Source organism: Syzygium oleosum, unplaced genomic scaffold (genome assembly GCF_021117445.2).
Source record: "Syzygium oleosum isolate NSW1041296 unplaced genomic scaffold, Sole_v2.1 Sole_v2.01, whole genome shotgun sequence".
Lineage (NCBI taxonomy): Eukaryota > Viridiplantae > Streptophyta > Magnoliopsida > Myrtales > Myrtaceae > Syzygium > Syzygium oleosum.
Window position 1 is genome coordinate 27,753,921 of NW_026607485.1, and position 139,080 is coordinate 27,893,000.

The 139,080-nt window shown below is 40.5% G+C and overlaps 8 protein-coding genes and 1 long non-coding RNA gene across 10 annotated transcripts; 5 read left to right on the forward strand and 4 right to left on the reverse strand.

Moving 5' to 3' along the window:
* Window positions 1-16,120: 16,120 nt before the first annotated feature.
* Window positions 16,121-18,733, reverse strand: LOC130140507 (uncharacterized). Its single transcript, XR_008818492.1, has 2 exons — window positions 18,609-18,733; window positions 16,121-16,421 (listed from the first exon to the last, which is right to left on the reverse strand). It is a non-coding gene; the product is annotated as an uncharacterized LOC130140507 (long non-coding RNA).
* A 21,626-nt stretch (window positions 18,734-40,359) lies between these two features.
* Window positions 40,360-42,711, reverse strand: LOC115689928 (high affinity nitrate transporter 2.5). Its single transcript, XM_030616116.2, has 2 exons — window positions 41,414-42,711; window positions 40,360-41,006 (listed from the first exon to the last, which is right to left on the reverse strand). The coding sequence occupies exons 1-2, from the start codon at window positions 42,553-42,555 to the stop codon at window positions 40,622-40,624; spliced, it is 1,527 nt and encodes a 508-aa protein (XP_030471976.1). The 5' UTR covers window positions 42,556-42,711; the 3' UTR covers window positions 40,360-40,621.
* Window positions 42,712-46,566: 3,855 nt separating this feature from the next.
* Window positions 46,567-47,593, forward strand: LOC115689976 (probable pectinesterase/pectinesterase inhibitor 13). Its single transcript, XM_030616191.2, has 2 exons — window positions 46,567-46,797; window positions 47,003-47,593. Exons 1-2 carry the CDS (start codon window positions 46,655-46,657, stop codon window positions 47,361-47,363), a joined length of 504 nt encoding a protein of 167 aa, XP_030472051.1. The 5' UTR covers window positions 46,567-46,654; the 3' UTR covers window positions 47,364-47,593.
* A 4,568-nt stretch (window positions 47,594-52,161) lies between these two features.
* Window positions 52,162-69,747, forward strand: LOC115689938 (alpha-glucan water dikinase, chloroplastic). The gene is made up of 34 exons (XM_056314703.1): window positions 52,162-52,383; window positions 52,815-53,098; window positions 54,434-54,475; window positions 54,613-54,722; window positions 54,829-54,907; window positions 55,014-55,105; window positions 55,232-55,382; window positions 55,557-55,781; window positions 55,918-56,262; window positions 56,350-56,460; window positions 56,604-56,702; window positions 56,807-56,956; window positions 57,067-57,155; window positions 57,962-58,096; window positions 58,329-58,491; window positions 58,665-58,754; window positions 58,836-59,021; window positions 59,610-59,672; window positions 59,752-59,814; window positions 59,903-59,962; window positions 60,049-60,201; window positions 60,319-60,402; window positions 62,856-63,032; window positions 63,116-63,222; window positions 63,408-63,621; window positions 63,705-63,808; window positions 63,971-64,109; window positions 64,196-64,321; window positions 65,933-66,043; window positions 66,630-66,728; window positions 68,029-68,202; window positions 68,284-68,376; window positions 68,477-68,592; window positions 69,233-69,747. The coding sequence occupies exons 2-34, from the start codon at window positions 52,838-52,840 to the stop codon at window positions 69,435-69,437; spliced, it is 4,416 nt and encodes a 1,471-aa protein (XP_056170678.1). The 5' UTR covers window positions 52,162-52,383; window positions 52,815-52,837; the 3' UTR covers window positions 69,438-69,747.
* A 315-nt stretch (window positions 69,748-70,062) lies between these two features.
* LOC115689939 (uncharacterized) lies at window positions 70,063-70,863 on the reverse strand. Its single transcript, XM_030616139.2, has 2 exons — window positions 70,637-70,863; window positions 70,063-70,507 (listed from the first exon to the last, which is right to left on the reverse strand). Exons 1-2 carry the CDS (start codon window positions 70,837-70,839, stop codon window positions 70,090-70,092), a joined length of 621 nt encoding a protein of 206 aa, XP_030471999.1. The 5' UTR covers window positions 70,840-70,863; the 3' UTR covers window positions 70,063-70,089.
* A 13,426-nt stretch (window positions 70,864-84,289) lies between these two features.
* Window positions 84,290-90,538, forward strand: LOC115689977 (uncharacterized). The gene is made up of 7 exons (XM_030616192.2): window positions 84,290-85,378; window positions 85,657-85,743; window positions 85,840-86,052; window positions 86,869-87,033; window positions 87,911-87,964; window positions 88,065-88,211; window positions 90,027-90,538. Exons 1-7 carry the CDS (start codon window positions 85,109-85,111, stop codon window positions 90,402-90,404), a joined length of 1,314 nt encoding a protein of 437 aa, XP_030472052.2. The 5' UTR covers window positions 84,290-85,108; the 3' UTR covers window positions 90,405-90,538.
* A 4,365-nt stretch (window positions 90,539-94,903) lies between these two features.
* Window positions 94,904-97,880, reverse strand: LOC115689963 (pentatricopeptide repeat-containing protein At1g60770). 2 transcript variants are annotated; one of them, XM_056314683.1, is made up of 2 exons: window positions 97,614-97,880; window positions 94,904-96,538 (listed from the first exon to the last, which is right to left on the reverse strand). In XM_056314683.1, the coding sequence occupies exons 1-2, from the start codon at window positions 97,779-97,781 to the stop codon at window positions 95,294-95,296; spliced, it is 1,413 nt and encodes a 470-aa protein (XP_056170658.1). In that variant the 5' UTR covers window positions 97,782-97,880; the 3' UTR covers window positions 94,904-95,293. The 2 variants fall into 2 exon arrangements, with proteins under 2 accessions (XP_056170658.1, XP_030472037.1); XM_030616177.2 differs by having other exon boundaries at window positions 97,557-97,880.
* A 6,048-nt stretch (window positions 97,881-103,928) lies between these two features.
* On the forward strand, window positions 103,929-107,894 carry LOC115689974 (uncharacterized). The gene is made up of 8 exons (XM_030616188.2): window positions 103,929-104,876; window positions 104,980-105,074; window positions 105,173-105,276; window positions 105,385-105,485; window positions 105,592-105,695; window positions 106,023-106,460; window positions 107,046-107,177; window positions 107,626-107,894. The coding sequence occupies exons 1-8, from the start codon at window positions 104,610-104,612 to the stop codon at window positions 107,783-107,785; spliced, it is 1,401 nt and encodes a 466-aa protein (XP_030472048.2). The 5' UTR covers window positions 103,929-104,609; the 3' UTR covers window positions 107,786-107,894.
* Window positions 107,895-128,751: 20,857 nt separating this feature from the next.
* Window positions 128,752-133,645, forward strand: LOC115689958 (L-tryptophan--pyruvate aminotransferase 1). Its single transcript, XM_030616169.2, has 5 exons — window positions 128,752-129,036; window positions 129,279-129,591; window positions 131,981-132,261; window positions 132,536-132,840; window positions 133,240-133,645. The coding sequence occupies exons 1-5, from the start codon at window positions 128,906-128,908 to the stop codon at window positions 133,458-133,460; spliced, it is 1,251 nt and encodes a 416-aa protein (XP_030472029.2). The 5' UTR covers window positions 128,752-128,905; the 3' UTR covers window positions 133,461-133,645.
* The last annotated feature ends 5,435 nt before the right edge of the window (window positions 133,646-139,080 follow it).

Sequence of the window (139,080 nt, forward strand, 5' to 3'; positions counted from 1 at the left end):
AACGATGCGGCGGCGGTGGTGGTAGATTCAGGACTCAGGGCGGGGTTCTGAAATAATTTGGTTAAACAACCATGAGACAACTCTCGATAAGTTGACAGCCTAAACCCCACTTAAGCTACCACGTATCTCCAGACAGGTCCAGACACGCAATCATTCAATACATACATATCACGTACACACAAATGTACTTACCTGGGCTCAACCTGCACATTAGTCTCAAATACACGAATTTCGAGCCACATGCACATTCCAAGCCATTCTCATGCCCAAAAGCACATGTCGTACACACAACAATTCCGAATCCCACATTTCACACTCATTCATGCACTAACACACCATTTTCATTTTCCATCTCTTTCCTCGGCCCGCGTAAACACGCCTCAGGCCCCACATTCTTATCGCGACCCGCGTAAACACGCCTCAGGCCCGATCTCACTTTCCACTTGCCACATCACACAATCCTATCGCGACCCGCGTAAACACGCCTCAAGCCCGATCACATTCTCACTTGCCACATCATACATTCCTATCGCGACCTGCGTAAACACGCCTCAGGCCCGGTCACATTCTCACTTGCCACATTACACTTTTCACTTTCAATTTCTTTCCACGGCCCGCGTAAACACGCCTCAGGCCCCACATTCGTATCACGACCCGCGTAAACACGCTTCAGGCCGGTTCAATTCCCCGCGTAAACACGCCTCAGGAATTAAGTGATCACGCGAACATGCCAACACGCCATATTTTATCTGTACCCCCGCGTAAACACGCCTCAGGGCTTTTTAGTGATCACACGCACATCATACGCCTCAAATCTCACATGTTCACATACTCGAACATTAATTAAATGCACCCAAATGCACCCAATTCAACCATATCAATTCAGCCCCTAGAACATACAAACACACATTCAAGCATCAATTCCAGTCACGAGGGCAGCAACTATTCAACCTCGACACCCCCACCATTCCGCTCATAAAAATGAACATCCATAGAATCAGGGTAAATCTTGGTAGTTTACACAGTGACCGAAATCCCTCCAAAATAAATAGTAAGCGAACTCCAACAATTCTAAATTTTGGATATATCATAAAAAATATCTTGATAAACATTTCTTATGAAGAACACGAAATCCGGTTTAATCTGCAACCATGCTTTTTTGTCCCTCGAAACCAGACCAGAATCAGTTTGCTCTAACAGACTGTTTTATCCACAAAATACATTTCTTTCAACACACAAATCACCTTGAAAAGCTTCAAAATTTTTATATGTCATAGAAAAGAAAGTCTCCAACAAATTTTGTGAAGGAATTTTATTTAAAATAGATCTGAAAAATTTTATAAAAATTCGGCAAGACAAGAAGGTCGGGATGAACAGTGTTCCAGGCAGTTTTAAGACGGTCTGAAAATGGGTTTTCGTGCGACCCAAATGGCCTCCAAAAATTCCAAATTTAAAATATGCTATACTTCAAGATGTTGGGAGCAACTTTCATGAAGAAAACTTCCTCAAATTCGGCCCACACAATTCTCCACAAAAATAGCAATCCGGACGGGTATAGTAGTCACGAATCCGAGTTTTGAACTAAACAACCAAGATTCAAGTTCTAGCTCACACCCATGGATCTCCAACCCACAAAACTCATTCCCAGATGTCCAATCCAACATGCAACAGCCACTAACAGCCACGATCAGCCACCAACAACCACGATCAGCACCCTAATCAACCCCTAAACTACCCTAAACCACGTCTAAACGAGTCCGTTAATACCCGATATCCTAAATAGGGTTTAGATTGTAACTTACTTGAAATTTCCAAGCAAGCACAACCTATCCAAGGTCGACAAGGCGGCTGGAACATGGCGGCTACAGCGGTCCGGCTGAACGGCGACGATCGGCGATGGCGGTGGTGACTTGCTCGGCCGGCTAATCACGGCCAAGGGAGAGGGGGGGCGATCGGCAGTGGAAGAGGGGAGAGAGAGAGTGAGCCGAGAGAGGTGAGAGAGTGAGGAGAGAGAGAGAGAGAGAGGAAAAATGGGGATTAAATAGTCCAATGCCAATAATTGGTGTCCCTTTTGGTAAAATGACCATCTTGCCCCTCTCTCTATAATCCAATCAACGGCCAAGATTTGTTCTTATCTTGAGATCAACGGCCGAGATCGAATCTTTTCCAAAATATCCAAGGGTAATTTGGGGATTTCACAAAAAGTCCAAGGGCAAAATTGTCCAAAAATTGTCATTTCTAAAGTGAAGGTAAAATTACCAAAATGCCCTTCCCCATTTACACTTGGCCTTAACAAAGTCTCAAGGGTAAAATGGTTATTTTCCATTTCTCGTCGGAATTCGATTTTTCTGAAGGATTCGGACGATTCTAAGGCTGATCATGCTAATAACAATGTCGTCCAACTGATCTGTCGTGACTTTCCAAATTTCCAATGCTCAACTTGGTCTCTAATTAATGACTAATTTTTAAATAACGTAACTTAAGCGTATCTCAAACTAACGGGTGGCTTTTGGGGAAATTCGCACTTTTGACCCGTGGCCGATACTGAATCAAGCCACGTTCAAGTTCACTCGGGTCGTGACGACCTTGGTTGTCACTTAATTGCAAGGATCGATCGCTAGTTCCGACGGGCACGATCGTTCGGTATAGTTTTAGGGTCATTCGTCAGTTCATCTCGTGGTCAACCGAAATCGCCCGCGATCCACTATTATGACAGTGGCGAACTGATCCCTAACTATCCTTGGATCGGCCTACATTGGCTCAAAATGTCACCTCGACAATTCTATGGTCGAAAGTCAGTTCACGATCGAGTTTCTTTGGTCTCGCGAATTTAAATCCCCAATTAGCCTTTCCCTAACGGTTAGTATCCCAGGAATGATCAGTTCTAGGCGAGATCTAACTACAAGTACGTTCATAAAATCATCAATTTCATAAATTCCAAGTGAGCAAAATTTCAGAATGTCACAGATGCCCACAAATGTTTAACAAACTAGAGTTTGAGCTTAAATTCAATTCCAAAAATTTTCTGCTCACAATCCAGAAGATTGAGCGTTCAGGTGAGTGTTATACTACTAAGCATCGTGCCTTCGACTATTAGATGAAATAAAACTCGAACGAATGGTAAACTATGGCTAAATCTTGCCCACTTCTATGGGATGTTTTGCCGCAATTAGAATGTTAGATTCATTTGACTAGTAACCAAACAAAGTTCCTTAAACCTCAAAACCAGACTCTAATAGACATGTCCTTTTCATTACTAGATACTGGATCATATAAGATAAGAATATGCGGAAGAAAATTGCATAATTTCCTTGTGTCTTGTAACGAAGAGTACATGAGGTATTTATATGCTTTACATGATAACTAAGATATTACAACATCCTTACCAAAAAAAAAAATGATATTACAACATCAATTATAGTTAACCAGGGATATGCACAATCTTGGGAAATATATACACAATCCCGAGAGATATAGGAAATGAGACGACATATAGAAAATCTCCCGCTTACATCTCTAATAGTATACAAGTCCATTTATCTGGGTAAAACAGAGTTACGGCACATAGGGCAAGAGAGATTAGTTCTCAACCAGGGATCAACGCAAGAAGTGTGAAATATATGCTTACACAAAGGAAGGACCCAACAGTGTTCACCTTCCACGAAATCATTCAAGCAAATGGCACAGTCCCGAAATTTCGACCTGATCCCTTGACTCGTGTAAGTCACAGTAGGAAACAACTTTAGCAAGAGTTGTTGGAGGAGTTGTCTCCTTTGTTCGTTCAGTTCTCTTCGTGCTCTTATGAGCCTCCTCTGCATGACCAATATTTCTATCCACGATCGGAGCGTCTGGTCGTACTCGGCGAGGACAAAAGCAAGGAGGATGCCGAGGAAGGTGAGCGAGATGATGATGGCAATCATGCAGATGCAGAGGATGGTCGCACTCATTCCTGTGGCCGCAAGCGTGAGAGTTTGGGAGGTGAGGCCAAACAAGAGGACGCAGAGGGAGAAGAGCTCATTGGAGGCGGCCATCCGGCAGATGAAGATGATGGTCGGACGCCTTCCTTCGGACATGACCACAAACAAAACAGATCCGATGATGCCTACGACGAGCTGGATGATGAAGGAGAAGAGCAACATGCCGGTGGAAATCAAGGTGATGAGGGTGAAGGTCGGACTCATTCTTTCGGCCATGGCCGCAAGCGAAACAGATAGTCATTCTATTCTTTTCTGAGCACATCTCTTTTATAGTACCTCAAGAGTTCAAATGGTTCTGTCTTGCATCGTTGTGGACCTTCACGTCAATTTGCCGGCTTTGAGCGAAAACCTAGCCAGATTTGTCGTTATTTTGTGTAACTGTCGAAGGCTTAACAACACTTTGATTGTTTGTCTTACTAGGAATTTTCTGAATCCTGTCTATACTTTCTCTAGTTCCTATCATTTACATAGTACATATCGAAGACCTTGTTTCTCATTGAATTTTATTTCGAGTATTCTACTCCGATCCATCCATAATATGGCACGTTTAAAAAGTAACTTATTCGGTCATGAATCTTCAAATAAATATAAGTACTTTCCTGTGTGGTCATGTTTATTGACTTTCCATGTTCCGCTTTTAGAAATGGGAGTAAATTTACATTTCAAGTGCAGAAATCTACATTCAGTATTATTTGTTCACAACATACTTTAGATGAATTTTGATTGCAACGAGACAATCATCTGTTGTGGCAAAATAAGTGTCACGCGACTAGACATGTTTTCATTGTGGCAAAAACATATCTTCTTTACGGTTAGACAAGTTTCGTTGCAGCGAGATTATCCTCATTGCCGTAAGACCATTTGTTTCGATATGATGAGTTTGGTTGAGGTGACAAAACCTCGTTTCCGTTGCGGCGAGACAAGTTTCATTGCGGCAACTCTATCATCAGCTGATCATGGAGGAACTCTCAACAATAAGCACTTGAAATTCCTTACTTGCCACCCTGCATTCAAGTCTATGAGAATTGCCCACTGCACTCCCGCCTTCTCTGTATCATCCTGCTTTTGGTGTTACTTTCATGTGTCACTAACCTTTCCATAAGGCTAAGGGATCTTCGGATTAGACCTCCTCAGCTAATCGAAAACAACTCTTCAAGTGTCGTACTAGTTGATGATTGTATTTCAAGGCAAAATTAATATATCGGATGCGTTTTGTTTGCTTTCCAATTGGCTAGCTTGTTCTCAGGACTAATGGAGTTCGCACAAGGCCCCAGCATCGTTAAGGCAATTTGCCGTCCTTGATAATGAAAAGAAACACATCGTTGTTAAACCAATATGAAGGCAGACAAAAACAACCAGAACCGAACTAACTTTGCTTCTTAATTCTACGCATAATACATCAATTTGAAGCAAGACAAAGTAGTTGTTCTTTACTTGTTTCATATATTGGAATTTTCGTTGCGATCTCAGAGTCCTTGTTGAGCATGCAAGCCAAAAATATACTGCTGTGCCACCTAGGACTGGGCCTAATTGGGATCTGGTCTAGCATCTACATTGTGATTGGTCTATGCTCTGGAAACAATGCTTTTGTCAACATATCGTTCGACTTGCTCTTTATATAGCCGTTTTGAAATGAGGACATTTTGCATACCTGCCTAAATTGATAGTGAGGCTACTTACCGAAAAAGAAATTCGTAAAAATAAGGATAATAGTTTTATTATAAAAAAAAATATTTTCTACCTGACAATTCAGAGTTATCTTGTGGTTGCTTCTTAGCTACTTCGGTTCGGGAATCAATTGCTCCTCCGGTGGAACTTTTCTACCATTTCTATTGCTGCTAGCACATTTCTCCATTGGTGTTCATGCCGTTATGAGTCTTTGGTGTTATGCAGCTATAAATCTATTGGTATTCCCGCAGCCTCTTTCCCGACTGAAGTTCTAACCACTAGTATTTGAACATCGTTCTCACCGCGTTAATTTTGATCGCAGTTCTGGTTGCTTTCTATCTTACCACCGCGACGCTTTGGCTGCTGTTGTCACTTGGTTCTGACAGGAAGTTTATCGCCTTTAATAGTCATTGCTCGTGCCGCAGTTAGTGTTCCTGCCACTGCTACTTATGACTTTCTGGCAGCTGTTTAATAACTTTGTTGTGTTTTCACGGGAGTTAGCTCCCCATTTTGGAGTTGATCATTACCCTACTTCTGCAAAAGATGAGCAGTAGAAAAGAAAAGACGCATCCTCAAGCACAAAATTGAACTCTCTTGTAGTCAGAAGGATTGTCTATTCATTAACTCTTTTCTAGAAGGGGTCTATCGGAACTGTTCCAATCAAGTATCTTCGTTGGAAAGCAGGAGTTCAATACTCCTTCTATGAGATTTTTTTCATTTCTTAATAGAATACATGTCACGCCCCAAACTCAAAAAAAAACGAGAGCCATGACATGACCGTCCTATCACTAAAGAATACAGCCTCAACATAATGAAAACTCAAGCCGATATCAAATACATACATATATATATGATAAAAATGTCATCTGGTTATAATATCAGAGTTCACTATAATCCATCAAAAAGATATATACATATCCTCAACAACTAACTCATAAGCTCAAAAGCTATATACATCTCATACCAAAAATCCCAACTACCAAAAGACCTCCCGATAACAATACACTCACACCCTACTTGTGGCTTACTAGATAACCCGAAAAGCAAGTAAGATGAAAGGAGTGATCTACGATGGCTCAGTGAGTAATATATTTCTTCTAAACTGATCGAACAATCACTATGCATCGCTATAAAATGACATCATAACTCATCATCACAAATTCAATATACGGTATACATAAAATATCGAAAATAGATGATAACTTTCCAAGAAAACTTTGTGACGTACAAGATTGCTTAAAAAAACCTACTCAACAACAACAACTATCAATGATCTAATCCATTGACTAATCTCTTCAAATCACACATCGATGGTCCACTCCATCAACTAACCCAATGATCATTATCAAACTATGGTAACGTTTAACACCATGACTAAGGCAGCCAAGTTTACCCCTCTTGGCTAGGTCTACCACCTATATCAGCTGGCGATTCGGCCCAGAAGGATGCCCTGACAATATGCATACTCCCCCCTCAATGGGTTCTCATCATACCGATATGAGCCATAACAACCAATATCTTCCTCCAACAACCCACAATCAACATCAGAAAGTCATTTCATAAACCGGTTTTACAAACCGAATCCCATGACCATTTTCTATCATCAAATAGAATCTATTTCATAAAACATTTCGCAACCAATACATATTTTTTTTGGCAATTCTCTTCACAAAACATTTAACCAAAGCATTCACAAATACTCATTTCAAGCTACTTCATAAGACTTTCCAATACATATAGTAAAAGTTTGATCCCATTTATGCAGGAAACATGCTTTCAATAACTCCTACTGTATTAAAACATTACCATTTTCACAACATGAGTTTGTAAATTCATAGAATAAATAGTACCACTCACTTGGGAAGAGCCGAAAACTAACCTATGGTGGTTACTCGAGTCGACTTACTCGAATTCCTAATAATTAATCGAAAAACACTATAAAAAATCGAGTAAACTCTACTTTAATTAACGACTCGACTGAACTATGCTTATTTTTCGATAAAACAACTCCTAATGCTAACGAATAAACTTGGTTATAGCAAACATTCACTTTTGCTCCGTTAGCGTATTATCCAACACACGTAACTTGAACGTGACACTTCAAAAATTCGTTCCGAACAAACCATACTTCGAAATAGATATTCATCAAACCCCACCTCTCTACAGCACCATAAACCATCATTTCCATAAAAATCGCAGCTTAAAAACTCTTCAATCGAACCTCATAGTTCAAAATCGATATTATTTCAAATTTGTGCCCTAATTTCCGAAATCACTCCGATTAGACGAAAAGAGGCTTCGATTACTTACCCAGTGTTGCAAAACGGCATTGATTTGGCTTGTCGAGACGTCCGGATTGTAAATGCACGAAGATGTTCCCTCTTTCCTCTTTTCTTCTTCACGGTTGCCCTTCTATTCCCTTCTTGTTTTTTTTTTAGCCGAGGGTCTTGCTTCTTCGACCCTTGCGTTGAAGATAATGATTGAGTTAATGGGCTGGGCTCGATTTTAAGCCCATTATTACAGTACAAGTTCGATACATGTTTGTATCATTTGAAATTTGAGATGTGAGATTTGTTTTCTTTGAAGAAGTTGTGACCGTCAACTAAGGTTTTATAAGCATCTTAAAAGAGACATGAATTTTCACAAATGTGTGAAGATAGACAAAAAGCATCAAGGCCAATTCCTCCACGGTCGGTGTAAAAGCTCTCTATATAACATAACCATTGAGAAAGGCACTTTTAACGACCATCTGGTACAATTTAAAATCATGATAGCAAGCATAAGCAAGAAGTAGCCTTATAGCTTCTAACTTAGCCACTGGTGCATATGTTTCATTGTAGCTGATTCCATCCTCTTGTGAGATGCCTTTGGCCACCAATCTGGCTTTGTTTCTGATTACTTTGCCCTTGATGTCTAGCATATAACTGAAGACCCATATGGTTCCTATCGCTTGATGATCTTTAGGTCTAGGCACAAGTTCACATACTTCATTTACTTTGAATTGGTGCAACTTTTCTTGCATAGTTTCTATCCAACTTTCATCCGAAAGGGCTTCCTCAGCTTCTTTAGGCTCGATTTCATATATAAACGCCTCATTAGATCATTGAAAGAGGATCAAGTTTTCACTCCTTCATTCAAATTTCCAAGTACTTGCTCGTTTGGATGGTTTTGTGCTTCCAATTCTTGTCCAATTGCTCGTGATTTACTTCGTTTTCCTTCAGTCATATATCCTGTTTGATATCAGCACTTGTACAAGCTTTGTGAGTATATTCAGGTTCCTTGCTTTTATTCACCGAAGGATGATTTTCTTTTAATTTCATATTCATTGATTCTTCTACTTCCAGAGAGCTTTTGTTGTAGACTATATAGGCTTTGCTTGTTGTGGAATAACCAAGGAATATCCCTTCATCTGATTTCTTATCAAATTTGCTAGAATGATCATTAGCATTTTTAAGGATAAAATATTTGCATCCAAACACATGAAAATATATATGAAATGTTTGGTTTTTTGTTTTTGTAAAACTCATAGGTGGTTTTTTCTCAAGTAATGGTCTAGGAAAAACTTAATTATAACATAAGAGGCAGTTGGCACTGCTTTTGCCCAAAAATAAGAAGCAAATTTTCTTTCAACCAAAAGAGTTATCGCCATTTCTTGTAAAGAATGATTTTTCCTTTCAACAACTCTATTTTATTTTGGAGTATAAGGAGAGGAAAAATTATGTTGAAATATATTTTGATCGCAAAATTCAGAAAAAACCTTGATTATCAAATTCTCCCGCATGATCTGTTTCGATGCAAGAAATAATATAACTTTTTTTATTTTGAACTTTCTAGGCGAATTTTGAAAAAGTATTCAAATGCTTTGTGTGCAAGAAATAAAACCAAAGTAAACGTGGTATAGTTGTCTACTATAACCAAACAGTATTTCTTAACACCAAGACTTAGACTTCGTGTTGGTCCGAATAGATCCATGTGTAACAGCTGCAAAGCTCAGTCAATAGAAACTTATTTTATAGATTTAAATGAGCTCTTTACCTGTTTATCTAGTGGGCAAGTAGTGATCAGATTTCTCATACTTCAATTTAGGCAAACCTTGCACTAAATTCTTTGAAGGTAATCTTGAAATATGCTTGACACTGATGTGTCCCGATTTTTTGTGCCATAGATCACACTCATCCTTGATAGAAACGAGGCAGTTGATATGATGGCATTCCACATCTAATGGGTAGATGTTGCCGTGTTTGCACCCGGTGAAGGTTTGAGATTTGTCTCTGCTTATACCTGAGCACTTGTCTTCTTGAAAGTTCATCTTAAATCAATTGTTGCACAGTTGACTTATACTCATCAAGTTGTAGTTCAAACCTTTGACCATGAAGACGTCATTGATTGCAAGCGTTGACACCTAACTTTTCTCGACTGTCAAAGTTAGGAAATTCAAGATTTGAGATCACCGATCACAGTGAGTCTTGTTCCTCAACAATAAAAAATGAGCAAAGTGTGCTTAGTATCTCAATTGCATGTAGAAATTAAGAGCATCGCAATTTATTAGTAATCGGGCATCATTTTTAATAGAACCAAGAGTTGACTTATTAGGTTGAATTTTTGGTCAAACCAAAAAAAAAATCAACTCTAGGTAAAAAATTACAAAAACGTAAAAGAATTGCATATAGGCATCAATTTAGCAAAGGCTGTAGAATCAGTCCTTTAGATTTCAAAGGCCAAAGGTTGATTGGTTGGTCAAATCAAAGAATTCGGCATTAAAAAATTATAATTTCATTAGTTTCTAATCCTTTTTAGACATTTGATTCAGGGACAATGAAATTTAGAGACGTCGGATCTAATTAAAACAAAAGTTGAACCGATGGAGCCGGTCAACCATTTAGAGCGCCATATTTGGCACTTCAGGATTAGACTTAATTAGGTTCACCACACCTCGAGACCACACAAAAATCCTAAAGAAAAAACGGGAAAAGGACACTAGAAGTGTTATAAGTTGTGTACGGAGATCATTTTGGTGCCACAACTTTCTTTCGGATCACTTTGGTGCCAAGTCGGAGGAAAAGAGATCACTTTAGTGACTCTGGCCAAAATTCCGGCAAAAAAAAAAGCCACGTCAGATTTCCGGCGAGCCACGTCATATTTCCGGTGAGCCATGTCAGCATCAGAAATTAATAAAAAAAAAAAGCCACGTCAGATTTCTGGCGGCCATGTCAGCATTGGCACTAAAGTGGTCGTTTTTCAAAAAAGTTGACACCAAAGTGATCTGAAAAAAAGTTACGGTACCAAAGTGATCTCCATACACAACTCATGGCACTTATAGTGTCATTTTGCCAAGAAAAAACCCTCACCTTTTTTCCGCCGTGGACAGGAGGCTGGCAAAGATCCCTTCTTTAGGATTTCAAGGAGGTTCATGGAGAAGGACAGCACGGACGTTCGTTGAGGGAGATTCTCACGAGAAAAAAATGGCCCTAGAAGATGGTCTTCTCCCTCGTACACGCCGTCTCCATAGACATGCACACAAGAAACATTCTCATCTCGAAAGCTATCCCCTCTCCAAGAACGAGACCTCTCTCTCTCTCTCTTGGGTCCTCCATGTGCATCCGAGCTTGAGCTCAGCCCTTCACGGACGCCATTTCCGTCGTTCGCCTTGTTGTCGCCTCCAAGGCGGCACCATCGCGCGGTCATCCGATCTCACCGTCATGGTGCGATCCCCTGTGTATCCCGCCTGAACCGAAGGAGTTTCTCTTTCTCTCTCTCTCTCTCTCTCGCTGAGTTCTTCTCATTCGGCGGACGCCACTTCTGTACCTCCGGCGACCAACTTCACAACGGTACTTCGTACTCGCGCCCCCTACTCTGGCAACACTCATACACGCAGCGATGCTTCTCGGAACCGTCAAATCTGTCCCAAATGGCCTCGACCGCTCCCTGCTCTTTTCTGTCCTGTTTTCCGATGCCAGACCGAGATCTGGGACAAGAGCCACCGAGCGCCGTAGCAGCGCGACCGTGAGCTGGGTCAAATAAAATCGTGAGCTGACCTGGTGTGATCCACGTAGAACACGTCCGGCTCGAGTTCAAGTTAAGACGACGCTCGTCTTTGTGGCTTAAAGTCTCACTAGAGTTCGCCGCTTCCAAGACCCGGTCGACTTTCCACCTGCCACCGTCGCACTTGGTGGCCTCGGTGTCAGCCAAGTTCAACATCTTTTTTTCCTTCGGTTTTCGAGAGAAAACTGGAGTATTGTATATGTGCATCTCTAGCTTCGTTTAAGGCTGTCGTTCCCCTTTTGTGGATTCGCAGAGGCATGTTGTTGAAAACACTCGGTCTGTATAAAACAGAGGAGAGGAAAAGTAGATGCACACAGGGGGCGCGCTTGGCTCGGGTTAAGCCAAAACAACGCTCGACTCCATGGCCAAGATCCTTACCAGAATCGGTCATTTTGCAGGATTCTGGTCAGGGATGGGTTGCGCACTTTACTTTCTTCGCGTTTATTGTGAATGTCTACTTTTCCTTGATTGCGCACTCATGCATGGACATCATATAGTGGCATAAGATAATAAAATGGGTAAAGATTGCCCGAATCATTTAGGTAACAGCTTCACAGCGGTACTTAAAACCAGACTCTAATTGATATTGTCCTTTTCATTACTAGATACTGGATAATATAAGATAAGAATATGCGGAAGAAAATTTTATAATTTCCGGGTGCTTCACAAGGAAGAGTACATGAGATAGTTACAGGCTTTACGTGATAATTAAGATATTACAACATCAATTATACTTAATCAGAGATATGCACTGTCTCGGGAAATATATGCACAGTCCTGCGAGATATGGGGAATCTGCCTATTACATCTCTAATAATATACAAGTCCATTCATACCGGTAAAACAGAGTTACGGCACACAGGGCAAGAGAGATGAGTTCTCAACCAGGGATCGACACAAGAAGAGTGAAATATATGCTTACACGAAGGAAGGACCCAACAGTGTTCACCTTCCACGAAATCATTCAAGCAAATGGCACAGTCCCGAAACTTCGACCCGATCCCTTGACTCATGTAACTCACAGAAGGAAACAATTCTAACAGCTGTTGTAGGATTCGTTTCCTTTTTTCTTCCAGTTCTCTTCGTTCTCTCATGATCCTCCTCTGCATGACCAATATTTCTTTTATCAACCAGAGCAGCTGGTCGTTCTCGGTGAGGAGAAAAGCATGGAGGATGCCGAGGAAGGGGAGCGCGATGATGACAGCAATCATGCAGATGCAGAGGACAGTCGCACTCATTCCTGTGGCCGCAAGCAAAACAGTTAAGTGGGCAAGGCCTGACAAGAGGTCGCGGAGGATGGAGGGCTTGGAGGCGGCAATCCAGCAGATGAAGATGGCGGCCGGACACATTCCTTTGGTCATGACCACAAATAAAACAGATGCGCCGTGGCCTACGATGAGGTTGAAGGTGATGAAGAACATGGCAAAGCCATTGAGGATCAAGCTGATGAGGGTGACGGTCAGACTCATTCCTTCAACCATGGCCGCAAGCGAAACAAATACTCATTCTACTCTTTTCCTCGATTTTGAGCACATCTCTTTATAGTACCTCAAGAGTTCCCATGGTTCTGTCTTGCATCGACGAGGACCTTCCCGTCAATTTGCCGGCTTTGATTGAAAACCTAGCCAGATTTGTCGTTGTTTTGTGTTACTGTCAAAGGCGATTGTTTGTCTAACTAGGAATTTTCTGAATCCTGTCTACACTTTCTCTAGTTCCTATCAATTCCATAGTACAAATCGAAGACCTTGTTTCTCATTGAATTTTGTTTCGAGTATCCTTCTCCGATCCATCCATAATATGGCATGTTTTACAAGTAACTTACTAGGTCATACACCTTAAAATGAATATAAGTACTTTCCTGTGTGGTCATTCTTATTGACTTTCCATGTTCCGCTTTTAAAAATGGGAGTAATTTCACAGAATCAAGTGCAGAAATCTACATTTAGTACTAATTGTTCACAGCATACTTTAGATGGATTTCATTGCGACAAGACAATCATTTGCTGTGGCAAAATAACTGTCGTGACACGACATGTTTTCGTTGCGGCGAAACCATATCAGTCAGACAAGTTTCCTTGCAGCGAGATTATTTGTTGAAATACACATATGAGTTGTATTAGAGAAGTCCTACATCGAATAATTGATATGGTGTTGAATAGTTAATATATCCTAGTTGGCCCATAACTCATTAGCTTAAGCTTTTAAGTGAAGGTGAGCCCAACTGGATATGTTGACGAGGTCGGACCTCAGCTTCCTCTTAGCAATCTCCTTAGATGAAGGTATCGGGCTTCTATTACGTACTTCCAACATTATCCTCATTGCTGTGAGACCATTTGTCTCGATATGACAGAGTTTCCACTGCAGCAAGGTTATGTTCTTTGCGGTGAGACTGAGACGAGTTTGGTTGAGGCGACAAAACCTCGTCTCCGTTGCGGTGAGACATGACACATCAATTTGAAGCAAGACAAAGTAGTTCTTTATTTGTTTCATATTTGGAATTTTCGTTGCGATCTTAGAGCCCTTGTTGAGCATGTAAGCCACAAATATACTGCGGTGCCACCTAGAACTAGGCCTACTTGGGATCTGGTCTAGCATCTGCACGGTGGTTAGTCTATGCTCTGAAAACAATGTTTTTGTCAACGTATGATTGGACTTGCTCTTTACATAGCCGTCTTCAAAACAGGCCATTTTGCATACCTGCTAAATTGATAGCAAGACCTCTTACCAAAAAAGAAATTTGTAAAAGTAATTGTCTGTATCACTTAGAAAAATTAGTTAGCGGAAACTATTTTCATTATAAATAAAAATATTTTCCACCTAAAAGTTTTCGGTGATGATGTAGAGGTGTGGTAACATGCAGCTGTAAAGTTCACGTTGACGACGATACTGGAAATCAAGTGGAGCGACCCCATGAAATGCCAATCAATTGCAACTGCACCCCTACTCACGAAATGCGTCTCCCCTGCGCAATTAGCTCAAACCCTCCAAGCTTCCCAAGCAGAGATGCTGTAATGCTACTAATTAAACATGAAGATGATAAGTGAGGTCTTAACCCGCATGTCTCAATTCCTTCCTATAATAGCTATTCCCAAGCGTTAAACAATCCGGTGCCGCCTTCCCAAGTGACTTCTCCAAACTAAATAATCCAGGAATTCCTCAAGAACCAGCCACCAGTAGCCTTCTTGCTGGCAGCGACGCGGATGGTAATATTTCTGAGGGAACCAAGCAGAAGTCATGACGGGAGTCCAACCTATCATCTGCACACCCCTATCGCCTTCCCAATTAAGTGATTTAGGCGCTTCCCATTGCACACCCCTATCATCTGCTGTGGCAAAATAAGTGTCGCGCAACAAGACATGTTTCATTGTGGCGAAACCATATCTTCGTTACGGTGCAAGTTTCGTTGCAGCGAGATTATCCTCGTTGCTGTGCAGCCATTTGTTTCAATACGACGAGTTTCACTGCAGCAAGGTTATGTTCTTGTGGTGATACACGTTTCATAGCGGCAAGTCTGTCATCGTTGTGGCAAGACCAAACTTTTGTTGATTCTGATCTTTCCTTCTCATTTCCAAATTTGACTCATCTGAGAACATTTGCTATTTTCGAACTCTTTTCCTATTTGAACTTGATAAAGAAATTGAATTGAAGAGAGAGAGAGAGAGAGAGAGAGAGAGATTACCTGGAGGCACCCACAACAAATGCAGTAGAACCACATCGGGTCGGATTGCTTGCAGTGACGAGCCACAATTATTCCTATAATCATCAAAATGCTCCATCCTAGAATGTTCAATATCCCATGTCTCTTCCTCAGCCTTGAGTAGGGCCTCCGAGCTGAGTTGTGGTTTGGCCTGTTTCATAATTTGCATGGCATATAACTTCACGGATTGCAATATGGCACTTTCCCATCGATTAACCATTGTAGCCCTCTCACTATAAATACCTCATCAGTTCATTCATTTGGGGACTTTTGGCTGTTAGCTATCGAAACATTTGGACTACTAAACGTTTGGATTTTAGCTCCTCTGTCGACTTAGGAATCTTCAAAATTTGGGATTTCGGCAGCCGATCGTTTAGATACTCTCCACAATAAGCCGTCGAAATTCCTCACTTGTCACCTGGCTTTCAAGCGCCTTCTCTATATCATCCTGCTTTTGGTGTTGCTTTCATGTGGCACTAACCCTTCCGTAAGGCTAAGGGATCTTTAGATTAGACCCCCTCAACTAATCGAAAGACAACTCTTCAAGTGTCGTGCTACTTGATGATTATATTTCAAGGTGAAATTTAAACTGAATGCGTTTAGTTTGTTTTTCAATTGGCTCGTTCTCGGGACAAATGGAGTTCGCACAAGGTCCCAGCATTGTTAAGGTAATTTGCCATCCTTGAGGATGAAAAGAAACGCATCGTTGTTAAACCAAAATGAAGGCAGACAGAAACAACAAGAACCGAACTAACTTTGCTTCTGAATTCTATACATAATACATCAATTTGAAGCAAGACAAAGTAGTTGTTCTTTATTTGCTTCATATATTGGAATTTACGTTGCGATCTTAGAGCCCTGGTTGAGCATGTAAACCACAAAATACACGGCGGTGCCATCTAGGACTGGGCCTAATTGGGATCTGGTCTAGCATCTGCAAACTGAATTAGTCTATGCTCTGGAAAGAATGTTTTTGTCAACATATGATTGGACTTGCTCTTTACGTAGCCGTCTTCAAAACAGGACATTTTGCGTACCTGCTAAATTGATAGCAAGACTTCTTACCGAAAAAGAAATTTGTAAAAGTAATCATCTGTATCACTTTTGTCAGAAAAAAATAATAATTAATGGACAATATTTTCATTATAAATAAAAATATTTTCCACCTAAAAGTTTTCGTTGATGATGTAGAGGTGCGGCAACATGCAGCTGTAAAGTTCACGTTGACAATGATACTGGAAATCAAATCGAGCGACCGAGTGAAATGCCAATCAAATTGCAACTGCCCTCCAACTCACGAAATCCGTCTCCTCTGTCGCGAGTACCTCAAACCCAACCTTAGCCGTTCTCTTATGGTAGTGACGCAAACCACCGGCCACGCGAGAAACAATATCTCGCGCATTTGTCTTGCTGCTCAAAAGTTGTGCCATCTCCTGCTTTGAAACAGGGTTTTTCGTGCGTGTTCAGATCAAATCAAGTATCACTTGGTCTCAGGCAGCTCTCTTTGGAAGAACTGCCGAGTGGCTAGTCTTACTGGTGGATTTCGTCATCACTGTTGTCCTCCCCAAGGCTATCAAGTCACAAGCCCTAGTAGATCTCTTCACACAATTCCCCACTCAACAAGATGGGGTCCTACCCTTGTCTAGTCCTAAGTTAGTTTCATGAGGATTCGGTCTTCTCTGAAGCCCAAGAAGGGGAATGGTGTGTATACTTATGCAGCTGCTTGGGGGTGTCGGTAATCATCTTAATACGCCGTGCCTTGGCATTGAAGCAGTCAATCTGAAGCCGTCGAGTAGTGAAGTAATTCCCTTGGCGTGTCCGTGCAAGTACTTATGCCTTACCAAGTAGTGATTTCATTCCCTTGTTGGGTTATGTAGGTATTGCATCAAATACAAGCCGTCTGCTCGGGCGCATCAAATAGAAGCTGTCCTCTAGGGCGCATCAAGGATCAAATACAAGCCATCCTCCAGGACGTATCAATAAAAGCCGTCCTCTTGGGCGCATGAAAAACAAGCCGTCCTTTGGGAAGCATCAACTAAGTCGTTCTACAGAGCTCATCAAATAGAAGTCTCCTCCGGAGCACATCGAACATTGAATACAAGTCATCCTTTGGATCACCTCTAATATAAGCCATCCTCCGGGGTGCGGCAAACAGAAGCCCTCCAAGCAGCCTTGCACAGATGTGTGAGACACCTTCTAAGGTGCACTATATAAGTTGCCCTTCCAGGTGCATCTCTCGAAGATGCTCTTCGATGTCCATTTTTAAGCTGCCTTACGTCCAACGAAATGCGTTCCTCCCATTTTCAATGAAAAGAATTGACATTTCTAAGAAAGGTACATGCGGCGGCCCCTCGAAGTGAATGATCACATGCGCTCCTCCCAAGAAGTTGCTACAGGCACATGATGTTGTCCTAGTGTCTTTGCGATTACATACTGCTTGTCAATAATGATGTTCCAATTGTCGCTTAAAACAACTATCAAGACAATTCAAAGTCATCTTGTGGTTGCTCCTTAGCTACTTCGGTTAGGGAATCAATTGCTCCTCCAGTGGAACTTTTCTGTCATTTCTATTGCTGCTTGCACATCTCCATTGGCGGTCATGCCACTATGAATCTTTGGTGTTATGCTGCTATAAGTCCATTGGTATTCCCGCAGCCTCTTTCCCGACTGAAGTTCCAACTACTACTATTTGAACATTGTTCTCACCGCGTTAATTTCGTTGGCATTTCCCGTTGTTTTCTATCTTACCACTACGATGCTGTGGCTGCTGCTGTCACTTGGTTCTGACGGGAATTTTATTGCCTTGAATAGTCAATGCTCGTGCCGCAGTTAGTGTTCCTGCCACTGCTACTTTAAGACTTCCTGGCAGCTGTTATAGCCCTTTGTTGTGTTTTCGTGGGAGTCAGTTCTATATTTCGGAGAAATTGTATAATTTATGTGTGCTTCATAATGAAGAGTATAATAAGTATTTGCAGGCTTTACAATATGACAAAGCTATTACAATACCAATTATAATCAACCACAGCTTTGCACAATCACAGAGAAAAACGAAGGGAGATATGGGAATTCTCCCGATATTATATCTCTAAAAATAAACAAGTCGATTCATACATGTAAAAGAGAGTTACGGCAAACAGGGCAACAGAAACGAACCATCAACCAGCGATCAATGCAAGAAAAGTGAAACATATGCTTACAAGAAGGAAGGACCCAACAGAGGTCACGTTCCATGAAATCCCCCAGGCAAATGGCACAATCCCCAGATTCTGACCCAACCCCTTGGCTCGTGTAACTCACATAAGTAAACAAGTCGAACAGGTCCTGTACCTTTTTTTCCCTTTCTTCTTCCAATTCTCTTATGGTCCTGGTTGTCCGGAACGTCAGTGAAGGAGTCCACGATGTAGTAGGTAAGTACGAGCATGAGGTACATACATAAGAGGAACACGCCGGTGGAGGCAGTCGCTTTGATCATTGCTGCCGTACCATTCCTTCGACCCTGTCATCAAGCCAACACAACAGCCTGAGGAAGCCTACCGCAACGAGGAAAGGGACCCCGGGTGACGCGATAGCACAGCAGATTTCCAGGACGACCCGATTCATTCCTTTTGGACACGACCGCCAGGGAAACAGTCAGTTTACTCTATTCTTTTTCCAGATTTTGAGTACATCTCTTTGGAAAATGAGAAGCTAAGGGAGCTGTTGTTGGGAGGCATCCGACGATGCATTCACCACCGCCCATTTTGCAAGAGAAACCGGACGACTTGCTTTCCCCGTTCATACTTGGTTATTCATTTGTTAACAAATAAACAATTCAAGAATGAATTCTTTTTCTCATATTCCATTTTTTTCAACTTTACGCGCGCGCGCATATATATATATATATATATATATATATATATATATGTATCGACATGAGCCACCCTAGAATCTCCTACAAATCAGAAGACACATATATAAAGAGACTTTAAATAGAAAAAAAATATACAAAGATCTTAAATAGAAAAAAACTCTCCTATTTAGACCCTAATTGACAGCTCATGTTAACACTCCCTCTCAAGCTGGTGAAAAGATATCTTTGATACCCAACTTGACAAGTGACCTGTGGAATGCTCGACTTGATACGGCCTTTGTAAGTATATCCGCCAACTGGTCTTCATATTTGATAAATGAAAAACTCACCCCCCTATCATTCAGATTTTGCTTGATAAAATGCCTATCAACTTCAACATATTTAGTGCAGTCGTGTTGAACCGAGTTGTGGGAAATTTGAATTGCGGCCTTATTATCGCAAAACAACCACATCCCTGACTTAGGTGGAAGATCAAGTTTTGTCAACAAATTCTTTAGCCACAAAAGCTCATCACTACAAAAAAAACTGATTTTTTCCGACGAAATTTCCAACGAAAAGTTTGGAAAAATTCGTTGGAAAACGAATTTCCAACGAATTTTCCAACGACAAAAAATTCGTTGATAATAGGTCGTCGGAAATTTTTCCAACGAAAAATTGCAATTTTCGTTGGAAATTTGCGATGAATTTTATTTCGTTGGAAAATTCGTTGGAAAACTTGTGGGTAAATTCGTTGGAAAAATTACAAAATTTTTTTTTGGTCGAAAATCGTGGAAATTTTTTTTCCAACGAAAAATTTTTCGTTGGAAAAATTATAATTTTTTTTTTGGTCGAAAAATCGTGGAAATTTTTTTTCCAACGAAAAATTTTTCGTTGGAAAAATTACAATTTTTTTTTGGTCGAAAAATAGTGGAAATTTTTTTTCCAACGAAATTTTTTTTTTTTTCGAAAAATCGCCCTCGCCATGGCCGGTGACGGCCAGCCTCGTCGCCGGCGAGGGCCGAGCTCGAGCTCCTCGCCGGCGAGGGCCGAGGTCACCCAGATCTGGGCGAGCTCGAGCTCGTCGCCGGCGAGGCCCAGCCTCGTCGCGAACTGGCGACGAGGAGGCGGTCGAGAAAAGGAGGGGGAGAGGCGGGCGACGAGGGGCTCGGGGGAGCCGAGGAAGGGGTGGCGGCCGGGGAGGGGGCGGAGGCCGGAGGCGCGGGGGACGGGGGAGTCGGGGGCGAGGAGGAGGCGGTCGAGGTGGACGAAGTGGCCGAGCTGGAGGCGGTTGGAGAGGATGAGGTCGGCGTCGCGGTCGGAGAGGGAGACGTAGGTGGAGTGGAGGGAGTCGGAGAGGTGGAGGAAGAAGCCGTGGTTGGGCCAGAGGTCACGGGGGCGGCGAGGGCGGGGACAATGCCGACGACCTGGAGGAGGGCGGAGCGGTGGTCGCCGGCGACGCGAGCGTTGGAGGAGTTCATGGACTGGAGGAGCTTCAGGAGGATGCCCTGCTTGAGGGTCGCCATCTTCCCCGGTCTGCTCTCTCTGCTCTTCTGCTTCTGCTTCTCTGTCTCTGCGTGTGTACTTGTGTGGTGAAGAAGGTGAGGGACGCGACGATAGAAGAGAGAGGAGAGAGAGAGAGTCTCTGTCACGAGATTCAAATTCAAAATCCCGCTAATATTACTAATTTTTCAGTTTGTATAATTTTCGTTGGAAAATTCGTTGGAAATTTCTAACGAATTTTCCAACGAAAATAGTACACACTGAAAAAATTCCCCAGAAAATTGAAATTCGTTGGAAAATTCGTTGGAAATTTCCAACGAATTTTCCAACGGATATAAAAAATGCCGAACAAGACCGATTTTTTTTGAATTCGTTGGAAATTTCCAACGAATTTTCCAACAAAAATAATACACACTGAAAAAATTCCCCGGAAAATTGAAATTCGTTGGAAAATTCGTTGGAAATTTCCAACGAATATAAAAAATGCCGAACAAGACCGATTTTTTTTTAATTCGTCGCAAAATTCGTTGGAAATTTCCAACGAAAAAAAATTCGTTGGAAATTTCCAACGAATTTTCCAACGAAAATAGTACACACTGAAAAAAATTCCCCGGAAAATTGAAATTCGTTGGAAAATTCGTTGGAAATTTCCAACGAATTTTCCAACGAATATAAAAAATGCCGAACAAGACCGATTTTTTTTTTTTTTGAATTCGTTGGAAATTTCCAACGCAAAAAAATTCGTTGGAAATTTCCAACGAATTTTCCAACGAAAATAGTACACACTGAAAAAATTCCCCGGAAAATTGAAATTCGTCGCAAAATTCGTTGGAAATTTCCAACGAAGTTTGCAACGAAAAATTTTTCATTGGAAAACTCGTGGCTAAATTCGTTGGAAAAATTACAAAATTTTTGAATTACAAACTTCGTTGGAAAATTACAAACTCGTGGCTAAACTCGTGGCTAAATTTCCAACGAATTTTCCAACGAATATAAAAAATGCCGACTAATACCGGGTTTTTTTGAATTCGTCGCAAAATTCGTTGGAAATTTCCAACGAAAAATTTTTCGTTGGTAATTACCAACGAATTTTGCGACGAAAGATTTTTTGTTGGAAATTTCCAACGAATTTTGCGACGAGGAATTTTGCGACGAGGAATTTTGCGACGAAAAATTTTTCGTTGGAAATTTCCAACGAATTTTACTTTTCGTTGGAAAATTTGTCGCAAATTTGCGACGAAAATTTTTTCGTTGGCAAATTTTCGTGGCAAAAATCCGGTTTTTTTGTAGTGCATATAGTCCTTTAGCCACCCCTCGAAACTCGGCTTCAGCACTTGACAAAGCTACTACTTTCTGCTTCTTGCTCCTCCATGTAACCAAGTTTCCTCCTACAAATGTAAAGTAGCCTGACGTCGATCTCCTATCCGAGATATTGCCAGCCCAATCAACATCCGTAAATCCTTCCACCTCACAATGATTATTCTTTGCAAAGAATAGTCATTTCTCTGGTGCTGACTTCAAGTAGCATAAAATCCGAACTACAGCATTCATATGCTCGTCACTAGGAGCGTGCATAAACTCACTTACAACTCCTACAGCATATGCAATGTCAAGCCGAGTGTATGATAGATAAATCAGTCTCCCTACTAGCCTTTGATATCGGTCCTTATTGGTCGATACCTGATCGGGAAAATCTCCAAGTTTATGATTCTGTACTATGGGATTATCAACAGGTTTGCAGTCCAACATCCCCCCTCAGCCAACAAGTCCAACACATACATCCGTTGAGATAAGAAAATACCCTCCTTTGATCTGACCACTTCAATACCCAAAAAATATTTCAGGCCTCCCAAGCTCTTCATCTCGAACTCATTCGCCAATTTCCTTTGAAGTTCTACGATCTCCTCAAGGTTATCCCCTGTGATGATCATGTCATCTACATATATAATCAATGCTGTCACTTTGCCATGCCGTCGTTTTAGGAACAATGTATGGTCCGAATTACTTTGAGTGTACCCATACCTTTTCATTGCAGAGCTAAAGTGACCAAACCAAGCCCGTGGTGATTACTTTAACCCGTACAACGATTGCTCAAGTTTACACACCACTTTTGATTTGTCAGCACACGCATATCCTGGTGGGATTTCCATATAGATCTCTTCTTCCAGATCTTCATGTAAGAACACATTTTTTACATCAAATTGATGTAAGAGCCGGTCCAAATTTGCTGCAAGTGATAACAATACCTGCACAGTGTTCAATTTTGCAACCGGAGAGAATGTTTCTTGATAGTCCACACCATAGGTCTGGATATACCCCTTTGCTACTAGACGTGCCTTGTACCTCTCAACAGAACCATCTACTTTATATTTGATGGTGAAGACCCATTTACATCCTACTGCCTTCTTTCCCTTTGGTAATTCTACAAGTCTCCAAGTCTCATTTTTCTATAAAGCCTCCATCTCTTCTTGCATTGCTTGAACCCACTTGGGATCCCTTAACGCCTCCTATACTCCACCCGAAATTCTATTTGCAGAGACATTCGATACAAATGCCTTCAAAGGTCCCGGCAACCGTTCCATCGAAACATAATTAGTGATCGGATACTTCGACCTTCATTCTTTTACACCTAGTGAGTACCTATTAGGAGCCTTGCGACGATTATGTCTGTCGGGCAATTTATAACCAACAGTCACATCAGTATCAACAAACAAATTTTGCGTGGTAGAGGAACTTACCTCAGGACTATCCTCAGGAGAATTGTCAAGTACTAAAGAGGGGGTATTTTGAAGTGAAGAGAGTTGTTCTTGAGATTGCTCATGTGTCTCTTGTACCAAATCAACCTGATGATCAGATTCCTTAGTGTACTGTTGCTCATTTTCTCATGTCCCACCATGATCCGTGGCCACACCATGCTGCAACATGTCACCCCCCGTATTACCTTGCACCTCAGCTTGCGTGTCACCAATCCTCGTGTCACCAGGTGCTAACGCTGCTAGGTCATTTTTTTTCAAAGCAAAATCAGCCTTTTGCTTCGCAAAATTAGCCCCAAAATCATCTCCGACAGCCGCAAAATCAGCCTCAACCCCTGCCATATTAGCTCCTGCCATTACACCAGTTTCCCACCAATTTGTCCTTTCACCGGACGTCTCCCCCTGAAAGGTACAATTAGGTGCGGGAAAAAATAATTCGAACTCGACGAAGGTGACGTCCATTGTGATATGGGTTTTCTTGGTAGCCGAATTGTAACAGCGGTACCCCTTCTGATGAGTACCATAACCAATGAAAACACACTTCACCGTACACGGATTGAGTTTTGTTTGTTGGTTCTTATGGAGGTGGACGTACGCCATACACCCAAACACTTTGGGAGGTAGTGTCATGATTGAAGGAAGAGAAACATAGGATGCAAGTGCTTGAAGTGGGGTCTGAAAATTCAACTCACGAGAGGGCATTCTGTTCATTAAATGTACGGCTGTTACCACGGCGGAATCCCAAAAACGAGACGGAACATACCCACCCACAAGGAGTGCCCGTGCCGTCGCGAGGATATGGCGGTTCTTCCTCTCGGTGACACCATTATGTTGGGGTGTCCCGGTGCAAGATGTTTCGTCGTATAAGCCCGTGGTCCTGAAAGTAAGCTGCAAGATGCTGGTTAATATATTCTCCGCCATTGTCACTACGAAGGACTCGAATTTGAGTCCCAAACTGAGTTGCAATCATCCGATGAAACACACAGAATATGCCACTTTATCTTTATGCTTCATTAAATAAACCCATGACATCCGAGTGCAATCATCCACAAATATTACAAACCAACGAATACCAGATAGAGTAGTAAGCGGTGAAGCACCCCCACGCATCCAAATGAACTAAAGAAAACGGCATGGTGCTCTTATTAAAACTCAAAGGAAAAGAGACACAATGACTCTTTGCCAAAATACATGTCTCACATTGGAATTCAGTATCTGACAAATTATGAAACAAGTCTGGAAATAAATGCTTTAAATACCCAAAAGATGGTTGTCCTAAACGACGGTGTCATAACCAAATCGTTTTCTCTTTATTAGTAGACCCACTGCTTGTGTGATATGCTCGACCTGCATGGAAGTCGTCAACATAGTACCCCCCCCCGTTTTTAGTACCACGACCAATAATCTCCTTTGTGAGGATATTCTGAAATAAGCAAAAAAATGGATACATAAGAACACAGCAGGGCACTAGTAATGTGTGAGACAATGATAAAGAGGGTGTAAATCAACATTGCCAACCCCAATGACAAGATAGCTAGTGCCATTCGCATTATAGATACTCTGTCACCATGGAGTGGTGCAGCATATAATATCGTCAGGATTGGGTGTCATGTGATTTATTGCCCTAGAATCAACAATCCACCCCTCCCTACCACCTTGAGAAGTACTGACAAGTGCACACCCAGTGTTACCTTCAGGAGCCGCATCAAAAGTATTGGTGGCATCTACCTACGACACCAATGAGAGGGGTGAGTTCGCCGTAGCCAATGATGCTTGCCCCCGTCCCATAGAATGTTCTATCTTTTTCTTCGTCTGCAACTCCTTCCACCAATCCGGATAACCGTGCAACTTAAAACAGGTATCTTTGGTATGTCTAGAATTACCATAATGAGCACAGCCTCCTGGGTGTTGTGGTTTAGCCTTCGAGCCATAGTTAGTCCTCCCTCCTCCAGACACAGCATTAGGAGGGACCATCTGGAGAGCTTTGGGCTCATTGTTGGCCTTGGGATAGTGTGAGGCAACCTTCCCACCACGTGAAACCAGGGCTGCCGCGGTGCTAGGTGGTTCAGTTGAAGACAGCATAACAGCTTGGCGTACATCCTCCCCGCCTCACCCTGGCGTAGGCTTGCTCCACCGTCGGGAAGGGATGCATCTGTAAAACATCAGCCCTGACGTTGTCAAGGCGGTCATCAAGCCCATCAAGGAAGAGATATACACGGTCTTCTTGCACAAGAGCGTTGTACCGCTCAATATCACGAGGACAAGTCATGGGATTAGGCCGTCGAAAATCAACCTCCCGCCATAAACCCTGGAGATCATTGTAATACTTTTCAATCGGGTCGCCTGCCTGCTTCAATCGGGATAGACGGCACTTCAAATCATACACATGGGAGACATCAGTGCCATCAAAGAACGTAGTAGCCACCGAATCCTATATTGCCTTCGCTGTTGGGAAACAGATGAAATTGCCAATTAATCCGGGTCCATGGAATTGATGAGCCATCCTTTAACAGTATTGTCGTCAGTCTTCCACTTCCGAAAACTAGGGTCGGTTGGAAGTGGTGGGGGAAGATCCCCATTGATATATCCCAATTTGTCCTTCCCGGAGATATACATCTCGACAACTTGGGACCAGAGGCCATAATTACGACCATCCAACTTGACTGCAATTGGTGGGGCAGAGTTTTCAGCATGAGAAGGTGAATCTTGACGGTGAGTCAAAGATTTGTGTCAACTTAGAAGTCAAGGTTTCAAGGAGTGCATCAGTAGTGGAAGTCCCTCCCAGATCCTGGTGCGAGACTATAGATTTCCCCGCTAGAGAATTCGCAGCACCTCCTGCTGGAGCCGGAGGAATTATCTCGGTGGGTGGAATGTCATCATCAGCCATGAGTTTTGGCAGTGAGTGTAATCGGCGCGGCAATCGCACCAAAACACCGCACGGCTACGTCCCGGCAAGGAATTTCAATCTTGATCAAAATGAACACATAGTCCCTAGATCATGGGCTCTGATACCATATTAACAAGTAAACAATTCAAGAATGAATTATTTTTCTCATATTCCATTTTTTTCAACTTTACAAGATTATAAACACACACACACACACATATTGACGTGAGCCACCCTAGAATCTCCTACAAATCAGGAGACACATATATACAGAGACTTTAAATAGAAAAAAAATATACAGAGATCTTAAATAGAAAAAAACTCTAGGAAAATACCACCAAAAACCCCAATCCATGCCACTTGTGACAAATTTACCCTGAACTTTTTTTGTGACACGAAAAATCCCAAACTATGCTACTTGTAACATATTTACCCCACAATACTTTAGCTCAAGGGCATTTTCATCTTTTTCCTTTTTTTATTTTTTTTCCCTTTTTTTTCTTTATTCTCTCTTCCCTCCACCGTGGCCGGCGTTGAGGTTGGGCGAAGGCTGCCCTCGCCGGCGTTGGGCGAGGGCGACCCTCGCCCGACGCTGGCGAGGGCGACCCTCACCCAATGCTAGCAAGGGCGATCTGGCAAGGGCTGCCCTCGCCTGCTCGGCTGAGGGCGGCCCTCGCCAGATCCGGCGAGGGCTGCCCTTGCCTGCTCGAGTGAGGGCGACCCTCGCCAGATCCGGCGTCGGGCGAGAGCTTCCCTCTCCCGCCTAGGCGAGGGCAACGCTCGCCCGACGCCGGCGAGGGTCGCCCTTGCCCAACCCCAACACCGAGGAGGGCCGCCCTCGCCGACTTCCCTCCGCCATGGCCGATGGAGGGAAGAAAGAAGAAAGACAAAAAAAAAGGAAAAAAAAAGAAAAAGGAAAAAGATGAAAACGCCCTTGGGTTTAAGTATTGTGAGGTAAATGTGTCTCAGGTGGCATAATTGGAGGTTTTTTTGTGTCACAAAAAAAAGTTCGGGGTAAATTTATCACAAGTGACATAGTTTGGAATTTTTGGTGATGTTTTCCCAAAAACTCTCCTATTTAGATCATAATTGACAGTTCATGTTAACATCATTCTCTGTCATCCATCGTGGCAAGCCTGACGAGTGGCAGGCCTGACGACACCAAGATAAGCAAAGAGAAAGAGACAGGGAGTCTTTGATATTGTTCTCTTTGCTTATTCAATCTCAGCCATCCTTGGTTTTCGTTTTGCTTACTATTCTCTCTTTGCTTTGCTGGATTAATATCACACTTTAACCAACGTAATTTTCTTTCACAGAGTAGAATACAATTTTATCTACTCAATTCAGTAAAAAAGAGTATGTCATACAAATTAACAAGAAAATCACTTCAATGCGGTCTAATTCTAATAACTCTAAATAAGACCCAATGAAAAAATGACAAACTTGGGCTCCGTCTGTTTCCATATGTTCTGTCACCTCATTCTCTTTCAAATAACACATTTTCTTTTTTTTATTATAAAAAATCGAGTTTTTAACTTTTTCTTTTCCTTTTCTTTCTTTTTTTTCCTTCTTCCTCGGCCAGTCGCCTGCTACGGCGATGGCCAGCAGCTGGCCACAGGCAAGCTCGAGCCTCGCCACAAACCAACGAGGCTCCAGCTCACCAAATTCCGGCGAGGTCAAACCTCGTCGGCCTATGCCGAGGCTCTACCTCGCCGGATCTGGTGAGCTCGAGCCCCGCCGGATCCGACGAGCTAAGCGAGGCTCAAGCTTCCCCCAAGATTGCCAGAGCCTCGTCGACATCTGGCGAGACTCGAGCTCGCTTGTGGTGAAGAATCACACGGAGTTCAACACTTACAAAAATGAACGAACGAGAAATATTTTTATCATCCACAAAAATATTTAGATATAAATTGTTGTCAACAATAAAAATATTTTTCATTAGTTAATTATTTTAAGTGATACAAGCGATCATTTTCAAGAAATATAAATATCCAAATCATTCATTTTCCGCGAAACAAATGAAGCCTGAAGATTGGAAACACCCAACCAAATCACACCGCGTCAGTCACTCAAACTCACCCTTAGTCGGATTGGAGGACGTCGGCCAACGGTGAGGCGCAGACTCGATCCTTGCTCACTGAAGCTCCTTTCCTGACTCACCCACGAGTCAAAGGACATCATTCCCGGCTCACCCTGAGCTAGGTACCCCGGCTCAGGGTTAGCTCGCCGTAATTCACGCGGTAAGTCATCACATGACGCGTCAACACACAACACTTCGTTGAATGACATGACACGGTCATTACACAACATCGTCACATAACTCGTCGTCACATGACGCATCACTCCATGGCACAATCCTATGTTACTTAGTGCGAAGCTTTTGTCTGTCTCTGGATGAACAAACGCCACATTCATGTTTGAGGAAAAGATGTGATAAAAGGAGTGAAAGGTTTTAATAAGAAAATGTGGAACCAGAGTGGGTTGCAGGGTGTTGACCCTTAGCCACGCATAATTGAACCCTCGTATCAAAATCTATGACCTCGCAATAGACCAGTCACCTTCACATGTGCACCTACCTAATTTACTCTCATAAAACTATATAAGATCCTAGGGTTCATTCAGGTTTAGATTATCATAACTGATTGGTGGTGGCTCTATTATTTTCAAAAGGCGAACCCCAGTGAAGGGTACCCAAGGAGCCCACTGCTAAAAACGAGGCGACGCCGAATGATGGCGGTGCGCTCGGGCTCCCGAGTCTGGCGGCGAAGCAAACGTCTGCAGCAATGACCTTAGATTTAGGCTGATTGGAGAAGATCTTCGACCTCTAACCAACCTCGATACGTGGTCGATAGTCATTACCCTAAGTGATCTTATATCAGATCTTTGAAACTCACTTTGGGGCCGATGCCCATCGTGATGATAGAGGGTGGCGGGGACGGCTTTCTACCTGATAGAGAGAGAGATGAGATAAAAAGTGGGTGAGATTATGCAATTTAGTGGCAATCTTACCTGATGAAAAAAATGGGCAGGAAACGTAACACAATTATTTAACAATGTACCTTTTGTAGTCTCGGTATCAATTCCTCCAGAATGACCAAACTATTTTATGTTGCTAGTCAAATCTAGAATCTTTATGTAAGATGTCACTGAACCCGTAAACAACTTGTCGGCAAACTCGTGCTACTCGAGCAACAGTTGGGTTCCACAGCACAAGAGCTCTTGGATCAATATAGAAGAGAGATTTCTTTTTTATATATAATCTGTGTTATGAGCTTGTGAGATGCCCCACCTATTCATAGAAGGTGAGAGGAGACCCTTAGTCTTCCCCTATAATTTTCCTCATTACTCCACCGTTATACCATATAATGGTGGAAGAATTATTACTTACAACTGTAAGAATTTCCTAATGTGGGCTTCATTAATTGAGATTAATTGAATTAGTTTGGTCTAATAAATGTAAGATATATGGGTTCTTAATAAGTCTAATATGGGGCTGACTGGTGTGGGCCGAGTACGACCCGGCCCGTAATGAGAGGGCCCGTGGTCGAAGACTCTATAAATAGCGCTCAAGTCCCTTCCCTAACCGGATGATGCACAATCTGACTCACATACGGATCTAGAGAGAACTTTATCCTCGTGAGTGGCAATCTCATTAGGCCAGTGTTCTAACGAAGGGTATAGGGGAGAAGCACTTGAGTTCATGTTCGGAAACCGTCGCAAATTCCGCATCAAGTTCGATGGATTCCAAACCAGGTACGCAAATCAATAATTTCTCCATTAACGAGTTTCGGTTTCTGATTATGGTGATCCTGGGCGTGCCATTTTCGTGGCCAACATGTGGTATCAGAGCCTGCCATAGATTAAAACTGAAACATGCGGATTAGGACCGTTTTCGTTATGTCCGAGAGGTTTTTACCCATATTCGAAATTTTTTGTCGGTTGAATGTAAAATTTTATTACATATTCGGAATCTACTCATCGAGCCGAGAAGATTGACGGGCGGCACGTCACCGGACGAGGCCGCACGCGCCCTCACGCGCCGACACGCGCCCTGGGCGCGGCGGCGCGTGACGGCCACGCGCGGCCGTGCCGAACCGGCGCGTTTTTCACCAATAACCGTCCGATGACGTCATGCTGACGTCATCAGGAGCGCAGATCCTGTTGACCCGGATCCTGACCCGACCCGGTCGGACCGGTCCGTTGACCGTTGACCGGTTGTATCACACCCCGTACCCCACCTAGCGACAACATCCCGCGTACAGGTCGAAATTGTGGTGCGACGGTCCCAGGCTACGTCACTGACCCGAAAACCCAAATCAGAGAAAAACACGACACATGCGGAAACGACGTATATATATAAATACACCCGGACAATAAACAAAGTAACCATGAATAGCACCAGATAAATAATTTACGAACAATTTGAAACGAGATAAACATTCTTTACCATAACCTATGTACAATATCCATTTACAACAAAAGATACAACGATAGGGCCACTAAGACAAAAAGGGATCAGTGGCCGGGGTCAACTACCAACAGGAAGGCTACAGTCAAAAAGCATCGGCCCTCGCTCCTACAACTGAAGTCTAACCTAGGGTACCCAGTCGGGATCAGAACCCGACAAATCTGAAGAACTCTCGGAAGGCTCCTGCTCCTCGGCCTCAGCTATATCCATCGGCTCTGGGGCCTCCGCGTACACCTGCTCCGGGATTGGGTCCACAACCTCTGGCTCAAAAGCTACCCCACCTAGCTCCTCATGCTCCTCCTCATCCTCCACAATCTCATACTCTACCTCCGAGTCTTGATTACTCTCCATATCCACATCTATAATATCGCCGTTTGGACACTGCGGGTCCAACTGACCCTCTCCGACAAACGGGACATCAGCAGACCTGATGGGACCGAACTCGTCTCCAAAACGGTCCCGAAAACACCAAGCTAGGTACTCGTGGGTCTCATAGTGAGCTAAACCTACGTCTACCCAAACTAACGTATAATGCCGTATGTACACCTCATCATTTCCCCACAGGATGAACTGTCCTCGAGCGCTCTATATGGGTGGAGATCCCGAAACGTAACGGCGCGTCTTTAAAATTCATGATCGAGGATCTGAAATGTCAGTTTTACAATAACCGTGAGAAAACTCAGCAAGTAACAACCCCTAATCCTAAACTAGGCTAATGTGCACCTCCAGATAGGTAAATTAAACACATCAAGCAAAGAACCAGTAAATCACTAAAATTTCTCCCGGGCCCACAACCCAATACATTATCTCGAAACCCTGCAGGTTAGGTGTTCAACAACAAAAATACTCACGTGCAATTATTCTGACCCGAAGGCCCACAAATATAACGACCCGAAGGCCACGACCCGAAGGCCCACAGTTGTATAAATCGACCCCGAGGCCCGACTCGAAGGCCATAATTGAATAAAACGACCCGTAGACCCGACCCGAAGGCCAACAGTTTGATAAAACGACCCGTAGGCCCGACCCGAAGGCCAACAGTTTGAATCACTTCAAACACGCACACTAATGCTCCCAATTCCAGTCAATCCAACAACATGATATATGAATTTCAAGCCAGGACACCCAATGCCAACTTTCAACGCCAATATGCTAAACGCAATCATTCTCAATTTAGATGAATCCAACGCATTATCGATACTCCCAATTATTTCCATTCTAGTCCAATCAAACCGACAATCGTTCCGCGCATTTATTCCAAAGTAAATTTAATGCGCCTAAGGCCCGCCTTGGGCAACTCGATCTCAGTAGACATTCTCACCATCACGGGGTCGCCCAATAGGGTTTATACAAGCTCTAAATAGCCACCCAATTACCTAAATTCAAGTCATTAATCAATGAACCAAATAAGTCCCAACTTAGGCAATTTGCACAAATTCGGTTCTGTGTGAACAGTACCAGGACAGAATACCATTTAGGCCATAAATCACATTTAAACCACCTCATTAAGCCCTAATCACATACCCTAATCACCCTACACCCAAATAAATCTAATTAGGCCCTAATTAAGCCTAATTAACCCCTAAATTACCCCTAGAATGCACAAATTCCAGCCATTATACCTTAATCCATTTAATGCTCAACTTAGACAATATAATGCAAATTCGGTACTGTATGAACAGTACCAGGGCAGAACTTGATTTGGGCACTAAACCACCCTTAACACACTTCATTAAGCACCAATTAGGTCCCCTAATCATCCACTAAACACTAACCACTAATTAAACACTAAACTAACCCCTAAAGCACAATTAGACTAGTTCGGGGTTTAGGGATTTATACTCGCCTAATATTAACTCGAGTCGACGAGAACGGGTGGCCGATTACCGACACGCGGTAAGAATCGGCGGCGGCGGCGGTGGTGGTGCACGGTGGCTCGCCGGCGAGGCTTCCCGGCGTCCGGCGGTTTTCTTGCACCGGCGGTGAACGGTGATGGGCTGCTGTCCACGCCAAAATGAAACCAAAGAAGAAGAAGGAGGAGACGGTCAGCTGAAGATGAGGGTGACGAGGCAAGACAGGGACGGCGACACCGGCAGCGGCGCACGGCGGCGACACCGGCGCGGTTGGCTTCCAGGCGGTGATGGTGTCCAAGGGAGGTGATCGGAAGAGAGAGGGCTGCCGAGAGGTTTTTGGAGGGAGAGAGAGAAATGGGCTGGTCAAGTATGGTCAAAGTTTGGTTAGTGGAAGCCAAGTGTCAATCATCCAAGGGCTTGGACATTTTTGCCCTTAATCCAATGGCTAGTATTCATCCATATCCAATAATGCAAGGGGCAAAGGGGTCATTTGTCCTCAATCATGGGCTGACCAGACCTGGTTTAGTCCAATTAACCTTGGTTAATTCCTCAAAATTTATCCAAATTTGGAATTAGATAAAAATGGCCTTAGGGGCATTTTCGTAATTTTCCGATCCCGGGTCGAAATTTCAATTTTTGTCCATACCGGTCCTATATATGTGTGGCCAGCATAATACGGTGTCGGATCCATAAAAATTATCCTTTAAGCCCTCGAAAATCAGTCCGAAAGTCTGGAGGGGTAAAACCGTAAATTTTCGTTCCGGGGTCGAAATTCCAATTTTCAACCGCACGCACTCCAGACATGCGTGGCCACTCCAAATTGGCATCGGTTCCGAAAAATAACTTCGTTTGGCCTCGAAAACGGACATCGGGGTCCCCAGGGGCAAAATTGTAATTTTCTCAATTTTTTGTCGAGTTTTCGGTTTTCAGCCGTACTAGTCTCAAACATGTGTGGCCACTCTCAAATGACGTCGGTCTTGCAAATTAGTCGTAATTACCCTTGAAATTTTGATATCGAAGTTCGGTTCCAATATCGCGACCAAATTTGCTCGTTTTGAAGTTTTAGGGCCTCTCACTAACGGGCGGCTGTTTAGGTGTTACGCGTATCAACCTGAGGTTGTCCGAGTCGTGATAGTCTCGAATTTCGGGAGAACGTGAGGAATTATCACTAGTACCGGAGGTCGCGATCATTCGGACTAAATTCAGGATTAGTTTGTCAGGCGTACTTTCGGTCGTGCGGAATCACCCGCGATCCGATCATACGTTACTGACCCTAACACATCCGTCATTTTCCTAAGATCGGCCCATATTGGTTCAAAATAGCCCTTCGACGTTTCTCGAAATCGGTACTCAACCACGATCAGTTCCTGGGTCCACGTACCGATTCCTATTTAGCCTTTCCCATCTGGTTAGTATCCCGTGATTGATCAAGTCTGGGCGAGACTTACTAAAATCAAACGAGAATTAATGTACACTTTATTGGTCCCGGTAACGGGTCAAAATTCAGGATGTTACAGGTTGGACCGGTCAACCGGTCGGACCGGCTGTTCATACCGGTTTGACCGGCTGAACACGTGCGCACACGCCGAGCCTTCCGGCGGCGCGTGAGGGTGCGTCCGACGTCTGTTTGGGACGTTCTTGATACCGACGCGCTCGTATCGAGATTCTCTACATTGTGGTGTATTTATTTTACATGTTTGAAGCTTTTACATATGTGAAAATACGTATAGAACCTATATACGCGTATTTTTAGGGTATTTTTGCGTATTTTCTTGTATTTCTCTATGGTTTCGGAAATGCATATGGTAGCTCACATGTATATCACCAAAAAAGGACTGTGTAGAGTGTAATTCATTGTCTATCAATGAATGGAACAATATAATTAGCATGACATGTAATTTCAGAGACACACGCCCCTGTCTTTACGTCTAGCATTACATATATATAGTGAATGTGATACATAAAGCTCATATCCCTGGTATGAGAGATTTTCAAAGATTCAGTTGAGTAGTGACCGCCAAAGCGGCACACTTGACTGGGTTTGAGAAATATCGGTCTCATATTGTGGTAGGATGTCTCCTGTTCTATTGCGTGATCATACTCCCAAAGGAGGTGATCTTGTATTGGTTCATGGAGGGGTACATGTATAGCATGTGCTTGAGAAATGACTGATCTTAGTGGTTCATATACCCAAAGGTGGTGATTTCACGAAAGATTAGAATATGTTCTCATGGCCGCTGTCATGTGGAGAGTGTACAACTACATGTCATATTTTTTGCCCAAAGGTGATTATGTGATGATGTATGTAACTCTCTGGATAAGTACTCACATGATGCTGATTATATTGTTTATTTGTTTTCCAGTCACCTTTTCTGTAAACGGCAATTCCATTTCCATTGAGGTCCTTACTGGGTTGAACTTTAGGAAATGGAAAGAGGATTTTCTATTTGGAATGGAGCTGGCAGATGTTCACATTGCTCTTACAAAGGATAAGCCGGCAGATATCACGGCCACTAGTACTGAAGCTGAGAAAACTGACTATGTTGCCTGGGAAAAGAGCAATCGGATTTGCTTATTGACAATAAAGAAATCCATTCAAGAACACTTGAAAAGTGGTTTGCCAGCTTACCTTACTGCTAAAGAAATGATGGCAGCCTTAGAGGCTAGAAACCGCATTTCATCTGATGCTTAGGTTGGTACACTTCTTCAAAAGCTCTTCAATATGAAGTATGATGGTACTGCTGGGGTTAGAGATTATGTCCTTAGGATGGTAGACCTAAAGACGAAGCTTCAAGCTCTTAATGTTTCCATTCCTGATGCTTGTATTGTGCATCAAGCCCTGAACACCCTTCCACCTGATTTTGGGATTATAAAGACAAATTACAATTCCCAAGATGAGACTTGGTCAGTTAATGACTTGATAGCAAGGGTGGTGGCAAAGGAATAGAAACTTAAGAAAGAAAAAGGGCATCTAGCCTTATTTGTTTCTGGTTCCCACAAAAGGAAGGATAAGAAGTCCAGAAATCGTACTCATAAAGGTACTCATGACACTACCAATCAATCTGACAATATGGGTCCAAAGAAAACATCCTTCAAAAAGGATGGTGACCACTGCTTCTTTTGTAAGAAGAAAGGTCACATAAAGAAGGACTGTGGAAAATTCAAAGCTTGGTTGTCCAAACGTGAGCCTACAGGTAATGATTCTTTGGCACTTGTTTGTGAATCTAACCCATCAGAAGCACCATCTAGTTCTTGGTGGCTCGATAGCGGTGCAACTAATCATGTTGCGTTTACCATACAGGGATTCATAAATCGGAGGAAACCAAATCAGGATGAGTCAAGACTCATTGTAGGAAACAACGAGAAAGCTGATGTTGTGTTTGTGAAAGATGTTATATTGATTCTAGACTCTGGTTTTAGATTAATGTTGAAAGACACTTTTTATGTACCTTCTTTTAGACGGAACTTAGTTTCCGTATCGTGTTTGGACATGTATGGCTACTCTTTTGAAATCAAGAACAATGTAATTTCTTTGTTTCTTAATTCAAATAAGGTTGGGTGCTGTAATATGTCCAACGGATTGTACAGATTGTGTTTGTCTCCCAATGACATATACGTCGCTTATACGGCTGAAAAGGTTGTTTCCAAGAGACCACTACCTAAGGAACAGTCTTATGCATTGTGGCATAAACGGCTTGGTCATATCTCTAAAGATAGAGTAGAAAGGCTGATAAAGTCTAACATTCTGCCTGCTCTTAAAAATGACCTAGAGACATGCGTAGACTGTTGTAGAGGTAAAATGACCAAGATAAGGAAGAAAACTGCAGTCCGAAGTTCTGACCTGTTAGAGGTCATTCACACTGATATAAGTGGACCCTATACGGCAACCTTGTGTAGAAATTTTTATTTCATCACATTTATTGATGACTTTTCTCGATATGGTTATCTGTACTTGATTAAAGAAAAGTCTGAGTCTCTTGACAAGTTCAAGATTTTTCGGACTGAAGTCGAGAAACAGTTGGGAAAGGTCATAAAGGTTGTTAGATCTGACCGAGGTGGAGAGTATTATGGCAAGCATGGCGATGCCGGACAACTTAAGGGGCCATTTGCCAAATACTTAGAGGATTCTGGGATAGTGGCTCAATTCACTATGCCCGGGAGTCCTTAGCAAAATGGTGTAGCTGAAAGGCGCAATCGCACCCTTATGGAAATGGTGAGGAGTATGATTAGTAGGACAAATTTACCTGATTTTCTGTGGGGTGAAGCTTTGAAAATAGCTTTGTACATTCTGAATCGTGTACCTACTAAAGCTGTTCCATTGACTCCTTTTGAGTTATGGACTGGACGTAAGCCTAGCTTAAACCATCTTAAGGTTTGGGGATGTCCTGCAGAAGTGAAGTTATATAATCCAACATTAAGTAAGTTGGACTCCAGAACCACTCGGTGTTACTTTGTATCTTACCCGGATCATTCGAAGGGATATCGATTCTACAATCCCAATGAAGGCACAAGAATTGTGGAATCACAGACAGCCAAGTTTCTGGAGTTTAATGTGGTCGAAAAAAGTAGCTGCTCACAGACTATTGAGGATAATAGTACGGTGGGTAATGTTGTACCTTTATCTCCTCCCATATAGATAATTGTGGAGACTCCCACACCACAGACTGAACCTGTTGAGGCTCAGGATCCTGTTGTCGAGACAGCTCCTAATGAAGTTCCTCAAGGCTCTTAGGTGCAGAATGAGGCTGTTACTACTCCAGTAAGGAGATCCATTAGGGAGAGACAATCAGCTATACCACCGAACTATTTAGTCTATATAGGAGAGCAAGACTACGATATCGGTTCTGTGGCGGATCCAGTGACTTATGCGGAAGCTGTTTCTTGTCCTTAGTCGAAACTGTGGTTGGATGCAATGAGAGATGAAATGCAGTCTATGAAGCATAATGGAGTTTGGGAACTTGTTAAATTACCTGAAGGTCATAGACCCATTGACTGCAAATGGGTGTATAAGACTAAAAGGGACTCTAAAGGAAAGATTGAGAAGTTTAAAGCCAGACTGGTAGCCAAGGGTTTCACTCAGAGAGAAGGAGTAGACTATGAAGCAATTTTTTCTCCAGTCTCTTCTAAAGATTCTTTCATAGTGATCATGGCATTGGTAGCTCATTTCAATATGGAGTTACGCCAGATGGATGTTAAAACTGCATTTCTCAATGGAGACCTTAATGAAGAAGTCTATATGATGCAATCCGAAGGCTTTGCGGCAGATGATTCAGGTACGCTTGTATGTAGACTAAAAAAGTCTATTTATGGTCTCAAGCAAGCTTCTAGACAATGGTACTTGAAGTTTCATAGTGTTGTCGCTTCATTTGGTTTTGTTGAGAACAAAGTAGATCGGTGTATATACTGCAAGGTCAGTGGGAGGAAATTCATTTTGCTTATACTTTATGTGGATGATATTCTGCTTGCGAGCAGTGACCTTGGTTTACTGCATGAGACAAAGCGGATGTTGTCAAAGAACTTTGATATGAAGGACCTTGGTGAGGCGTCTTTTGTCCATGGCATTGAGATTCATAGGAATCGTTATCGCCGACTATTGGGTTTATCTCAGAGGGCATATGTTGATCATATCTTAGAAAGATTCAACATGCAGCAATGCAAGCCAGGAATTGCTCTTGTCACTAAGGGTGATAAGTTGAGTCTGTCACAATGTCCTCATTCAGATTTTGAGAAAGCCCAAATGAAGAATGTATCTTATGCTAGTGCACTTGGGAGTATTATGTATGCTCAAGTATGTACTAGACCAGATATTGCTTTTGTAACAGGACTTCTAGGCAGATATCAGTCAAATCCAGGACACGATCATTGGGTTGCTGCCAAGAAGGTTTTGAGGTACTTAAAGAGGACAAAAGACTATATGCTGATTTACAAACATGTTCAGGACCTACAGCTAGTTGGGTATTCGGATTCAGACTTTACTGGCTGTCAGGATGAAAAGAAGTAGACAACGGGTTACATCTTTAAGTTGGCAGGAGGTGCAGTATCATGGAAAAGTGAGAAACAGAAATCAATGACATCCTCTACCATGCAAGCGGAGTTTGTAGCATGCTTTTCGACCGCTACTCAGGCAATTTGGCTCCGGAACCTCATTAAGGAGTTGACCGTATTTGATTTTGTGGATAGGCCCATATAGTTGTATTGTGACAATAACTCTGCAGTGTTGTTTGTTAACAACAACAGAGGTCTCAAGGGGTCTAAGCATATGGAGGTCAAGTACCTGACTATAAAAGAAAAAGTTCAGACTGGTGACATTGCAGTAGAGCACATTTCAACAAATGATATGATTGCAGATCCGCTAACTAAAGGCCTCCGCCCTTGTGTATTTGATCGACATGTCATGAACATGGGCTTAGGAGTATCATGGGATACTGTTAATTAGTGGGTGCTGTTTAGTTTTATGTTGTTCTTATGAAGTTTGTATCTGATTTCGTTACATTTTGTAATATTTGAAAATGTATCAACTCTTTTGCATTCAGTGAGGTATTTGTGAATGTAGATTTATCAAGTTGAGTACACATATTTGATGAAAATCTCGAGGCATTGTGTAAACCTTGAGTACAAGCTATGGGGCATTCTTGGTATTAGCCTTAACGATATGTCTTGTTACACATAAAGTACAGTTAACTATCAAGGTAAGACATATGCAGATTCGTTGGAACCATGAAGAATATTCTCTTGTGACACACTAGATTTTGTGACACTTAAGGAGAGAGAATTTGGACTAACAAAATGGACAACACATGAAGTATCTCTCATTATGAGGTATTGTCCATTTGACACACTACCATATTGAATCCATATCAGTAAAGTTGAAAGCACTCATGACCATGGAAGGCTCTGCGTGAGTACATGCAGTTACCGCCATGATTCAATGTTCGAGACTTTATGGGATCGGATTGACTATTAAGAATAATCTCTAGACCAATATAAGGATGCGCACACAGTTCTGTTTCAATTAATATCGCCCAAGTGGGAGAATGTAAGAATTTCCTAATGTGGGCTTCATTAATTGAGATTAACTGAATTAGTTTGGTCTAATAAAGATAAGATATATGGGTTCTTAATAAGTCTAATATGGGGCTGGCTGGTGTGGGCCGAGTACGGCCCTACCCGTAGTGAGAGGGCCCGTGGTCGAAAACTTTATAAATAGCGCTCAAGTCCCTCCCCTAACCGGATGATGCACAATCTGACTCACATACGGATCTAGAGAGAACTTTCTTCTCGTGAGTGGCAATCTCATTAGGCCAGTGTTCTAACGAAGGGTATAGGGGAGAAGCACTTGAGTTCGTGTTCGGAAACCGTCGCAAATTCCGCGTCAAGTTCGATGGATTCCAAACCAGGTACGCGAATCGATAATTTCTCCATTAACGAGTTTCGGTTTCTGATTATGGTGATCCTGGGCGTGCCATTTTCGTGGCCAACATGAACTCCCACATAATTAGGTGAGTTATTCTTCTGTAACCTTCACAGCACTAATGGGTGTCTTAGATGGTTATTTGCTAACATTACCAATAATGTATAAATGTGTAAATATGTCACACATCTAACTTTACATTGGAGCAGTGTATGAATGGTGGCAAGAGTATGGAGCAGTACCTCGAGCGATTCCCGTGCCAGACGAGAAAGAATGCCAAAGAGTAGAAAGTCATTTGATATTATCAAACAAAATTTACATTATCAAATTATTGTTCCAAGAAAACCAACTCCCTAATGGGACGAAAGCAACATATTTTGGACATGGTGCAAGAGTACAAGAACAACGAAAGCCCACCAAAAGATTGTAGAATCTACTGTCAAACAACATGCTCCCTGAGCAGGGCAAAAAAGAAGAAGAAGAAAAAAACACCCTATAATTTTCAAGGCCAATGATCACAAAAAGTCTGATGGAATTCACTGAGCCTGCTCTGGATCAGCGGCCTTTTCTTCGGGGGCTGTCACCAAATCCCCTCTCCTGCTGCCCCTTTCCCTCTTGCTGTTATCTGCAAACTTCAAGCTCGCCAGATGGAAACCTTTCTCTTGCTCTCGGTCGGTCCATTCGGACAGGTAGTAATCCTCTTCGGTGGTGCCCTTGGCCGACGACGGGCCACAGAACATGCCGCCCCACTGCGGGAAGTAGATGAGGGTGATGGGGAGGGTGCAGCATATGATCATTATGCCCATGAGGGTGATGCCCGTTTGGCTGGAGTATCTGGATCCTTTGAAGAATATCAGCTGGGTCAGGACAGCTCCCACATTGCCACCACCGCCGGTCATACCAGAGATCACCCCCAATGACCTGAAAAATATGCCAAGTGTGCTTCCAGTGTCATATGTACTCAAATTGCTATATGATATTGCCATATACGTACTGTCACGTTGGAGGTTCTGAGCTTATTCCTATGTTCTGTTGATGTTGCAGAAATCATATAAAAAAGGGAATAGATGATTTCCTTCCCACGTTAATCACGGTCAACGGTATCTTCGAGGTTGAGACATAACTACATCACCATGGCGTGGCACGCAGGAGAAGCAATTTTTGTTTATTTCGGTAAACGTCTTTTTTTAATTATGACGCTGTTCTTGTATGCCCAAAACAATAGGAAAAGAAAGTTCATTTTACGGTGAAAATGGAAGGGAAGAAGAAGGTGAAAAAACTGAGACTTTGCATTATAAACTTTCTTGAGAGAAAAATCGGTGTCTGACCTCCGAGAGACGAAAGGAACCACGCCGAACGTGAGCCCGCACGCGGCCTGGACGAACACGGAGAACACGATCATCACAGCCACCGATGCACCGAGCGAACCGACCCGTCCGAGCACCACGCACAGCACACCCCCCGTTGTCTGCACCGCCCACAGCGCCCACAGCCTCCCTCTCATCCCGAACCTGCTCGCCACCGCATCGGACAGCCACCCCCCTGCCGGCCTCGAAAACAGGTTCGCCAACCCGAAGGTCGCCGCCACCATCCCTGCCGTGTGCAGATTCAGATTGAACCGGTCGTAGAAGTACTGCGCGATGATGTTGTCGATCGTTAGCTCGACCCCGAAGCAGTACCCGTAGGTCAGTGCCAGGATCCACCCCCGGTAGTTGGTCATGCCTTTATAGAGCACCCCCGAGAACTCATCCTTCGGCTTCTTGCCGGAGCTCTCAAGCTTCCGGAAGTCGCCATCTGGCATGTCCTGCCCAAAGAACATTATCATGAAGGCCGTCAGCGTCTGGAAAAGTGCTGGGACGAAGAAGGCAATCCGCCATGCCGTGAACTTAGCCGCCCCGGCATCGCGGATGACACCAAATACAAGCGGCATGATCAGCTGGGTCGCACCGCCGCCGAGGTTCCCCCACCCAGCTGCCACGCCGTTGGCGGACCCAACTACTGGCGGTGAGAACATGGAGCTCATCCAGAACTGGGTGGACACGAAAGTCGCGAGGGAGAACCCAGTGAAAAACCGGACGAGGAGAAAGGAGGTGGCAGAATTGGCGATGGAGAAGCAGTAGACCGCCGGGGCGGTGAGGAGGATGAGTGAAGCTGAGGCGAGGCGGGGCCCGAAGAGATCACAAGCGGTGCCCATGGCGACCCTGGCGAAGACGGCCCCGGAGACCGAGGCGATCCCCGCGTTGCCGATCTCAGTGGCAGTAAGGTTGAGGTCATCCCGGATGACCGGAAGGAGCGGCGGGGCAGCAAAGGAGGAGACGAAGCAGGCGAAGAAGGAGACCCAGGAGAGGTGGAAGGCCCGCATGTGGGGATTCGCAAGCGAGAAGAGGCGGAACACGGTCGCCTTGTGCTCCGAGTCCACCGGGAGCGCGAACTTGGCCCGCGCCGGGGACTCCGCTCCCGCCACCTCCATAGTTGACCCTCAAAGATTTCTTCTAAATTGCGATCGGCGAAATGATGCCGCGCTTCTGCTCTTTTCTCTCTACGAGGAAAATGGAACTTATATATAACGCCGAATGCTAATATTCTATGAACTTAAATTGTACAAAAACAAATGTAGATTACGAATTCTTGACTAAGAATATACTGTTAATATAACATAGTCACTGACTGGCCAAGACGAGGTACGAAGCAACACAGTATTTTGTCCTTTGGGATCGTGCGAAAATCCAAACACATGTTGTCCAAAGGCATGGAGGCTTTGAGACTTGGAGGATTGACAGCGAGAATGGCTCTTTGGGAGTCTAAAAAGGTCAGGTTTTTTCGCCGAGTCTCAGTTATTTGGGATGAAGAATTGAGGTTTGGAAGCAAGCAAGGGTTGAATTTTCCCTGGGGGAGAGAAGAAAACGGGGCTTGATGAGCAGACGAGTTGCAGGACTTACTGACTATGTCTTTACCCCATAAAGAACATAGGCATTGACTTTGCAACGAAGGGAATTTACAATGAAGGGAATTCACAGTAAATTCGCATCACAGTTATTGTAGATTGACAATAATTAGTATCCGAGTGTCAATCTTAGTTGTTGGCTTAAAAGCAGTTCATTCAAACATTACCGATGAAGTTTTTGTCAAATATAAATGCTTACACACCTACATATCATGTATTAACTAGTAGCCAGCATCATTTTAGTCTCTTTTGGAATAGAAATGTGGAAATTGTTTACTTAAAGTCTCATTAATGAATAGTATGAGGATTAACATACATGGACTAAATTTCAATGCACCAAAAAGTACAATGACCAAAAGTGTAAAATCTTATTTGAAGGCTTGCACATGTAGGCGTCACATGTCGGTACCGGTGTTGGCTCGGTAATTTCCAGCAAATTTAGAACTGACATTCGATGGAAGAGCTTAAGTGGTTATCTGTAAAATGGTATGAAGACTAGAATTGCGACACAACAAAGTATAGGGACCAAAAACAAACTCTCCCAAAAAGCTACAAGGACCCATAATATAACTTTTCCCAAATATAAATAATCAAGTTTTTTTCCGAAAAATAAGTAAAGTTGATGGTCATATAAATCGATGCAAGACATATAATAAACTACCGGAATAAATCACCAGGGGCGTGCTTATGTGGCCACCATTTTCGCATGAAAAAATGGGAGGTGAGGAGTTCGAAACCCTCCTCCTCTGGATAGCGGGGTTTATGAGTATACGGGGTTTCTCCGGGTGGGCTCACTAGGGGCTCGCCAAGCTCCTCGAGAAGCTTCAAAGTGTAGAAATATACCTGGCAGGCCAAAAAAAAAAATACAGAATAGTTGTACAGACACATAAGAATTTGAACTAGACGAGATGTGAAATTAATTAAAGGGTGGTTGAACAAGATTCTTGGCTGCGATTGAGTGATTTGGAGTGGACTCCGGAATATTCAAAAATGTATTAATTAATGATGAAATAAAATTCAAAGGAATATTCATTGCCAAGTGTTGCAAGGGTTGACTAGCAGCTCCTAACGTGCATTAGCTGTCTCCCGATCTGTACTTTAACGCAATTAAACATCTAGTGGCGGGTGGGGTTTGGTGCTTGGGTGAAATTAACAGGGTCGAAGAGTGTCTCCAAAATACTCGTTAAAGTTTATAAATTGTGTTTTGGAAAGATAAATATTTCTACTTAAAATAGGTGAACTTTTTTGAAATGTAGTATTTGCTCGATTTTCGGAATATGCCCATGTAACGTGGTCATTGTTTTGCGGTCTTGGCCTGTGCTCTTGGGACAATCGTCGACAAAACTCTTGTTATTATCGGTCTTTTCGAGTGTTTTAGCAGCATTTTCATAAGTTTTCAGAATACTGATGAACGCATTTTTTTGTTGATTTTCCATGAACCTAATTATTGAAATTAGGGGCCAAAAATTCTAAATTGGTACACCTATGATAAATTTATCCCCAACTAATACTTGATTATCAAAAACCTCAAACTGATACATTTGTATCAAATTTACCCTCCGTTAATTTCCGTTAAAATGGAATAATACCATGAAAACTACAAACGGAGGGTAAAACCCCAAATCGGTACACCCGTCAACTGCCATATGTTCTCCAACTTAGCAATTTGACGGTAAAATTTAACAGAAACTAACGGAGAGTAAATTTATCTTAGGTGTACCAGTTTGAGGTTTTTCGTGATATTAACCAAAAAAAAAAGAAATTAGGAGCCCACAATTTTGGAAGGGCAATTGAGTATGATTGTAGATGTCGACGTGGGAGAAGTTATAGAAAAAATTCTTGGATCGATTAGCACACGGAAACAGTTGGATGAGGTGCGTTTTAAGGGCATAAGTGCTATAGCTCCATCAAGATGAGACCATATTATGTCACTATATCCTTTTCAAAGTGCATTTATTTCACTGAAAATTGCATTATAAAAGAAAATATTTTCTATAAAAATCATTTTTAAGGAAAATAATTAATTTTTATTTGTTTGGTAATTTAGAAAAAGTGATTTCCTTATTATTAGAAGAGAAAGTCGTTTTTCGCCAATCTAAACTCATTGTTTTTAGTTAATGGAGAGCGTCTTCTGTAAATCGATTAGTTTTCCATTATCCAAACATCAGAAAGTCGGAAAATAAATTTCCGAAGATAATCTTCATTCTAACAAACGGACCCTTAGTTCAAACCAAACTCCGATAATGACCATTAACAACTCAAGCTGAAACCATGCATCCACAAGTCAAACATCCAAACATTTGACAAATTGATTGTGGCAATTTACTTTTCCATGATTCGCTTCCAAAACGATTTCACACATTTACACTCGTTGCGATGTTTAATTCTCGAGGATCGATCCATCGTCATTACACATCACGTAAAAACTTTTCGACTAGCGGTTAAAATTATAGTCATTTGTGATCGGACGGCTACCAATTCTCCGAGGAGAGGCTTTTCGAGAAACTCTGCAAATGCCATGCGGAGGGAAATATTTGCATGGACCCTCGCTTATTTAGCCCAAGCCATTCGAAAGTTTACAATCCAGTAGTAAGGCATGGGCTAGTCCAGATTCAAAAGAGCATCGTCCAAATTACACTTTTATTTCTATCCCAATTCTCATGGTGCTACCATCATCGTCAACTCCCGTCCTCATGTCGTCGCCCCAGGCAAAGCCGGATTTGGGCTCGGCGGCCTCTCGGATTTAGGCTCCCCCTCGACTTCACCCTGTTGATCCTCGACTGCACGAACTTCTTGTGAAACGTGTCAAGATCTTCATCCTCAATGGGATCTCTCCCATTGAGGTTAAAGTCGCGATACTCGAACTCCACGCAGACGCAGAGGCTGTGGATGTCATTCAAGAGGAAAAGCCAAAAACAAAAGGATCGTGAAGTGTCTCGTGTTGCCGGTGCTTGCTTGAGTGCTAAGTTATGTTATTATCCCTCTTCGCTATGGCAACCTATTGGCAACCTGTATGAGTTAGGAAGGGGCTCTTTGATTCAATTAGCCACCTATACTTATGATTTGTACTAATTTTTGCATTCATACCTATGCCACTGTCTTCTCGTGTCACTATACTTGAGATTAGAGCAACTACCCGGTCCTCTTTATCAATTACACGTGACCGTACTCTCGTCACCGTTACGATGTTACCATACTTGCACGGAAAGGACAGCACAACCTACGCATATGAATCCGTTTAGTAACCAATAAATCAATTTAATAGGGTTTTGTAATTATTTTCGTCGCTAGAAAGAACGAACAAGAACTTGAGCTTTGTATTGTTAGTAGGTTGTGGTGTAACGAAACGATGCGATTGATAAGTACTCCTCCCTCTCTGGTACATTGAGATCCTTCCCTAAAACAATGGCCAACCTTAGAAATTCCAAGGTACTCAATGAAAGCCACTGTTACGAAAAGGGGTTGAAATGGCCAACAACAAAACAAACTAAAAACAGCCAATTTCCCCAACCGCCTTCGCGGGCTTTCCGCTCCTGTATAAAACCCAACATCCCCACATGAAAGGCTTCCCTGTTCCAGGCCCTGAAGGAAGAAGAAAAGGGGTCATCAAGAAATTCAATCAAACATGGTTTCCGCCCGCACCTCCGCTCTCATGGTCCTGATCGCTGCTGCGACCGCCACCCTCTTGCTCGCCCACCACGCCGATGCAGGCCGAGTCTTGAGCACAGTCGATCTCTGCCAACAAACCGACTACCCAGCCCTTTGCAGGTAAAAAGCCAGGCAATGTAGGAGATTGACGTGGTTCTGATGAGCGAGATGCATCGAGTCATGATTGCAAAGAGGCCAAGTTAAAGAGTAGATAGAATCAATCACCCCTAGATCTTTTTACCGTAGTCACAAATTGACATGAAGTATACAACCATGATGAAAGCAAGAGGAATAACATCTTATTTCAATCTTGTATGAACCGCAGGACGATGGTGAAGAGCAAGGTGAATGCGGAGAAGGCAACGCAGAGTGCAATCAACAACCTCATCCTCCAGACGAGGGATGCCAAGACATCGGCCTCCAACGTCAAGGCAGACAAGTCGCTAATGGACGTGTGCAACGAGATGTACGAAGACGCCTTGTCGAACCTCATGACCAGCCTCCAGAACCTCAAGTCCCATGACAAGCCCAGCCTTCAGAGCAACCTCTCCGCCGTCATCTCTGACCTAGAGACTTGCAAGGACACGTTCGCCGAGTCCAATGCCAAATTACCCTTCGAGAAGATCATCACCCTCCTGGAGCAGATGGCCAGCAACTCCTTGGCCTTGGCCGCTGAGGTCCACTAAATTATATGATCATAACATGAAGAGGAATGAAGGATTGTCATTGCGAATTTACTTAGTGTTTTAGAATTGTGTTGTGGGGATTAAGTGAGGGAGAGGGAAGCCATGTTTTGCGATGTGAATTGAGAAGAGTTTCTGATGGAGTTTCATGCACTCCCTAGTTTTAAAAACTCGTGCATGTTTGATATTCGATTCCAATAAAAGTAATGATCAAGAGTATTGATTTAACTTCACTTTTCTGGTGCTGGAGTAAGCTCTTTCTTTCTACTTTGAATGCCTGGGCCTGGAGATATGTGGAAGAGGAGGATTAGATAGAAGCAGATGATTCATCATCATCGCCGGCAATGATCAACCTAGACATAACAAAGCAACAGGATTTGGAAAAGGGTCACCTGAATGGCATAAAGGATGAACCCAATATCCTAGCTACAGTTGCACAAGCTTTTGAGATAGGATACGCAGAGAAATTCTTTCTTTGTTTTGGTCATTACAGAGAAGTTCTTTGGTTGACAATGATTTTCCGGGCTACTTTACCGTTTCGTGTACTGTTTACCAAATGGGTTTTCCAGAAACTGTGTAATAGGGACAGTCAGGAAATCAAAAACCAAAACGCAGTATACTCCTGGAGGACCTTCAGGAGGTAACATCATGTGAGTGCTTTTGATGTTTCTCCATATTTCTAGTGTTGCAGCAAAGGAACTCAAGAGATCAGTGGGGGGATCCCGATTTGGTCCCGGGTGTCTTTCGCTATTGAATGAATCTTTAAGGATGGGTTCTATGGTTGGTTTCCAATCTTTAATCAGCACAAGCATCGCCTCTCTCACCTTTGGTAACTCTGTATGCTGATTCTAAACAAAAACCACCATTACTAGACTAGTTCCAACACCCCATCGTCGCATCGCGTCACCACCGCGGTCAAGGACATTGTGGAAGGATACACCGAACGTTCGAAAGATCCCGACAACTATTTCGAGCTGATGCAGTTGCAGACTTTCTTGACCAGCTCATAATCAAGCCAGGGTCCATAAAAAGTTGGGCAGGAAGGCCAAATCTAGTCCATTTATGGGGTCTAGAACTCTATCTTAGTATCCCCTCTAAAAACACGTTCGGTACTCTTCTGATAGATATCATCGCCAGTTTTAAGAGCTTTTTTTCTAATGCTAGAATAGTTCCTCTTGTGACTCATCACCTTAGTAAGATTTCTTCTGGGATAATATTTACACTCGATCATTGGCGCCCATCGATATTATTTGTGCCAACTCATCACCTTAGTAAGATTTTTGAAGAAGTCGGAAATCGGGCCCAGTCGTGTACTATGCAGGATCCAGGTGCATGTCCGATTTCAAGAAACTTTGTGCAGAGTGGACCCCACTTGACATTTATATCTTAAATAAAATAATGAAATCGAGTTTGCTTGGATCTGCACGCATGCCAATCGCTAAGTGAATTTGCGTAAACCTCGTGTGGCACTCAAGAGTACCAAATATTTTCTCCCTAGCTGCCTACCAAGAGAAACTATACAAGCAATCTTGGAGAATTATGATGACATCGGTATTTCAGATACTTCAGACTTTGTTCCTTTCGACATGGAAATTACTTCCAACAAATATCTATTTTTATAAGGAAGTTGTTCGTTTTCTTTTCCCCGAAATTATAGTTGTCCATCTTAATTGTAAAATGGAGATGGCTTGTGTTAACAAAAAGTTATACAACTTTTGTTGGAAAAATGCAATATTCTATTGATTATCTTATTGGTTGGTTGTTTATGAGAGAAAGGAATGAAAAGATTATGCACGACTTACATGTCTTTTTTATGTACTTAGAGCTAGAGACAAAATAGACTAAATGTGTGGTCCTAGTACTTTTGCTGAAAAATCGGGGACGGACCATCTATTTTTTTTTTGTTCCAAAAACGTTCTTCTACCATTTTAAATATTCTAAATATTCTATGTTTAATCCTTTCGTTACAACTTTTCTTATGCCTAATCGAGTGACGGATTGATGACATGGACATCAGAGTACATGCGCCGTGCTATGATTTTCTCGTAAATTTTATGTGACACCACAAAGGTGCCAAAACTATAATCCTAAAGCACTCACGTCTCCCAAGACCGCCTCCCCAATGTCGACCCGCGGCTTGTTGCCGGCACGCGTGAATCTAGAGGCCATAGTTGCGAGCTCGAGTGCCCTTGGGTGCCGCGAGCTCCAAAGAGAGAGAGAGTGAGAAGTCGATAATCTTTCTTTTCAAATGTCTAAATTAGCAAAAAGAAAGAAAAATAAAATTAAGATTAAATTGCAAAAAGAAAGAAAAATGAAATTGCAAGGATCTCAAATGTCGGATTATAATTTTTGCTCGATTTTTTTTTCTGGGGTGGAGCAATTCGGTTGACCTGATTTTTTATATGAGATTTATTTGATTTAGAATTAACACCAATTTTTCATGGGGGAAATTATTTGATATGCAAATTAGGAATAACGACATAGATGGTCATCGAATTTTGGCTTAATGTGCAATATGGTCCATTAACTTTTAATTTGTTCAATGTGATCACTGAATTTTTAGTACATGCTCAACGTAGGCCCTGAACTATATGAAAATGTTTGATATTTTCCTTCAATTAATTTAAGTTCAGGAGCGATATTGAATATTTTTATATAATATATGCGTCAAAAGTCCAAGGGCCGCATTGAAATTGCACATTTGGCTATAGTTAAAAGATTATGTTGAACAAATTAAAAACTGAAAAATTATATTGCACATTATACTAAAATTCAGTAATTATTTGTTTAACCTGCGGAGAAGTGGGGCCCAAAAGGCGATGAGGTTGGCTTTGCCAGGAAAGATAAGTGCCCGCTCCCAAAAACGAGCACGTGTATTGCCACGTGGGTGGGCGGGCGGGCGCCTTTTCCAAAAATCATTTTCCCACCTTCTGTTTTTTTATTTCCGGAATTTTCTGTCCATATTATAAACTTTGTATTCTAGCTCGTGAATCCGGGCGAAAGTTCTTAAGATTATATTCGACACCTTTCGTTGTCTTTACACTTTCGGTTCCGTCTGTCTTTTCTTCACATGGATATCGTTGTTTATTACATAAAAAAAGAGTGAAAATGAACCGACAGAAGAGACTTTGGAGGCCGACCTCCTTCGAGAATTAGTGGAAATGGAGTAATTTATCCTTTTCTTCAAATTTATGCAAAGAAAATATTAAAAAAAAAGAGGGTTCCTCGTGAAGTGGGAGAGGATAACATGAAGGACCCATTCCTTCTTGGATCCATCAGAGCTATGAGAGGATCATTCTGGCTCAAGTTACGAGGTGATAAGAAGTTAAAAGAAAGTGATGGCTTCGAAAAAAAAGTAAATGATTCGAAAAATATTTTTTAAAAAAAATTATTTATATTACTAACAAAAGTAAATGAAAATTTTATTTAGATATAAATTGTTGTCTATAATGAAAAAGTTTTCATCGATTAATTACTTCGAACTAAAATTTTAAACTCAAAATGCCAAATGTTTGTCATAACATTCCTAAACAACCCTTTAGACTAAAAAATTTCTTAACTAGATCTGGTCCGCCAGACCCGGTCCATCGCCATGATTGATCATGTCCATCTCACGCGAGTTGAAGCTCATGCGATCAAAGGCTAGAATTAACTCGGTGTAATGAATTCGGATCTAGAAAATTATTTCCCATAAAAAAACTTATCAATTTGTCCAGCATTTATATATATATGACCCGAACTATACCTACTATCATCTTGCACTCCACATCCACACTCGACAAAAAACCAATCACTATTCACACCTTTTCTTGTACATATCCGCACAGTTTGTTTTCACTTTTTTAAAGCTGAAAGAAACCTAACTGAGTTTCTCGTCAAAGTTCAAATTACCGTTTCAATTTCTTATAGAAATTATGATGATGATCTATGTTCAGATTCATATGCCAACATCTATATGTTTTATAATTAAAAATTGAACTACACAACGCAATTTACAGCGTGACAAGCGAAGGGCATTTCCAACAATAATCCGTCTGAAACACCGACAAGGGAAAAAAAATTATAAAAATCGCGGAAAAAATCTCGAATAAATTACGCATTCGAATATCTATATGTTTCGAATAGCTTTTGCGCATTTCGTGTTGAATAGAGTCAAATTAGAATAACTTGCGAGATCTGAAAGAAGAAAGTGAAAAAGTTAGAAAGGAGCAATAAGGTTGATTTTGTGATGTCCGCTTCACTGAATATCTTCTTCATCTCTTGCCTCAAACTTCATATGGCCATAAACCGAGATTCCTCCCCCCCAGTCAAAAAAAAAAAGAATCAATCAAAAAAAAAGGACGCGAAAATATCTGCCGAAGAAGAAAATATCGAAAAAAAAAAAAAGGAGTGAAGGTGGGGAAGGCGCGGCCGGTCTCGCCCGATAATATCCTCCAGACCCGAGGGCATTTTCGGTACTACGCCCCTCAAATATCTGCCCGAAGAAGTCGTCGTCGTCGTCCCTCCGCCGACACCACGGATCTCTCGCACCGTCCCAACCCCCCCCCCCCCCCCCCCCCGCCCGTGCCCACAACGCTCCGTCACGTGACGGGGAGGCTCCGCCGCCCGAGCCACACGTGGCGCGTGCGGAGGCCCGCCACGTGGTCGCCATCTCCTCCTCCTCCTCCCAATTGAAGAGGAAGGAACTGATAATAATAATAATAATAAAAAACATCGCCGTTCGCATTTCGCAAGTGCTCAAGTTCCACTTCAGATTCCAAGTGGGACTCGCACAGACAGAGAGAGGGAGACACCACCGGCGAGAGTTCCGTCTTCTTCGAGCTCGAACGCTCGCTCAACCGCTCGTTCGTTCGTTCGTTCCATCGAGCTCGCCGCGGAGGCGATTGGCTGCTCGCCGGCGGAGTACTGCCGCCGCCGTTCTGCATTCCCGAATCGATCGCAGGTAGTTCCGGCAGCCGCCGCCGCCGACGCCGATTGGTTTGATCCCCGCCGCGCGTCTCGCGTGCCGTTGCCGTCGCCGGAGGTTTGCTCCGCTTCGTTGTCGCGTTCGGTTTTCCGGTTTTTGCTTGGTGGATTGTGATTTCTCCGCTACAGCGTCGAGTCTCGCCGGCGGCCGAACTTGCGGATTTTGTTCGCGGTGTTTGCGAGGATTTCGAGTTTGTTCTGCCGAATGGCGTTGGCTCAGTTCGGCCGCTGTTCGTCGCGTGTCGCGGCGAACATTGGCGAGGATTCGCGTTTCGCGTCCGAAATCGAGTTTAGGGAACCTGAAGTTAGCATAGGATCTTGTCGACTGTTGATTGAGGAAAGAATCGGTTGTCGTTTGTTTCTCCGTTTTTTGGAAAGTTTGATGCAGAGTTTCGATAGGAATGTCCCCTTTCTCGGTGCCTTGTCGCGTAAGTTCTCTTCGCTTTGTTCATTTTTTTACTGTTCCCTGATCCTTGATTTTTGCTTCAGGGCTAAGGATTGCATCGAGGAACATGAGTTTGCTTCGCCATAGTTTGCTTTGCCCCGCTGTTTCGGAGAATCAAAGCAACCTGAACAGTTCGGCCATCCCCGCGAACACTTTCTTTCAAACCGCATCCGCCAATCAATCGGCAACTAAGACCAGGAGACCGAAATTGTCTACAAAGTTTTCGGGAAGCAGCCTTAACCAGAGGAAGACAGAATTGACCATGGGGAAAGGTCGGGGTTATTCATTTGTCACTAGGGCCGTATTGGCCACTGATCCAGCTCCAGAGGTAAGGCTTATTGCACGCGTGACTGTATCTGAGCTTGTATTGTAAGAAAAATATGGGGCTGTAATGCGCATGTGACAAGTTGAGCTTACTCGATTCGAAAAACTCTTATCAATCCGACTAAAGGATTTGACTTTCAGAGACACATGGCTTGAGCCATACCGAAAAAGTCGTTTATTGGCTTTTTTCTGTGGACGTATTAAAGTTGAGCTCCTGAACAATATGATCTTTGTGTCTCTATTATAGTATGTTTGAGGTTTTTGTACTTATGCACATCAAATCTCTAGGAAGGATTCGTATTTGTTTTAAAATTTGGCTTGGTAATTAAAAAGTGTTCATCAACAGAGATAATCTGGAATGATGCTGTTGTCTGGTGAAGTTGAAAAAAGAAAGAGGCGTAAGGTTTTTATGCATTCTCTAGGAAAGCATATCATATTGAGGGTGAGAGTTAAAGGACATTGTGGACCATCTCAATGGCTCTGTGTGCTGATTCGGCGATTTTTTACGGTTGAATCTCACAGGGAGGAAAGAAGGACAGACAAGCGCTACTATTTGATTCTTAATTTTTTTACACCAAAGTAATTTGGAGAAACCTTAATTTTTATGTTCATTATTACCAAAAGGAAAGATGGATTCGAGCGTGAATATGAAGGGCTTTATGATCGTACCCGCCACACTATAATTTTACTTCCGACAGATTTTCTTGAGATTTGATTCCTCTTTACCATTTCATCAAGATTTAAGGATGTTCGTTTCTTTAAATAAGTGCTAAGCAGCATAATTTGCAAGCTAGTGTCTTCTATCAGTCTGTTACCAAATTTAATATCCTTAATTAATCATTATGCATTTGGCAATCTATTTCTGGCTACATATATATATGTGTGTGTGTGTGTCTCTTTTTGCCTATTTCTAGTTTCAAATTCACCGTATCTTACATACATTTTTTTCAGTTGATTACAAATAGTGTTTTCTCATCGCTTCTCTTGAGATTGGTAATTGTTTATATTGGTCGACATTAATTGGCACTTGCAAACAAGCAGTAGTATACTGATGCTCGACATCCGTTTTTCTACTGCTTGCATTTTGTTTACTGGAACTTATTCCACCTTCGATTTGGTAGAGAAATCTCTATGGATGCGGGAAATTACTGCTTCAGATCAAATAATAAGATACATGTTGTACTCGTTTTGCTCACACATTGGCTGATTAACCAACACTTGGATGGGTTGGCAACTGTGTCGGTGTGACGGATGGATATTTGCATTCCAAAATGACTAGAGAGTTCTTGAATCGGGTTCTCACATGATAATATACTAACAAAAGCTCCGACTTTAGCAGCTTGCTGGGAAATTCAACCTGGATGGAGATATTGAGTTGAAGGTATCACTAATTTGTTTCTTTCTGCCTATATGTTGGTCCATAAGTTTTAGATGTATATGTCCAAATAGGTCGATTGTCAGCTTTTGTAGAGTTTAAATTAATGAGGAAATACTCACACTATGGCAAATTAATCTCAGGTCGAAGTTAGTGCCCCTGTTCCTGGTTCTATGACTCAAGTAGAGATCCGGGTCACTTGTAGTAGTGATACGCTGATACTACACTGGGGTGCAATACGTGATAAAAAGGAGTGAGTTAATGTTTTTGAGTTTTTCGCTTTCATCCGCCAGCTATAAAACTACATATTGTACCCATCATAGTTCTGAAATATTCTCTGCTCTATTTCCCTATTGAAGAAAGTGGATACTTCCATCACGATATCCAGATGGGACCAAAGTATACAAGAACAGGGCCCTCAGAACTCCTTTTGTCAAAGTAGGTTCTTCTACCCAGAATGCACCTTCTCATGTATATAAATTTTTCATTTATCCTAACTGCACAAATAAGCTTCTCAATTGTGATTTTTAATTTTTACCTTTAGTTGGGTGTGAATTCATTCCTCAAAATAGAGATTGATGATCCCACAATCAAAGCTGTGGAGTTTCTTATTCTTGATGAAGCCCCAAATAAATGGTGAGGCCTCTTGGCCCTTTCTTTTTGTTTATTTTTCCTTTTCTTTTTTTGTATAGAACATGATTTTCAGATTTCTCCCTTTGAAGTGAATGTACGTCTTTCCTTCCATTAATTGTTATTCATCAGGTACAAAAATAATGGTGATAACTTTCACATAAAGTTGCCTCTGACAGAGGAGATACCAAATGTGTCCATTCCGGAGGACCTCGTACAAATCCAAGCATATCTGAGGTGGGAGAGAAAGGGGAAACAAATGTACACTCCTGAGCAAGATAAGGTTCTCTTCATTTTGATGATTCAATTGTTTACGTGTTCTGCTTGTTTCTTTTCCTTCTTGGTTGCAATTTCATGAATTTGTATTTCCTTTTCTTAATCTCTCTTCTGGAGCTCTGAGAAACTATTAGAGTTTTTTAACATTATGGACGACACTAATGCCATGATTCTCTCATAGGAGGAATACGAAGCTGCACGCTTTGAGCTATTGGAGGAAATAGCACGGGGTACTTCCATTGAGGACCTCCGAGCAAAAATTACAAAGAAAAGTGAAGGAAACAAAACCGAGAAGCAATCTCCTCCAGAACAGAAAAGTAAGATACCTGATGAACTGGTGCAGGTACAAGCTTACATACGGTGGGAGAAAGCGGGAAAACCTAGTTATTCAGCAGACCAACAATTGGTAGGGTTGAAATTCTTATTTTATATGCATTTCCTGTTCTGTGCATGCACATCTAATTGAAATTTCCAGTCATAATTTATATCTTCATAGCCGAGTTTATCCTTGGTAATTTGTCTTTCTTTCCTCTCAACCACAGAGGGAATTCGAGGAAGCAAGAAAAGAGCTGCAAGCTGAACTCGAGAAGGGCCATACAGTTGAAGACATAAGGAAGAAGATATGCAAAGGGGAGATAGAATCTAAGGTCTCAAAGCAACTAGAAAAGAAAAAGTATTTCCATGTTGAAAAAATTCAGCGCAAAACGAGGGATGTCATGCAACTAATTAATAAAAGTAGAGCTAAACCTGAAGAAGGAAATATCCCGATTGAACATGAGCCAAAAACCTTGACCGCAGTTGAACTTTTTGCAAAAGCAATAGAGGAACGCGATCTTGGTCGTCCTCTTGGCAAAAAGTCATACAAGATTGGTGACAAGGAACTTCTGGTGTGTAGTTGCACAGTAATGGTTTTATTTCTATTTCAGACCACCCACATAGTTTCTTGAAATATGCTAAGTAACTGTCTTGTGTAGGTGCTGGTATCAAAGCTTGCTGAAAAGATGAAAGTTCATTTTGCCACAGATCTTAATGAGCCTGTTACTCTTCATTGGGCTTTATCTAAAACTAATGCCGGAGAGTGGTTGGTGAGTCTCCTAAAAGGAATTTTTGTGGTTGTCAAGTGGGTCATAGGCTAGCCGGATGTTTAAAAAAATCTTATATTGACCTTTGCACATCTTTTCTAGCTTTTCTTATGTTAGATTGGTTTCACTGTTTGGACATTTTTCAGGCACCCCCTCCAAGCATCCTTCCTCCAGGATCGGTTTCTCAACATGGAGCGACTAAAACACCATTTTCGAACATCTCTCTTGAAAACGCTCCTTCCCAGGCATGTGATGCAGTTATTTTGGATCTTCATATGTGCCTTAGATTTCTTCATGTTTTTCATCATTCTTAGTACTCCAGTAATAAATCTCTTTTATAACTCTTCAGGTCCAATGTGTGGAAATTGAGCTTGAAGATGAAAGCTACATAGGAATGCCGTTTGTTCTTCATGCTGGAGGGAATTGGATAAAAGATAAAGGCTCTGACTTCTACATTCAATTTGTTGCTGAATCTAAGCAAGTCCAGAAAGCTATTTCTGTATGATCTTTTAGCAAAAATATTTTCTAAAATTGTGTGTCGTCTTCCTCAATTATTGGCCTTCTTTATTCGGTCTTAATGATTGATGACATTATCTTTTTTGTTTTAAGGATATTGGTGATGGAAAGGGTACCGCGAAGGGCTTGTTGGACAAAATAGCAACAATGGAAAGTGAAGCACAGAAATCTTTTATGCATCGGTCAGTGATATCTGATGCTCTCATTTATTCAACCAAGACAAAATGTCCCTTCATTCAGCGATAATTACGCCATTATCTAATAAACCGGTAACTTTGAACAAGCTCAACTTGTATGTGTACGATTCTTTTCTTTATTGAACTAGGATACCCAAGGAAAATTTAGTTTTCACTGGGCTCAAAATGAAGGACAAGAAACGATTTTCCAACATCCTGTGAATTTGCTGTCTTCCTCATTTCGGAGAACTGGTTCTCTCATCATGTTCTTCTTGGGAAATTCTTTGGTGTTTTTCTAGTACCAGTAGCATAACTTGATGAACATAAAGTGGAAATTACTAAATGCAAAAGCTTTATGCTACTGACTCCTGTCTACTGTCGTCGAACTTTTCAGAGAAAATCAGCAATTCTGCAGCTAAATATAGAAAAATGTAGTTTATATTTTTCTTACCTGCTAGCGTTGAACAAAACAGGAAGCTGGGTATGGGGAAGCTATATTAGGTTCCATTGTTTTTTTTTTTGAGTGGTTGGACATGTCCTTCTGTTCATTCCATGTGGAAGTCTCTTAAATTGAAAGTAAAAAATTAATGGAGATAAATGATGACATTTGGAATAGGAAGGTATGCTATTTATTGCATGCTTTTCAGTGCATGCTTCCTGGATGGAAGAAATATCTATATTGTTCTTTCCATGAGTGTAATTTATTATGTGTTTGTCAATAATTTGCCATTAGTTTATGTAGTTTGAGTACTTTGAATGGTTTGACTTTTTCTTTTGTAACTTTTGACTAAATGAATCATCTTCTTTTCCAGATTCAATATTGCAGCTGATCTGATAGATCAAGCCCAAAATGCTGGTGAATTAGGTCTTGCAGGAATTTTGGTGTGGATGAGGTTTATGGCTACAAGACAGCTGATCTGGAACAAGAACTACAATGTGAAACCACGGTATAGCTAATATAAGAAAACAAGCTTTGAAGTCAGATAAATGGATTTTTGTGCACGTTACATGACTTCCGAATGTCAAATACCATCATATTCCCATGAATCACAAACTGGCTATTTAAGCTGCTTCTGTGTCTGTTCGGTACCGTGTCATGGATTGAATTTGTCACCTTAATTGTCCAGTGGTAATCGGTCCATAGTTTGTAACTGAGGTCATCTTCTCATTATGGTGCAGAGAAATCAGTAGAGCTCAGGATAGGCTAACAGATGAGCTCCAGAATACTTATATGACCCGTCCACAATATCGGGAACTTCTACGCATGATTATGTCTACTGTTGGTCGTGGAGGTGAAGGGGACGTGGGACAGCGAATTAGAGATGAAATTCTGGTTATACAGGTATAAATTATTTATCTTCTTTGTGCGAATTTGGATTTTTCTGTCCGTGTGAAATTATCATAGAGGCTTTATGGACATGCAAGGGCAAGATTCTTCTATAGTTTTTTTCCTCATTTTTCTCATTTTAATAAAAAAAAATGCTGGAGTTTTCTGACTTGTTTGGACAATGGCAGAGGAACAATAACTGCAAGGGAGGAATGATGGAAGAATGGCATCAGAAGTTGCATAATAACACTAGTCCGGATGATGTTGTTATTTGTCAGGTACAAGGCATGCCTCTTTTAAATGGACTTCCCTGCTTATATATTTAGATTCTAGAAGATCTTATATATTCTGTTCTACAGGCACTGATTGACTATATCGAGAGTGACTTTGATATTGGTGTCTACTGGAAAACATTGACTGAGAATGGAATCACTAAAGAACGCCTTCTCAGTTATGATCGTGGAATTCATTCTGAACCAAATTTTGGAAGAGATCATAAGGGTGGTCTACTGCGAGATCTGGGACACTACATGAGAACCTTGAAGGTTGGAGTCATTATCATTCTTTGCTTAGGCTTTGTCATGTGTGTGGGTTTCTTTGTGGTTGTGTACATCATACACAATCTATTTCTCATTGAATACTTCATTTTTACGCTACCACGTGCTCTTTCATATTATGCAGCAAATGCCTTCAGATCACTTCCATCTAGAAAAAAGGAGGCTTTTCTTTGACTTTTACTGTATAGCATTATAAGACTGCTTAATCAGTTTTTTACTACTTTATTTCTATATGAAAGCGAATTTTCTTGACACGAGAGTAGTTTACACAAAATGTGATGCGCCCTTTATTGCCATTTCCCTACTAATTATTCTCAGCACAATATTCCCTGACTTCCATTTACGTGCTGAGAGGAAAGAACCAGCTTCAGAGTTCACCTGCCCTTGGGGTGGAAAGCGAGATTGAAGACTTTCATTCAATTGAGAAATATTTGAGGAACTTTTATATTTGAGCAGCATTTTCATCATTATTGTACAGATGTGGATTATGTATGCTGCTGTCTTCATGTTGCATTATTGCATGTCTAAGCCCTAAACAGCACAGGTTTGATAATTTTTGCTGATGGTCTATTTCAGGCTGTTCATTCAGGTGCAGATCTTGAGTCTGCCATAGCAAATTGCATGGGCTATAAGTCGGAGGTAATGAGCATGAATTTCTGGATCTTTTGGACAAGGATTTTGTGTCTTAAATATGACTCGTGGTTCATGCTTTCTTCAGGGTCAAGGTTTCATGGTTGGGGTGCATATAAATCCAATCCCTGGCTTACCATCTGGCTTTCCTGTAATACTTTCTTTTCGACATCTTCTGTGCTTAGGATTGGCATACGAGCAAGATAGAAGAATTTCTCAACTTTTTCTTTATGTAACAGGAATTGCTACAGTTTGTTCTTGAACATGTTGAAGATAAGAATGTAGAATCGTTGCTTGAGGTCTGAGATTTTTAAAATTGTTATTTCTCGCTGTCGTTCATAGCCCTTCTTTACTGTTTATCTTTTCTAAATTCATTTCAATGTAGGGTCTTCTTGAGGCTCGACAAGAGCTTCGTCCATTGCTTTTGAAACCCAATGCTCGTTTGAAGGACCTTCTGTTTTTGGACATTGCCCTTGACTCTACTGTAAGGACTGCAGTTGAAAGGGGATACGAGGAGCTAAATAAGGCCAGACCTGAGGTACATCTTAATTTAAAGTGGCTGCATTTATTGCTTGATATCCTTAAATAGTAATTCTTGTGTGATAATCAGTTTTTCCCTCCATCATCGGATGTTTATAGCTTGTACATCATGCAGAAACTTATTTACTTCATCACTATGGTTGTGGAAAATCTTGCACTCTCATCAGATGACAATGAGGATCTTATTTACTGCCTGAAGGTAATTTTCTACTTATGTTTAATTTATGCTGCCTAGAGGCTTCATTAAGTGTAGTTAGTAAAATCTAGGGTTCTTTCAATTAAAGCATGTGTGTGGAAAGCTCTCAATCTAATGCAATGGTTGCCACAAGAGCAGTGAAAGTTGCATTTAATTAACTTCTTTGTCATGACACTTAATATGATGGGTACTGTATCTGGTATGTGGAACAAGAATCTTGTAGCTTCTATGTGAGCTTTCAGCTTTCACGGAAACCAACTTTCCTATCTTTCATGGTGATAAGGCAGGAATAAATTCCTGCTACATCTTTGCAACAGAATGCATCCAAAAATTAAGTTTTGACTAATGAACTAGAAAGAAGTAATATTTGAACACGTTTGAAGAACTTGAGTCTACTTCATTTGTTCGCATTTTACATGTTGGGGGACTCGTTACTTCAACCAGCTTCACGTCTGATATATGGTACTTAATCGTTGAGGAGGTTACACTTGCCCCAGGGCAGTACGGCAGGCTATTGGAGAAAAATATTTTAACTGGAGTTTACAAAAATGTGTGGGATTTAATTTGGTGATGAAAGTTTTTAGTTCATTATGTTTTCTGGATTATTATATAAAGACCTCTACTTGATTAAAAAAGCTAACCAAGTCCCTGCTTTAACTGTTTCATCAAATTCCAACAAAAATCAAGATGATCTCTTAAGCTTTATTTTGTCACTTCTTTTTCCGTTTCAGTTTACATTTAGTAGGGGTGAGCATGGTCCGGGTGGGCGGCTCCCACCTAAGAACCGGGAACCGCCCACTAAGGACCGGTTCCGATAAATTGGAACCGGGAACCGCCCATTGGTTCCATGGCCGGTTCCCGGGTGGGTCCATGGAACCGGTCCCACTAGCCAAGGAAAGAGACGGAAAGATGGAGACGGAGACGGAGATGGAGATGGAGAGTCGGAGACGGTGATGTGAGCATTGACCAAGAAGAGAGAGAGAGAGAGAGAGAGAGTGAGCGTGAGGCGAAAGTGAAAGGTGTTTTTCGGCTCAATGTGAGGCTGTGAGCATCGAGCGATTTAAGTTTAGTTTAGGGATTTAGGATTTTTCTTTTTTTTAAAAAAAATAAAAAATAAATAAATATATTATATTTATTATTATATTACTGGTCCGGTCCGAGCGGGCAGGCGGACGGTTCCACACCTGGAACCAGGAACCGGACCGGTACCCACCAATTCCCAAAAAATGGAACCGGGAATCGGACCAGTTCCCTTAGGAACCACCGGTTCCGGTTCGGTTCGGTTCCGGGCGGTCCGGGCTGTTCCCGATTCTTTTGCACACCCCTAACATTTAGTGCAATTAAATTTTCGCAATTATTGCACAAATTGGTTATAACTAATGATAAAAAATCTTACAAATCACGATCTTGCTTATACTCAAATAAAAAAGAATTACACAAAACCTTGAGCCTTAATTGAGTGAAATTCACTAAAAATCAATAAACTTTTAAAGACCCAATTTTCTGCAAAACGGGCTGGGTGACCCATTTGGAGTTTGAAGAAGATTACTATGTCAGCAACTCTGTCAAGGTTCCCATAAAGGATTTACGCAAAGTTTATACTCAAATAAATTGAGCGACTAATGAAAAACTTGAGGTTTTCTAGGACTCGATTGAACTTTGTTTATAAATTTTAAGAATTTTAGTCCAAACATCCTTAGTAAATGTTTTTGTTACCTATTCTTTGTTGAGGATGGGTATTTCTGTCATTAGCAACTGTAATTGAACCTTTTTCCAACTATCTCATCAGAAATCTTCTTATGATATTTAGCACACCATGCTTCATAAAGCAGTCCAATCAAAAAATATAAGCCACTTGGTGGAGGGAGACTACATTTACTAAAACACTCATATAAACCCCTTTGACAAGATATGTGGGACAACTTTAACACCTCATCTCATGTGTGAACTAGACTAAGAACAACACGTGGGATTTGCATACAATGAGCCACACATACACGAAATAAACCTGGGGAATGAAGGATGCAAAACCTAGCTATGATACGATGTCAAAATGCCCAACCCAAAGGCTTAAGCTATTAGCTGGAGAGAGACCACATGCATATAAAGCTTATATAAATGCTTTAGGCAAGCAATGTGGGATACTTTTAGCGCACGTGCAAGCTGTATAAAGAAAGCCACATGAAATTGACGAACTGGAGCCACACACTCGATGTAAAATGGGGTGGAATTTGGCTTTGACACCATAATAAAATGTCTAATCAAAAGTTTAAGCTAAGGCGAAACTACGTGTATATAAGGCCTATATAAACCCCGTAGACAGGCAATGTATGACAACTTTAATAGTCTTCACGTATGTGCAAAAGAAATGTCTTCTAAGATCAATTTAGTCCTTGTAAGCATCTATTGTTGTATTGGCAAATGTAATGTCTTTAATCACATCTCTCCTTGTCAAGGGATGGAATCATGCAATGAGCATGCTCAAGAATGGAAGTAATAGCTGGGCATTATATGCGAAATCTGTTCTAGACAGAACCCGTATTGCACTTACAAACACGGCAGAGTGGTACCAGCAAGTTTTGCAACCATCGGCGGAGTACCTGGGATCATTGCTTGGAGTCGACCAATGGGCTGTATGTAACATCTATTAACATCTGTTCTGATGTTCTCCATTTCTATAAGTTTGCTCAACCATGTCTATAAATGTTTCGTGCAGATCGATATATTCACTGAAGAAATTATTCGAGCTGGGTCAGCTGCATCATTATCCTCACTTCTTAATCGACTCGATCCAATTCTCCGGAAAACTGCTAATCTTGGAAGGTTCTACTAATCTCCTATCGTTACTCTTTTGTAGCAGGTTTTCAAATGGTCGATAATAGAATGTGGTATATAATTGTTTGCTATAAATAGCTGTCTGATCACAACAAATAGGATTGAGGACTTGAATCTCGATCTCACCAACTACATGGTGCGATGGACATTCTAACTTGATCATCATTATTCAGTTGGCAGGTAATCAGCTCGTTTGAAGTTGTGGGATATGTCTCAGTTGTGAATGAGTTGTTAGCAGTTCAGAATAAATCTTATGACGAACCGACAATTTTGGTGGCAAAAAGTGTAAAAGGAGAGGAGGAAATTCCAGATGGTGCAGTTGCTGTTCTGACACCTGACATGCCAGATGTTCTATCTCATGTTTCCGTGCGTGCAAGAAATAGCAAAGTAATGATTTACATTTACAAATGAAGAATGTCCGTGTATCTGATTTTTGGTTGAACATTCGCTGAACATTTAAGCAATAACAGGTCTGCTTTGCCACATGCTTTGATCCGGAGATTCTTGCTGATCTTGAAGTGAATGAAGGGAAGCTATTATGCCTGAAACCGACATCTGCAGGCATCCTGTACAAGTAATTTCATCTGTCTCGCTCATTAGGCATTTTTTTTTTTTTGTATTTTCTAGATCTGTATGGTGCAATGCATATGCATAAGTTCCATGGAATCTAGTTCAGCACAAAATCTTTTACCTCTGTTTCTTTCTTAACAGCTAACAAAAGTTTTCATTATTTCAGTGAGCTAAAGGAGAGTGAGATACTGGATGCAAGTGCAACCAAATCCAAGGAGGACGGTTCTTTTCCATCTTTGACTTTGGTCAAGAAAAAGTTTGGTGGTCGATATGCCATAACATCCGATGAGTTCACGGGAGAAATGGTGAGGCTTGCAAAATCAGCTTCAAATTAGCATTAAAATTGTGCCTATGAAATTTGTCTTTACTTCTATGTGGCTGAAAACTTTAGGTTGGAGCCAAGTCGCGTAATATATCCCATATGAAAGGGAAAGTACCATCCTGGATTGGAGTTCCTACCTCAGTTGCCATACCATTTGGAGTGTTTGAAAGGGTTCTCTCAGAAAGTGCTAATCAGGTATTTTCATTTCTGAAGCTGAGAAGCTGCAAGAACAATTTATTTTTTTTCTCTTGATTTGTTTGTATCTTCGTTCTATCTTTTGTCTGGCTTCATAGTCTTGAGTGCTTCACACTCTTAGTGGTCCCAATCAAGCTCCCTGGATATATTTTAGGTGAAGGGTATATGAGCAGCAATTTCATACCGAATTTATTTCATAGAGATTAGAGATGGTTAAAGGTATAATTAGATCAGAAAAGAAAATAGCGTCATCTAATCTCAAAACTGGAAAATGCTCTATTTTTATTTGGTGGGTCAATTGTTCTCTGCAAGCTATTATTTGAAATAAAATTTTATTTTTCGTTAGCCTTTATTTGTGGAAACAATATGCTCAATCTGCTAATCAACTTTTCAAATGATTTGAAAACCTTCAAATTTAGTAGTTCTACTTCTTTACTAACAAGTTGCAACAAAATGCTAGGTCATTTGTGGTCTTGTCAACAAATAGTAAAGCCTCATAAAGAAATAGTAATTCCATTAAATAGGTCAAGGGGATCAATACAGGTCCAATCCAATCTGATAGACACAATCTAAGTTAGGATTATACGGGTTGAACCTGAACAGAATCCATTTACCAATTGTGTCAAAAGACGATAAACCTGAATGTGCTAATTTTTGTTGTGTATGAGTTGCATTCTTTTGCACATGTGAAACACGCATTTAGTTTGTCTTCATTCGGGATCATGTGTTTTCTTATATCTTTGCTATTTTGGATATAAAGGAAAAAATAATTTGCTATGACTATCAACTGCTTCACTTTTTAATAATGGCTGTTTAAGTGATGCCTATGTTTACTTTGTTGGGCAGCCTTAACAGTGATCTGTACTATACGGCCAAAACAAATGAAGATCTGAACAGAAAGTGGGCTAAAAATGTGATTGTGAATGAAATGGCATACCGAATTTGTTGTCTTTACTGCTGCTATTATCTATTTTACGGAAGAATGGAAAAATTTAATAGAGTTACATCCAACCAAATATTGGTAAATCTGTATATCCAACTACACTTAGTTATCGTCACTGTACTTTTGTGGTCATTTCTGTTCTTAGAAGTATTAGTGCTTTTGACAGGTTGCAACACTCTTTTTACATGACATACAGTTGGTTGACCATGCATAATTCTTAAGATATAAAATATTATGTTGTTCTCTAATATAAAGGTTTTAAGGCTTTTCGACCGAAACATTGGGCATCAACTTTTACTTATTATTAGAGTTGGTGGACTTGAGTTCTTGAACCCATGAATGAGTTTTCCTTTGTTAAACGTTGTATTCTTCAACCATTCTTTCACCACATTTGTCAATTCACACTTCAGGATTTTGTCCTCATACCAGCCTTTGTGAGATGGGGTGCGTTAAAAAATATGGGCCCTATTGTTCAGTTAGAATTAAATGTTTAGAATGGACACATTGCGCCAACTTTTAATAGTTAAGCCTTTTATCCTCAATTTATAAACTTGCAGGAATCAATCCTATAAGTGATTGTTCAAACTCTGCAGATAAAGTGACTTGTTCAATAATAAAGGTGTTCAATTAAACTGACAGATATTCCCAATTTCATCTTTATCGTACAGGTGGTTGCGAAAAAGCTGCAAAACCTGAAAAGGAAGTTGGAAGAGGGAGATTTCAGTGTTCTTCGAAAGATACGAGAAACAGTTCTAGAGCTGCGAGCACCGGAGCAATTGGTTGGTTCTTTTTCTACTGCGACCTATTTTTTGGCAGTGAAGTTATGGTATTGTTTGTAATGCCAAATTGTAGATTATTGTCAGGATGAACAGCAAGTAATTGTAGCTGCTACATTGACTATTACATCCATCAAAACGTCACAGTAGGAAAATGTAATGCCCTTAAGTAAAGACTTTCTGTGAGCATATATGCGATTTCTACAGTGGATCACCCTTGGAGGGTAAGAAGGGTAAGAAAGAAAGTGGGAATGGGGAATTACGCACATACACACACCTACACAACTCTGCACCCACACTTACTCTTATGGAGTCCAGGTTGATGATCAAGGCAGGTACATCAGAAGAAGCATTTGACTTGGTTTGATGGCAGAAAAATATCTTCTGTTCATGAGGGTTCCATGTTTCTATTCCCTTCCCGATGTTCTTGTTAATTAGTAGCCAGAGATGAATCAGTCACCCTGATGCTCTCAGCAAGCTTTTACCTATTACCTCATGCTGATACCAAATTAAAGAGTTGATGCTGGTGCATAACCCATAATTCAACATCTGTGCACTGCACTAATCCCACACAATTTTTCACTTGCAGGTTCAGGAACTGAAATCAACAATGAAAAGTTCAGGAATGCCATGGCCCGGTGATGAAGGTAAGCTGCGATGGGAACAAGCATGGACGGCTATAAAGAAGGTCAGACTTTACCAATGCAGCAGCAATAATATTCAAGACTGATCTATATTTCAACATTGTTTAAAGCTGGACCGGCCGGTTCGACTGATTCTTCCAGTCTGATTGAACCTGGAATCAGCACCCTATACTTTTTGGACCTGGAACCACTAAAACACCCAGGGCTGACCAGGTTCAACTGGTCGAACAGGTGAACAGGATCTGGTGACTTTGTAAAAGACAAAAGCCCTTTGGTGGTGGAAGGATTCAATCCCATCCTATTTCCGTCTTACGCATAGCAATTAGAGCCAAGCCTCACTTTTGGTCCTTTAGTAGCAAACAAATTTTATTAGCATCTGACCCTTTCTGAAACGAAATGCTCATCCTTACTGATGGAGATTTGAAATTATTACACTATATCTAAAAAGGTGTGTTTTACCATCTGGGTTGTGAATGGTCGTTTGTCAAATGAGTGTAATTTTCTCTGTATCAGAATTTTACTCTGAAACGCCTCTTTAACTTAAAACGGATTGTTCAGCCACTTAATCCTGTTAGACCTGTTGAACCATTGCCGACATTGTCAGTTCTTGCACCATTATGGGTTTAAAAGCATTGCATTTTATATTGAGTTTTGTCAGCTGAATATAAATCTTCTTTTCCACATGTTAAACTTCATCTATTTTGGTACATTAGGTCCTTCCTAAACTCCCCTGCCCCCACCCTAAAGAAGAAAATGAATACAAGAATGTTTACATTTCTGTTTCTTCTTTCATCCTCCCCATGTAAAAGCTTACTTCTTTGAAAGTGTTTTTGGGGGAAAAAAAGGTTTTCACTTGGTTTTTTAGTACTATGTTACATGACACGTCAGATGTTGTAATTCATAAACTAAAATGATGGAAACTCTCAAAAGTTCTTTCTAAGTTTTAGATCTCTCAACTAACTTACAGTTCACTGTGATGTCATACTTTTTAGGCAATGTTCTTGTATATTGTCTCACGATTTGAGGGGAAGTTGACTATAATTTGACTTTTTTGGAACTTTTTCAGACAATTTCTGAATAAGAAATCCAGATCATTGTGACGAAAGAATTTCTGGGAATTCTGTACAAAAAACTTGTAGAATTATTCTAAATGAATCACATCACTTGTACTCATATGGCATTTGTCATCATAGTGCAACTGTAGCTAGAGGTACAGATAGAGAATAGTCGGTTACCCTTTATTTGTCTAGGTGACCATTTCCAAATCCTGTTGCTTGTATGTCTAGGTTAATTATTCCAGGTTATGATAATTATTCCAAATCCTCATCTTCCACAAATTTTCAGGTCTGGGCTTCGAAGTGGAATGAAAGAGCTTACTTCAGCACTAGAAAAGTAAAATTAGATCATGATTACCTTAGCATGGCTGTTTTGGTACAAGAGATAATAAATGCTGATTACGCATTTGTTATCCACACAACTAATCCGTCCTCAGGAGACTCAGAAGAGATATATGCGGAGGTACTTTAGCATTCAGTATAGTATATGTTATCTCATAATTGTTGAAGTTGAAAGAATTTTTTTCTGGTCTTGCCCGTAAAGCTTGTCAAGGGACTCGGTGAAACTCTAGTTGGAGCTTATCCAGGTCGTGCCTTGAGCTTTGTCTGCAAGAAAAATGATTTGACATCTCCTCAGGTAACAACTTTCTTTCCAACTAAGGCCATTATATAGGATATGCCTGATGAGATAATGCAATTTTCTAAGAAGGTTTTCGTGTCTGAATTTCTATTTTCAGGTACTGGGTTACCCAAGCAAACCAATTGGACTTTTCATCAGAAAATCCATAATCTTCCGATCTGACTCAAACGGCGAGGATCTAGAAGGTTACGCTGGTGCAGGCCTTTATGATAGGTAAAAGCATTCTACACGACTCTTCTATACCAACTCAGCATTTCTCCTTTCTTTTCGCCATACAGAAGGGCATTAAATCTCTGAGTGCCAAATGATTCTCATCCTCAGTTAGCCTCATGAATTATATTGTGTACAAATTAAGCATCCTTCACTAGTAGGCTAGTAGCTTCATTAATCATGTTAATTTTTTCCCTCCCACCAGACAGGTCTATCGTCGTTGTCAGTTGCACTAGCCAATTAGTTCTTGATTGTGCAAAAAGTATTCCGCGCTTGATCAAGTTTTGCCATTCAGACATCTAAAGAGCTCCCATAAAGAAATCCTAACTTAGGAAGCACTTTAAAATATAGTTCTTGATTGCGCAAAAAGTAATCCGCAAAAAGTGTTGGTATGCTGGTCAGCTGTGAATTTTCCACAGCAAAATCAGAACATGGCCTGGCAAAAGCTCGTGAATAGATACTGGGATATGGAGTTTAGTCATGTTTATTTGCTCAAGCGTGGTTCATCCTTCGTTTTAATTCTGCACAAACGAGAAATTCTGTAATCTCTGTGTGTGTGTGTGTATCCAAACCTCAAAATCCGAGACAAATTATCTTCCATTTTGTTTCATATGATTCTCATACATCAAGTTGCCTGTTGCAGCGTTCCCATGGATGAAGAAGAACAGGTCGTGCTCGACTACACATCCGACCCGCTGCTCGTCGATGGCAACTTTCAGCACTCGGTGCTCTCCAGCATTGCCCGTGCCGGAAGTGCAATCGAGGAGTTATATGGCACTCCCCAAGACATCGAAGGCGTCGTAAAGGATGGGAAAATCTATGTTGTCCAGACAAGGCCTCAGATGTGATCTCACTGGTTTTATCTTCCTGTGAATTATTCTTTCCCGTGTCTGGCTTATTATATAAAAGAGACGGACATAGCAAACCAGAGAGAGATATAGAGAAAATTCAATACGGAACAAATTGGATATATAACGGGAAGGGATAGAAAGTATCATCATACGGTCCGCAAAAAGTATATGCCGTCCATATGATTTCATTAGGACGGTCGATTATAGCCACGTATAGTTCGGTCCTCCAATTGTTCAATTATGTAATACTTTGATCGAGGGATCAGGAAATAAGCTTGGCAACCTGGTTGCCGGCATCCTTCATTTACTCGTATTTAGGTAAGTTTTTGTTTTATCGTATAATTTCGTAGAACGCATATGTCGATTCAGGGGATGAACAAGAGCTCAAATATGATGATCACTTATCATGGAAATTCCATGTGATCATGTCAATAATTAGTTTATATCCGCTTCTTTACATGAAGACGCGCTAAAGATGATCTGTGAACGCTTAATAACCGTTCATGATGGTTCGAATCTTGCATACTGATGCACAAATCAAATGCGTCGATTAAGTTCTTGCGAGATTCCATCGTTTACAATCACAAAACAAGCATTCATAGATGCGCACGGACATTATGGTACGTACGAACATGCTTAAGGTTGACATTTATCTGCAACCGGGAAACCCGACCTTAAGCCAGACTTCATTTAAGCGTCCCGAGAGATGATGCGAAGCATTATACTGCGCGACCGCGAACGAGTTCTTGTCGTCCTTAACAATTCTGCCAGTCGTGTAATTGCCCAAGCTGGCCACGAGAGCCTCCATCTCTTCGTCGATGTTATCGTCCCTAGCGAATCCGGAGAACTTCCTCACGGCCACGCAACGTGCTTTCCACTCGTCGAGTCTCAAGTTCAGCTCGGGATTCGGCTGTGGAGGGGCTCCTCGAAACTTGGCTGGTAAATAGAAGCTGACCCAGTATGATCTGAAGGACCCTTGAGAAGATTGCGCGACGCTTGTCACGATAGGAGAGGTCATATCGATTTCGGAAGAGTTGAGGTTCGCACCACGAATGAATTGGTACAGCCTGATTCAATAAACAGGGAATAGACAGACACTTCTACGAACATTAGAAAGGATTATGACTGCATGGTCATCAACTACAGCAAGCAATCTCACATCCTACATGATCGATGAAAGAATCGAACTTCAAAACCTGTGAAATCCTTCTGTCGTGGACTTCTCGAAGGAGGTTCCTTGGAGAGCAGCAGACATCCAGATGGAATTCCTGTAGAGCCTGATCTCGAAATCAGTGGCCAGCAACGCCACTGCGTATTGAGGCGATTCGATTGCATGATCAGAAGGGAGTATTACTAGTAAACACAAGAACAATGTCAATATGTTTGACGATCTCTTCATTGTTTTTTCAGTGCGAGTTGCGAAAAGTGCCTCATGCTTGATCCCTTTTATAAGCGAAATCTTCAACAGCAGAAGAGAGCACAAAAATCAATGCCGCATCTCTTTTGTACCACGTTTTATTTAAATACTAGATACGAGAGATAGCGCACTTGTATTTGCCTTTTGGTGGTAGGTCATGCTATGCTCAGTGATGACACTTTTGATTAGTTTCGAGAATATATTCTTCGGAGCATGCTTTTCTTTCTAAGGGCTTATATTTTTCTCCATCCCCGATTGAAGGATTACAAATTATAGACATCACTCATATGCGAATTTAACTACATGTAAACATAAACGAGGTCCGCCACTCAGGGATAGAGGGACACATGATCCTTTTATGAATTGGAAAACCTCACCCGATTCAACATGATAATGGCATTGCAATAATCCTCGTATCTAAACAACAATAAAGAGTGTACCAATGCCGATTTTCGACAGGTCAAAGATATTTTATGAAATCGTTATTATTCAAATTGACGTGTGAAAGAACTCGATTATGTAAATTACTCTGAATACGCGTGACATCCCTTCGATATTTGACCATGTAAACATTGCTTCCACACCCTCAATCACATAAGCAAAAAGGCTGTGGTGCCCAAACATTGTCTAAGTGCGTGAGAATCGTAAACTAATATCCACTAATTCAAGCTGTCACGCATCACCATTTTCCTGCCAGACAAAGACAATCAATATCACAAGTCAAAGATTCAGTGAAGAACACAAATTGTGGGTGTTATATTATTTTTTTTTAATGAATAAAGGGTCGAAGTGCTCACTTTTGATGTTGCAAAACTGGTGGAATCTGGTACGGAGGAAGTGCCCATGGTATTCCAATGGAAAGATAATATACATATTCTCCAAAATAATCTCCCACTAAGTTTTGTGGTTTTTTTTTTCTCTTCTGCAATACATTTCTCATTTATTAAGATAAAGGATCAGCGTACATAGACGTAGATGCCGAACAAATTAGAGCCCAAAGGATTTGAGGAGGATATAATGTTCACTTAGAATGAAGGCTTTTCTTAAGGCTTTGGCAACCCTGCCACCTTATTTGCTTAGGCCGCTTTAAAATCAAAATAAAAGCTATGGGCATGGGCTTCCTTGTTAAGCAAACTCACCTCCCAAGAAGCTTCTTCTTTGCCGGATAAGCAATTTATTGGATCAAACTGACCTGAGTTCAGTTCCAAAAAAGTACTTGAGCGTGATATGAAGGATGTTAGGGTTTCCAGTAGAGCCGGGGCCTCAGTTTGAGCTACAGACGACATCATGACAGTTCGCGCAAAGCCATCCACGAGAAGACCGGAGCTATCGCGACACACACATGCTATGGCTCCTTCGTTAGTCTCTTCCATGTAAGCTCCATTGATGTTTAATGTCAAAGCGCCCTATTTTGGTGGTTTCCAAACTCGATCCGAAGCTTGTCTGAGCCCAATTCTTTTCTAAGATCTAGCCGTCCAGCGAGCAATACTATCATACAAGGTCGAAGTAGCTTCCCCGGGCAAGTACCAAGCCCGGGGAAGCTACTGGAAGCTGCTTCGACCTTAATTTCGATAAATTTTTAAAACTTCTTATAAGTTATTGATTTCGACTGTATTCTATATTTCGATTGATTTCGATTGATTTCTAGTGCAGTAGAAATCAATCGAAATTAGTCAAAATACAGAATACCGTCAAGTTTTAAAAAATTTAAAACTATACGGTATGAACTATGAAGACTTTCCTTACCAAAAAAAAACTATGAAGACTTTAATTCCTATGTAATTCAAAATTTCAGTAACCCTAACTTACAAAAAGTTTACGAAACAAATAAAAAGAGTAATTATGTAATCTGCAAGGTAAATAAAAATACATATATAGAGTTAAATGGTAAACACCGCTTACAAGTTTGAAAACATCGAGGTTGGATTTACCAAAATTGTTTCCAAACCCTAGAGTAAAACACAATCAAACATAGGCCAACAAACTGAGTTGGCCCATTTTGATGGGTGGCCTTAGAGAAGTTCTCAATGGGCCTCAAACATTTTCTTTTTCTTTTTTTTGTGAAAATGACATATCGTTATCTTTGCTAAGTGATCTTGGAAAGTCCATCAAAAGGCATAAATTAGGATGGAAGCAATCTAGATTTGGGTTCGACTAGCGTTGTGTACATCCCAAACCCTAACCAAAATTGTGCGAGATTCTCAATGTGACTGCGGTACCAAACTCGGGTCACCTTAGGAAGATGAGCATGAAGACCCGCCTGAATCCTATCCCAATTGGTCTATACATTTGATCAATACTTTTAAGCGAAATACAACACTTATTTCTGATTAAGGTAACTTCAAATGGGCGGTACTAAAATAGAAGTCGTGAAAGCAAGTCTACGGTGATTAATCTATCAAGAACTCTCCAATAGATTGTGGGGAAAAAGATAAACAAAGAAAACCTAATGCTTGCAATAATGTATGAAAATAGGGAAAAATTATGACAAATGATAAGGAAACGATTTCAGGTGAAATGCTTGATCTATTGTGTAAATGACTTTGAAAAATGACGAAGGTATTTTTGTAAATAAGACTCCAGTTTTGAGGAGCTTGCTTAAGGGATTTCATTTCTATCCTATATTTGGTCTTTTAATTGAGAGGAAAATGATACAAATGGTTTCTGAACTTTGGTCAAATATATAATGTCGTTCTTGAATTTTTAATTTGTTCAATATAGTCACGAAACTATTAACAAATGTTATTGCGAGACTATATAAAAATGTTCAATATTGTCTTTCCATTAAATTAAGTTAACAGAATTTGCTGATGTGACTTTTAATCAATTAAGTTTGAATGGTGGACAATAAAAAAAAATTTAATCGTACATTATCCAATTAAGATATTTGTCTCAAATCACGACATAATAATCCATGTCATCGAATAGTGATGGACATGTTAACACTCTAATTTTTGTTCTTTTAAAAAGTAGATGGATCGAAAGATAGATATGTTGACTCATCATTTTTAAAAATCAAACTCAGCATATAATAATCTACATCATCAAATAACGTCTTATTTGTTGTTTGAGCAAACGGAAGCACTATATTGGACATTTATCAATTGATTATGAACCACATTAAACAAATTAAAATTTATGGATCATTTATGTTATTATTCCTTTGATTGAGACCTAGCTATTTCCCAAAGTCTATCTGGAACAGTTCAAGAATACATGAATCTCATTGATGGTTGCTAAATTTTGGTGAAATTTATAATGCGGTCCCTAAACTTAATTGACGTACTAAAATTTTGATTTCTGCAATTGATGCGCTTCGACCAAAATCTCATTTTTCCTAATACAGGCTAATGTGTCGGCCACACGGCGCTAATGCAATGTCTAGCTATATGCCACGTTTGCTCTAAAATTTTTGGAAAAGAATGGGAGAAGAGATGTTGATAGTGAGGACACTCTGCCATATTCGATGGAGGGTCATCGGCCTTCTACCAATATAAGCATAAATTACTTTATTTCAAAATCATAGTTTAATGACCTAACCGCAAATTCCACCCTTGTCCGATGACTATCGATGGAACTTACTCTTAGATTGAGTTTGGTGTTTCGAATTATTTGGCATTAAGCATATAGAAGGTATAGGGGACATCAACGCGTACTACACTATTGATTGCTCGGTGCACATCGTATGTGATTAGATTTAAAAAATTAATAAGTCCAGATTCAATGTTTAGGTCATGTGCAATCGTACATCCAATTCAAACGTCTTTCGAGGACCCTCTATTGGTTTATATTAAAGTACACATATTGTCATTGGCTCATGCATGCATTGTCCTCCACAATGTATCTGTTCAAGTATTGTCCCACATCGCTTGATATTGAGTCCTAAATGCTTTTTATATTCATGTAATCTCCCTACACCTATTAGCTTATACTTTTGAGTTTGGCTTTCTAACATGGTATCAGAGTGAATTCTATCCCTTTTCCAAATGTGTATTTACTGCTCTTTATATTCATGTGATCTCTCTCTACCTATCAATTTAAGTTTTTTTGTTGGACTTTCTAATTGTACCCATTGATCGACGATATCAATACTGAAACATTCTTGATTCCCGTATGCCATTAGCAACACCATCACAACACCATGCTTCTCTTGTCCCACAATATCATAAAGTCTCAGTCGACTGACATGATCAAAAGGCATGTGCATCCGAAGGCCTTCAATAATTAACAATCATCATCACCATGTCTGTCCTCCCCCCCAATAGCAACCAAAGGTGAGAAGAGACTGATGTTCAGATTGTGTACTTGGTTGGAGCAACATCATCATGCATGCATCATCATGATGTGCATATGGCATGCCAATTCAAAAACCCCAAAAAAGAAAAAAGAAGAAAAAGAAAACGTGAGAAGAAAAAACTTTTTTTACCATTTTCGAGAATTGCAGCCCTTCTAAATCACAATAAGGTTGGGTCTATCTATCCCAAAAATTAATCAATTAATTAATTAGGCTGGTCTCCACTTTCCCCATAAATTGCTTTGGATAAAGCATAAAAGAATTTCCTGAAGTTATTCCTATTGATTTAACCAGGAAAGCTGACCAGCTCGCTGGGACAAAATCATTATTCTAGACCGACATTCCATGCTCAGAAAGCTGTTCTTTAAACCCCTCTTTTTCCCTTTTCAAGAGCTCATTCTCATATTTAAATAGATAGAAGATAGAGAACTTATTAATCAAAATAAAAAAAATTGCACAACACCTTTGAGAGAGTGTGAGTGAACAGTATCTTTGGAAAGGGCATAGGTGGTTTTCAGTGGCTGTAAATTCTCTCTCTCTCTCTGTTTTTAAAGATATTTATTATTAATTAACAGCCATTCTTTCTCATGATTCTGGTCTCTTCTTTTGAGGTTGTCTAATGGTGGGGGATGTTGCTTTAGTAATGGGCCCAACTTTTAAAAACTATATTTAAAGATTCTCTTCTGGTCTTGTCAATTAGGAATGCTTGGTTTAACGGTTGGTTTAATTTGTTTCTGACTTTGGAAAATTCAGAGAGCTTCCTCTTGTATCAAATTGGGGTAAAAAGAAGACAAAGATGGAGAAAAAAGAGAGTTTCTCATCCATCCAAATCGAATTTGTTCGTGAAGCTCCCTTTGATAGGGAGATGCAAATAGGTATCAAGATATTGATGTGAATATATCACAAATTGCCTTTAGATTTTATGGAGGTGTTCTTGGTAATTTAAATTTTGATTGTTCACTGTTTTCTTTTTTCAAGATTTTGGCACAAAGACCTATATCCAGGGAAAAGTATTTGATTCTAGACAAGGGATATTGTTTAGTCACTCGGAATTTATGCTATCAAGATGAATCTTTGGAATGACTTTGGATCTAGAAATGTTCCCAACAGCTTGCAAAAGAGCACATGATTGGTAATACAAGAGAAGTATATATTAAGAATGAAAGTAAAGATTTGGTATAATTTGGTGAGTTTACACCGTAATCCTACCAAGATGCTAGCAGAATTCTCCACACACGTTGTAACTAGATAACGCATCGTTCACATCGTTAATCGAATTCGTGATCTTATTAAAGATAGATTACTCATTTACCACTACGCCGACTACCCGTTTATCACTAGTCTTTTTTCTTTTTTCTTTTTTGTTCGAAATCACTAGTCTTTTTTTTTCGTCGAAAAAATCACTAGTCATTGATAAGTATCTTTTTGTGGGAATATATTCTTCTGGCCTCCGGTCAAGTGAATAGAAGTTTGGAAAGAATAAATGACAAGATCTTCCGGCACTTCCTCAGGCTAAGGATCAGAAAGCAATGCCAAGCATAAAGCATGTTGACTCTTGGGAGTGGAAAGCTCACCGATTCGGCTGACCAAATAATCAACGGCTTTGTGCCAATTTAGTCAAAATATGGAGCCATCTCATCATTACAAACTCCCAAAATTCCCATCAATAGAAGGAATGAATAGAAAGCCCACGGCCCACATGATGGGAACGTTAGACTTGGCCTCAAAAGCTGGCTTGCTTGTTTAGAATCAAGTTCCGAAAAAACGAAGTGGACAAATTTTTGAAACCATATGTGGTAATCGAAATGCCGGGGTCTGTGTATTATGAAGGTGTGAAATGTTTAGAGTTCAAAATAGTCCGTGGCAAAATTTAGATTAAGTGAAAAAGAGGAAATAAGAGTTTATCCATACACGCCTTTGTCAATAATCCTAAGTATGATAAAGCCGGTCTACAAAACTGATATGTTAAGTGATATTGTAAAGTTCTATCGAATGTTGCATATGGAGCACTTAATTAAAGGCTCGAATACGATATGAGACACCGTTAAATATCCTAATTCAGTAGACCAATCTCGATGCATGTAGTACAACTGAAACCCCTTTCACATTGCATGGCATGATTTCATCTTTTTCAAGGTTTCCATGAATCAGAACTTTAAAGAACTTCTTTCTTCGGGTCTTGACTCATCAGTCACACTCAGAATATGCTTAATCATGCTGCTTCGTCCAAGCCATCATAGTGAAAGGTTTCGGTCAACTTCCTTTTGGGTCTTAATCATGTTGCCTCCATATAAGCCTGCTACGTGTACACACATATTCTCGGGTCAATTTGATCAGTTACCAAAGCACAGAGTTCTATCTGTTGACAAGGTGGGACAAACAAAAATGTGACAGCAATGCTTTTGCTGATGCTACGCAGACTGACCCGATCACGTGTATTGGGTAAGACTCCACCTTAGGAGTGACAGGTGTGGCTCCAGAGCCAACACGAGTAAAAATACCATATTGGCTTTTACTAATCTTTGGTTGCACTATAATTTTTCTTTTGTCATGCAGGAATAATAACAAGATCTTTGATGTGTTAGAATTCAGGACAAAAGCATTTTAAATATATGTAACATTTCCCTCGGGGATAGGTTGGCATTTGGCTTAGGAGCAAAGTCGCATGAATCAATAATCGGAAAGATTCGAGCACCGCGCCTCTGGTACGATGACAAATTATATGGGACTACTGTCAGTTGAACTAAAAACCTTAATTTGGTACATAAATACACGATATCATATTTAGGTGTTGTAATAGAATACGCAATCCGAAAGTGTACTGAACTACTGAAGTCCATCAGGATCTCCTTGGAAAAGAGCTTACAGGTTGCTATTGGAAACTGGAGTTATACAGACATATTTGTATATAAGAAGGCATGCATGGCATGCAAAGGATCGATTCTGCTTACTGAGTGTTTTGTGTTGGGGGTCACATAGCGAGCATTACAGCAGAGATTTTCAGCTTTATTGCACTCCGGGCTGTGAAAAGTGAAGCATTGTTTCATCAAGAAGACGACACCACGTGGTCACTTTAAACAAGATCATTCCGAAAATGTTGATCTCAAGCTTTCCTATGCTAGATACTTCCCCTCATGCTCATGTTATTTTATTTGCATCCATGTTACGTATCAAACTAAGCTGTGCGAAAAACGCTAATCTCAAACTTCCAGATGGATCGTTATCGTTGTCATTTACAAAAGATGAGACCCGATTACATAGGGATCAAAACATTGATTCATGACATCGTTTTACCAAGACGAGCAATCCTTTGATGATTCGGTGATAATATGATCTATGTTAAGATAATCGATATGGAGTAAAGCTAAAGAAAATTATGAACAAATAAGTGAAACATGAATTCCAAACGCCAAGTTCACGCGCCTGCTATTTTACACCCAACATGCGTTTATATTAGTGCTAAGTGTAGGTTGTACTACATACAGTTCCGTTAGACTAAGCTAATCACATGTTGAGAAAGAGTAGGGCCCACACGCTTGTTCCCGTCAGAAGATACAATTTTTTTTAAATGGGTTAACGGCACTCGATCCGAGCTATTTTTACAAGAAAAAAGTATGACGGGAGTAATTAATGTTCCTAACATGAATCAAGGTGTGTAAAATGTCAATGCAAATAACCACACTTAGCTATGTTTTCAATGAATTAGCATCCTAGTTTGGTTTCCTCACCTCAATGGACATAAAAAAAACTTTCAGCCGTCCTTTGTTCAGCACCAACATCTTCTTTCTACTTTAATAATGCATCTGTTCAAATTAATGTTAATTAGGGTTCAGCTGCTTTCAGGGTTTACACCAAACTTGGGACCAATCTCTATAAATTGTCGGCTTCGATATTGTTAGCTTGATTAGTTGTTATTAATGACCCTATAAAACTACTAGTGCCTAGGTCCTCATTAATAGAGGTGAAAGTAAAACTTGTATAGCAAGATTTGGTTGTGTGAAGCCAAAGTTCAAGTTAGATGAGAAAGAGATTCGTATCTAACTAGACCTCTATACTCACTGAGTGTATATTCACTCTCTAATCATACTAGAAACCCTAAAAATTTCTTGAGATGCTTTTCCTTCAACAAAATTCAAGGGGAAAGAGTGCCAAAACACACTGAGGAATGTCTAATTATGTCTACCATATGAATTGTAATGAGAGTGACACATTGTGGGCCAAATAAGTCCTCGATGCTTTCCACATAAGAAGAATAAAAAAAGGTGGTGCAACAATAAGAAAATAAAGTTGGGGAGGATGCTGGGGATGTTGCAGGCATCATTGCTCAGAACCCTAGAAAGAGAACCGTATAGGGCAATCTGGAGAGAGGGGGAGAAAGCAACCACAACCTTGGACATATATACTGTTGCGTAAGCCAAGCGATCGAATAATAAAATTGATAGAATAAGAAAATAAATCGGACACCAGATTTACGTGGTTCGGTCGTAGTGACCTACGTTCACGGGGAGAGCAGCACGGAATTCCACTATAGATCAAGCGATACAACGGAGATTACAATCACACTCGAGTCACTCAAACACTCTAAGTGTTTCCCAAGCCCCAATTACACCCGATAACTCACGCAGTGTTTAGCCCCACAATTCCTCACGAAATAATCTCTCAATCTCGCAAAAGAATTATACACAAATCTTAACACAAGATTTACGCTTGAACACTAATTCTTCTTGGATGTAATTCACGAACGAGAATCCACGGAAACACCCACCGCCAAGCACTCACGAACGTCTTCACGTCAACCGCGGCGCTTCAAGACTTCTTTATCAACAATGGCGCATCAAGACTTCTTCTTCTTGCGGCCAAGTTCAAGAATATATATGTATATATTTGTATCCCCACGTACAGTGGCCGACTCCAACTTGGAAAGAGATTCCATGCGGTCAACAAGTCCAAGTTTGGACTTTCCTATTTCTTCTTTCTTGGGCAGACCGTGACTCCCACTAAAATTAGGAAAGAATAAATATTCATTCTATTTTCCTTTTCTTTTGTTTGCTACCAACTCTTGCATATTAGGAAAGCAAATTTCCAATATTTCCTTTTGCTCGATTTCGGACGTCCGCAAAATACCAATTTCGAAGATTCAGATTTTCGCTTTGGGCTTAAACTCGAGACATATTTTCAACATATACCATGACACTTTGTTAGGTCATAAGATTCAACCATATGTAAATTGTTCAGATTGGCCTAAGAAAAGGGAAATTTCAGCTCGCAAAGTATCTAATGATCCCGTCAAAAGGAAATTGGACGTAGGCTTTTTTATTTCATGAAAAATAAACTTTGTTTAAAACTATTTTCAAAGGAAATTGTTCTACGAAAAAGTTGTTTGATTCTTCCTAATTTGGTTGTCCTTTGCAAATAAGAGATATAAGTTATTTTCTGATACTTATTACTAATAACTAGGAAACACAGTTCGGAGAAAAAGAGACTCAAGTACAGTCTCAGAGACCCAGGTTCGAGTTTCGGGGTCTTAGATCTAAGGACTCAGGTCTGGGTGCTAGAGTTTTGGGACCATCAGCCGGGCAATTGAGACGGAGTTGCATAGGCGGAGACATAATTGTATTCTGGATAATGATTTCTAATTTTTAATAAATGAAATCATTTTGTTGAATTTAAATATAGATTTTTCATTAACTATAAAAAGACTTTCCATTATTCATATTCATAAGCAATTTCAACATCGAAAATTTAGGAAAATATTTCTCGACAGTTTATTTTTCGCGTAACAAAAGGAGCTTTAATTTATTGTGCGAGAATGTAAAACAAGGATATGAAGTTGTCAATTCTGATGCTCTTTTCTTCCTTAAGCTTCCTACCTTATAAACAAGCCAATTAAAATGAACTTATTTCTTTCATTTGTGACTTTACTAGTACGAAAAGGCAAATAAATGGAAACTTATAATAAAATTAGACACGATATCTACGTATCAACATTTGCAAATTAAACGAAAATTAAACAGTGAAAGCAATGAGATCCGCAAAACGGAAGAAACCTAAAATAATAATCATTCCAAATAAACCTAATCTAGTGCTTTACTAGATGGGTAGGCCGCAAATAAACGTAGATGATACACATATTTATAATTCGTCCATCAAAAAAATAATTCGAAGAATTAATTTTTTTTATGAAGGAAAATGCAGCAAAGAAAAAAAGGAAATTGGAAGAGTTGAGCTAAAAGGCGAGTCCATTTTCATTCCCACGTCTCTCTTTATCTGTGCAGAAGGAAGGACGAGGGACAGATTAGAACAGAATCGTTCTCGACGGCTAATACAATCTCTCGACAAACGTTTGTGGAACTGCAAGTACTTTGTCATAGGTTTGATGGGAATCTATACACTACTGTGATCCAATTGCATTCCACAGTCATCGGTGATGTCACCTGTGATAATTGTATCTCTTCTTCTTTCATCACTTGATTCCTAAATATATATTTCGAAGTTGTCATTCCCCTGTGGAAAGGCCAAAAAAAAAGAAAAGAAATTGGTTGAAAAGATACTCTTGTGCATTTCGAGCATTCAATTTTGTAGGTGATGTGAATTCAGACTAATTTTGCTTTTGAATTTGGAGAACCCTCGTGTATGATTGGTTTGTTTATTCATGTATTATTGTTATGCGATTCATTCGATAGATAAAATAATTATGTACACTTTGCCTAGAAAAATGGGGTTAATGTATCATTATCACTTTTATGATGTCATTCATCATCGTAGATGTATTATCTATATGCATATATTTCTAGGGCAAAATATACATAATGGTACTTGTAAAGGTGGATCGAACATTAAATAATTGATTCGGATAAGAGCATATACTATATGTGGTTGGCTTATAACGTGATGACTTAAAATTGTGTATTCTCCTTAATATATTGTACCATATAACATGTCATAAATCGATCATAAATCCTTTTAGTTTTGATGATACATTACCTTGAGCTCCACCAGATCTAAGGTTATCATAGTTTATCTCTCTCGCCACTCTCTTCGAAACCATAACCCCATGCACTCATCACCGAAAGCGTAATTTTTGATACCCTAAATGTACGCCACTTTCCACCCTCTAGCCACCACCGGTAGTATTTGTGTCACCTTGGCGTTGCTGTCGTCGGCCACCATAGCCGCAGTCCATATTTCTAAAATTAAGTCAATAATAATTGATGTTAAAGATAGAGGGTGGATTGTGGAGGGCGATTATAAGAAATTTGAATTGATTAGTTTGAAATTGGTGAATTTCATTTACCTCCTAACATCAATCATTCAACAAACATGGGAAAAGTACAACTGGATTCGGCAATTAGCAAAGCACATTATTGTCTCAAACTAGATCTTTAGAGGCAAATTTACATGCCTCAAAATGTGTTGTTTTTAGAGGCAAATACTTCTACTTCCATTTTAGTTATATATAGACACCTGTGCTATAGAAAAATGATGTAGAGGCACACAAATAATAGCTAAAGGTCATAATTAGAGGTAATAGTATTTGACACTGATTACTAAGATTAGAGACATATGTCCATTTGCCTCAAATTTTTCTCAAAAAGACATTTTGAAATGGCAAATCTGCTGAGACAATTATTCTATTTGACTCTACAAGTTTTAGGGGCAAAAATCTGACTTTCAAAGGCAAATATTCTTTGCTGTAGAAGTCATTATAGTGGTAATGAAGTTTTGGCTAGATCAAATCTTACTTCTGTTGCTTACAATTGAGGCCAAATCCTCCCCAAAAGAAGAACACCACCAACTTTCACCCGAGACACAAAAAGTACCCTAACTTTTCAAGCGGTCCAAAAAAAAAAAAAACTCACACATTTATATTCGTTGCACAAAAATATCCATCGCTCTGTTCATTCAATTGATGTGGTAAATGACGTGGTTAACGAGACTAACGCGTACAAATATACACATTAGCTCGAGCTAAAAAGGATGCCGTGGACACATCAGCAAAAGGCAAAAGATGGTGTTTATCTAAAGCGTCGTCATTTCCGATTCTTCTTAATTAAGATTTACTTGCTTCAAGCACGCTGGCAGCTCTTTTTACTATTAATTTGTTTCTCTAAAACATCGTTTCTATCCACGTCACATGTTATATCATCTTGTTGGGACAAAAGATTAACTGTGGGTATTCTTCGTCCCTCGGATAAAAGTTTCGCGAAATTTTTCCGGTCATTCTAAAAGTCACGGTATTTTTATTCTAAAGGCGAAGTTTGTTTGGGCGACATGCCAACAAATAACTTCTTAAACTTAATTATGGACGGCAATCACTACGCAACTCTCCACGATCCAAATGGATGCGTGGCTTGGGGGGGTTGGACATGAATGAGCATGCACCTACTCCATAATTAACTGTTGCACGTGCAGAAACTTGCAGGCCTTGATCATAACAAGCAATTTGCTAGCTCATGGAATCATAAAAAAGGATTGGTAAAATGGTAAAATAACCAAGCAAAGTATTTACTAAACTTTCCGCAAGGACAATAGAGTCAATAAACAGATGAATAATATTTTCCTCTTAGCCAAAAAAAAAAAGATGAATAATATTTTCTTAGGTCAAGTTTTACAAGTGCCTTGGACCTCGGCGGTACTAATCAAGCATATCTAACGAAGGAAGGTTCGACTTTTCAAAAAATTCATATCGTGAGAAAAGGTCAGTACCACCGAAAACTATCCTTGGAGCCAGGAAGGGGTTTGAAGGGGTTGTTGCGCCGCACCCCTCAAGCCCTTACAACTTATTGCAATAGGTTCAAAAGACTCATTAACTAAAACTATGTTAATAAGGGTGACGAATTCGCCAATTCCTTAAATTTCACATTAGGGTATATGACCGATTCTTCCCTTTCCACTTTTCGATAATTTTAAATTACTTTACTCTTTCCATTTCGTGCACACATCATCGACCGAAAATCATTCAATTCGCATTTTGATCAATGAGATGAGCTTCTCCTCTCTTGTTCCATTCCAATGTACATTTATTATGCTAACACTTCTTCCGGCATGTAATTTTAAAAGATGGCTTATTTAGAAAAGCGAAAAACTCAATCTTCTTCTTAAGAAAAAAGAAGGATAGAAGAGAACATCTAGGGAAGTGAGAAAGAGAACCCACCAAAAGCAAAGAGAACTTCGAAGACACCCCCCCACCACTTAAGAATCATTCATTTTGCATCTCAAAATCCTTCCCAATCTTGTCCTCCGATCCACCAAAGCAAAGAATATGAACGCAACACTTTTCCACCTCTGCCCCTGTAAACCCTCCACGCTATATCTGAAGCTTCATAAAGTTCTTCCAGACCCCCCTGTATTGAGAACCGGAAACACCCCACCTCTCTCTCTCTCTCTCTCTAGAAAAATTTTCGATTTTTTTTGGTAATTTGCACATCTTGGCATGATTTCATCAATACCCAGAATTATATATTTCGCCACGCCCACATGGGCAAAGCTTTAAGAAAATCCCTACTCAGATTTCCTTTTTTCTATCCCTGTTTTTGGGTTCCTCTGGCTTTTGGAATTTTAATAAGTAATCAGCTCTCGTGCCTGGAGGTTCGTGGTGTCAGACATTAAAAACCGAGGGAATTGGAATAGAAGCTGAGCGACCCTGAGGACACAGAAGAATCCCCTCTTTCGTTTCTGCAGCATATTTTTTTATATATCACTCGCTCAGATCCTCCAAGGCCTTGGAAATGGTGATGCAGAGGAAGGAGAGAGAGAGAGTGTGTGCGTGAATTGAATCGAAGCTCCTTAGAAGGGTCGCGATGAACGGGTGAATTTGGTGGGGAGGCGTGCATTCTCTCAGCAGAAATCAGTGCGGGCGCAAGAAGACAAGACCGATGTTACTGCATACGGACGAACGCGGCCGGGTGTAGCCGAAGAGAGAAACGACAGGGCCTCGCGGGAAGTTTCTCAAAGGCCATGGATTGTAGTACCAGCAGCTGTTCATGTAGCTGTTGTCGTTGGCGTTCCTTCTTCAAGATCTCCTTCTCGTCGTCGCCAATCATTCCCATTTTTGTGCTCTTCCTCCTTGTCCCTACTTCTCCCTTCTTTTGTCACGCTCGTTTGTCGGAAACGGCCGTCTTCCGCGCCACGAACCGGACTTTTCGGCCCGGGGAGGAGCTGTGGAAGCTGAAGATGATAAGGTCTCGTCTCAGGGACATCAACAAGCCTCCCCTCAAAACAATTCAGGCAAGCCCACCTTTCTCTTTTTTTCTTTTTCTTTTGAGAAAAGAGAATGCCGCTCCTTTATTCCCCTGATGTTGCTCTGTTTTTAGAGACCTTGGACATCAACTGTCCACATCATCATGAGAAAGAAAATGACTTGGACCGGCGTTGCTGAATCAATCACTCACACACTTCACTAATCATATAACTAATTTCAGCTTCTGCTAGAATAATTTCTTGCTAACTGACCCTGATTTGTCCCTCATTCTTGCTTCTCTGTTTCTGTTTTCTCTCATTTGCAGAGTCCTGATGGAGATATCATAGACTGTGTTCTGTCGCACCAACAACCAGCCTTTGATCATCCTCTACTAAAGGGACAAAAGCCATTGGTATCAACACAGTTTCTCTGACCAGTAACTAGAAAATCAATTACATGACTTTTGAAAGCCCCGATTTTACCCTTTCTGTTTTTTGTAAATTTGCAGGATCCGCCGGAGAGGCCGAACGGGCATCGTTCAACCGCTGCGACCGCGGAGACGTTCCAATCATGGAGCATGTCCGGCGAGGCTTGCCCAGAAGGGACGGTGCCGATCCGGAGAACGAGCGAAGAAGACATTTCGAGGGCTTCTTCGGTTCAGAGGTTTGGGAAGAAAGTTAGAAGACATGTCAGGAGAGACACCTCAAGCACTGGGCATGAGGTAAGGAGACCTTGACATTGAAGCTTGAAGAAGATCAGCACACCTCAAGCATTTCTTTAATTTTTTTTTAAAGTAACTTAAAAGAAATCATAATCATTCATTTCTTAATTTTGTCTCAAAAGTAATAATGCTACTCGTGAATGAGACGAGGAGAAAATTCAGACATAATTGTCTCTTGGTTCCCTTCTTGCTTATGTTGGTGTTCTGTCTCTCTGCTTCTTTTTCTTTCTTTTTTCTTTTTATTTTTTTTTCGTTTTTTCTATTTGGTCAAATTGCTTTTTTTTTTTGGTCGCATATTTGGTCAAATGTAGACTCGAGAAAAAGTGATAGCATGAAGACAGGAAACTGCTTTTTAATTTCGGCTTGTACCTTTCAGACTGTGGTTTTTTAATTTTGACATTATGTTTGCTTGCGCTTTCCTCCAATTTTTGCGGGCTATTTATAATCAAGCAAACAAAACATATTCATCCATTTTGTACCAAAAATATATATTTTTTAAAAAGAAAATATTTGGTACATGATAGTTTTGAACTCTATCAAGCCGGACCGGATTTACCAACTCGACGTTTATTAAATTCAGAAATTCCTCGGCATATAGTTCCTTTCTTTTTTCATATGTTCCAATCTTCCAAATTGGCGATGAGCGTCGTCGGAAAATTACACAATTTTGTCGTGAGCCAATTATTGATATCCAATTTCAATCCGGGATCAAGAAAAAAGTTGCCCTTTTTTTATTACTCCTTAAAATTTATATTATAAATCGTGTTTTTCTTTCTACAATGTTGATTTATTTTATTTTATTTTATTTTTTTGCAGCATGCGGTAGGGTATGTGAGTGGAGATCAATACTATGGAGCCAAAGCAAGCATAAATGTGTGGGCACCAAAGGTGGCAAATCAATATGAATTCAGCCTCTCGCAGATGTGGGTCATCTCTGGCTCTTTTGGCGATGACCTTAACACCATTGAAGCTGGTTGGCAGGTACTCTTTCAGCTTTTTGTTCTTTCTTTTTTCCTCCCAATAAAAGTTTTAATTTTTTTACTATCTCCTACCAAATAATTGGCCTTGACCAGTCCTCTTGGTCTCACCCCTTTTCAGCTACAAAATAAATTTAGGGTTTTAGTACGTAAATTTCAACAAGTTAGAGAAAACAACTGGATTTTCACATGCATTTCGCAAGTTTGAGAATGGTCCTTGTGTCAAGGATGAGTGGTTTATTTCAGGTCAACCCCATCTCTTGATTAAGAAATGCTGAGATACCAATTGAAACATGTGAAATTAATTTTCTTTTCGTAAAAGGAAATTAGCTCTTAATGTTGGCTAATTTTGAGTAGGAAGATTTTGATATTTTCCCCCCACAGATTGGTTTTGTACCAATTAAAATTTCACGGGTTAATTACTCGAGTTCTTTTCTTTCTTTCTTTCTTTCTTTTTTGGGTAGGGGATAGTGCCAACATCATAGAAACCAGTATGTGTTTTATGACAAAGTGCCAAAAACTTGAAATGGAAATTAGAATATTATCTGCCTCTGCCGATGTTGGGGAAATTAAGGAAAAAAAAGCAAAGGGTTGTCATAATTGGATGGTCCAATCCAAGAAGCAAAAAATTCTTGTCTATGTTCAGCAAAATCATTGAAAATCTTATTATGTCTGGGGGTCAATTTACTCCGGCAGGCAATTATTGTGTAGTTGGCAAGTCACTGACCATAAAATAAAAACACATTAAAGACCAAATTTAGTTTCCCAACTGATCACATTAATGGTTTCGTTGAAATTTGCAGCTATGGTTTTCCGCCATGTTTTCAGCTTGTGTCAGATGGGATGCTAATTAAAGAATTAATTTATTTATTTTTCTTCAGGTTAGTCCAGAATTGTATGGGGACAGCTATCCGAGGTTCTTCACTTATTGGACCGTAAGTAACGTAAAATAAAGTGAAATTGTTCCCCCAGATGAATATTCTCTCCTAAAATCATGAAATTAATGTTGTTTTTGGTGACTTTGATTGCATGCAGACCGATGCCTACCAAGCAACAGGATGTTACAACTTGCTGTGCTCAGGATTTGTGCAGACCAACAGTAGGATTGCAATTGGGGCAGCAATTTCTCCCACGTCCTCCTACAATAGTGGTCAATTTGACATAAGCTTGCTGGTTTGGAAGGTAATAATTAATTTATAGCTCTACTTTTTCTAGTTAATTCGAAAAAAAAAGATTTTATTGATTCAAAGTCCATGCCTATGCATACATGTTCACATGTTTTTTCTATGAATCACCCATCATCCCAAACCTACTCAAAATTGAATGAAAAAGATATTAAATTTATTGTAGCCAAAAAGTAGGATAAAACTAATCCAGTTCAAAACGGAGAAAAAACTACTTTCCGCTTCACAATAGATGAAAACTACTTTTTATTTACCAAATTAGAATCTTCACAATGCTCATATTGATATAAGATGATCCCGAAACCGGCATCTTTGATGTCATCTGATCCTCAAAATTAAGTAGCCGGTATGCATTGCTTGTGTAAAATCGCACGGCTCTTATTAAGTAGTTGAGTTCTCGGGGGAAAGTCGAGTTGCAACAATTTGTTGCTCCTATAAATTAGGCTACTAAACTCCCAATTTAACTTTAGAGTAAGCTTGAGGGCTATGTTTAACACCAGACAGAGAGCTTGAACTGTAAAACCTACTGACAGTTTTTACCGTTATTTGGCAATTGCTTGCATCACCACCCCGGGGCTGTAAAACAAAAAAGACAACCTAAGGGTCTTCCTTGAACGTGGCGTCGGACCCATGATCTGACGGCCAGGATTCAAAGGGGGCCCACCTTCCCGACTGACAACGGACAGAAGTTGTCGTCTCGGAAGCCTAAGGGAAACTTGGACCATCTGATGTCAACCCACTTGCCTTGACCAGACACAAAAAGAAATGTTGTTGTTTTAGAGGCTCGACAAGGTGTTGAATTTTACTTGAAAAAAAAAAAGGGTAAAAATTACCCTCTAAAATTAAAAAAAATTAGATAGGTAAATTCGATAGCAACAGCTTTGAAAAGAGCAAGCGCCACTCCATGGAAGTGTTCGGTGCATACTCACGCGTGCACCCGAAACTTGGAATAATGACTGTGATTGCCTTGTTTCTTTGTGCTCCAAGATTCTCCACTTTTTCTTTCTCTATTTTTAATTACTTTTTGCTTGCTTTGGTACCCATTTTTTGAAAATTAAATTTTCAGTACTTCCAAGTCAAGTTTGAATAATTTCGTGAGTCTATCGGGAGATTGATTTGGGGAAAGTGCAACTTTATTCTCTTAACTTGTGACGGAGTATCATCACATGAAACTCTCACAATATATTCAATGGGTTCAAGTTTGAAAGTGTAAGTGTTTTGAATAATGTCTTGAAAATTGGAAGTGTTGTCATTCACCAAATGAGGACAATGATAGGAAAAAAATCAATTTATTTTTAGTGCGATTGGAATGATTTTTGCTTTTATTACGTTCTTCTGCATTTTTAAACTTGATTTTGTTTAATAACTACATCTGTAATCTTTAAAAATAGAAATTCCAGATATATAAAGTCATTTGAAGTAATGTGTAAATTTTTCTTTGGTTTTGTTCTGATAAAAAAAAGAATAATCTCTTTGTTTTGACAGTAAAGTAAATAAAAAACATTCTGACTTGTTTAAAGTTGATCCGAGTGACCACAATGCACTTGGACTTCCATTTGTGTGCATTGATTTATTTGTATGCAATGGGGCGCATGAAATAAAGAAATTATTAGGTGGACCAAGTGCATACACGAAAAGTCTATATAGTTATCAAATCTAGTGGGATCGAAAAAGTTGATGAGACCCACTTGATATAACGATGTCCTCACCAAATCCATTGAAATGTCTCCGTGAAACGGGAGTTTGGTGAGTGAGAGCTTGATTGCCTTATACATCAAGTACTCATGTGGTCCTTCTTTCTCACCTTGTGTAGGATCCGAAGCATGGGAATTGGTGGCTCGAATTCGGTTCAGGCGTTCTGGTCGGGTACTGGCCATCGGTCCTGTTCACTCACCTCAGGGACCACGCAAGCATGGTGCAGTTCGGCGGGGAGGTCGTGAACTCGAGGCCCTCGGGCTTCCACACGAGCACCCAGATGGGGAGCGGGCATTTCGCCGGTGAAGGGTTCGGGAAAGCATCCTATTTTCGCAATTTGCAAGTGGTGGATTGGGACAACAACCTCATCCCTTTGCAAAACCTCCGGGTCTTGGCGGATCACCCGAATTGCTATGACATTCAAGGAGGGATCAATAGAGTTTGGGGGAACTATTTCTACTACGGAGGACCCGGAAGGAATGTGAGGTGTCCCTAAAAAGTTGGGGTTGTAGGTAAAACCAAAAAAGAAAAAAAAGGAAAAAAAAAAGGTGGGAATTAATTCTTTTTTCTTTCCTCGTTTGTAATTTCGGCTATTTTTTCCTCAAATATATGTATAATTTTTTTTTCTCATTGGGGGTGGCGGCTTGGTTTCTCGTCTCGAGATCATTAAAAATGAATGGGGTCTTTTCTTTACCTTAAATTTTCGATATTTCGACTAACGGGTCATCTACTTACACCACTTTTGAGGGGCTGAAGATGTATATTTGGAAAAGAAAGTAATGAATATATCATTATTTTGCGGTGGTTTCTCTCTCTCTTCACGACTTGTGATGTTTCATGAATACGTAGAGGGAAAAACTGACACAAACAATCCTTAAAAACTTATCAGCATCTAAAATGTCGAGATTCAAATTTAAAATCTAAGGATCACATTAAGGGATCATAAAAAATGTTGACGAAAAAAGATATAAATTAAAGTCAAAGTATATATGAAAATGCGGAATATGATTATGGCGTGGAGCCAGCGAAGCATCCATGAAGGAAGCACGTCTTGGGGAACAACCATGATTAGTCTCACCTTGAGACGATCAAAAAAATTAAAAATTTGTTTAATTTCCCCAGATCGTGCCCCAAGACAAATTTTTCAAATTTTTTTTTAAGGTGCAAGTGGAGAATTTATTGAGTTGACGAGCAGCTTGACAACTAGAGTTGCTTCAGCACTACGTCGTTGCATTAACAATGTATTGTGTACGGGAGATGGTAGTTTCGAAGTGCATAAGAAATTGGTGTGGGGAAGACGTTGGCCATGCAAGGTGCACAAGATTCAATTCAATGGCAGCATTGAGTTTCCAACACTTTGGATATTGTCGAAGCCCGAAGAGAGGGAGAGATGACCGCGATTGCGCATGCACGTGTGCTAAGTTATGGCGTGCACAAGAGTCGAGATTGCTCCTTATAGAAAAGTGAAGAAAAGCCAACAGTTTTAGATAGCTTATGAAGTGATGGAGTTCTGTCTAATCAGAGTATTCTCTATGTGTGTTTGTGTGGTTCTTAAATATGGAGTGAAAATGGTTAGCATCGTATAGGGATGATAAAAAAGTTGGATACTCGTGAGCCCGTCGAACTCTGGATAAATCGTTCATTGAAAATATGTCGTGTGGCCATGATAGCTAAAGTTGTTGAAGAAAACTTCTCTCGGTTGGTCTTTTTTTATTGGTAGGTTACGAGTGATGAATATGTGGATAAATGTCCTTGATAACTAAGCACAAGAACTTCCCTTCATCTCTCTCCCCTTAGCTTAGTCTATCCAATCGGGATCGGGGTTACGCTCCACCGTCGTCACACCTTGACTGTCACACCACCATCTCCCCCATCTATCTCTCTCTCCACTCCTTAGCCCAATCGGTCCATCAGGGTTGCAGTTACACTACCATCCCAGCCACTACCGTGATGCCACCCATCGCCACAACCCAACAAATCTGTAATACCATAACTAGGCTTCGTACCTATGAAATGATTTGAATTGCCCTCCCGTCCCCCTCCCCTTCGTTGCCATAGCCGGACTCAATGACCACTCATTCATGCATCCTCCACCGCCGCTGCCAATGGGAGGCACCAACCAACAACCATCGCCATTAACGGCTTCTTTGGCCACGCCACCACCAACCACTGTGGCCACTAATGGCATATTTAGAGGTCACACCGCCTCCGGATCTAAATGGCAGCAGCATACTGAGACCAGAGATCTGGAAGGAAAGAGACAGAGACAAATTGTGTGCGTTGGAGGGCAGAGAGGTCAACTATAATGAGTGGTTGGCAATGGTGGCATGTGGCCGTTCCGCCGGTGGCTGGTGATGGAGGGAGATGGAGGGAGCGAGGAGTTGCGATGGTAGGTACAAATCTCCGATGTGAAAAATTCTTACACATAGCTATTATGTCGCAATTTTGCAAGGGAGTGCCTATACAAAGTTGGATATACCCAGACCAACCCAACTTTTAATTACGTGATCCGTCATGTAGTCTTTCCGTTACATGAAAATAATTTGGCAAATTGACGAAGAGAGTTGTTGCGATGAAAAATTTTCTGTCTTGTAGAACTATAAAGAATGTATTACTCACATTTCCATCTGTAACGTTCGTGAGGGACTTCTCTCTTTCCACAAGTAGAAAAGAGAAGGGCATAAAAACCCACAGTTCTCCAAATACGGCACTCTTGTCGTCAATAGCATCATAGTAAATGATCGGAAAGTTGACTAATAAGCTGTAAAAGGTATACAATTTCTTATCGAAAATGTGAAATTTAATTGGGACCAAAATTTGAGACATTTATTTGTCTAATCTATGTATAGGTAACATCATACGTCTAGGGGAGCATGGTTCGGTTTGGTCTCAATCCAAATTGAACTCGCCGAACGGCCGAACAAAATTCCGTTTGGCAACATATTGAAGATCAAACCAAACTAAATAGAATAGATTCTGATGGCAGAGATGACTGAAAATTGCTTCTAAAGATAAGAACATGAAGCAGAAGAGTCGAAATTGAAAATGACTGACAATGCATCCACACAGCTTGGCCTCAGCTACCCCTTGATTGAGCCCAACCAATCACCAACCAACCATCATAGAAATTTGGAGCCTGCCCAGATCTGACACTGCCAACAACTGGTAGACTACTAACTTCATTAGACACGTTTTTTTGTTCATTACCATTCATAGGTTTATAGCTCCTAAATTAGATTCATGGACAATAGTCAATTCGTGTGAAAGAACATCTATTCATGTACCTGCATTAAACATGTACTGTCAACCGATCCTGATTTTTCATGGACATTTTGGGGGAATTCCAGTCACAGCCCAACCGATGGAACAGAGGGTGGATAAAAGAAAGAGAATGGACCAAAAGAAAACACAAGAAAGCTACGAGGACTTGGCTGATAATGAACATTGATTTTGTCACTGTTTTAAAGACATTTATCAATTCATTACACTTAGCAGTGCCTCAAGAACACTGCTAAGAAATGCAGTAAACATTTATTGAAATTGTCATATCCATAACTCAAACTTGGTTAGCAAAATCACTCGACAGTCAAAATTCATTTCCCCCTTTATTTTCTGTGCATACACATTTTTGGGAGCTAAGATTAGTTGAATCCGAAACCTTGTCAAAATGCCTATAGATTTCTCAGTTCAGTCTACACTAATATCCAATTCATATGAAAATCCTCCATAGAGCAATTTCAAAAGATTTTGTAAAATTTGGTCGAGAAGGTTCTCCATGATTCGGAAATACGAGGTTTTTGAGTTCTTTCGATATTCTTTCACCTGCAAGATTCATTGCTGGCTGATTGGAAAATTAGACATATTTCTAGTTATTTTCAAGTCCCAAAGCGACGAGCCAGAAGAAAAGTAGTAAGATAAATGAGTATAATGCATGATAGCCTAAGTTTGGTGATGTGGTCATATTATGCTGGGGTTCGCCCGTCTTATTCGGGAATGAGGTTGGACGATTAGTGTAAACCTGTATTCTAATAGTTATCTACCATGGATATGCCAAATTAAATACATTCTAAGAGTAAGCTATAGCCCCACTTTCACTCCTCATTCTAAGTACTTACGGTTTATCCATCAAAGCTATTTAAAAAAGAAGGTGAGGAAGACCAAGTCTCCTCTTTGTTCGTCCCGTTTGGATCAAAGACAATGAATTGACTAACACCGATCAACTAGGCAGGTGAATTTCGATTTGTTCTAAATCTATATATGGATCTTGGTTCGCTTTATTTTCTCAGAAGTGGTATGTAAGAAACTCAACACTCCAACATCCGTACATAGGTTTACAGCACCTAGAAGTTTAATTTGAATTACGTACCTTAGTGAGTCGTGCTAGTCGATTCACCACATACATACCTTTGACTAAGTCTTGCTCTCCTCCTTCCTTAGATGCCTTTGATGGATAAATCGTAAGAATTTCAAAATTAGATATAGAGAGGGGGATCGTAGCCTATATAGAGCATATTCTGACAGGCCCATGCATTAGAAGTTATCCTTCAAATACCGACCCACACCAACCATCCAACCATATAATTACCAAACTGAGCTGTCCAAAACCTATATAATTGGATCACTTAACTATATTCAGGTATCATGCTTTCATCTCATACATTTTTATTTACTATAACCTATTTTTCACAAATTCAAATATTATACAATTAATGTCAGTCCACGTTACAAAAATATTTTCTAAAATTGACATTACCAGAACATAGATCACAAAAATTAACCCTGATAACAGAGAGGGAATAACCCAGCCCGAGAGGACCGGAGAGAAGGAAGCTCCTAATGGCCTTGGGGAAACATTAATTTTTTTTTCTCCAGAGTATGTTCCCCTAATTGTTACGTTGTCCTAAAGATCAGTTTAAATTCTCATTTTAATGGGAAAAGAAGAAAGAATAATAAGTAAGATGAACGAATTGCCACCCTGTATTACACAGCCAACCATAAAAAACAAAAGGCGAAAAGTATTATTAATGTAAATGTGACCATAATTGAGGCAAAGCTAACATACCTGAATTGACTGTACACGATAAGTCGAGAGTTCATGCATTAAAAACTCCCATCAGAAAAAAGAAACATTTTGGCAACTTCAAGCATGCTCCAAAATCCAGAGACAAACAATGCTCCGTCTCCCATATGATCTAAACATTGGGATAAATCAAAACAGCCCATCTGATTGTAGGCTTCATAAGTTTTCTTGGAAATGGTTTGAAGCAGAATATTAGCACAGTTTTGTTCGGTGGATTTTCCTATAGTCGACTCAAAGGGAACAATTATTTGTCACAACAAAAAGAAAGAGGTGAAGACCATCCAGATGCATCAACAATATCTGAATCACTCATCACATATCTTATCCAGCAGCTTGGTGCCCACCTCACTCAATTCCACATTTTCCATCTTTAACCGTCGGCGCATTGTGGGTTCTTTCCTTCCGGCAGCTACATAAGTTCTAATCAGTGATTCAAACACTGCAGCTTCTAATTGATCTTCTGTCTTCTTCAAAATTTTCAGAAAACCTTCAGCGCCATCGACATCCTTCTGCTGCTCAAAATGCCTCATCATAGTCCTGACAGTTTCAGGTGACGGGACCCACTTTCTGCCATCTCCTCGGCCTGTGGATACCGCATTGTCAACACATTCCGCAGCTGATTTTATGTCCTCATTTTGCAAATAATACTCCAAAAATACCTCCCATGTTTTAGCATTAGGCTTGGCCCCTCTCCTACGGGCCCTCTCCTTGAGATCTTTAGCCTTCTCCAGTGAACCTTCTTTAGCATATGCACCAATCAACACATTCACAATGCGGATATCATAAGTAGTGCAATTAGATTCCCACTCTTTGAAACACTTCTCAGCACCTGGTAAATCCTTCAACTTGACCAATACTTGGATCATATTCAGATAGCTAATGTTTGCAGTTTTAGGAAAAGCCAGCCTCAAAGAACGCCATATTCGATAAACTTCAAGCAGGTTACCCGTTCTCCCATACAAGGTTATTAGGATCTGATAGGCTGAAAGATTTTTATGTGCATTTATCTTCTCCAATTCCTTAAGAGCCTTCTCAGCCTTCTCAAACGAGCCTGCATCCACATATATCGAGGCTATGTTGCTATATGTTGTCCAATTTGGAGCAACTCGACCATCCCGCTTCATCTCCTCAACAACCCTTTCAACCCCCAAAATGTCGCTCGTAGAAGCAAGAGCCCTCATCCATATATTGTAAGAAAAAGAATCTAGCATAATTTGGCTGGACTTCATTTCCTGTATAATGGCAGGGACCTTTTCCGGCTGACCTGTCTTAGTATAAAGAGTCATAATGCTGTTGTAAGGCATAGAGCTCAACTCTAAGTTGAGTTCCTTCATCTTTTCAAGTAAACCTTCAGCTTCTTCAGCCATGAGTTCCTTACAATAGCAATTCAAAAGGGCGCCATAAGAAAGATGGTTCTTTGATGCTTCAGGGAGATTTATGAAGTAGTTCTCTGCTGCTGTAATTCCTTTAGCTTTGGCCACCAAATCGAGATGTATGGCTTGATCACTCACAGTTTTGTTCATGCCTCTTTCAGCCATAGCCTCTGATAGCTGTAGATAAACAATTTGCAACTTTGAGGTTCAACGGAAAATTCCATCAAACAAATTAAAGAAAAAGTCACAGATACACATTGATCCTCTATGTCTTAAATATTGATGAAGTAAGAACCAAGACAGGAAAAGATATTAAGAATCGAGACAAAAGATCAGTGGAATTTGCAGCAGCACAGATAGAAGCAGATTATGCGTGCAATATTCTATTTTCTCAATTATGCCTTATGACTGCTAGTCTTGCCCGACACATATCAATCAACCGACAAAAGTATTAGAACCCCATTTCTCAAGCAGCCCACAGATCTTGCATCTAAATAGAGAAAAATCTTCATCTGCTCAATGAGAAAGATAAGATGCATAGCAACACTTCAAACCCACCCGACATACAAGTAATGCTTGCAAAATATCTCTGCTTAAACAATCGATGCAAGCTTCTGATGATAAAATCTCTCTGTTAATTACCGGCAACCACGATAAACAACTACAATCAAATTGAGAGCAACGCGAACTTCAAGAGCACAAAGGGTTAGCTGTTCATACTTCTCTACAATCTCACGATGCTCAACCCTCAATACACCATGCCTGCCTTTATATCCAAATTCAACTCCATGATCAAAGTACAAGCAACTTCATGACATTAATTAGGAGGAATTTCCCGACAACTGAATCAAAACCTTGGATTTCAAGAAAATACTTGTAATTAAACAGGAAATGCTCTGGCATTCTCACTAAGTAGGAAAAACTGGAAATGTAGCGCAACACTAGGAGAAGGAAGAAGAAAGCATCAGAAGGAAAAATCCAAAGTTTCCAATTAATTTGCGAATACCACAGATAACAAATCGTGGATTCACTGGATGCACAGTATAGCACGTTTATCCATGCTCTACAGCGCACGCATTGCAAGATACTGCAGCAATTCTGGACCAAACCAATGAAGACACGTTACAATCCTCCACATTCGTTGACGCATAGCAACAAACACCTCGCACACACGCACGGAGGAACAAGCGATCACCTTGAAAGCCGGGTAATACAGGCGGCGACCTCGGAGCTTCTTGAGAGTGTCGCCGACCTCCCACTTGTAGACCCTCTTGGAGCTCTTGAGGAACCGGTTGAGCTGCTGGCGGACGCTCATCTCGGAGCTGCCATCCCTGAACAGCCGCCGGTAGAGGGCTTCCTCCAAGTACGTCTTCGACCGCTTGGAGACGCTCCTCGTCCGGCCGAAAGGTTGCAGGGCCATCTCCGGCGACGCGGCAGCGCGGTGTCACTGCGGAAATGGCGGTGCTTGTTGCAGAGGGTTGAGGACAACGGTCATAAACCCTAGTGACGTTCTTGCGTTTGCTCTGAACGGAGAAGAAGACAGTTCCCTGTACTGCCCCAGTCTAGTGTAGAGTGGGAGAACCGGTTGGGCCCGGTCCGGGCCGGGCCGGCCCATAGGAGGGAGAGGGGGCAAGTTTTGTCACTCGGCCCGGCCCATATGTACAGATTGTTTTTTGAGGAGTTGAAGTGAGCTGCATACTATCGGTGTTTACACCAAAAAATGACCGACTCTTTTATCGACGATTGGAGGACTTAATCGGTTTTTATAAGGGTGGGTCAAAGAAGACGTTCACAAAGGGTATCAAAATCAACAACTCATAAGTGAAGTTATCGACGACCTGTCAGGGAAGTTGTCGACGAAGGTTACTTTTGCCCGTGATTCAGCGGTGTGGATTTTACCATGTGTTGGAGCCTCAAGACAAAAGGAGAATGTGTAGATTCCGGCATTGAATCACGGCTCCAGTACCAAATGATAGTTGATTTGTGACCTCGGAAGTTGTAACTGCTTTTAGATATGATTGTTAGGGTACGAAGGGCGTGCCTAGAATCTCAGAGAATGTGTAGCAATAACTGCAGTTAGAATAGTAATGAATAATAACTGTTTTTGTTTAGTTGGCGTAAGTAGGTTATAAATACCCATCGTAAATATTGTAGAGTATGGATTCCCCATGATGTGATATCTTATAAATATTCTAATTAACGAAAGTTGCCATTTTACTTCAACCAAAGAAATTGTCATTTTACTTCATGTTTACAAATTTACTGTTCCTTGCACTGTAAATTTCCAGGATTCACTTTTTCATTTCCTTCCATTACCAAAAGCCAAAGTAAAAATGCTGTCCTAGACCATCGCAAAACCTGTTTTCTCATTAAAATGAATATCAACATTTTTGGTGAAAGATTTTCACTCTTTGGGTGACAACATCTCTCTTGGCATGCCTAGTGAGACTTTTTCTTGTATGATATAGGATTTTTGCCATGACAAGAACCAGAAATCAATATGAAAGTAACAAAGTTGTGGGCAACAACCCTTTGCCGCCAGATGGCAATAACAGGGGTTGTGCATTCCGAGTCTTCGGCTGCTCAGGCAGCGGCAGAAGAGAACTAAGAAGGAAATGCTGATGTCTTGAGACGCCTCAAAAAAGAACAAATGAGAGAGATGACACCCAATCCTAACATTGGTGTCAATTACAAGGAGGTCATTCTAGGAACAACGAAATGACATTGTCAACTACATAGTCAGCCACATGTCCGATGTAATCAAGCTGATGATCGTCAATGTGGTCAATGACTTGTCTCTAGGCCAGGATTGTCTAACCAACTGTATACACTTCGAGGAAATCCAACAGTTCAAGGGTATTTTCCTTTTACATTGGGTCAGTTCAATAATGCTAACAACTTAGGCCATATAATCTCCTATGCTAATATTGCAAAGGCCATAAACTTCTAACCAAGGTCAAAACAATACTAATAATGACAACTTTGTTGGCATTGTTAATGGAAATAATCAAAGTAATGTTTATCAAAATAATCAGAATGGAATTAACAACTTGACAGATCAGAATGGTCAACAAAATGGACTAATGCCAAATCTTGAAAATATAAGCCCTGTTAGTGTTGTCGTGCCACAAAATATAGCAAATATTCCTTAAAAGCATAATATGCCAATTAATGCTAATTTAGACAATCTGGCAATATCAGCATTACCACCTAAGGGACAAGATGGTCAGTCTAATCCCCAATTGACCCCAGAGCATTAAGCTGATGAAGTTCGGCAACACTTGGTTGCAACGAGAAACTCTCGAGGTAAAGAGTATTAGTGTGGTAATCCACACAGACGAAGCTTGAAGTAATTACTGAATTTGACAATGTGCGAGTTCAATCTCCTAACGGGTATGGGTGCAACATTTGTTGTATTAGTGGTAGAGAAGATTGAGTCCGAGAGTCATTGTAGAGTAGTCAAAGGTGCAGGTGGAGAGAGCGTTTTGATGAGGTCCACGGTTGTGAAGAATTTAAGTGTGTTTTGGACTTAAAAGACGTTTGTGGCAGTCAAGGAGCCTCAAAGGGCTGTCGGACAATTAGAAGAGAGTTTTTTAGGTTCCAAAGAAGAGTTCAAGTTCCAATGAAGTGATTATAATTTGCCCACAACATCAAGTTAAGATAAAGATTAACCTAATTCTAAAAAAAACACCAACTTTAAGTCGAGGAACAATTTTGGCCTGAACTTTTTTTTGTCCCATAAAAAAACACCAACTTTAGGTTAAGGACAATTCTAGCATAAACTTTTTTTTTATCCCGTAAAAAAGCACCAACTTTAGGTTGAGTGACAATTTTGGCCCCAATTTTTTTTTTGTCTCATAAAAAATCACCAACTTTTACCATGATCCTAAATTTGGCCCCCCGTTGACTTTCACTATTGTTTGAGAAAGAAGGTTATGGTGGTGAGGTTGGCGAATCTCATCCATGGTGTCTATCGACAGGCACTGGTCAACTTTAGATTACGTCTGGTTTGAGAGATTCAATCTGGAGATATTTTTGACTTGCCGGTGAAGTGGAAGAGACGACCAATTTCACCGTTATTCTTCAAATTGTGGCTCAGAGAATAAGACAATGAATATTGCTTTAAATTCAATCAGCAATCCACGTGGATTTATTGCTAAGGTGGAATAGTCAAGGTAGATAATCAATGGTTCTAAGTAAATGGGGGCCAGATTTTGGATTTAAGCGAAAGTTTGTGCTTTTTTACTAGACAAAAAAAGTTGAGGCCAAAATTATCACTTAACCTAAAGTTTGTGCTTTTTTACGAGATAAAAAAAAGTTCGGGGCAAAATTGTCCTTCGACCTAAAGTTGGTGCTTTTTTACGAGGCAAAAAAAAATTCGGGCCAAAATTGTTCATCGACCTAAAGTTGATGCTTTTTCTTGGAATTAACCCGATGAAGATTATTGAAAATACGTCTTGAGTTATAACTCCTAATAAAAGAGAAAAGAAAAGTTACTTAAATTGATTCAACAAGGGTTTGCACATCAATATAACTCCTTTCTTGGGCTCTAGTTGATCAATTATACTACTTTGTTGCCGAAGCTAGCATTCAGATTTTCTCAACTCAAGTTCTTAGTGAGGGATTGCGCGGAAGAAACCGAGAAACTTCAATAGTGTAATTAATGGTTAAGAAACACTTTGAGTGTATGTGAGAATTCGAGTGCAGTACGTAATCTCGGTTGCATCACTTATAAGTAAATAGAGTTTTTTTTTTTTTTGTGAGAAATCCGTCATTATTCTGAGTGTATGGCGAGTGAGAATTCGGAATAGCCCAGTGCGATACGTAATTACAGCAAGGGATTAAGCTCGATGGAAGCTATAAGTAGATGGAGTTTCTAGTCTCTCTTCTCGTGAATGTAGATCTAACCATTCAAACCATATAAATATGGTGTTCGATTTATTTCCCGTTTATTATTGTTATCGTAATATTTCAATGCGATCATAATTTTTTTTTTTTTTGGTTAAAGATGAAGCGTGCTAATTTATGTCTTCTTAAGATCGAGCTTCTGCCCATAACGTCTTGTCACGCCGCCGAACCGTGTTCTCGTGTGGTGTCGAGCCTCTCGCCGACCGAACATACCGGCAACCAAATGTTACCGACAACATAATCCTCCGTATGGATCGGTTAGGCCAACCAGAAGGTGGATCGTGGTCCCTCCCTCCGTCCCTCCTCCACAAGAAACTTCAGTGAATCGAACGTCAACGTGTGGTTAGAAGACTCACCAGCACAGATCCTCCCATCTCCTTTTTTTACGCCACATCATTGATTTTGATGGGCCTTTGCTTGCATCTTGCTCAATCGCCCAAGATCACCCACGTGCTTCCTTCTCTGTGGAAATGTGAGCACAGATGTCAGAATGTCCACAAGAAAAAGAGAGAGCAAAAGATGCCAAGTTGCCATTCATCAAAATCACGTTGTACCCGTTTAATTAATCACGCGTGTTGCCCACTAACTTTAATAAATTCGAAAGGATTTAGGCATGCGTAAATGATGTTGTTGACCAATTAATTAAAATCCGGATTAATACAGCCAAAAATCCTAAATTAGTATATCAAAATCCCAAATTGATACACCCATGCCGTATATACCCCAAACTAATTTCCGTATAATAAAAGATCATGGATTTTAGCACGTTTTCGAAACTTCAGAGAATACATAAGACAATAATCGGCCGATTTTCTGATCTAAGATTTTGGTGATTTGGGATTTTTCATGATGCGGAAATTAGTTTGCGAATAAATGTGACATTGGTGTACCGGTTTGGGATTTTCTGCAACATGAAATGCGATACGAGTGTAATAGTTTGAGAGTTTTTGTTACATGAAAATTAATTTAGAATATATGGTACATGTGTACCAGTTTGAGAGTTTTTTTGTGATATTAGCCCTTAAAATTAAGTCATATATAGTGGCTAAACATGCTAATTAATAACATAATTTAGAAGGGGCACATCTATAAATACTTCATATTCTCCTCTTTCTTTTAGGTGAAGGCACAATGACTGTGAATTGACGGTCCCATCTTTACTCAAAAGGGAGAGAATCCTCATTTAATTCCAAGCCGTAATGGTAGGTAGATCATGCATTAGCTCAGTGCATGATTTACTGTTAGCCTTCCTTTTCTTTTTCTTCTTTAATTTCCAAATTGCATGATGACTCCAAAATGAGCTGGCCTTACCCAAATTTTTTCATGGATAGCACAACTAGCACACGAGCAACTTTCTCTTGGTGTAGGTCCAAATGGGTGCAAATGACAAATGCTAATTTACTTAGGGAACATGTGATCTTTGGGTACTTAAAAAATTCAACACGCTAATTCCTTCTGAGAGTACAAGGCATAATAGACAAAATTAAGAACAAAATCGGGGTTTTGTCAATAAGTATTCTTAGATAACGTTACCTGTTTTGAAATATTGAATATGTCTCCGAGTATCAAAGAATTTCAAAAAGAGTGTCCGAGTCCCTTAGATAACTATTTTTATAAACTTTTTATCTAGTAATCTCAGGACACTCCATTGCTATGTTGTTTGTGTGAGCTACTTGAGCGCATGTTTCAAGAAAAGACATCGAAATATCCATACAACATGAATATGTAATATGCCAATCAGATAATCCCTAAGGTTGGAACTCGGTGTGATTCGATCTTCTTATATTATAAATTATTAGGATTTTAGGTCATATGTTCAACTTTTCTTAAGCAGTTATTCGATTGATTTGTTATTTCATGTTTATTATTTTGTTCGCTAACGTAAACCCTTCCACCGCATCATGTCCCATATAGTGTGCGTCGATGATCGATCGACGTATCGAAGACGATTAACTTTCGAATGACTTACATATGCTGTCTTTTGCCCTAAAACAGTCATGTTGAGTCGGAATCGAACACGAATTCCTAAGATGCTTAGGACTTATATGCCCCGTCATGTTACCAAAAAAAAAAAATTTCGACGCATCATTTTAATTTTTATGAGAGCATCAAGAGTATAATTTGCTATCGAGAGAATCGATGTCAATGAATTTTGTTTTTTTTTTTTTTTTGCCCTTTTTATGTGCTTGAGAACTATTGAATGCTTGGCATGCAAAATGGATAAAGGCGAAGTAGCTGGAGAAGATTTGATACTTTAGAGAACCTTCCAGCGTCGATCCAGCACATCGCAAGCAACTCCAAAAAATCTTCTTGGATAGAAACGCCTAGAAAATTCCCCAAGGATCCATCATCCATCCCAAGATTTCTGGCCAATACAAATCCAACCCAAAAACCTCCAAAAGAAGTCAAATTTTGTATAGAACGTAATCTATTGCGGATAAATTTTTCTCTAAATAATCTTAATGTGACGGTTGGTTTCAGTATCTCGGTTTATATCGAGTTCGATGGCTTCTCTGGACCGATTTCAGCTCGAATGTATCGAATAATCATGTGATCGGAGATCTTAGACCTCTTAGACCTCTAATGCCGGTAGCCACGGGAAATTTGACGGCCGAGATGTCGAACCAAGGCCCTTTTCCTCCCCGATCTCGACACGGAAGGCTCAAGACGTCTCGCCCGATGATGGCTATTCCATAATTTATTCCGTGGGATCTGCAGACTAACATTCACGTGCGGTTAATATGATCTCAGTTGTTCTTAATGTTCCGGTTCCTGGAATCCGATCCAGGCAAGAACACCCACCACGGCTTCCATCCGAGAGGTATAAATTCGCAGTGGGGCACCACCAAAAGAGTTCGAGGATTTTGCACCGAGGACCAGAGGCCACGAACAGGACACGTGGCGCCAACCCAGTATGACCCAGCGACGACTATAGAACTCCGTGAGGAACAAGAAAAATGGAAAGAGAATGAATCTGCAGTGATTCTGCGATTTGGCTGCGACTGCTGTCAGAGGTAGAGAACGAGAATATCGTGGTGGACAATGACCCCCATTTTCAAGCATCTCGAAGAACTGTAAACAAGCAAAAGCAGAACCGGAAGTTTCGTTCTCAGTTCCTGAGGGGAAGGAGCTGTTTCGATCCTTCGTTTCAATTTGCCATTGCAGAGCTTCGGGGTCTGCTTTTACAGAGGAGCCTTCTTCTTTTTCCTGAAGAAAGGCTCTGTTTTCGCGGCTTCTCCTTTTGCTTTTGCTTTTGCTTTTGTTCTTTCTTTTCCTTTGCTTTTCCTCCTTTGGGTCATCGAGTCTTGCTCGCTGGAGTCCGGATTTCTTGGGGAAGAAGATGATGAGGCTGTGGATGCTGGGGCTGCAGCTGTCGGAGCTGTGCGTGAGCTCGGTGGTGCATTTGCTCTACGGGTTTTATATATTCAGCTCGGCCGTGGCCGGTGATCTCTCACAGGCGTTGTACGACTGTCTCTTCTTCAGCTCGAAGTATAACGTGGAAACCCAAGAAGTTCCCAGAGCTACCTCATCGCCATCGTCATCTACCAATGTCGATGGTCTTCCTCCAATCGTCCTGCTTCACGGTATTTTCGGATTTGGAAAAGGGGTATGCGTAGTTTTCGATTTTTGTGCCTTCCTTTGCTTCTTTTGTTTTTGGTGAATTTGAAGTTACAACAGTTGTTCTTGCTTTTTGGTTCGTGGTGTTGAAGAAATTGGGAGGCTTGTCCTATTTCGCCGGGGCGGAGAAGAAAGATGAGAGAGTTCTGGTGCCTGATTTGGGGTCTCTCACCAGCATTTACGATAGGTGTGTGTGGCGATCAGTAGATTTTTTGAGCTCGCATACATTGAGCTACTGGTTTCTTTGTTAAGTCGAGAAACTAAATCAGGAATTGTACTTTTCAGGGCCTGCGAACTCTTCTATTATTTGAAAGGCGGGCAGGTTGATTATGGCGAAGAACACAGTAAAGCCTGCGGGCACTCACAGTTCGGACGGATTTATGAACAAGGTTCTCTATTGTTTTGAACTCTGTTTTTTGGCATTCATGTTGAAGTGCTTGCATAATTAAGTTGTCGAGTTATGTTTGTGAGGAATGTGCATGAATCGGATGATGCAGGGCATTACCCCGAGTGGGATGAAGATCATCCTATTCATTTTGTTGGGCATTCGGCAGGAGCGCAAGTTGTTCGCGTTTTGCAACAGATGCTAGCTGATAAGGTGGGTCCTATTTTGATTGTACTGTGCGATCTTCAAAATTAAAAGTATGAATTAATAGCTTATAAGGTGGGTATGTCATGCAGTGAATTTGATGTAATTATTTCAGGCATTTAAGGGATATGAGAACACTTCTGAGAACTGGGTTTTGAGCATTACTTCATTGTCTGGAGCTTTCAATGGGACCACTAGGACCTACTTGGATGGAATGCAGTAAGTTTGAGCTGACGCAGTTTTGTTATCATGTCGCATTCTAATGTAAACTTGTCCAGTTGTGTTCGAAAAGTTAGTTTGGAATTTATTATCCTGACGGTGATGTTTATCTGAAGTGAGGAGTGACTAACTTTTTTATTACTTAGTTTGCTCAGTAATGTCACTTATGCAGAATGTCATTAAGTTTGCATACAAAATCAGATAATCAAACAGGAGTCTATGTTTGCATAATAGGTCCTTTTAACTTTCTGCTTAGTGCCTCTGGATCTAGGTTAACCAAGTTCTGAAATTTTCGTATGAACTTGTCATTGTGCTGTTCTACTGCAGACCTGAGGACGGACAATCCATGAAACCAATCTGTCTGCTTCAGCTTTGCCGCCTTGGAGTGATAATATACGATTGGTTCGACATTCCTTTGCTCAAACGTTATTACAATTTCGGATTCGATCACTTCAACATGTCGTGGAAAAAAACGGGCATATGGGGTCTGGTCGACTGCCTAATGGGGAATGCTGGCCCATTCGCTTCAGGGGATTGGATTCTCCCTGACCTCACAATCCAAGGATCAATTCAACTCAACAGTCATCTATGTACTTTTCCCGACACATACTACTTCAGTTACGCTACGAAACGTACTCGGAAGATCATGGGAGTCATCGTTCCCTCGAGCATACTTGGGATCCACCCTTTGCTTTTTATAAGGGTGTTGCAGATGAGCCAATGGCGTCATCCTCCAGATGTTTCTCCACCTTACAAAGGTTACAGGTACTTTTTACATAATTGTCAGAGTTGCATGCTCATTGTTCTCATATTCAACATAAATGCTATTGCACTTGTCTAATTCAGTTGGAAAAAGAGATGGCGAATTTCCTAGTTTTCTCATCCTATCAGAAATTATCGTGTTATTTGGCTGCTCCTGCGTGTGATACTTGAGATCTTTGTGCTAACAAAGATTCGAAGTAACCATTAGGCAATAATATAAGTAACGTGAAATGGACGCTTACCAAATTTGACTAGGCAATAGCAACCATTTTTTCTGATTCAAACCCACCCTAAGGCAAAAGCAACTGTCAGTGACCTGCATAATTTGGTTAAGTACTTGGCCAAAAAAAAAAATGCTTTAGCACAATGAAAAATCTTCATGCTGTTGGAAAAAGGATACTGAATTTCATAGTTTCCGTATCCTATCCCAAATATTTGTTTTGTTCTGCTGCTTCTGCATATAATACTGGAGATCTTTGTTCTGATTTGAAGCAGCCATTAGGCCACTGTAATAAACATGGAAGATTCATCTTAACCTGAAATGGCAAAAGTGGATGACTCGTTTTCTTCCTGAACGTATATGGACAGGGATGAGGATTGGCGGGACAATGATGGAGCGTTGAACACCATATCTATGTCATACCCGCGTTTCCCAGTTGAACACCCGAGTCGTTTTGTTTTGAGCGATTCCGAATGCCAACCTCTGCAGCCTGGAATCTGGTTAGTTATTCTTCTTCACACCATTCTTTCCTCATCATCCTAAAGGAAGGCATTAATTTGTAATGTATTGCGAACTTTGATTTTTCATCGACAAAGGATATAACTTTTGTTGGGTTGTATGCTCCAATGTCTGTTCTGTACTGAAAGATTATTCAGTGGATTCCATCTTTTCCCCAAACCTGCTCAGCGTTCGGTAGATTAAAATCTTGAATGCTGATTCCTCAAATGACTGTTTGCATCATGACTTAATGAGTGCATTTTGATACCTTTAGAATCGAATTCCCTGCGAAATTACGAAACCAGTAATTTATTCTCTGTTTTTTTCTTCCAAGACCATCTAAATTCACTTGCTTTGACCATTTCCCTTCTCATTTTACAAATTCTGTCATTCTTCCCACCAAAATCCATGGATCATTAACCTCACATGTCACCGTTTGTGGAACCGCAGGTACTACAAGATTGTGGAAGCAGATCACGTCTTTTTCATCATAAACCGGGAGAGAGCCGGAGTTCAATTCGACCTCATGTACGACAGCATCTTCGAACGCTGCAGAAAGCACGTTTTCAGGAAAAACCCACCTACACTTCCCGATCAAGCCCACCAATAGCATAGAAACATTCAAAGAGGTAGAAATGTATGAGGAAACCAATGCGGTTCGCGCGCCGATATATTGCATCTTTTTCATGGTGACGTAAATGCAGATTCCATCGTCCTAATTCTTATTTCTAGCCCTTTTTCGCCTAGCCGGAAAATCACAGCCTTCCTAAACAAACTGATCTGTCATGTACTTGGTGCTAAACTTTCTTCGCGACTCGAAATGGTTACGGTGAGCTGAGGCCGAACTCGAGATTTCATGCTTCTCAATTTCATTTGCCTCACCAACTCGATTTAACTTCTTGAAGTCGTCTAGTTCCTACGCAAGGCCTTGTCACTCTGTGCTGCCCCATTGGACCAGCTTAGGCCATATTAAATTGGGCCAATCTACTTGAAGGTGAATCAAGCTGAGAAGAGAATCCCTTTGGAGTCAAATGGAGGCCCATTCCATTACTTTGCTGAGCATAATCAGCTCAAATCATATAGTAGCATATCCGTCAACGTGAGGATCATTGGTTGGGACTAGAACATCCATACTCTCTTCATTGGCTAATGCCAAAGGAGCAAACAGAGCTCGTTTGGTGTAACTTTTCTCTTTTTGTTACTGATTACAATCGCGAAAAAGGGGTGCTGTAGTTTCTATACGGTATTTGGTAAACTCTTCATGGTTGCGGCATGCTTGCATACAACAATTTATAAGATGTGGTCTCACCTAACTTTGAGGTACCATAACTTTCAAGCAGGTACCGTCAAACACTTTGATACGGTGCTTCACAATACAGTTACAGACTTCACAATCACAATTATACTATGTAGACATTTTATGGATATCTAATTTCAAATTGACATTTTATGGATAGCTAATTTCAAATTGACATGTAAGGTTCTTGCCACTACTTAAATATTCAATTAAAATCTGTCACTCACTTTGTAAATGAATTTATCGATTAGTAGTTTTATCTTTAGCTTTTTTCCACTGGGAAGGGGAGTCTAGAAAATGCCATTCGCATTAATTCGGATCGAAAAGATCAATGGCTAACTGGTCGGGTTGAGTCGGGCTCAGTTTGGCTAGATTGTTAAGATCATCAGTATAGGCGGGACTCATTAGAGAGTGAGACTTGTCTACACTTAAATCTTCATGGTTCGGGTCAATCACAATTGTTGACCATATGAATCACACGAATTTCACAAAATTTAATGATTATGATTACAAATGATCCGTAGCGGTCCTCATACAATTTTCCTGTTGGACCTAAACGAACTGACTGTTGTGCCTGTGGCCATGGTCATATCAGATCTCTGGTGCATGGATTCACGATTAGGGCGAAAGGGCCTTCTCCATGTCTCTTTTGGGAGGCCACGAGCCAAGTTTTACTTCACTTTGCTTCCCCAAATTTAAGCAGACATCGACTCACTCCTACTAGTCCAGGCAAAGCTCAATTTTATGGAGCTGTTCAAAGTGGCCGGGCACTGCACCACGAATTCCTAAACACTCGTAAACTTGTTCGCTCCGTACGGACGAGAGGGTTAAATGATTCTACTGTTGTTGACGGCGAATCCCATTATTGTCATGGACCGGAGAGTAAAAATCCGAATTGACAGCCCAAACATGGAAGAACTTGCACTTCATGAGGCAGCTAATCAACTCTCATATGCAAATATGTTCCTTCGTCACTAAATCAACTATACGGATATCGATAAGCGCTAGGGGTGTATAAAAGGAACTGTCTGAATCGAATCGAACTGGTTGGTTCTAGACGGTTCCCGATTTTATGTGTGGAACTGCCCACCTGGACCACCCGAATCTACCGATTTTTTTGTTAATTTCTTACAAACATGTAAAAAGCCCTGAGCACACATGACCCTTACCCTTTGCTTGTCTCTTACGGTGTTACCTTCCTTTATCAATTTTGCACGGAATGGGGTTGTTTTGATAACTCTCATAATGGGCCCATATGCAATTTTGGTTAACCCACACAAATATCCATTAGGGAATTAAAATCTTTCTCATAAAGATCTTGTAATAGATTATGGACTACAAGCCTAAAATAAATAATAATAAAACATGTCATCGGTTTCATTGGTCCACCCGGACCAGTCCGGGTTCGGTTCTTGATTCCTGAGTGAGAACTGGACTGCAGAGCTCCTAATATGCACCATTCACGAGCATTTACCATCCCAGGTATATCATCTCTTTTTGGCCGGGGGGGGGGGGGGATTCACGAACATAGACAGATTAGACAACTAATTTAAAATTAGTCCAATTTTTTTTATAAAAAAAGAAAAAAAACTAAGTCAGAAGTTATGGGAAAAACGAGAGTCTGACATGGACATGGACATGAGTTTGGATTGGCTTATGTTTCTTCGATTGGCCTGTGGTTACAAATACTATTGTCTTTCTGGTCCATGTCTTCCCCTACGCCATCTGGTGGTGGCACTGCGTGGCAATGATTACTCCCTAGTGTTGGAGTTCTCGGCTTGGATTCCCCACCACGTGCTCGGTGGCATGCCCTCATCATTCGTCTTCTTTGGAGTCTGCATCTCTACTGGTTCAAAAGATTCACTTCAGTCGACAGTGCAATTTTGAAGTGAGTGAAAGTGCATACTGTTCTGACCCAAAACAAAAGTGCAGACTTTAATATAGGAAGGCGAATTATTTTAGAATCAATCTAGATTTCATCGGAACCAGTTTTTAAATTTTTAGAGCCTAAAATTTACGCTGCATATCTTATTTTGAAACCTAAAATCGGACTGGTTCTATCATGAAACCATGTTTGCCCCTATAATATAAAATATATTGTGTAGTTAATAGTCATAGTCTAGAGAATCGAAACAATGCAAAGTGCAAAGTGAGCACAATATATAAATGCAAGGAGGGAAAAGAAAATGGAAAATCTAAGAATTATGTTAACAATGGAAAGTAAAATAAAATGGTAAATCGAAAATGAAACCTTGTCTCAGTTGTGAGATTACACAAAGAGAAGTACTCTCTTTTACCAACTCATGAAATCCCTCCAAGTTATTGTATTTACATATAGATATGCTCAACCAAGAAATTTGTTGTTGACTCGAAGCTCGAATCATATATTTTTATTAGAGAAAATACACAAAACCAACCAAGACTTCAGGGGTAGCACACTCTTGCCTCTAAACTTTCAACTCTTACACAAGACAGCCATGAACTTTCGTTCCGTTACAGCCACCAACCCTTTGTTATTTTTTCTATTGGCATGTTCAATGCATATAACTTTTAAGAGATAAAACTATGCTTTCATCTCATTTGTAAAGGATATCTCTATTTTACCATTAATTGTGGCAAAATAAATAAAGTATAGAAAATGTGAGAAAACTAAATTAACTAAAATTCTAATGATAGAAACAATGCGTATCAATAACATTATTAAATAATAAATTTGTTAAATTTTGATAAATATATCCACTTTAATCTACTAAAGAAGATATTGTAAAGATAAAATTAAATACTAACTAAATAAAAAGGGAACAGGCCTCAATAACACAAAGCCCAAATGACGATAATTGGCTATTTCTATTCAAAGGGTTAATCAATTGTTAAAAATGATTGATTAATAACGAATATTTAAAAAAATTATAAAAGAAAATGACATCCTCAACTCATAAAAGATAACCAAAATCCAGGATGATATTTTTAAATATCTTTTATTGGTCAATCATTTTTGGGTTAATACCACGAAAAATCCTAAACTGGTACACCTGTGATAATTTTATCCCAAACTAATTTTCTGACCACCAAAAACCCAAAACTGGTACATTTGTGATAAATTTACTCTCCGTTAATTTCCATTAAATTGAATTAATACCACAAAAATCATAAACCGGTACGCTTGTGACAAATGGAGGGTAAAACATAGAATTGGTACATTCGCCAATTGCCACGTGTCATTTAACAAAGCAATTTGACAGTAAAATTTAATGGAAATAAACTGAGGATAAATATTTCATAGGTATACCAGTTTGAGGTTTTTTATGGTTAAAAAATTAGTTTTTGGTAAAATTATCACAGACGTACTAGTTTGAGGTTTTTCGCGGTATTAGCTCATCAATTTTTTTCATTAATTAACCATTTAAAACTTAAAAGTACATAATAGGCATCTAAGTTTTGTAATTTGACTTTTTGTTATTGACACCTTTTTCCACTTCACATTTTGTTTCTTTTTCTTGAATTATCTTATTAGTTCTATTGATGTATTTAATCAAATTTTAAATATTTTTATTTGTTAATGATATTATTGATATTAATTTCTGTTCAAAATAATATTTTAGTTAATTTATTTTTCTATAATTTTTGACTTCTCACTTTTTATTGAAATCAATGGTAAAAGAGAGTTTCTTCGAAATAATGGGATAAAAATACATTATCCCTTAACATGTGGACCCCGAAGACAATTGTACCCTATCACCTAATGACACGATTAGGTCTAATTAAGCCTGAAATTTGTCACGAATCATGCATTAAAGCAACAAGTTAAAATCTAGATAGCAGACAACTCACATGAAATTTTGCATAATCTCGTAGTCCTATTGCATTATGAATGATTGGTATGCGATCGATTCCTAAGATAGACTAGATGACTTAACACCAAATCCTCATCAATTCTTCTATTAATTCCGCAACTAATTTACGGATTAACATCTTTCACAAAGACACACTCAAAACTGATGCAGAAGCATTAGGTCTCGCGGAACAACTCTCAAGTCCAACTCAAGTTTTATCGATTAATCCAACCTAATCGTTACTTATATAGGCAAAGAAAAATTTCGGCCACGTGATTCGATGGGTCTAAGGTTGAAGTTGTCAATCCTACAGGGTTAGATGCCGATTCACAAGACTAGTTATCGATTCCAAGGTTGCCAATTGACTACCAAGTAACTATTAGTCAATTCCTTTGGCTGCCCGCTGATCTTTCAAGGTGACTCTTCGACTTCCAAGACTGGTGGACAACTAGTTAATATGCGTCTTTAGTTTCAAGTCCTATTTTTTATGAGTCTTAAGTGCGGTCAGTTTCTAGAGTCATTATTATGTGATTGTCCAAGAGTAATTATGGTTTTCAAGACTTCCAAGTCAATTTTGTTTGCTTAGTAGAGTCCCTCTGTAAGCAAAGGTGCCAGGCTTGCATTTGAAATATACATGAGATTTTTCTAAATTGAGCAAATTTCTTATTTCGGTTCTTTATCCAAACCCTTTGGTGGTGAACTAAAAGTTCTTTATCTTTGGATGGCGGCGAGTTCCTTTATGCCTAGGTGGTGAACTTAAATTCTTTTTCCGTATAAAAAAGAAAGCTCGCATGTGTTGAGAATAAAATCAGACACCGCGTAACTTAATTTCTCTCCGCATCGTTCTCTTGCCAGCGAAATCCACAGCAAGGAAACATGCTCAGCATGGCCCTAAGGGGAAGTAGAAGACTCTGGAGTTCACCGGAGATATCCTGTGCGCGCATGCCAAAGCTGTGGATCCAAGCTCCTCTTCGATTCCTTTAATATTGTCTTGCTTTTTACAAAAATAGGGTCGAACAGAATGTCAGCATTTCCTTAGCGATGAGGAGTTCTGATCGCAATCAGTCATTAAACTAACAAGAGGAGGTCCAAGAAAGCATTACTGGTGCAGATCCGCACCAGCGAATAAGCTTCAACCCAAGATGACATGATTCGAGTTACTCGGCCAACAAAAAGAGGAGGATTGACTCGGCGATCAATGGCGTCGGACCATGTTGGAAGGATGATAGAGAAGAGAAAACTCTTTTTGATGTCGTGTTGATTGTTTGGATTGAAATTGGTACATCGTTAGTGTCTTTGTGTATTGCGTCTAAAATAGACACATTGTGTTTGAGAAAATGTGAGTCTGTATATGTACTCGAGGAGCTACTTCTTGAAATGCAATGCATAAACGTTTATTTCATACTTAAATTGTGAGAATATTCACCTTCATTTTGGGTTTGTTGAAACGAATTTGAGTCGCTCATGCTCTCCATTACAAGATTCAACTCTTAATTTTAGGATTCCAAGTTAGGGTTTGAAGAATTTGGGGAAATTGCTTAACTTGTCCAAATTAGTATTATGTTTGGGGCAAAACCTGTAGACGATATCATTTAGGGCTATTAATGTTGACTGGCATGCTGGAGAGTCATGTCGGTCGAGAAAATTGATAAAATATTGCTACTTTGGATTTTCGACATTCCAAATCGGAGTTGGCACTTAAGTCATCGTTCATTTTAAAAGGAAAACTCTTTTTGATGTCGTGTTGATTGTTTGGATTGAAATTGGTACATCGTTAGTGTCTTTGTGTATTGCGTCTAAAATAGACACATTGTGTTTGAGAAAATGTGAGTCTGTATATGTACTCGAGGAGCTACTTCTTGAAATGCAATGCATAAACGTTTATTTCATACTTAAATTGTGAGAATATTCACCTTCATTTTGGGTTTGTTGAAACGAATTTGAGTCGCTCATGCTCTCCATTACAAGGGAGTGGCACTTTGGAGAGTCATGTGGAGAGTCATGTCGGTCGAGAAAATTGATAAAATATTGCTACTTTGGATTTTCGACATTCCAAATCGGAGTTGGCACTTAAGTCATCGTTCATTTTAAAAGTGGTAATTAAGTTATCTATTGAAAAGTTGTATCCTAAAGTGAATGCCATATAAAAGTCATGGCAATTTTAGGGTTCGCAATAGCATAACATTTATGCGTTTTTTTATTTTTCTATTTAATGATTTTGAGCAAAAATAGCGTTTAGAAATTTATATGTCGTGGGAATTAAAACGGTTTGGGTGCGAACGATCGATTCCTTTAATATTGTCTTTTGCTTTTTACAAAAATAGGGTCGAACAGAATGTCAGCATTTCCTTAGCGATGAGGAGTTCTGATCGCAATCGGTCATTAAACTAACAAGAGGAGGTCCAAGAAAGCATCTATGGTTTCAACCTTAAGATGACATGATTCGAGTTCCTCGGCCAACAAAAAGAGGAGGATTGACTCAACGATCAATGGCGCTACTTCTTGAAATGCAATGCATAAACGTTTATTTCATACTTAAATTGTGAGAATATTCACCTTCATTTTGGGTTTGTTGAAACGAATTTGAGTCGCTTATGCTCTCCATTACAAGATTCAACTCTTAATTTTAGGATTCCAAGTTAGGGTTTGAAGAATTTGGGGAATTGCTTAACTTGGCGTCATGTCGGTCGAGAAAATTGATAAAATATTGCTACTTTGGATTTTTGACATTCCAAATCGGAGTTGGCACTTAAGTCATCGTTCATTTTAAAAGTGGTACTTAAGTTATCTATTGAAAAGTTTTATCCTAAAGTGAATGCCATATAAAAAGTTATAGCAATTTTAGGGGGTCGCATAGCAACGTTACCTCTTTTCCTGAAGCACTTCTCGTCGAAATAGTTTTTCTATTTCTATTTCTTGGAACAGTTTCTGAGCAAAAAATAGCGTTTAGTAACTACACAAAATTTATATTCCTGGAATAGAAAAAGAATAGAAACGCGTTTAGGGTGCGAATGATCCATTTCTATTCTATAGACGAGTTTCTCCCTTCTGGGCTACCGGCGGAGGACGGCGGGTGGCGGTGGGGGGCGGAGGACGGTGGTAGGCGGCGAAGGATGGTGGCGGTGGCGGGAGCGGTGGAGCACGGCGATCAACGGCGGGCACGGTGGCATCGGCGCGGTGACAGCGGCGAGGGGCGGTGGCGGGAGGTGGTTGGCGGCGGAGAGTGGCCGGCGTCGATCGATGGAGCACGGCGGCCGGTGGCGAAGGATGGCGGTCGATGGTGGGTGACCGCCGGCGTCAAGTGGCCAGGGCGGGAGGTGGCCGGCGGCGAGGCGGCCGGCACCGGGTGGTGGCCGGCATCGGGCGGTGGAGCACGATGGCGGGCGGCGGAGGATGGCCGCCGGTGGTGGGTGCCGCCGGCGCCGCGGACGGCACGTGACCGGTGGTAGGTGATTGCCGGCGTCGGGTGGTTGGCGAGGAGGCGGCTAGCGCCGAGTGGCGGCTAGCATCGAGCGATGGAGCACGGCGGCAGCGGTGGAGGGCGGCGGCCGGTGGCGGGTGGCGACAAGCGTCGAGCGGCGGAGGACAATGGTCGACGACAAGAGGCGGCCGGTGGGCGGCGGCGGACGGTAGGTGGCGGCGAAGGACGGCGAGAGGCGGCGGTGGGCGGGTTGCGGCCGATGGATTGTTTCTTGTTTTTGGAGGATTCCAAAAAAAATCGTTTCTTGTTTTTGTTCCAGAAACAAAGAAGTAGATTTTTTTTGCTTCTTGTTTCTGTTCCAAATCTATTCCAGGATCACTTTTTTGTTCCATAAACAAAAAAGTAGATTTTTTTTACTAAACGGATTTCTGTTCTTTTTCTGTTCCGGGGAACAAAAGAACAGAAAAACAAAGAAACAGAAACGTTACTAAACAGACCCTTAGTATCTTTTCCCCCATTCTATCAAACATTTCCAGAAAACTCTAAGCATACACTTATTCCAAAAAACCAATTTCTTAATCTCTCAATTCCATCACACATCAAGTTGATATCAAAGCTCTAGGTTGAACTAGTTTGAGAGAATTCCTTCGTTCCTCGTTTGTTATCATCCAAAAAAAGAAAATGGCTGATTAGGTTCCAAGATACTTGACTTTGAATCAAGCACACAACAAAAGACAAGACCGTGCCTTAGAGGATCTCCAGAGGCAAATGGAGCGAGTTCTCAATCTCCTGAAGAATCAAATGAGATAAGAGCAGCCAAAGAGACATCATGTTAACCGACCACGCTGTGATGATAAAAATCCTCGTCTAAGCTCTAGTGATGAATCCAACGACACTGGAAGCAACTCTAGTGATTCTGATTACCAACTCAATTGCACTTTCGTGATAAGTTTTAGGATTTCTAGTGTACTTATCTCTAGATGTTGTATCAAAGATAATTTTGAAATCATCAAAATTCACAAGTATGTTGCTCCAACAATCTCTCTCTTGTTTATGATGACAAAACTACCTCACAGATGTGGTAATATAGATTTTTAAAAGAAATTGCAAGCAAAGTAAAGATCTTCAAGTTTGATATTGTCAATGAAGCACATTCAACCAGATGTCGAAATCCTCATATGTTTTCAAGGAATAAGGAGGTATCATATGGAAGATTTGAAAGATATGAGTGAAAATTCACATACTTCTAGTTTAGATCAATTCCATTATAGAAAGAAAAGATGACAGATAAAAGCAGATAATCATGAAATTTATCTTAAGACAAGCATTTAGAAACAATATGCTAACGGTTAATATAAACTATTATCACGAGTAGAGTTGCTCCCCTATCTAAGTGCTATCATCTCTTGAAACCATCAATAAGTAGATATTATGATTTACACATCGCATTTCGCATTTAACCCTTCTCCCCTTTTTTGTCATTAGCAAACAACATAACCCAATATGCAAAAGATAACTCCATTGATCACCAATCTCGGCATACATTCGATATCAACAAAAAACAAAGAGCACTAAAGATTAAATAGTTTAAACACGATGAGAGCTCTTTTGCTGAGTAGGGGGTGACAGAGCAAACTGTTCGGGAATTGGATGAAGGGGATTGAACCAGTTCATATTTTGAATGGCTTGCTCTACCTCACCAAATATTGTCAAATGGAAGCAATGGATGTTTTCATTTCCTTAACATCCTCTTGAAGTTGGGCGAGAGAAGGACCAGTATCAGTAGTATCCTAAATTAGTATTAACTCCCCCTGAGTCCTTAATCATTCATATCTTGGTGGACAAGCAAAGGATTGCTTCTGGATAGGCACAAGGGCCTTGGCCTTCCTTTTCTGCTGTTGTTCAATCTCAGTTTCCTCCTTCAATTGTTCAACCAGGACTTCCTTCGCCTTGTTGTACATCATGTTACCTTTGTCATCAAGTTTATTTCTGAATACCCACTTTGTGCTGATGACTAGATGATTTTGAGGACGAGATACGAGTCCCAGACTTCATTGACTTTGAATTGATAGGGTTTTTTTTTCATAGCTTTGATCCAATTTTCATCAACAATGGCTTCTTCAATTTCTTTAGGCTTGATCTCAGAGGTTAATGCCATGGAGTTCATCAACTCCTTGAATGAAGATCTGGTTTTGATTCCCTCATCAATTTTTCCAATGATTTGTTACATAGGATGATCTAACTCGAATCTCTAGTCCTTTAGCAATGGTTTAGATTTCAAGCTTTATGCTTATGATTGTCACTGTTGATTAATATCATCAGCTGGTGCAGGCAGTACCATTGGTTCCTCATTATCCTCAGCTTGCACGCCTTTTAGGTTTTCTTCAAATTTAACATTTTTGAATTTTTCCACTTTCCGTAAGACCTTGTTAAACACGCAACATGCTCCACTAGAAGTTGACTAACCCAGAAAAATACCCCCGCTTGCTCTGGAAGTCAAAGTTCCTGACATTATCATTGGCATTCTTGAGAATGTAACAATTGCACCCAAAAACATGAAAGTATGAAATAGTTGGTAGAATAGGGTGTTTTCTCCAACAATAGTCTTAAAAACACTCTATTCATGATATAGCAAGCAATAGCGACTGCTTTAGCCCAAAAGTAAGTAGAACTTTCTATCATCATGGTTCTTGCAATTTCTTGGGAGGAAGGACACTAGAAGTGCCAAAAGTTGTGTACGGCGCTCACTTTGGTGCCAAAAGTTTCATTTGGATCATTTAAGTGCCAAAATTTTTTAAAAACGATCACTTAAGTGCCAACTTCGGTTAGTTTGGCCGAAAATCCGACGTGGAATTTTTTTATTAATTTCTGAAGCCGATGTGGCTCGCCGGAGATACAGTCAGCACGTACAATCAGCATTTTTCATTTTAAATAATTTTTTTCTTTTTTCCTTTTTTTTTCTTTCTTTTTTCCTTTTTTTCTTTTCTTTCTTCTCCCTTTAGTCACCGCCGGTGACCGGAGGCTAGCCACCGGCCGCCTGGCCTCGCCCGAACGAGGCCGCCGCCGCCCGCCACGGGCGAGGCCGGGCAAGCCCAGCGAGTCGGCCTCGCCTCGCATGGGCGAGGGCAAGCCCGGCGAGGGCTCCCTCGCCAGATCGCGAGGCCGGCCGTTGCCCGAGCCACGGCGGCCCCGCCCGGACGTCGCCCGAGGAGGCGACGTCCGGCGGGGCCGCCGTGACTGGGCAACGGCCGGCTCGCCGGGCTCGCCTCGCCCATGCAAGGCGAGGCCGACCTCGCCGGGGCTTGGCCCGCCGTCGCCCAGGCGAGGGTCGGCCGGGCCTCGCCTGTGGCAGGCGGCGGCGGCCTCGTCCGGGCGAGGCCAGGCGGCCGGTGGCCGGCCTCCGGTCACCGGCGGTGACCAAAGGGAGAAGAAAGAAAAGAAAAAAGAAAAAAGAAGAAAAAAATTCAGAAAAGTATTTAAAAAATCGAAATATATACGTAGAAATGCCACGTAGACTAATTTTTTTAAAAAAAAAAATATCCAACTAAGATTAAAAAGTTTATTATAAATGCCACATATTAATTTGGCCGGAATCTCTCGCCGTTGGCACCAAAGTGATCATTTTTCCTCCGATTTGGCACTTAAGTGATCCAAATGGAACTTTTGGCACCAAAGTGAGTTCCATACACAACTTTTGACACTTCTGCTGTTCTTCCCCCCTATTTCTTGGAAAGAAATATTTCTTCTTTCCACAACACCATTTTGTTGAGACGTGTAGTCCACAACACCATTTTGTTGAGGCGTGTAGGCTAAGGATAAATTATGCTCCATACTATTTTCATTACAATATTCTAAGAAGCTTTAATTTTCAAACTCTCCTCCATGATTGGTTCGAATTGATGTGATGTTGTAGCCTTTTTCGTTTTGAACTCTTTGTGCAAATTTTACGAAAGATTTGAAATGCATCGTGCTTATGAGCTAGAAACACAGCCATGTATACCTCGAAAAATCATGAACAATCACCAAAGAGCACGTTTTGCCTCCAAGACTTGTGGTTCTCGTTGGTCCGAATAAATCCGTGTGCAATCACTGCAGAGATAAGTTAGTGGTGACAATGTTTATAGATTTGAATCAACTTCTAACCTGTTTGCCAAGGAGCAAGCGTTGCATGATTGATATTTCTCATATTTGATCTTGGGTAAGCCATGAACAAGACCTTTTGAAGATATTTTGGAAATATGCTTCATATTGACGTGACCTAATTTCTTGTGCCATAGTTCGCCTTCATCTTCGATTGATACTAAGGCTCCGTTCGTTTGGCGGAAAATATTGTGTTTTTGGAAAATGTTTTCCTGGAAATCATTTTCCTAGAAAATGTTTTTCCGGAACACAATTTTCCGGTGTTTGGCTGAAATATGAAAAAGTTTCGAAAAATATTTTTCGGTGTTCGGCAACGATCGCCACCGGCTGTGTTCTGTTTCCTTCTTCTTCTTCGGCAGGTCGCTGGCCACGGCCACAACCGACGTCCGGCGACCGGCCAGAGGCAAGCTCGAGCATTGCCACAGGCCGGTGAGGCCCCAGCTCGCCCGAGGTCGAGCTCGCCCGATCCGGCGACCTGGGCGAGGTCGAGGCTCGCCCGAGGTCGAGCTCGCCCAGGTCGCCAGATCCGGCGACCTCGCCCGAGGTCGCCGGACGTCGGCGAACCTCACCCAAGGTCATCGGCGAGGCTCTGGCGAGGCCGAGCTCACCGATCGCCTGCCGCCGACTGGCTGAGGTAGAAGAAGCAGAAGCAACAAAAAAAAGAAATAGGAAGAAGTCTTCAGACTTCCGGAAAATGACTTCCGCTTCTCAGAAGCGGAAGTCATTTTCCTCAAAACAATGAAGGATTTTGGGGTGGGGAAGGAAAGCGGAAGTCATTTTCCTCAAAACAATGAAGGATTTTTGGGTGGGGAAGGAAAATGTTTTCCGTGGGAAAACATTTTCCGCCCCCGAACACCGGAAAACGCGGAAAATGTTTTCAGGAAAAATATTTTTCCGGAAACGAACACAACCTAAGCATTGAGCAGCATCAAGATTGACAGAGAAAAGTGTCAAAAAAATCCTAAATCTTTTGAGTTGGTGCCAATTTAGTCCTAAACCTTTTTTTAGTGCCAATTCAGTTATAAACCTTTTGCATTGGTGCCAATTGAGTCCTAAACCTTTTTTTGGTGCCAATTCAGTCCTAAACATTTTGTATTGGTGCCAATTCAGTCCTAAACCTTTTGCATTTGTGCCAATTGAGTCCTAAACCTTTTTTGGTGTCAATTCAGTCCTAAACCTTTTGCATTTGTGTCAATTCAGTCCTCAACCTTTTGTATTGGTGCCAATTCAGTCCTTCCGATTAATTTAGCTAAAAAATATTTAGAACTAAATTGGCACAAATACAAAAGGTTTAGGACTCGAGTGGCACCAAAAAAAGGTTTAGGACTTAATTGGCACTAATGCAAAAGGTTTAGGACTTAATTTGCACAAATGCAAAAGGTTTAGGACTGAATTGGCACCAAAAAAAGGTTTAGGACTGAATTGGCACAAATGTAAAAGGTTTAGGACTGAATTGGCACCAAAAAAAGGTTTAGGACTTTTTTTAACACTTTTGCCAAGATTGACATGAAGCAAATATATGTTCCCATAACTCTTTCCAATAAATAATTGTGATTCGCCTTGCTCGTTCCAATACATTTGCCTTCTTCAAAATTAATTTTGTAGCCCTTGTTACACAGTTGACTGAGGCTCACCCGATTATGGTTCGGTCCTTTGACAAGTGATACATCTTCAATGGCCAAATTTCCTAACTTGATGTTCTTTTGCCAATTATTCTTCCTTTGCCTTTTCCTCCAAAAGTGATAATGCCTCCATCAACTTGAGCAAGGCTTTCAAACTTGAACCGTCTCTAGTCATATGTCATGCTGAGCCACTATCCAAATATCACTTGTTTTTCTTTAAAATTACGTGCGCTCATTAGAATCCCTATCGTTTCTTTGGTACCCAAACAAGCTTGTGTCCCTTTTTGTTAGGCTTTGGGGATGTATTGAATCTCCAATAGATCTTTTTGGGTTTCAACTACTCCCTTTGGGGGGATAAGAATACTAGGAATGCCATAACTTTCGTACGGTGCTTACTTGAATGCTACAACTTTTTTTTCGTTCACTTGAGTGCTACAAATTTAAAAAATTGATCACTTGAGTCCATCGATGATTTGCCTCGCCGGAAAATTCGACGTGGACGCCGGTTGTCCTACGTGGCTTCGCCGGAGCTGACGTGGACAATTTTTTAATATTTTTTTGCAAATTTTTTTTCAATGTCGGCGAGGGCCGCCTTGCCCTTGGCTACGAAGGCTCTAGGCAAGGCCGTCACGGCCTTGCTGGTGGCGGGCGACGCCGCGAAGGCCGTCGCCAGATCTCGGCAGCCGCGGGCGAGGCGACCTCGCCAGATCTGGCGTGAGCCTTCGCCGCCTCACTTGCAACTAGTGAGGCCGCAATGGCCTCACCAAGGGCTTTCACAACAGTGGGCAAGGCAGCCTCGCCAGATCTGGCGAGAGCCTTCGTCGCCTCGCTCACGACCGGCGAGGCCGCAATGGCCTCGCCAAGGGCTTTCACGGCCGCGGGCAAGGCAGCCTCGCCAGATCTGGCGAGAGCTTTTGCCACCTCGCTCGTGGCCAACAAGGCCTCGATGGCCTCGCCAAGGGCCTTCACAGCCATACCGGCCGATGGCGAGGCGGCCCTTGCCCAGCTTGGCTGAGGGCGAGGGTCACCGGCGACCCTCACCAAACTTGAAAAAAAAAGGAAAAATAAGAAAGAAAAGAAAAATAAAAAGATAAAGAAAAAGAAAAATTAAAAAAATCAATAAAATAAAATAACATTAAAAAAAATCCACATCGGATGGAAAATTAATTAAAAAATCACGTAGGATGATTTGCTAGAAATGGCACTCAAATAATCCATTTTACTCCGATGTGGCACTCAAGTGAGCGGAAAAAAAAAGTTATGGCACTTAAGTGAGCCCCGTACGAAAGTTATAGTACTTCTAGTGTCCTTATCCCACTCATTTGGACATTCATACTTGAAATGACCACTTTCATTGAAGACTGAGCAGTTGTGAAACCGTTCACCAATAAATCTTGTAAATTGCTTGGCATAATTATTCTTATAAAGATAAACAGGAGGTTCCGTTTCAATCCCTTTTTCACATTTGGAAAGGGATTGTTCTCTTCATCATCATCCTCATGACCCTAACCAGATTTGTTGTAACGAGGAATTTGAATACAGATAATGTGCTCCGGTGTTTTTGAGCGTAGAGAAAAATTTGTGCTAATTTTTAAAATCTCTTTCTTAAGAGAAGCACTTTCATTTTGAGAATGTTCATGCTCACTCTTAATAGTGGCAATTTCGTTCTGCAAATTTTCAAGTTCCTCTCTTTGAGAAAGATTTTGGCTCTTGATTTTTGAAACTTCCCATTTCAATCCTTTTTGAAGCCTTTTTGTGCTCCTCAAATATTTCCTCCAGAAAATCTTGCATCTCTTCATAATAGAGTTCATAAGTATTTACCTCATTTTCTTCATCATTTTCAAAGTCTGCCATTAGACACAAATTTGCTTCATCATCGTCACTAGATTCGCATTTGGTGTCACTCCACATTTCAGCTTTTAATGCTTGTTTCTTCTTTTCATATTTGCCTTTTCTTTTCTTGAGAAGTGGTCGGTCTGGCTTAATGTGTTTTGGTTTTTTGCATTGATAGCAAACAACATTCTTGCCTTTGTTTTCTTCTTTACTTTTGAATGACTTTTGTCCTCTGAGAATCTTGTCTGTCTCTTTCCTTTGAAATATCTTCAATTTCTCATGATGTTCTCGAACTTCCTGGTTAATAGAGCCAAGTCCTTATCATCTTCATCTTCAGATGATGTTTGCTCAGTTGCGTCATCATGATCAACTCTAAAAGCAATAATTTTCTTACCTTCGTTGTTGTTTTCCTTATTCATGTGCTCTACCTCGTAAGACATTAGCGTGCCTATCAACTCATCCATAGTGATGGGTTGAATTCTCATTGTTTCTATACTGAGGTCTTCACATAACCCCATTCTTTTGGAAGTGCTCTCAGTAGCTTGTTTACTTTTTCACCATCAGTGAGGATTTTTCCTCGATTGGCTAGACCATTCATTATTTCAGTGAATCTCGTAAGCATCTAAGTTACTATTTCATCATATTTCATCTTGAACATTTCGTAGTTTCCGAGAAGAATGTTCATCTTTGTTTCCTTCACTCTATCGGTTCCTTCAAATGTGAGCAAGAGTCAATCCCATATTTCCTTAGCTGTCACATAAGAAGAAATTCTATTAAATTCAGATGGAGATAATGCGCAATACAAAAGATGTTTCGCTTTAGCATTTTGTGTAATTCTTCTCTGAGTTTCTTCCTGTTGAGCCGCAACAGCTTGCACATTTTCACCTTTTTGCTGAGCAAGAGCACTGGTTGGCACTACCATCCCATTTTGAATCACGTCCAACATGAGAAGATCAGTTGCTTCAATGTAGGCCTGTATCCTTTGTTTCCAGTAACCATAATTGCTACCATCAAAGTATGGTGGCTTGCTTGGAGCTTGTGAATCATTTACACAGAAACCACCACAGTTAGCCATAGATGAAGATCTTTATGATTAGAAGTAACACACTTTAAATAACAAGCAACAAAACTCTAATATCAATTGTTGGAGCTAACTAAGCAGCCTAGAGGAGGGGGGGGGGGGGGGGGGTGAATACTTTGTTTTGATAGATTTGAGAAATCTTGTGGAAGTCAATAACCAATACTTGAAAATCAGGAGAGGCAAGCAATAGCAAGATCAAGTGATGCTATTTGTTCAACGAAGATGATAATGACAAGTAACAAATTGGATAAATATCAAGTCCTGGTGCTAGAGATCAGCTGATGCAAACAATGACAATTACGCAAGGTACTATGAGTAAGATGTGTATAATAATGAGCATGTAAAAGATAGCACACTGAAAATTATAGTGGTTCGGTTTTATCCTCATGCCTACGTCCACTCTATAGACTAACAGGGGCTTGAATGCACTAGTAATCACCAAGATAATTTACAATCAGCAAGTACTAATCCTATCAAATGAACACATTCAGCTTTTTTAATTTCCGTCCTACCATTTTGAGCTTCAATGATCCTCTCTTATATAGACATTTTCAATCTTCCTATTGGATATCGTCTTGAGGAGTAAAGAGCCGTAAGGAGTTGTTGGGAATTGTTGTTCTGAAATCAGATTGCCCATACAACCTTGTCCCTTGAACATCAGCAAGGTTTCCCAAAATAGACTTTGCTACTTTTGTCACATCGCCAGATATTCTGACTGTTATGATAAAAGCTGTTTCTAGTTCTCTGACGATTTCCAATTCTCCTATTGTGCTTTTCCAGCTGCCAACAACTATATATATAGTCTCTGACGAGAATCTTTAGACGAACGTTACAACAACAACACCACCAATGACTTGATATTTGCACAACATTGACTCGTAATCAACATGTGCAGATTATCACTAGTCACTTGGTGTTGTTTATGGACAAGTTGTATGAAAATGACTTGCGATATGATTTCCAATGAAATTACGAAGCAAATCAGCTACCAATTGCTTCACGATGATAAAAGATTGACCATGGTTCATTCAATTTCTTATGATCACGACATCATATTTGATTTGCTCATATCTTGTCAAGATCTTCATCATCCTAGTTGGTTTACGCAGAGCTCTATAACAATCATGGGTATCATTACCGTCCTTTAGATATCATCACAAACATTTGCACTTATCATAGTAGATATTATATCAAGGATAATTTTGAAATCGTCAAAATTCATAGGGATTTTTCTCCAACATAAACAACTATCCCACTGTATTCATATTCTAGTAATCATCGCAACCATTCGAATCAACAAGAGCATGATATTATGCTTGTGTACTAGATCAAACTACGACGATCTATTACTTGCTACACCATCAAATAAGTAAGTTATCTAGAAAGAAGTAGTAGCCTATTGTGGAACAACTGCTAAAGGATCGCTTGCCCTGTCAACATCAAATTAAGTGCTCAACTCTAAGGTAGAAATAGAAGAAAAGTGAAGGTCATGAAATAAGGTACCCTTGATGCAACAAAAAATCCGAAGAATTGTAGCAAAGTGAGTTGTATGTGACTATATGCTTTTGAATGTAGAGATAGTTGTCTATATGCATTTCAAAATTTGGCATGCCCAGTATTAAATAAAAGTCGTTCCTAACATATAAATATATAGAACATTTAATCATCTGATATGATGATCTGTAGAACTAATTTCTTATAGTAACATTTAATCATCTAATAGGTCAGTAAGGACTAGACGAGCTCAGATTTGGGATAGTAACAAGTCTAATCAAATGTAGCTCGACTCAAACTAGAGTCCGATTTGTAAGTGGGAACGCCAAGCTTGACCACATTAGCATCTAAAAACTCGACCACAGAGGTTTTCCTTACAGTTTTTTGGCCGAACCGTCTTCTTGATGAATGAGTGTTTATCGAGACAATTCGAGAGCTTTTATTTTTCTTCTCGATAAGCAAAAGGAAGGGACGAACAGCATTAGCAATGTCCTCTGAGCATTACCAAAAAGTATTACAACCGCCATGAAATGTTCTATTTAAGAGCTCGACAATCGAACATGTTAAGTTATTTAAACCGAATCTTTGGAGACTAATGACTAATGCAGCGTCTCTAAGTCGAGTTCCACTCAACTATAAAGTGCTCCATGACAAATGCAGCAAATAATATTGCATCCAGCACTGAACGGATCAAACCGACGTGCAAGTGGAAATATCCAAAAAGAAAAAACGAATTCAAAAACGACGACTTCACAGAACCATGAGGAGAGGACAAACTAAAGAAGGCAAAAAGAAGATGGAAAGCAAACTATTATCGCTGGAGATGAACGATTTTATGATTAGCCACTCGAGCACAGAACAGCTAATAAAGTTGAAAAGCCATGGAAAAACAGAGAAGCTTCCTAGCTTTTTCCCCATATTCAATGCATGTCGATTTCGACCGAGATCTCTGCTTTAATTGACATTCATATCCTTTCCTGCGCCAGACAGGATATTTGATACTCAGGTCGACACTGTGGTTTTGACTCTTTTGAAGTGGCAACCAGGCAATGAGGAGCATATCCACCTCGTACTTCGAGTGGATTTTTTTTCTTCCGCGTATCGAGGACCTCATTTAAAGAACAACATTTTCTTTTCAAAGACAAAAGTGTCAAAAATTCTAAATTATTCTCAACGTGACATCGAAATAGACATGATCACGGGTCAATTTCGACCTAAAATCGGCCCGGGTCAAATTTGGGACCGGCCCGTTAACTAGATCCGCGGTTCGGAATTGGAATCGGAACCGGCCCGTGGCCTACGGACCCGGTTCAGGTTCCAAAAAAAACAAAAACTGCAGATAAGTGGAGAAACTCTTTTTTTTCTCCAAATTTGATTACAATGTATATTTTGATTACATTTTATATTGAATAATTCATTATTTTCATAATTTGATAATTCATTATTTTTTTATTTCATAATTTATTTTTTTAATTTTTACCGGCCGGTTCCGAATCGGGCCGGAACCGGCCCGAAACCGCCAGTTCCAGTTCATACATGGCCACGAACCGGAATCGGCCAGTTCCGAACCGTGGCCATGTCTACATCGAAATCAAATCAATTCTTTTAATTTGAAAGATAAAATTGGAATATTATCTTGTCCACTGAAGTATCCCTCCTTTTTTGTCTTAGTTCACATTTTTTCACACTCTAAATGGCTATAACACTCCTTATCTTATTGAGTGAACTAAAATAACCCCAAGGAAACTAATTAATCAAATTACAGATGGAAATGGTGAAAGTTGCTATTTATTGAAAACGTAACGGCCGCACATATTGTCATGAATATGCAAAATTGTCCGTGTTAATCAAAATAATGATGTTTTATTCCACCACCTTATGTCATTTTCCATTCATTTTATACGAATTTAATTTTTTCTTTTCTACTTACTAATGTGCTCGAGCTAATTTTGGTAAAGGATTTTTTATTATAAGGAATTTGAATCTTGTTGGTAATCTTTGTTAATTAACATTTCTTTTATATAATTATACTCATAGAGAGTTCACAACTTTAACCAAAGAATTCCCCTAAAAAATATATGAGCTAAAGAACCGTAGATTACGAGGAGTCATTAGAGATCGAACCTTAAAAAGACATTGTAAATAAATAAACTTTCAAATTAGTATCGCAATCACTAAATCTATTTAGATACTCAATTCTTAGATGGCTAATCATTAAATTCATCCATCTACATTAAAGATATATTTCCCCTCTTTCTTGAATTCTACCATTAACGAGATCCTGACTAGAGCTATTACGAACCATTCAAATTCCAAGGCATTGTTCAAAGTTATTCGAGGGATGGAAAGAGCCTTAGTGCTTTTTGAAAACGATCACTGGTAAAATTTAAAAACCAACACATATTTTAAAACCCAACCCGGCGAGAAATTTTTTTTGCCGTGTCCAACCAATATTTATTGAAAAAAGCCAAGCAATGAGTGGGAATTTCCCATTCGAACCCCCTAACAACTCACTTATTAATGGTTTTGGATACACCCACATAAAAGAAAAAGAAAGAGAAAGAGAGAGAAAATGGGATGTCAATCCTTCAAAAGAGGTAAAAAATCCATTTTTCCAAATGCCCTAGAAGATACCATCACTAAGCTTCCTAGTTCTTCGATTCAACAAGGGGGGGGTGAATCCAAATTTTTCGGAAAGTAAGTAGTGAACTTGCTAAACTAAGCTCGAAATTTTACCTTATTTGAACAAAAGATAGAATCCAAATTTTTCGGAAAGTAAGTAGTGAACTTGCTAAACTAAGCTCGAAATTTTACCTTATTTGAACAAAAGATAACGCATTCAGCAGCCTACCTTTTTTTCCTCCCCCTTCCTCCTCCTCGTTCTCCTCCTCCCTGTCGCTATATATACCCCCCCGCATACAGACGGCGAGAACCGTCGCCGAGAGTCCCCAACAACCCATCTCTTTCATTTCAATTTCAGAGGAGACACAGAGAGACAGAGACAGAGAGATGGTGACGGAGAGCGAGAGAACGGAAATGTGCGGAACGGAGAACCCGGCCCTGGCGAGCAGACGCCCCGCCGTCTCCAACGGGACCTGGCCGACCGCCGCGTCGCCGGACTCCGTCATCAACCTCGACGTGTATGTCCTTTTCGATCTCAGTCGTCGGTCCCCGGTCGTCGTCGTCCTAGGATTCCGATCCGATCCTTCCCTTTTGTCCGCATTGAGTGTGTGTGTGTGTCGCCTTGATGCTAGACCGCGCCGAGTCAAACCTAGGCTGACAAGAATGGAGAAAGAAAATCTATTTAGATTCAGGGGGGCTATGATCCATTCCGGAAATTAAAGTTTTTTTGGTTTTAATCTGTTCTTTTTTTTTGTGACAGGGGCGATCCGACAATGTACGAGGCATACTGGAGAAGCATGGGAGACAGGTGCTCCCTGGTGATCTCAGGGAGCGACCTGATGAGCTACATCAGCAACATTCGGAGCACGTGCTGGTTTCTGGTGCCGGAGCTCGAGAAGTCCATCCGGAGGATCCACCGCGTCGTCGGGAACGCCGCGGCCGAGGCCGAGGACGGCCGCCACATCGTGGTCGGCACCGGCTCAACGCAGCTCTTCCAGGCGGCCCTCTACGCCCTCTGCCCGCCTGGCCTGCCCCAGCCCACCAGCGTGGTGTGCGCCGCGCCCTTCTACTCGGTAAGCCCCCTGCTCCTCGACCGAACCCATCATTGCTATCCCGACACGTATGCATCGCGTCGCGTCGCGGCCTCCGCTCTCCGGCTTCCCCTCGTCTTCCCCGCCAATAATTGCCCGTCTCGTCGCATTTGCCATGTATAGTAAATCATTCGGGCGCCGTTGAACCGCAGCTGTGACATCAAAAGATCAAGATTTAACCTTGCCACGTAAGTTTGATTTTTCGATCATTTTCAACGTGAATGTGTCGAATCGTAATTAGTCTTCTTCGCTGCCGCCGCCGCCGCCGTCCCTCTTTTGATTTATTTCCAATTAGCACATCACTAAATAGACGTTCAACATGATTTTCTTCTTTCTGACCAAAAAAAAAAACATGATTTTCTTCTTTCTTTCTTTTCTTTAATTTTTTCCTCCTCTTTGTCCTTCACTTTTTTTTTGTTCTTTTTTTGCATTTTAACTTCTTCCAATTAAACTTCCTTCATTAATGCAAATAACAAACCCCTTGCCGTCTTGCCTTCTTCTCCGCAAATTCGGAGGCCACGTTTTGCAAATCGATGGAAAGATGACGACCCACTTTTTTTTCCTCAATTTTCTTATTACCCTTTTCAAAAAAAAATTTCTTTTTGTTCTTCTTTTGTTTTTTGGTGGGGGTTTATAAGTCAACTGAACATGGGCTATGTCAGCGAGCGACTGCGAGTGGTGGAGCACAGCGTGTCGGTTGCATGGCTCAGTCGGCTCGTGGGCCGGTCTCAGTGTCGCCGGAGGATTCGCCACGACACTTGTCAGCTTCGGCCACGACACTTGTCAGCTTCAGCCACTACGCCACGCTTAATTTAAGTGCGGTCTCGTCGCCCAAATGCCGTTGCTTTCCTCCTCCTCCTCTTTCCCTTTTCTTTTTTTGGGGTCGGCCAATCCCTTTATAGGGTGTATTCGCAGCAGAAAAGAGAAATCGCAAATCTCAGTTAACAATTGGAAAGTAAGGAGAAAGGGGGAGTATCGAATGTAGTGGTAGGGACACGGCTTAGTTGTGAAGTAAAATACAAATGAAATCGATCTTTTTGAGAGGCCCATGATTGCCGTAATTGAAAAAGGACCATCGATGGTGTGCCTGTGCTGCGGCTGTAGTTGGATGAAATGTGTATCGAACTGACATTGACAGGTCGAGTGGCTTTCTCCTTTTGCGAGAATTGGTTTGACGGTCTGATCTTCCTTTTCCTTTATTTGATGTTTGTTTTGATAGTATTAGCATCAGTCCAATGAAGACTAGGTTAGTGACCAACCTTGACCATGACCCACCTACAGAGAAGTAAGTGATTGTGAACATGAACATCGGTGAGCAATTCTGCCTTTAATCCCGTGGTGTGATGTGATATGTTTGCATTGGTACAAGAGTCATTGGAAGAGAAGAAACTTAGTTAGAGTAGGATATGTGGTCTCTCTGAATTATATAGTTCTATTTGTTTTTTAATAGCGATTTGACTTTGACTGAGATAACGAATACCCGGATCTCAAATTTTGATTGCCTGGACAAGGGGGCAAGAAATGAAACATGCCAGACATGCCAGACAAAGTGGACAGACATGTTTTCCTCAAAACCAGCAACCAAAATGTTTAAGACGAACAAACATGCATGCATACGCCATAACCTAGGCAAGCTCATTCATAGTGGTGCAGTAACATGGTCACGTGGAGTTTGGTCCCCATGGTAACCCATGAAGTCTGAAAAGATAGAGACGCTTGGTTGGTTTATTGGTGCTGCATCTGAACTGTAGTGTGTAGTCGCTTTTTTAGTCAATCAAGAAGAAAAGACGAGTATTTTAAGAGCAGAAGGATTTTCTTTCTCCTTTGTCGACATTTCAAGACCCGATAGGATAGACTATCAAGTCAAGATCAGGCCTAAATCGAAGAACTCTCAGTCTTATAATGATGGCTTCTGTATTGGAAATGGAGAGGAGAGCCCTATCAGAGTCTCAGATTTAGAGGGAAAAGAGAATTCTTCACTTTGTTGGAATTAATATCAGGCACTTTCTCATTGCTCAAACTTTAATATAATCTTGTCCTCCGTCAGTATTCAGGTGCATGCATGTTCTGGTGCTTAACATTAATCCTTGATCTACGGAATTCGAACGTGAACTCTATTTACATTTCATTATTAGCTAAGACAAGGGTTGGCTCAGAAGGTAGGAGTGTGCACTCTTTATTGGGGCACTCGGTTTGGATTTATGTCATCTTAACCCCTCACATGATCTAACAGCTATAGTAGCATGAAATATGGTACAAGTAATCGCGACAGTGCACCATCATACCGAAAATGTATGAAAATGATCAACAACTTCAATACAGATATGGGGATAATTGGCTTTGAGCTTCTAAATCTTTTTCTTTGTTGCAGTGTTATCAAGAAGTCACAGAGCTCCTTCAATCCAATCTCTACAAATGGGAGGGCGATGCGCACAGCTTCAACAAGGACGGGCCATTCATCGAGATCATCACCTCGCCGAACAACCCCGATGGCTCAATCCGTGAGGCCACGGTGAACCGCCCAAACGGGAAGTTCGTGCACGACCTGGCCTATTATTGGCCGCACTACACTCCGATTACTCATCAAGCTGACTATGACATCATGCTGTTCACCTTCTCAAAGTGCAGCGGTCATGCCGGTTCTCGAATTGGGTAAGCCTAGCCTCCCCTGCAACACTAGCATGATGAATTGGACCTTGTACTAAGAATTATGAATCTCCAAGTGGTGTTAAACGAGAGTTTTGAGAAAATTCAACTTTTCTTCTAAGTTGTGAGCGCAGTCATAATTAGTAGGCCTACCGTGATAGTCTTTCAAGAAATAAAGATTCAAACGGCTTTTGTCACGTCTATGGAAACCTGGATTGATCTTTCACTGGTTGTATCTTTCTCTTTTGTGATCGGTTGTATCATTTTGCTCCTTCAAAAGTTGGGCTATTGTCAAGGACAAAGAAGTGGCTGTGAAGATGACCAAGTTCATGGAAGTGACCACGATCGGCGTGTCCAAGGAATCCCAACTTCGAGCTGCCAAGATTTTAGGGACAATCTGCGACGACTGCCAAGCATTAGGTGCCAACACTAAATCAGAGAGCTTCTTCGATCATGCGAAGCGCCTCATGACTGAGAGGTGGGACAAGCTGCATGAAGTCGTCAAGCGCAGTGAGATCTTCAGCTTCACCAAATCCCCCAAAAATTACTGCCTCTTCTCAACCGAGTTTTGCGAGACTCATCCAGGTATTCACTAACATCCACCCTCCATACCCATTTGCAAATAGTCAGAGTTTTAATAGTAAGTTGCATGTTAATCATTGTGGTAGTTATTCCAGAAGTTGAAAACAATACTAACATTGTCAGATCAAGTCTCGGAATTCTTTTCTGTACTGCATTGTGAAGCAACAATAAGAGAACTATTGTTCTCCCTGATATAATGTTTTCTCAGTTTGACGACATCGAGAAATAGAGGCACAAATCTTATGTATGCATACTTACTCTGTCTTAATCAGAACAAGAAATCTCACAAGTCAGGTAAGGATTTATTCCGTTAGACAACTCTGCTATTTGATGGCAGAAAGAAAAGTGTAAGGGAAGCGAAGGTCCTCATGAGGCTATCTCATTTTCTGATATTCTTAACAGCATTTGCATGGCTGAAATGCAATGACAAAGTGAAGGACTGCGAGAGCTTGCTGAGAGGACACAAGATATTGACAAGGAGCGGGAATCGCTTCGGGGCAGATCCGATGTATGTCAGGGTTAGCATGCTGAGCAGGGAAGAAGTATTCAACCTCTTCTTGGAGAGGCTATCCACCCTCAAGATTGGAATCAGCAACAGGAACGGGATATCGCATATAAATTAGATCAATTGCGGGCACTGTAATCAAATAAATAATGAGAACAGGTGATAAAAACTTTAGTTTCTGAGCATGTAACCCCGAGGTGATGGTTTTGAATGGCCTCTCTTCTATCATCCATCTGGTGGTTTAGACTAATACCATACCTTTATATCTATGTAAGCCGCCTATATAAAATTTCAATTTGCTTATTTAAGTCTTATTTAAGTCGATCACTTCCAATTAAACTTGCGGATATCATCTTTCAAGAATCAAGGCGAACATATACTCTGCAAATATGGATTTGATCATTTGCAACACTCGTTAGTCCATAAACAAAAATTGTGCAGCTTTTCATGACACATGAGCTTGCATATGTTTGGGATGTTCAGATTTTGAATTGCGGTTTGTCGAATTTCGTCTTAGTTTTTTGCGGTCAATGCGGCCACAATTTTGAAGCAGGTTAGCACTTCTAATCAACTTAAATCCAGACTATTAAAGGCTTAATGAGTCTTACTTCATGACTTATCTACTATTGTATATCTTCTCTAGATAACAATTTTCTTTCTTTCCTTGCAAGAATTCTATTAAAGTCTTTCCAAATCAATTTCTTCATGAGTCTCCAGCTATGCCCGAACCGACCTGCCTCAAGGTCTAATGTCTAGTCTACTTGGATGGGATGTCTGGAGGGGCCGCGTTAGGGTTTCTATGAGCAGTTTCTCAGTATATTTGAGTGTTTGGTTCTTGGTTTTGACAAGTCAAGTTACTGAGTCCACCGCCTAAGAGGTTGCCTTATAAATATGGACAGAAGGTTTAAAAAAAAACAAAGAAAGAAAGAAACCAATTGAACTTAAAAGAGAAAGAAGACACGATCGAGAATGAAGGAAAGACAGAGAGGAAGGCGTTCTTACTTAGAACAGAGAAAGAGAAAACGAAGAAAAAGAGAGGAAAATATTCATGCGTACACGCCTCGAACGTCTCGATAAGTCGGATTAACTCCACATTTCACAATGACCGGTAAGGATTCAAGCCCTTGATTCATCTAATCGGAGTAATTTTCGCAGTTAGGGCATAAGTTCAGAGTTGTGTGAATTTTGAACTGCAAAGTCCAATTTATGAGTTATTTAGCTATGGAATTATATGGAATGATAGTTTAGGGTGTTGTGGATCCATGAGGTTTGACAAAAAATCGTTTGCGAATTACTGTTTAATTGAGATGAATATTTAAAGCTTCGTGTGCAAGCTGTACGTAGCGAATGAGCGAACGTCAACGAATATTAGCTTTGGGCGAGTGTTTTGTTAGTGCATATGAGTCGTTTTATCATCGGATAAGCTTAATTTAGTCGATTCGTAGTTAAAGTAGCATTTTACTTGATTTTGATATCGTTTTCCACTAAATTAATAGGATTATGAGTTCACCAGTTCAAATAACTTCGTAGTATGGTTTTCAGCTTTCTCGGATAAGTGGTTTTATCTCTTCTTTGGAACTGTATAGTCATATCTTAAAAGTGATAGAGATAATGAGTTATTAAGAGCAAATTTCTTGCATAAAATTTGGATTGGGCATTTACTACGTTTTGGTAATTATGATTAGTTTGAGAAATGTTTTAGGAAAGATGTTGTCAAAGGTTGTATATATTTGTAAACCTAGTTCACGAAGTGAACTCTCAAATGGATTGTGAAATGTATTTTAATTTATGAAATGGATCCTGGATTTGGATTTGGTTTGTGGATTATTAGAGGATGATGGTTTGATGCTTATTATCGTTGTGAACTCAGTTAGGGGTTCTAGCTATGCATACTGATTTTCGGATATCCTTCTAAGCCGAGCCATTGGCTGATAATAGGTGGAGACTTGCCAATGGGGGAAATCTTGGTTGCCTTGTCACAAGGAGTTATGTCGTGATCATGGTTGGATATTAAGCATGAGATTGATCAATGGAATGGACCATTGATATGGGATTCAGTGTCGTTAATTTAAATGAGTATTTTTTATAAGTATAAAGCTCTGTAGAAAAGAAATGACTCATATTTGATCTGGTACGTATATTATATGCTAGATTTGAGAATAATGAGTTTCTTGTATTGCTTTGTAAATATGCATAGTGGGTGCTCGATGTACTTAAAAGAGATATGCACTACTCACTAAACTATAATTGCTTACCCCATTCATTTCAATCTTTTTCAAATTCTTTAGCTAGCCACAAGTAAAACAAGAGTGATATCATCAGGGAACTTATCGTAGTTAGATTGTGAATATGAGTTTAGATAGTTAAATATGTCTGAAATGGTATTTATTGAGGTTTGTTTTCTTTCTTTGGAAAAATATGTTGTTGATGGATTTTAGAATGCTGATCCATATTACTCTTCTATCAGATATATAGACAGAGATATATATTATGATAACAAGTTATTGATGGTTACGTTTGAGGCTGCACCTTTCGAGTAAGAGGACGATGGTGTCATTTCCCCGATACATGTAGGGTTTGGGGTGTGACATTTATTGGTATCAAAGCTTAAATTATGATATTTCCAAGTGTAGATTTTATGAGACGTTGTAAAAAAGTTGTGTGTTTGTTCATAACATGTTAGTTCTTATGTTTGGTAGTAAGATGTGAGTCTAATTTTGAGTCCAAGTACTAATGGGTTCTGACACAAAGATGCTTGTTTCAACTCGAATAATAATATAGGTAAGCGAGTCAATACTCGGAATATTAGAAAGAGATAAGTGCACTAGGATCCTTAAAACTCGTCGCAGAAGTGTAATTAATTTCTAAAATTTTCAAAAAGTGCAATCAAGTTCTAAAATTTGTTAAATTGATGCAATCAAGTTCTTTCGTTAATGCTATCGGTTTGACTAACGAAAAATACTAACATTGCATTTTTAAATTAATCTCTCTTTCCTACATGGCATTTTTTTATTCAAATCTTATCTAAATCAGATTAAAAAACTAAAAAAGAAAAGCTAAAATTTTATTTAAAAAAATTAAAAATAAAGAAAAGAATGGCAAGGTCGTCGGTGGTGTGTTCCGCTGCCAACATCCATCGCCAAAGGCGCCAGCAGAGGTCACCAGTCCCCAGCAAGGGCATGTGACCCTAGCCAGGCCCGAGTGAGGGCAGATCTAGGCAACGCCGGCCCTCACCTAGGGAAGGCGACCAATGCCCGCCTTGGGCAAGGCCTCGCTGGCTCCAAGTGAGGGCCGACAACCCTCGCTTGGCCTGGTCGAAGCCTCGTCGGCCCTCGTCTAACAAATAATGTAGTCTATCTAAGACAACCCTAACAATCCTTGTGATCTATCACGGAATATTTCTATTCCTATCACATATGTTGTCTCGCCCATATCTTTCATTTCAAAATTCTTAGTGAAAATTTTCTTGGTTACATGTAACAAACCAACATCATTAGTAGCAAGCAAAATGTAATCAACAAACAGAGCTAGAAAAATAAACTTGCACATGTGTGCAGGCGATGGTGAAATAGCAAAATTATTAAATGCGCAAATTAAAAAAAGAAAAACAAAATTTCTTCTGGAGACCCAATTTTGAATTTTTCCCTCTCGTGGCCCCCTTTCTCTCTCCCACGCCCTGTATGGGAAAGCCTTTTTTTTTTCTTTTTCTGCCAATTCCCAATATGCAACCTCCTTTTTTAGGGCTGAAATTGACCGTAATAAGAAAAAATAAAATGGGAAATCCATAAATTCGGAGAGAAAATATGGAAACACGAAAAATTGGTGCAAAAGGGTCTAATCTCATTATTGTGTTACCTGCTGATTCGTAGGTGTAGGGCTGAGATACTATTTTCTGTTTTCCTTTTTATTTTATTTTTTTACTATACTCGGCTTGTGAATTTGTCATCATTGCAACGGAAAGTAATTAGTAATTAAGATTAATACCATAAAAAACCTCAAATTAATACAGTTATGATAAATTTATCCCAAATTAATTTTTTAATCACTAAAAACTACAAACTGGTACACCTGTGACAAATTTACCTTAAACTGATTTTTTTACCACAAAAAATCATAAAATGGTATACTTGTGACAAATTTCCCTCTGTTAAATTAGATTAATACCACGAAAAATCATAAATTGGTAAATCTATGATAAATAGAGGGTCATAACCCTAAACTGGTACACTTGTCAACTGCTACGCGCCATTCAACTCAGTAATTTGACTAAATAATTTAATGGAAACTAATGGAAAGTAAATTTGTCACAAGTGTACCACTTTGGGGTTTTTGGTGATCAAAAAATTAGTTTTGAGTAAATTTATCATATGGGTACTAATTTAGGATTTTTCATGGTAGTAACCCTAGTAATTATGGGATTAGTATCCTGCTGGTCAGTTCCATATTTTCTTTTTCTGCTATGTGTACTTATGAGGGCATGAGATTGCTGGGTGGTATATATTATGGACAAAGAATGAAATTCTCGCAATATATTAAGCAAGCATAGCTAACTGCTAGAGGGCCTTACTTTACGCTTCTTTCCATCACCATGAAACCAAATATGGAACTTGTGATGTTGCTGCTTCTATTTTTCAATCTTTCTCCATGTGAGATGGCAAATATTTCCAAAGAGGATGATTTAGAATTGGAAAGACAGGTTAGAACTATGAACAAGCCATCCATCAAGGCCATTACGGTAGTTTTCGTTCGAACCTTTTTTCTGCAATAGTCTCGTTTAGATTTCATGGAGATATTGCAATTTACCCCCGTTAATCTTTGAAATACAATTGCTGCTCCACGAACGACTGACCTTGGGAATCAAGACTAAAGAAGGAGATACAATTGATTGTATTGATGTAAACAAACAACCGGCACTCGATCATCCTCTACTGAAGAATCATAATGTTCAGGTAAAAAATTCATCATTTTCTCCTAAATCAACTGATAAATATGCGGACCGCTATCGTATCATTTAGGTGAAATGATCTACTTGATACGTCTATAAGCAGCTTTTTCTTCCTGTAGATGGAGCAAAATCTACATGTTACTCGCTTGCGCAAAACTTCTCCAGATGCAAAATTGGTAAGATTTAGGTTGAGAGAACCTTGCCCTATCAGAACAGTACTCATTCGTCGAGTAACAAAAGAAGATTTGATTAGGGCAAGATCTGTGCCCAAGATACCGTCGGTCGCAGCTATGAGGCAAAATGCTCTTTCTTCAAATCAACATGTACTATCCCTCTCTCTCATGCTCACATGCATATCTACACACATGCAATATCATCAGTGGTTTTGTTTTCTTGAATTTATTACTAAGGTTATGTATATATGAATTTCATGTGACCAAATGTCCAATGTTCAGTTATGACAATCTCAAAATTTGTTCTTTCCATGATTTGTGTATAAAAAGAAAATTAATGCATATTTAAAAGTAAGACCGGTAGGCATAGGTGATTAAGAGATTATTTATGGTGCATTTGTTTTACTGAAAACTTCACTATAAACAAAAATCTTCATTATAAAGGAAAATATTTTTTATGGAAATCATTTTCATGAAAAATAGTTAGTTTTTGTTTGTTTGGTGGTTTTGGGAAAATAATTTCCTTCTTTGCATAAGGGAAAATTGTTTTTCCCAAATCTAAACTTCTTGTTATCGGTCTATGGAAAACGTTTTCTGCACATCGATTAGTTTTCCATCAT

Coding starts and splice junctions, on each gene's coding strand:
- LOC115689938 (XM_056314703.1), top strand. CDS start 52,838: ATGAGTTTGCTTCGCCATAGTTTGCTTTGCCCCGCTGTTTCGGAGAAT. Junction 58,755..58,835: donor ATGATGTTGTTATTTGTCAG/GTACAAGGCATG, acceptor TCTGTTCTACAG/GCACTGATTGACTATATCGA. Junction 59,815..59,902: donor GCTTACCATCTGGCTTTCCT/GTAATACTTTCT, acceptor TTTATGTAACAG/GAATTGCTACAGTTTGTTCT.
- LOC115689977 (XM_030616192.2), top strand. CDS start 85,109: ATGGATTGTAGTACCAGCAGCTGTTCATGTAGCTGTTGTCGTTGGCGT. Junction 85,379..85,656: donor CTCCCCTCAAAACAATTCAG/GCAAGCCCACCT, acceptor TCTCATTTGCAG/AGTCCTGATGGAGATATCAT. Junction 87,965..88,064: donor GGTTCTTCACTTATTGGACC/GTAAGTAACGTA, acceptor GATTGCATGCAG/ACCGATGCCTACCAAGCAAC.
- LOC115689974 (XM_030616188.2), top strand. CDS start 104,610: ATGATGAGGCTGTGGATGCTGGGGCTGCAGCTGTCGGAGCTGTGCGTG. Junction 105,277..105,384: donor CGGACGGATTTATGAACAAG/GTTCTCTATTGT, acceptor CGGATGATGCAG/GGCATTACCCCGAGTGGGAT. Junction 105,486..105,591: donor AACAGATGCTAGCTGATAAG/GTGGGTCCTATT, acceptor TAATTATTTCAG/GCATTTAAGGGATATGAGAA.
- LOC115689939 (XM_030616139.2), bottom strand. CDS start 70,839: ATGAAGAGATCGTCAAACATATTGACATTGTTCTTGTGTTTACTAGTA. Junction 70,508..70,636: donor ACGACAGAAGGATTTCACAG/GTTTTGAAGTTC, acceptor TTATTGAATCAG/GCTGTACCAATTCATTCGTG.
- LOC115689958 (XM_030616169.2), top strand. CDS start 128,906: ATGGTGACGGAGAGCGAGAGAACGGAAATGTGCGGAACGGAGAACCCG. Junction 129,037..129,278: donor TCCGTCATCAACCTCGACGT/GTATGTCCTTTT, acceptor TTTTTGTGACAG/GGGCGATCCGACAATGTACG. Junction 129,592..131,980: donor GCGCCGCGCCCTTCTACTCG/GTAAGCCCCCTG, acceptor TCTTTGTTGCAG/TGTTATCAAGAAGTCACAGA.
- LOC115689963 (XM_030616177.2), bottom strand. CDS start 97,781: ATGGCCCTGCAACCTTTCGGCCGGACGAGGAGCGTCTCCAAGCGGTCG. Junction 96,539..97,556: donor TGTATTACCCGGCTTTCAAG/GTGATCGCTTGT, acceptor GTTTATCTACAG/CTATCAGAGGCTATGGCTGA.
- LOC115689976 (XM_030616191.2), top strand. CDS start 46,655: ATGGTTTCCGCCCGCACCTCCGCTCTCATGGTCCTGATCGCTGCTGCG. Junction 46,798..47,002: donor GACTACCCAGCCCTTTGCAG/GTAAAAAGCCAG, acceptor TATGAACCGCAG/GACGATGGTGAAGAGCAAGG.
- LOC115689928 (XM_030616116.2), bottom strand. CDS start 42,555: ATGGAGGTGGCGGGAGCGGAGTCCCCGGCGCGGGCCAAGTTCGCGCTC. Junction 41,007..41,413: donor GTTCCTTTCGTCTCTCGGAG/GTCAGACACCGA, acceptor CATATTTTTCAG/GTCATTGGGGGTGATCTCTG.